This window comes from Neomonachus schauinslandi, chromosome 16 (genome assembly GCF_002201575.2).
Source record: "Neomonachus schauinslandi chromosome 16, ASM220157v2, whole genome shotgun sequence".
Taxonomy (NCBI): Eukaryota; Metazoa; Chordata; class Mammalia; order Carnivora; family Phocidae; genus Neomonachus; species Neomonachus schauinslandi.
The window spans coordinates 14,886,495-15,030,673 of NC_058418.1; the positions used below are offsets into that span (position 1 = coordinate 14,886,495).

Genomic DNA, 144,179 nt, shown 5'->3' on the forward strand with positions numbered 1-144,179 from the left:
TGCAGCCACTGGGGAAAACCGATGGAAGTTCCTCAAAAAGTTAAAAATAGAACTACCCTACGATCCAGTAACTGCACTACTAGGTATTCACCCATAAGATACAAAAATATTGATCCAAAGGGATACATGCACCCGATATTTATAGCAGCTTATCAACAACAGCCAAATTATAGAAACAGCCCAAACGTCCATCAACTGATAAATGGATAAAGAAGATGTGGTGTGTGTGTGTGTGTGTGTGTGTGTGTGTGTGTGTGGAATATTACTCAGCCATCAAATAGAATGAAATCTTGCCATTTGCAGTGATGTGGAAGGAACTAGAGTGTATTATGCTGAGCAAAATAAGTCAGTCAGAGAAAGAAAAATACCATATGATTTCACTCATATGTGGAATTTTTTTTTAAAGATTTTATTTATTTATTTGAGAGAGAATGAGAGAGAGAGAGAGCATGAGAGGGGGGAGGGTCAGAGGGAGAAGCAGACTCCCTGCTGAGCAAGGAGCCCAATGCGGGACTTGATCCTGGGACTTCAGGATCATGACCTGAGCCGAAGACAGTTGCTTAACCAACTGAGCCACCCAGGCGCCCTCATATGTGGAATTTAAGAAGCAAATGAACATAGTGGGGGGAAAAAAAGAGGCAAACTAAGAAACAGACTCTTAATTATAGAACAAGCTGATGGCTTCTGGCGGGGAGGTGGGCAGGGGGATGGGTTAAATAGGTGATGGATATTAAGGAGGGCATTTGTTGGGATGAACCCTGGGTGTTATATGGGGGTGATGAATCACTAAATTCTACAACTGAAACTAGTGTTGTACTGTATGTTAACTGAAATTTAAATAAAAACTTGGGAATAAAAGACTTCTGCAAAGCAGTATGCAAACAAATACTGTATGTGGACTGAATGAGTGCCTTCATTCATTAATTCATTTAATAATAAAATAGTCAATTTTCATTAAATATGTATATATTTCAAACATCACTGCAATTAATAAAAACTACAAAACTGCATTTATATTAAAAGAAATACAGTAGGGCACCTGGGTGGCTCAGTTGGTTAGGCGACTGCCTTCGGTTATGATCCTGGAGTCCCGGGATTGAGTCCCGCATCAGGCTCCCTGCTTAGCAGGGAGTCTGCTTCTCCCTCTGACCCTACCCCCTCTCATGCTCTCTCTATCTCATCCTCTCTCTCAAAATAAATAAAATCTTAAAAAAAAAGAAAAGAAATACAGTATATGTGATAAAAAATTAAAGATAACCACTAAAGGCATATAAATAGTATAGGTCTTCCATATTAAACAAGGGGGGGAAATGGAATTAACTAAAACAAAAAGCTATATCCATCCTGATTAAGAAATAAAAAAGGAAGTAGAGAAGATTAAAAGTAAACAAAAAAACATAAAATAGGGGAGAAATAGTATCATATGACCTCACTGATATGAGGAATTCTTAATCTCCGGAAACAAACTGAGGGTTGCTGGAGTGGGGGGTGGGGTGGGAGGGATGGGGTGACTGGGTGACAGACACTGGGAAGGGTGTGTGCTCTGGTAAGCGCTGTTAATTGTACAAGACTGTTGAATCTCAGATCTGTACCTCTGAAACAAATAATGCAATATATGTTAAGAAAAAAAGAAGAAGAAGAAGAAGGTAGCAGGAGGGGAAGAATGAAGGGGGGGAAATCGGAGGGGGAGACAAACCATGAGAGACGATGGACTCTGAAAAACAAACTGAGGGTTCTAGGAGGTGGGAGGATGGGTTAGCCTGGTGATGGGTATTGAGGAGGGCACATTCTGCATGGAGCACTGGGTGTTATGCACAAACAATGAAACATGGAACACTACATCTAAAACTAATGATGTAATGTATGGGGATTAACATAAGAATAAAAAAATTAAAAAAAAAAAGCCACACATAAAAAAAAAAAATAGGGGAGAAATAAATCCAGGCATACTAGCAATAGCAGTTAAATGGAGTGAACCTTCAAATAAGAAAAAATAAATTCTCAGATAATATATTGTAGTGGTTACCAAACATGTCTGAACATTTGAACAACCTAAGGAGCTTCATAAAATAATATTTGTGTCCCATGCCCAGAGATTGTGATTTAATTGATCTGAAGTGTGGCCAGGGATCTGGAATTTTTAAAAGAACCCAGCTATGCATACAAATTTGGAAGTCATTTCCACATTTTTTTTTTCAAAGTGGTTATGTCAATTAATATTGCCATCAGAAAGGTATGGAGCACTTAAAAAAAAACAAAACAGGAGCACCTAGGTGGCTCAGTCATTAAGCGTCTGCCTTCGGCTCAGGTCATGATCCCAGGGTCCTGGGATCGAGCCCCGCATCGGGCTCCCTGCTCAGCGGGAAGCCTGCTTCTCCCTCTCCCTCTCCCCCTGCTTGTGTACCTTCTCTCACTGTGTCTCTCTCTGTCAAAATAAATAAAATCTTTAAAAAAAAAAAAAGATCTGTTAAAATATAATTCACATACCTATAGTTCATTCATTTAAAGTATACAATTCAATGAGTTGTAGGATACTCACAAAATTCTGCAACAATCACCACAATCTAATTTTATATTTTTATCACCTCAAAAAAAAAAACCCTATACCTATTAGTAGTCATTTCCAATTTCCCTGCTCTCATTCTCCATTCACCTTCACCTCCCACCCCAAATGTACTTAGCAACCACTAATTTACTTTATCTATCTATAGATCATCTATTGTAGACATTTCATAAAAATGGAATCATGTAATATATAGTCTTTGTATCTGGCTTCTTTCAGTTAGCATGTTTTCAAGGTTAATCCATGTTGTAGCATGTATCAGTACTGCTTTTTATTGCTGAATAATATTCTATCTTAAGGATAAACCAAATTTTATTTATCCTTTCATCAGTTGGTGGACATTTGGGTTATTTCCACATTTTGGCTACTGTATTGCTAAATAATTATCCATTGTAAAATTATACCAAATTTTATTCACTCATTCATCAGTCAACAGACATTTGGGTCATTTTCACTTTCTGGCTATTGTGAAAATGAAGTATATAGAACTTCTGCCACCAAAAGTTGTAAACACTTGGTACTACCACTTAGTTTTTGCCCCTCCAGGGGATGTGAAATAATTATCTCACTGTGATTTTAATTTGTATTTACTGATTGCTAATGAGGTTGAGCATTTTTTCATGTCTATTGGTTATCTGTATTTCCTTTTTTTTAACATAGTGATATTAATCCTTTATCAGATGTATCACTTGTAAATACCGTCTCCCATTCAGTAGGTTGTCTTCTCATGTTGTTCATGGGTTTCCTTTGGTGTACAAAAGGTTTTTATTTTGATGTAGTCCCAATAGTTTATTTTTGCTTTTGCATCTCTTGCCTGAGAAGACATATCCATAAATATGTTGGTAAGAGTGATGTCCAAGAGATTATTGCCTATCTATTCTTTTAGTTTTATGATTTCAGGCCTCACCTTTAGGTCTTAACCCATTTTGAGTTTATTTTTGTGTATGGTGTAAGAAAGTGGTGTAGTTTTCATTCTTTTGCATGTAGCTGTCCAGTTTTTCCAGAACCATTTATTCAAAAGACTCGCTTTTCCCCAATTGGATATTCTTGCTGTCTTTGCTGTAGATTAATTAATGATACATGTATGGGTTTATTTCTGGAATCTCTGTTCCATTGATCTATGTGTCTATTTTGTGCCAGTACATACTGTTTTGTTTACTACAGTTTTGTAGTAGATCTTGAAATCTGAAATTGTTATACCTCCAGCTTTGTTCTTTCTCAAGATTCTGTTGGCTATTCAGGGTCTTTTGTGATTCCATACAAATTTTAGGACTGTTTTAGTATTGTGAAAAATACTATTGGTATTTTGTTAGGTATTGCACTGAATCTGTGGTTTGCTTTGGGTAGTGTGGACATTTTAACAATTATTAATTTTTCCAAGCCATGAGCAGGGAATATCCTTCCATTTGTGTTGTCTTGAATTTCTTACATCAATGTTTTATAGTTCTCAGAGCATAAGTCGTTCACTTCCTTGATTTATTTATTTCCTTTTCCCGAATTGCCTATGTCTTTTATCCAAGTTTTCAAAAAAAGTATTTACCTTTTTCTCAATCTGTAAAAGCTTTTATATCCTAGGTATTAATTTTACTGTTGTCAATATGAATTGCAAATATCTTCACCCAATGTCTTTTACTTTCTTCATGTCTTTTAATAAAGAAAACAATTTTCATGCAAATTTATCAATCTATTAATGATCATTTTTAAAAAAGATCTAACCAGAACCTTTAGAAATGTTCTATCTGGTTCTCTTTCATATCAGATCCTTTATGAAAATCTCTTACTTTTTGTCATTTTTGTGATTTCGCTTTTTTCTTTAAACATTTCACCAACATTTTACATTTATATCTAATAGCAATATGTGAAATCTTTCGCCATGTAATGTGTTGTTTCTTTAGATTATCTATCACTCACTATGACCTGTTTCCTTGTAGGTTTGATGATCTTTGTGCCCTCCTCTTTTCTTGACCTTAATTTTTGAGAATTCTAAAGCCCTCTTACTTCCCTTTAGAAAGGATGTACATTTTCTTTGGCCAGAAGTCAGAGGGCACCACCTCAAAAAATAAAATAAAATGTGGACTCCTTTTCTTGAGTTGCTTAACTATATTTACTTCTTATTAGTCTATCATTCACTCTTCTTTAATTATGCTTTTCTGTTCCTCCTAAGTTAACACCACCCCAAGCCCTTTCACTTACTACTCCATCTGCCTGGAATACTGTTCCCCCATAGACTGCCTGACTCATACCCTTACATCAGTCAAGATTTCGCTCAAATATTACCTCCTTAGAGAAGTTTTTGAAAATCTTCCTATCTAGGGGCCCCTGGGTGGCTCAGTTGGTTAAGCATCTGACTCTTGATTTCAGCTCAGGTCATGATCTCAGGGTTGTGAGACTGAGCCCCGCATCAGGCTCCATGCTCAGAAAGGAGTCTGCTTGGGCGCTTGGGTGGCTCAGTTGGTTGAGCGACTGCCTTCGGCTCAGGTCATGATCCTGGACTCCCGGGATCGAGTCCCGCATCGGGCTCCCTGCTCGGCAGGGAGTCTGCTTCTCCCTCTGGCCCTCCTCCCTCTCATGCTCTTTGTCTCTCATTCTTTCTGTCTCAAATAAATAAATAAATAAATAAATAAATAAAAAAATAAAAAAGAAAGGAGTCTGCTTGAGATTCTTTCTCTCCCTCTTCCTCTGTCCCTCCCCCCACCATTCATGCTCTCTCTCTCAAAAAAAATTTTTAAAAATAATCTACCTATCTAAAATAGCCCACCCATACTCCCCAGTTAGTTCATTTGCCTATCCTTTACCTTTATTCATATTCATTACTACTTGCAACTGTTATATTTATTAAATAAATGTATATATGTACATATATATGCACACAAATACACATATGTTTTTATTTCCTTGTTTACTTTTATTTCTTCCTTGAGAATGTAGCAGAATACCAACCTTATCTAGATCATTTCTCCAATGCCTACTTCAGTCCTTGGCAAAGAATAGGCTCTTGAATGAATGAGTACATTTTAAAGAAGGGAGAAAATGATATAAGTCTAAATTTTCAAAAACTCTAGAAAGGAATGGACTCTCAAGTTTATATAAAAGGGTTGTTGTCACTGGAGAAAAGGAAGAGCCCCTCCTTTGGCAGTGGGAAGGACTATCATAAAAGACCAAAAGGAAGAAGTAGGGATTAGGTGGGATTCCTTAGAGAGACTGTCCTGAAAAGCCCTTGCTTTTCTTTTCAAGTCAGAAGTTTTTTTTCCACATGACCTGGGCTCTGAAAGGCAGTATACCAATCAATAACTTCATAAAGCCTTCAGAGGAAAGAGTGAATGGGCAAGAGACAGTTTCATTCCAGGGACTTGAAGAGTCCAAAGAATAAAGTGATCATTACGTTGGAAAATCACTTGTTAAAGTTTTAACTGATATAGGCTGTCTCTTGTCTACAGGAAAAAAAAACAACTTCTTAGACAATCACACGTTCTTCCTGAGCTCTTTTCCAATAAAAGGTGGTTATGGCACATTCATTCAATGTAAAATACAAAGTTCTTAAAATGTAATATTAAATTACAAAACACAAATAAGAGAATGTATTTGTTGTAATGGATTGTGTTGACCTGACTTGATCTACCCTATTACTATATAAATAATATAAGCTCTTCTCTTGTCAGAAAAACCATACATTTCTGCATCTATTTTTAAAAAATATTTTGAGCTCCTTTGGCAGATCTAAATTGTAACAATGCATAGCCTGTTTTTTTTCTGACAATATTCCAAGTGTCTCAGAATTCAAATCTATCTCCTTGATTATCAAGGAAGACAGGAAGGAAGACAGACAGAAGATAGATAATTATACATACAGAATGGAGAAGCCATATATGCCCTCTGAAATACTACTATTTCCAGTAATTTAAAACCATTCTTTTCAGAATATTAACAGGCAATTCAGTTAATTACTTAAAAACAATCAGAGAAAGCAGCCATTCCATAGGTAAATCCTTAAATACTAGGGGTACATTTCCTTACCTACTAGTGACACCAAGTTACTATAGTTCTCCAACATCACATCTCTATACAAATCCCTTTGAGCAGAGTCCAGGTATTCCCACTCTTCCTGAGAGAAGTCAATGGCAACATCCCTGAACATCACTGATCTCTGAAACAACAAATATAATACTAGTTGTGGAAATAAAGAAAATATTTTTTCAATGGAAGGGAGATGATGGGGGAGCTCTCCACAAAGGAGGCAACAGAGCAAACAGCAAATGGCCACTGACATAAATGAGACACTAAAGAAATCAATGCTTCTGACGTGTCAACATTCCTTTTATTCCTGTTGCTGTAGATATTTCCTGTATATAGAACATTTCATTATACAGATAAGTCTGGAACTTAAATAAAGAAGATGCAATGTCCCAATTAAAAGAAAAAGCACACACAGGCAACCTGTACAATACTGTATATTCACTCTTCAATTATGCTTGTAGCTTGTATATCATACATTCTCAATAAATGCAAGTTTCTCTTATTCTCTAAGAAATAAGAAAAATAACTGGGGAAGTTTTTCTGCAAAATCTTATAAAATCTGTACCTTATAAGATTTGTATAAAATTAAAGAATTGATTGAAATCTCAGTTCATCATTGTATCAGAATACATCATACGCATTTTCCTCACCAATAATTTAGTATATATTTTTAATAGGCTGCAAAATAGCTCCATATAATGAATATGTCTGACTTACTAAGTGTGCATATTTGAGCATTTTAGCTTGCATAAAAATCTCATAAGCATTTCTCACTTTTGGAAGTTTACAATTTTCAACAACTTTTGCATGTGAATGATGATCTTTCTTGTTACTATTTATCACTTATAAATGTAACTTTTCCTTGTTCTAAGCAACAAAAAGATAAGAAGGATATATCTAAACTTATGCATACAAGATTAACTCATAATGTTGACTCTCAAAATTATCTATATTATTGCTTTATGTTAATTATGGATTCCCAGGGAAAATCCCTGATCTCTCTCAGTCTCTAATCATGTTCCTAATCAATCTTAAAAGCTCACAAAACATAAGCTTTTGCCAGGTATGGAGACTGAGTCCAGTCAAAACTAATAATATTGTCTAACCAGGAAACTGAGGTCTAAAGAAAAGTTCAAAGTTTTCTCATGTGTGGTGCGATTTAACAAACTTCTCCATCTTATAAAATCAGGGAATCTGCTTTTGTCATATCAGTGCTCCTAGTCAGAGATGCTCAAAATATTTTTGAATAATTATGTTAGGTTAAATTAGACAAACTGGGGGAAGACTCTTATCACTTATAAGAATGAAATGCTGGGGAGCACATTCTTGAGTGGGATCAGTTAGGAAAGAAATTTCAGAAATAAGGAACGCAAACATACAAATACTCTGTAAAAAAGTGACTAAAGGGGTGCCTGGGTAGCTCAGTCATTAAGCGTCTGCCTTTCGCTCAGGTCATGATCCCAGGGTCCTGGGACTGAGCCCCGCATCAGGCTCCCTGCTCAGCGGGAAGCCTGCTTCTCCCTCTCCCACTCCCCCTGCTTGTGTTCCTGTTCTCGCTGTGTCTCTGTCAAATAGATAAATAAAATCTTAAAAAAAAAAAGTGACTAGAGCACAAAAAAACACCAATTTACCTGAGCCATGGTTTTTAGCGCTGCAAGAAATGATCAATCCTCCTCCGGGTTCCTAGCTTAGAGAAGCACAGAGCCTGAAAAAGGCAGAGCTGGAGAGAAGAAAACAGAATCATGAGACCATGCTTTTTGCAAAGTTCCAAATAAGTAAGTTAGAATTGTCTTTCTTGCTCTCCTCTTCTGTCTCTTGCTCCCATCACCAAAAGACACTGTGTGGGAGAAACACAGGTGGTGGTTATTACCCTGATCAAACTCAATGCTCTCTATATACAAAAAGATAATATTTATGACAATTTCTCTACCATTTCTGAAATAAAATATATAGATAATATGACACATTTATATACATTATGCCAAAAACAGAGATAATGACCAACTGTTACACAAATTAAAAGGCACAACTAATTAAACACTTATGCTTACAACTATTTACAAAAATTCAGATTTATAAGATGACAATATTCAGGTAAGCATTTTTTTAAGTTCTATTTTTTAAATTTTAATTCCAGTATAACTGTTTAACATACAGTGTTATATTAGTTTCAAGTGTACAATATACTGATTAAACAATTCTATATATTACTCTGTAATTCTATACATTACTCTCATCATGGTAAGTGTACTCTTAATCCCCTTCACCTACTTCACACATAATCCCACCCACCTCACCTCTAATAACCAACAGTTTGTTCTCTATAGTTAAGAGCCTGTTTCCTGGTTTCTCTCTTTTCTTCTTTGTTTTGCTTCTTAAATTCCACATGAGTGAAATCATACGGTATTTGCCTTTCTCTGACTAATTTCATTTAGCATTATACTCTCTAAATCCATCCATGTTGTTGTAAATGGCAGTATTTCATTCTTTCTTAATGGCTGAGTAATATTCCATTTTATATATATGTACATATACCACCTCTTCTTTATCCACTCATCTATCAATGGACACTTGGGCTGCTTCCATAATTTGGCCATTATTAATAATGCTGCACTAAACCTAGGGGTGCATATATCTTGTCAAATTAGTGTTTTCATATTCTTTAGGTAAATACCAGTAGTGGAATTACTGGATAATATGGTAGTATCTTGGCTATTGTAAATAATGCTGCTATAAATATAGGAGTACATGTATCCCTTTAAATTAGTGTTTTGGTATTCTTTGGGTAAATACCCAGTTTTGCGATTGCTGGATCGTAGGGTAGTTCTTTTTTTTTTTTTTTTTTTAATTAACATATAATGTATATTTGTTTCAGGGGTATAGGTCTGTGATTCATCAGTCTTACACAACACCCAGCGGTCACCACAACACATACCCTCCCCAATGTCCTTTACTCAGCCACCCCATCCCCCACCCCCCTCCCCTCCAGCAACCCTCAGTTTGTTTCCTAAGATTAAGAGTCTGGATCGTAGGGTAGTTCTATTTGTAACTTTTTAAGGAACCTCCATACTGTTTTCCAGAGTGGCTGCACCAGTTTGCATTCCCACCAACAGTGCACGAGGGTTCCTTTTTCTCCACATCCTCGCTGTTTTTGATTTTAGCCATTCTGACAGGTGTGAGGTGATATCTCAGTGTGGTTTTGATTTGCATTTCCCTGATGATGAGCATCTCTTCATGTGTCTGTTCACCATCTGTAAGTCTTCTTTGGAGAAATGTCTGTTCATGTCTTATGACCATTTTTTAATCAGACTATTCAGTTTTTCTGCTGGATTAAGTTTAAGTTCTTCATACATTTTGGATACTAACCCTTTATCAGATATGTCATTTGCAAATATCTTCTCACATTCAGTAGACTGTCTTTTAGTTTTGGTAAGTGTTTCCTTGGCTATACAGAAGCTTTTTATTTTGAAGTAATCTCAATATTTTATTTTGGCTTTTGTTTCCCCTGTCTCAGGAAACATTTAAAAGTGTGTTGCTATGGCTGATGTCAGAGTAATTATTGTCTGTGCTCTCTTCTATGATTTTTATGGTTTCAGGTCTCACATTTAGGTTTTTAACTGATTTTTAAATTTTTGTGTATGATGTAAGACAGTGGTCCAGTTTCATTCTTTTGTATGCAGCTGTCCAATTTTCCAAGCACCATTTGTTGAAGAGACTTTTTCCATTGCATATTCTTGCCTCCTTTGTCAAAGACTAATTGACCATATAATCGTGGGTTTATATCTGGGCCCTCTATTCAGTTCCACTGATATGTCTGTTTTTCTGCCGGTATCACACTATGTAGATTACTACAGCTTTGTAGTATATATTGAAATCCAGAATTGTGATACCTCCATCTTTGTTCTTCTTTCTCAAGATTGCTTTGGCTAATGGAGGTCTTTTGTGGTTCCTTATAAATCTGAGGATTTATAATCTAGTTTATAATTTATAATCTAGTTCTGTGAAAAATGCTGTTGGTATTTTGATAGGGATTACATTAAATCTGTAGATTGGGGATGTTGGGTGGCTGGGTGGCCCAGTCGGGTGGGTGGCTCAGTCGGTTGAGCGTATGACTCTTGATTTCGGCTCAGGTCATGATCTAAAGTCCTGGGTGGAGCCCCAAATCAGAATCCATGCTCAGTGGGGAGTCTGTTTGAGGATTCTCCCTTTCCCTCTCCCTCTGCCCCCCTCCAGCTTGTGTACTCTCTCAAATAAATAAATAAATCTTTTAAAAAAATCTGTAGATTGCTCTGGACAGTATGGACACCTTAACAATATTTGTGCTTCCAATTCATGAGCATGGAACATCCTTCCATCTGTGTTGTCTTCAATTTCTTTCATCAATTTTAAGTTTTCAGGGTACAGATCTGTCACCTCCTTGGTGAAGGTTTTTCCTAGATATTTTATTCATTTTGGTGCAATTGTAAATGGGACTGTTTTCTTCCCTTTCTGCTGCTTCATTATTAGTGTACAGAAATGCAACAGATTTCTGTATATTGATTTTGTATCCTGTGACTTTACTAAACTCATTTATCAGTTCTAGTAATTTTTTGGTGGAGTCTTCCAGGTTTTCTATATATACCATGTCATCTGTAAATAGTGAAAGTTTTACTTCTTCCTTGCCAATTTGGATGTCTTTTATTTCTTTTTGTTGTCTGACTGCTGTGGCTAGGACTTCCAGTACTATGTTGAATGAAAGTGATGAGAGCGAACATCCTTATCTTATTCCTGATCTCACGGGAAAAGCTCCCAGTTTTTGCCATTGAGTATGATGTTAGGTGTGGGTTTTTCACGTTTGGCCTTTATTACGTTAAGTATTATTCCCTCTAACCCTACTTTGTTGAGGGTTTTTAACATGAACGGGTGTTGTATTTTGTCAGATGCTTTTTCTGCATCTATTGAAATGATTATATGGTGTTCATCCTTGGTCTTATTGATGTGATGTATAACACTGATTAATTTGTGAATATTGAACAACCCTTGAATCCCAGGAATAAATCCCACTTGATCATGGTGAATGATTTTTCTAATGTATTGTTGGAGCCAGTTTGCTAGTATTTTGTTGAATTTTACATCTATGTTCAATAGAAATATTAGCCTGTAGTTCTCTCTTTTTTTTTAATGGTGTCTTTATCTGGTTTTGGTATCAGGGTAATGCTGGCCTCATAGAATGAATTTGGAAGTTTTCCTTCCTCTTCTGTGTTTTGGGGTAGTTTAAGAACAGGTATTAACTCTTCTTTAAATGTTTGGTAGAATTTACCTGTGAAGCCATCTGGTCCTGGACTTTTGTTTGTTGGGAGTTTTTTGATTACTGATTCAATTTCATTGTTAGTAATTGGGTCTATTCAAATTTTGTTTCTTCCTGATTCAGTTTTGGGAGGTTTTATGTTTCTAGGAATTTCTCAATTTCTTCTAGGTTGTCCAATTTGTTGGCATATAATTTTTCATAATGTTCTCTTACACTTTTTTTTTTAAAGATTTATTTATTTGAGAGAGAGAATGAGAGAGAGAGAGAGAGCACATGAAAGCAGAGAGGGTCAGAGGAAGAAGCAGACTCCCTGCTGAACAGGGAGCCCAATGCGGGACTTGATCCTGGTACTCCAGGATCATGACCTGAGCCGAAGGAAGTCGCCTAACCAACTGAGCCACCCAGGCGCCCCTCTTACACTTCTTTGTATTTCTATGGTGTCAGTTATTTCTCCTCTTTCATTTCCGATTTTGTTGAGTCTTCTCATTTTTTTCTTTCTGATGAGTCTAAATGTTTATTAGTTTTGTTGATCTTTTCAAAGAACCAGCTTCTAGTTTCACTGATCTGTTCTATTGATTTTTTTAGTTTCTATTTCATTTATTTGTGTTCTAATCTTTATTATTTCCTTCCTTCTACTGGCTTTGTTTGTTCTTTTTCTAGCTGTGTTAGGTGTAACTTAGATTTTTTATTTAAGATTTTTCTTGCTTCTTGAGTTAGGCCTGTATTGCTATAAACTTCCCTCTTAGAACAGCTTTTGCTGCATCACAAAGATTTTGGATCATTGTATTTTCATTTTCATTTGTCCCCATGTGTTTTTTTATTTCCTCTTTGATTTCTTGCTTGACCCATCCATTTTTTAGTAGCATGTTATCTAATCTCCACATATTTGTGGTATTTCCAGATTTTTTTCCTATGGTTGATATCTAGTTTAATAGCATTGTGGTTAGAAAAATTGCATGGTATGACTTCAATCTTTTTAATTTGTTGAGACTTGTTTTGGGGCCTAGTATGTCATCTATTCTGGAGAATACTCCTTGTGCACTTGAAAAGAAGTATATTCTGCTGTTTTAGGATGGAATGTTCTGAATGTATTATTTGATCCATCTGGTCCAATGTGTCTTTCAAAGCCACTGTTTCCTTGTTGGTTTTCTTTTGGATGATCTATTGATTTAAGTGGGATGGTAAAGTCTCCTATTACTGTATTACTATCAATTACTTCCTTTTCCTTTATGTTTGTTATTAGCTGCTTTATGTATTCGGGTGTCCCCAAGTTTGGTGCATAAGTATTTACAACTGGTATATATTCTTGTTGGATTGTTCCTTTTATCATTAGTGTCCTTTGTCTCTTGTCACAGTCTTTGTTGTTTTAATGTCTATTTTGTCCTATTAAGTATTACTACCCCGGTGTTCTTTTCACTTCCATTTGTATAACAACTGCTTTTCTATCCCTTCACTTAAAAAAAAAAAAAAAAAAGACTGGGGCACCTGGGTGGCTCAGTCGGTTAAGCGTCTGCCTTCGGCTCAGGTCATGATCCCAGGGTCCTGGGATCGAGCCCCGCATTGGGCTCCCTGCTCAGTGGGGAGCCTGCTTCTCCCTCTCCCACTCCCCCTGCTTGTGTTCCCTCTCTCGCTGTCTCTCTCTCTGCCAAATAGATAAATAAAATCTTTAAAAAAAAAGATTTTATTTATTTTAGAGAGAGATTACGCATCTGCACAAGAGTGAGTGGAGGGAGGGGCAGAGGGGAAGGGGTGGTAGCCAAATCCTAAGGGGACGCATCTCCCGGTAAGGGCTCCCATGCCTGGGGTGCTTGGTGTGGGGATCTGTTTGTTTTCCCCTCTACATGCCTGTAGAGTCCCTCTGTTCTGTAGACAGTCCTGTGGGTCCATTTAGCTCCCAACTGAATCCCTACCCTCCTACCCTCTTCAATGTGGCCTATTCCTTACATTTAGCTGTGGAGAGTCTGTTCTGCTAGTTTTTAGGTCATTTTCTAGGTTATTTACACTGATGTGGGTGTTACCTAGTTTGTATCCATGAGACGAGGTGAGCTTAGGGCCTTCCTACTCCGGCATCCTTCCCAGAAGTCTTCACCTAAGTATTGTTGACAACTTTTACTTATATTTGACATTTTGAAATAAAGTCTATATATGTGTATATGTATGTATGTGTGTGTGTGTGATGTGTTTGGGTATGTATAGACTCAATGAAATTCATTATCTACAAAGGTAGGCTTCTACAAGCATACTGGTAAGGAAAATATCACAAGCAGTGTTACCATCAGGGCTGTGACTTTAAAAGTCACAGTAAATTTCTGAATAAAAGTACAGTCTTTTCTCAATCATTCTCAAGCATTCCTGGAAGACTAAGAGTAAAACCATGCAGTAATAGTAACATAGATAAATTAAGCAGTTTGTAAAAATCATGCAAAAATAATGCTTTATGTGAGAAGTTCTAGACCCAGATTATTATAAACAAATTTTTTCCCCAGGTATGGTCTTCATTTTGCAGGTCATAGAACAATTATTTGCTGTGTACTGCAGAGCATCTAGATTAGAAGTTAGCAAGCTACTGCCCACCAACTGTTTTTGTAAATAAAGCTTTATTGGAACGCATCTACATTCAATTGTTTATAAGTTATCTTTGCCTACTTTCACGCGACAGTGGCAGAGTCAAATAACCAATGGAGACCATCTGGCCCAGAAATCTTAGTATTTACTGTCTATCCCTTTATAGAAAAATCATCTACCCTATAATCAAGATCCATCATGTCAGTCCTTCAATAGCTAGACGACCTAACCCTCAACTCAGTTATTTTAACATTCAAAAGCACACAGATGTATTTCTAAAACATCCTCTAGGGAGAACCATTGCCCCTACAAAGAATCAATGATATAGCTATTCAATAAACATCTAATTAAAAATTCTACTTCTTCCAGATGTGGAAAGTTCAATATATAACTGTGCCCATTTTAACAACCAAAAATACTTCAGATAAGATAAAAAAATCATAGTTTCCTTTAAATTCATCACAGAGCAAAAGACACAAGGAAATTTAAATGAACTAACTGTAAAATGTGTCAAGCACTCCTTAACAGATATTTAGGGAGCTCCTGTCCACAGCAGGGATTAAACTAAATGCTAATTCCTTTAAAGGTAAATAGTCCAACCATTCCAATTAAAAGACAATGTCAAGACAACAAAAAAAAAGTAAGTTTCAACTATACGTTCTTTACAAGAAATGTACTTTAAATATAAAGACACAGATAGGTAAAGTTGTGGAGGAAGATATACCATACAAATACTAAGCATAAGAAAACCTCGGTACCTGTATTAATATAAGACAACAGACACATGAAAAGATGCTCAATATCACTGATCATCAGGGAAACACAAATCAAAACTACAATGACATATCACCTCATACCTGTCAGAATGGCTAACATCAACAATGCTAGAAACAACAGGTGGTGGCTAGGATGTGGTTAAAGGGGAACACCTGTGCACTGTTGGTGGGAATGCAAACTAGTGTAGCCACTCTGGAAAACAGTCTGGAGGTTCCTCAGAAAGTTAAAAATAGAACTACCTATGACTTTTGCAATTGCACTACTAGGTATTTACCCAAAGAACACAAAAATACTAATTCAAAGGGATACATGCACCGTGATGTTTTATAATAGCCAAATTATGGAAATAGCCCAAGTATCCATCGACTGATGAATGGATAAAGATGTGGTATATAGACACAATGGAATATTACTCAGCCACAAAAAGGTGATATCTTGCCATCTGCAACAACACGGATGGAGCTAGAGAATATTATCCTAAGTGAAATAAGTCAGTCAGAGAAAGAAAAATACCATATGATTTCACTCATGTGTGGAATTTAAGATACAAAACAAACAAACAAAGGGGAACAAAAAGAGGAAGGCAAACCAAGAAAGAGACTCTTAAGTGTAAAGAACAAACTGATGGTTACCAGAAGTGAGGTGGGTGGGGAGACTGATAAAATAGGTGATGGAGAATTAAGGAGGGCACTTGTCAAAATGAGCATCAGGTGTTGTATGGAAGTGTTGAATCACTATATTGTACACCTGAAACTAATATTACACTGTATGTTAACTAACTGGAATTTAAATAAAAACTTAAAAAACAAAGAAGAATGTAAAATGGTGGAGGAAGATATACCCATACAAATACTAAGCAAAAGAAAGCCTATGTACTTGTATTAATACAAAACAGAGATCAAGACAAAGACTAGTACAAGAAACAAAGAGGATATATTCATCAAGAAGACACAGAAATCCTAAATGTGTAGAGATTTAACAACAAAGCACCAAAATATATGAAGCAAAAACTAAAAGAACTAAAGGAAGAAATGGACAAATCCACAGTCAGATTTGGAAATTTTAACATCTTTCTCTCAGCAACTAACAAAACAAGTAGATAAAATGGCAGTAATGATAGAGAGGATTTATATACATCACTATCAAGTACCTTGACAAAACTGATACCACACCCAACTGTCAAGAATACCACACCAAACTGTCAAAAGATGAGCTGAAAAGAGCTGAACTATCAGTTGTCAGAAAAACTAAGACAAGCCAAAATGAAAGTAACAGTCAAGCTTTTAATCACTTACTAATCACTTAGTACAAAAAGAGGCTAACCCAAAGAAAGCAATGGCTCCCCCACAGTTCTATGTTCCCTCATGGAACAGTACCTAGAGAGGGTCAGATGGATCAGCACAGATGTAGGGAATCACTTCACTGCCAACAGAGTACCAGACAAAAGGATGAAACAAAGATGAACAATCTGTTCAACAAAGATGAACAATCTGAGTATTAATAAGAACAGTAACTGCTATGGACTGAAACTTATCAAATATATTTAAATCTTCAAGTTCATGATAATAATTTAAAAGGATAACTTAGGATAAACTTTGGAAGATGCTGAAAAATGAGTAAAAGCAAGCTTTTATTCTACCTTTTTTACAGGTGCTATACTTCAGAGTAACCAAGACACTGATGAAAGGATGGTTCCCTTTACAGAAGTATTCCAACTAATAATTACATAAGAAATAAGAGAACCAGAATATCATTTTGTAACTCTGATAAAATAATAAATTCCAAGTAAAGATACAATGGCTGCTAATATCACATAAAGGAAAACAACCAAATGTTATGCAGCACACACCATTATGTATGAAAGATTGTGCAAACAAGCAAAACCACAAAAAAAACCTGAACCTGATCAAGCCTCTAGAATTAAATACCAGTTTAGAAGAAATACAGGAACATGTAAAATGACACCACACATATACAATCAACAAAATCCAGAATACAGGTAACTCTGAAGAAAACTGTTTCTGGAACAAATAAACTGCAAGAAAAGAGAAAGAAAGATTAAGAAATATATCACACTATTACACTAAATCGACACTGTTTGGATCTTAATTCTAACAAATATTTATGGACAATGGGAGAAATGTGAACACTGACTTGCTATTTCATAACATTAAGAAAGTATTAAAGGTGGGTTTTTTTATAATGATGATATTGTGGTTTTTTTTTTTAAGATTTGATTTATTTATTTGAGAGAGAGGGAGTGCACGCGAGCAGTGGGGAGAGAGAGAGAGAATCTGAAGCAGACTCCACACTGAGCTCGGAGCCAGACACCGGGCTCAATCCCACGACCGCAAGATCATGACCTAAACTGAAACCAAGAGTCAGACATTTAGCCGGACTAAACCACCCAGGGGCCCCATGGTTAAGTTTTTTAAGTAAAAAGTTCTTATCTTTAGATACACATAAAATATTTGTGGATGAAATACATATCTGGAATTTACTTCAAAATAATCCATTTTTTTGGTGGTGAGAGGGAGTAGTGGATCTATAGATGAAACATGTTTAGTTATAAATTGATATTTGTTGAAGCTTAGGGATGGGTAGGGTATATGGGGAAGCATTATACTTTTTAGTTTCATACATGTTTGAATTTTTCTATAAGAAGTTAAAAAAAAAAAAGACTTGAAAGATAGATTCCAAATATGAACCATGATTCAGTCTAAGGAGGTTTTTTGAGTAACTGTTATTTTCTTCATCATTTTTTTTTTGTATTTTCTAAGTCATACCAACAAACATGCACTACTTTGATATCAGAAAACAAGGAAATAATAGCTTTGTGAAATTTAAAAAAAGGACATGCAACGGTTAAAAAAGTCTCATAAATTCTGAGAAAAAAGAATAACAATAAAAAGATAAACTCTAAGACCTTTTTTTTTTTTTTTTTTTAACTTGGGTATTGGAGAAAAAGATGGGGAAGGGGAAAAATAAGGAAATGCATCCATTTATTATTCAAGAGTTGTGATTCAGGTAGAATTTATATCAGAAACATTAAAATAAACTAAAAGTAGGCCACTTCTAGAAATTTGCCCCAAAGATAAACATCTACAAATAGAAACCATATACACTGTTATTGATTGCTATATTATATAATGGCAAAATACTGGGGGAAAAAACTCAAATGCCCGCTCATGGAAGACTAGGTGAATAAACTCTTACACCCACACAACAGAATAGATAATTATAAAACAGAGTAAGAATAATGTCTGTAGGCTGCTAAGAATGATCTCCAGGATACATTAAACATGTGAGGGAAGAAAAAGGTGTAGTGTAGTGTACACAGAATACTCCTTTTTTAGTTAGGAATGGAGATGTAAAAAATACATGTATACATGTAAGTGTACATACATATACATACAAACACATACACATAAACATATTCATTTAAAAGAAAAACAGAAGAATACACCAAAGAAAAGTACAGGTAGTTATTATCTACACAGAGAAAAAGGAAACAGGCTGAAGGGGACAGGAATGAACACTGGCCTTCTCTGAATTCACCTTGTTCTATAATTTTGATTTTGGAGATAAGTAAATATTTTATATAATTTTAAAATAAAATTAAATCAAAGTGGGGGAAAAACAATAACTAAAAGTAGAAAGCAAGATGAAACAAATGAGCCTAACTGTAGGATAGGTCATATCCTATTGAAGTCTTGTTTTTCTGTATTCAGATAGTAAAAATATTGGTATTGTTAGTTTGAAACTCTCTCTCCCAATTCAAAAGAAGGCAGAAAAGAAGGAAAAGGGAATAGGGAACAGATGGGACAAGACAATGGATTTGACCCAAACCACATCAATGATCACACTAAATATAAACTGTATACTTAATTATAAGACAGAAGTTGTCAAACGGGATAAAAACACAAGATCCAACTAAAGGCAGCCAACAAGAAATGCACTCCAACAACAGAACATAAATAGGTTAAAAATAAAAGGATAGAAAAAGATATTTCATGATAACACTAATGAAAAGAAAGCTGGAATGGCAACATTTAATATAAGAGAAAGTAGATGCTCAGAGCGTCAGTACTACCAGGGATAAAGAAGACCATTTCATAATGATAAAGGGATCAATTCACCAACAGGATGTATTACCTGAAACTTTTATGTATCTAATAACAGAGCTTCAAAATACATGAAGGAGAAACTTACAGAAATTCTGAGAAAGAAATAAATGCAACAGACAGAAAATCAGTAAAGGTACAGAGGATTTCAACAAGACTACACACCTACATTACCTAGCTGACATTTATGGAACTCTCTACCCAACAATAGCAGAATACAGTCTTTTCAAGTGCACACCAAACATTTACTAAGACCACACATTTTGGGTCACAAAACTACTCTTAATAAATTCTAAAGGATTCAAGTCATAAAAAGTATATTCTCTGAACACAATGGAATGAAATTAGAAATGAGTAACAAAAAGATCTCTGGAAGATCCTCATAATACCTGAAAACTAAGTAACATATTTCTAAATAAACCATAAGTGAAAAGAGGAAATCAAAAGGAAAATTAGGAAGGAATTCAAACTGAAGGCAGAATAAATAAGATTGGCAAGTGATAACTTTTGAGTTGGGCTTATGATGGTTCATTATACTTTTGTGCACGTTTGAAAATTACCAAACAGGGGCACCTGGAGCGGCTTAGTTGGTTAAATGTCAGGCTCTTGATCTCAGCTCAGGTCATGATCTCAGGATCATGAGTTTGAGCCCCACCTCAAGCTCTGAGCTGGGCATGGAGCCTGCTTAAGATTCTCTCTCTCTCCCTCTCCCCCTCCCTCCCCACCCCACAGTCCCTCTCTGTCTTAAAAAAAAAATTACCAAACAGAATAAGTTAAAAAAGAATGCTGCTGTGTCAGAAATAACACAATATCATCTCCTTTTTAATTTTATGAGTCTCAAATCCATTCTTCCTCAATTTAACTACTGTTGGGAAGTATCTACCACAATTAACTGCACATATTCCCTGCTCCCAATCTACAGAAAATTGCCTTGCCACCTCCATCATTTGAGAAAGCTTAAGTAGGAAATTTCAAAGAGAAAACAAAGATTCCTACATCCTGAAAAACTAAAGGCATTTAGGGAAACAGAGGAAACATCTACTCACCTTGGACTTTGCTTTTGAATGTATAACAGCCATTTTTTCCTCCTCTGGGCTCTACTCTCAGGAAAAGAAAATGGAATCATGAGATAGTAGACTTTTCTTAGGATATACTCTAAATTAGAACACATGCTCTTACCCACCCAGCCCCCCAATCTACCCCTCATTTACCCAAGAGGAAAGTCAGAAGGAGAGTAGAACAGTTCTGCACTTTGTTTCAGAAGAAGGTCCAAGACCACAGCTGTCTTGGGCAAGAATTTACTGCTGGATTCAAAACTGTCCACTGGAGATAGAGCCCTGCAGTGAAATACTACAGGTACTCAGTCTTCATTCAGGGGCTCAAACTTCTGACTTCTTTCCTTCCTGTCACCTTTCTGCATTCAACATTCTTAAGGCTGTAAGGTGAGAGGACACCTGGAAGCCAAAAGGAAACATACATCTACAATCCCAGTGTGAACTAAGAATGGATACAGAAATGAAGCAATACAGGCCATGTGTGAAGGGGGAACACTGAGGTCAGAAGAGAAAGAAGTCAAGTTCTGTGAGGACAAAGCCACATGGGACTCATGACACATAGGCAGACTCAGTCCCAGAATGAACCCCCAAAATACAAAAACCCAATTTTATCTCTGTACCTCACTAAACTCCCATAAGATCACAGACTATAAAATATACAAATGACTAGACAAAGTCACACACGTTTCCATGGTCACACAGCCAGAGTCACCATCGCCAAATTAGTATTACACCTCAGACCACCTTTTATCTTAAACAAAATTCAATCATAAACAGAGCATACACACAATCACTCAAGCACATCCAAGCACCCTGTCAGGGATACACATGGCCAAAAACACCCTTTCACAGCAGCACTTTTACTCTCTTCACACAGTCATGGAAGCGGCACACTCACAGTCCCAACAGCCACACATATGGCATACACACAGCCATCCAATCAGAAAAATACAACCAAGTACCAGGTCAAAAAAACAAGTGGTCACAAACACCGTGCCACAGCAACACTCTCATAACATCTCAAAGTCACAGACAAACTTCAGTAATACAATACACAGTCGCATACACAACCTCAAAGTGACCCAAGTACATCCAAACACCCTGTCACACAGCTCAGTCACAAGCAAACCCCCAGTCACATACGAGGTACACACACAATCACACTGTCACATAGGCACATTCCCAGTCAGTTAAGCACGCGGTCACAAACACATGGTCACAGCAGTATTACTACACTCTCAGAGTCACAACTCACCCTCACACAAACGCTTACACACAAAACCACAGTCGCACACGTCCATTCGCCCACACCAATAACAGGCAGGCTGTCTCACAACACAAAACGGCAGGAGACCGTCACACACGCAATTCCAGCGACGCTTCCGCCCCGGCATTCCGGACATCCTCACCTAGACAAAAGGTGCGGTTCAGGATCCAGGATCTGGCGCCCGGGGTCCAAGCCCCGATTTCGGGTTCGCCCGCCCAGCCGGAGCCGGGCCAAGCTTCTCCACAGACGCTGTCCTCCCCACGCGAGGTCCCCAAATCGCGCGAACAAACGGAAATGAAGCCGCATTGGGGAAGCGGTGACTCTGGGAAATGTAGTCCAACGCCGGGAAGGCTGTAGGCTGGCCGGCCAGGACGCTAGGATGTGCGCTTTACTAACCCTCCGCGAGGTTCCTGGACTCCGCGGCTAAAACCCGCTCGCGCAACGGCCGCGCCGCGGGTGTTTCTGGGAGTGCCCGCCTGCGCTCAGTGCGCAGGCGTCGGGCGCGCGCTCCTGGGTTGTGGCCTGAGACTGCCAGTTTTGAGTTGTCCCAGGGTCTTACCAGATCCGGAGAAGGTGGGACGGACCATCAGGCGGGCAGGTGCGGGGGAGGAGCTGGAGCTGAGCCAGGGATCAGACAGAGCCTCAGACTCAAAGAGACCGCCTGTGTGCCTTGCCAGGCCCTTTGGAGTGTGTGAGACAACGGGAGACGTTGTAGGGCGGACTGGGAGTCCCTCGGCGGCTGGATGTGTGGTTGTATTTCTGCCTGGTGTGATTCTCCATGCCGTTGGTGTGAGGTGGTTCGTACTCGAAGCGGCCTGGTAGTGACATAACTGTGGGATTGTCTGATGGAGGAAGGGACCTCTGCTGTTTTGGTTTGTTTTGTGTTCATAATTGAGAGTGGTTGCGTGAGTGGTGATGATCTGTTACGCAAATGTGCTTTTCTCATGCCTTTATTTCAGAGTGTCTGTAGGAGTTTGACTGCCAGAAGAGCGGGAGGTCTTCCCGATGGATGGTCAAGTTATTTCTTTCTTGGACACTAATTTGATCGGGAAAAAAAGGTTATCAATTTATCTGGCAAATAATTTAGACATGATTTTTCTGTTGGATCAAATATACGTGTTATGGGGAAGAACACAAAATCAGCAGTTTTTTTCGTTGTCAAGAAACATGATTTCAAAGCCAGTCCTAGCTTAACTGCTTATTTCCTCTGGCACATCCCCGCAAAGTGGGCATCCATTCTCTTCTATTATGGGGACATTATTGGGTAAGGTTGAGAGGCCATCGACTAATAAAATAAATAACTTTATATATAAGAAGATTTGACCTTGGCTCATGGAGAGAAAATGAAGGTCTTGGTTTCAGCTCGGGCCATGATCTCATGGGTTGTGGGAAGGAGACCTGCATCAGGCTCCAGGGGAGCTGGCTTGAGCATTCTGTCCCTCTGCCCCTCCCCCACACAGGCGCAGGCGAATCTGTGTGTGCTCTCTAAATTTTTTTTTTTAATTCTCCTCTATACTAAGGTCATAATTTTTCGTTTTCTATATTCTTAAAGCTTTATAGTTTTGCCTTACACATTTTTTTGTTATAAAATCTCTTGGAATCGATCTCTTTCTGTAGGACAAAGGTGGGGTGCAATTTGTGTGTGTGTATACCAATTGTCTCACATTATAAAAAGGCTATCCTTTCCCATCTTACCAACAGTCATAAATTAGGTTATCATATATATATATATATATATATGGGACTGTTAGGGGGCTCTTTATTCAATTCTGTTGGTCAATTTATTATTCCCTGCAGTATATACTTATATATACATATTCTTAATTAACATAGTGTTATAATTTTAGTATAACACAAAGACCTATTTGGGACCTTTTTAATCCTCTTCACTATATAACTCTTTTACTATTCCCTTTATTTTTTATTCTTTATTATTTCTTTGCTTTCTTTCAGTTTATTCTGCCATTTTTTCTCACATTTTAAGTTGGGTACTTAGTTTTTATACTTATAACATAAATTCTTAAGGTTATAACTTTTCCTTTATGTACTACTTTGGCTGCATCCTACAGATTTTGGTATATGTAGTAGTCTCATCATTCAGTTTTAAATACTTCTTTTTAAATTTGTGCTGATTTTTTCACCCATAAATAATTTGGAAGACTCTTTCTTAAGCATATAGATTTTTTTCTAATTATCCTTTGATGACTCATATCTAACATAATTTTGTGGGCAGTGGAGTTGGTCTATATAAAATTGGTCCATTGAAATTTTTTCAGATTTGCTTTATGGCCTAATATATGTCTAAGTTTTCTGAATATTCAGTATGTCCTAAAAAATGATTTGTCTTCTGTGTATCCATTAGATAAAGTTTGTAAATTTTTTGTCCAAATCCTCTATAATCATACTGATTTTTGTCTCTTAAATATCAGTTACTAAAAGAAATATGCACAATCTCCCACTGTGGCTGTGATGTTATTTTTCCTTGTCATTTCACTAATTTTGGCTTAAATGTATGTATTTTTAGTAACACATACATTTAGAATTTATATAAATTCTTGGAGATTTAAACATCATTATGTGCTGATCTTTTTATAATAATGCTTTTATTTAAAGTCTATTTTATTCAATATTAATATAGCTACTTCAGCTTTCTTTTGATTAGTATTTTGACTGATGTTTTTTCTGTTCCCTTATTTTCAGCCTTTCTGTATAATTATTTTAATGTATATCTTGACAATAGCATATAATTATATTTTATTCAGTCAGACATTTACTGACATATTTGTATTTATTTCTACCATTTTATCACATCACTATATATGTTATATGTAACTTTTTTTAAAAGATTTTATTTATTTGAGAGAGAGAGAAAAACAGCATTAGAGGGGAGAGGGTCAGAGGGAGAAGCAGGCTCCCCGCTGAGCAGGGAGCCCAACGTGGGACTCAATCCCAGGATCCTGGGATCATGACCTGAGCCGAAGGCAGTCGCTTAACCGACTGAGCCACCCAGGCACCCTCTAGGTAACTTTTTAATGTTTTCATTTCCCCCCCCTTTATTCCTTCTTTAGATTGTTATCCTCTCCTTTCTTTTATGTCCTCCTCTTTTGGAAGGTATATATTCTATTTGCATTAATCTTTAACTTAGCAGGACATACTTAAGTTTTCAAAGTCTAAACTTACCATTTTTCCTGCCCAGCAGTATAATGATGTTAGAATACTTTACACCAATCATTGCTTCTACTAATTTAAATGCTATCATTGTAGTATATTTTAGTTATATGTGTGTGTGTGCATGCACACATGTGCATATATGCATGTATGTGTACTTTTATTTCCATTTATTTTATACTAAATTTATTCCCAGGTCATAAGTTTTTGTTTCTTCAGTTTCTTCTGAGATATCTTTTTCTTCTGTGCAACTTCATCTTCTGGTTTAGGAACAATCTCCTCTCAGTAAGGATCATCTTAATGTGGCAGGGAGAACTCATGTATGGATTAATCGGAGCTCTGTAAGTTCTGCACTGCATCTTGGGGACTTTGTTCACCAGATGTGCTTGATGACCAAAGAAGCTACATTTAAATCCTTCAGTCCAACATTATTCTCGGCATTTTTAAGCATGTACAATAATAATTCAGCACTCTGTGTCCAACCCCACTGTTTGGCCTAGGTATACCTACCAACTCCACCATTGTAGTGACAGAATGGCACATGTTGCTTCTGTAAAGTGACATCCTTTAGAGACTTGGTGGCTTTTCAGATATGCACACCCTTGATGGCTTGGGCAGTTTCACCAGTGTTTTTAATATCAACATGAAGATTTGAACTCTTGATTTGCATGATTTTGTGGGGTTTTCTGGGTCGAGTGAATAGGTAACCATTTTCAGAGATCACCTCAGGCCGCTTACAGGAAGAGAACTAAAATCCCCTCATTTTTAAGAAGATATTTTCACTGAATACAGAATTATGGGTTGATAGTTGTTTTTTTATATTTTCACCAACATTTTCTTATGAAAATTTCCAAACATAGAAAACTAAAAGAATTATACAATGAATACCCATGTATTCACCACCTAGATACTACAATTAATACTTTGCTACATTTGCTTTATCAAATAGTTAACTATCCAGCCATGTATTCATCCATGAATTGGTCCATTTTTTTATGTATTTCAAAGTAAGTTGCAGACATCAGTATATTTTACTCCTAAACACTTTAGCATGCATATTACTAATTAAAGTTCAACATTTTGTTGTTGTTTTTTTTAAGATTTTATTTATTTGACAGAGAGAGAGACAGCGAGAGAGGGAGCACAAGCAGGAGGAGTGAGAGAGGGAGAAGCAGGCTTCCTGCCGAGCAGGGAGCCCAATGCGGGGCTCAATCCCAGGACTCTGGGATCATGACCTGAGCTGAAGGGAGACGCTTAATGACTGAGCCACCCAGGCGCCCCAACATTTTGTTAGTTTTTAAGGTAAGATTTATGAACAGTGAACCACACTTACCTTAAATTTATCATTTGAAGAATGTTGTCAAATTCATACACTGTACAAACCAAAATCCTATCAAAGAAAATATCACCACACTAGAAAATTCCCTCGGGGTGCCTGGGTGGCTCAGTTGGTTAAGCGACTGCCTTCGGCTCAGGTCATGATCCCAGGGTCCTGGGATCGAGTCCCGCATCGGGCTCCCCGCTCAGTAGGGGGGTCTGCTGCTCCCTCTGACCCTCTTCCCTGCTCATGCTCTCTATCATTCTCTCTCTCTCAATAAATAAATAAAAATCTTTAAAAAAAAAAAACTCTCTCAGGCTCCTTCCCAGTCAGTTTCCAGGATAATGTTGTTAAAATTCATCCATGTTATGATATGTGTGTGTGCTTATGGTGTATCTAAATAGTTCTTTTTTTTTTTTTAAAGATTTTATTTATTTATATGACAGAGAGAGACAGCGAGAACAGGAACACAAGCAGGGGGAGTGGGAGAGGGAGAAGCAGGCTTCCCGCTGGCGGAGCCCGATGTGGGGCTCGATCCCAGGACCCTGGGATCATGACCTGAGCCGAAGGCAGATGCTTAACGACTGAGCCACCCAGGCGCCCCTAAATAGTTCTTATTACAGAATTGGATTCCATTGTATGGCTAATCACAGTTTCTTTATCCATTCTCCTCTTGATGGGCTTCTGGGGTATTTCCACGTATTTTGCTATTATAATGCAGTTATAAACATTCTTGGATATGTCTTTTTATGAATGTATTTTTTCATATCTTTTAGATAAACACCTAGGAGCAGAATTGTTTGGATGCAGTATATAGGTGTAAGTTCAGTTTTATAAGTTTCTGCCAGAACTTTATCCAAAATAGCTGTACCATTTTACACTCCCAACAACGTATGAGAGTTCCAGTTTCCCTACATTTTCACCAACATTTAGTGCTATCATTCTGGATATGTATCTCATATTGTGTTCTGTAGTGTCTCATAGTGGTTTTAACTGACATTTCCCTAATGACTGTTGATGTTGACCATTTTTTATGCACTTATTAGCCATTTGAACATTTCCTCTGCTCAAATTTTCTGTCCATTTTTAATTGATCATATTTTCACTGTTGAGTTATATAAATTCTAATATAGCCTAGATATCAGTCCTCTATCGGACAGATGTTTTGTGAATATTTCTCCTAGCCATTGGATTTCCTGGTCATTTTTTAATAGTGTCTTTTGATGAGCAAAAGGCTTTTTTATAATGTTTAATTTATCAATTTTTTTTATAGTTACTGCTTTGTGTGACTTATGAAACTTGTCTGCTGCCAAGTTTGAAAAATATTTAAATACTTACCTATGTTTTTTTCTGAAAGCTTTATAATTGCAGTTTTTTATATTAGGTCTAGGACTTATTTTGAAATAATTTTTGTTCATGGTGTTAGATAGGGGTTGAGATTCTTTTTTTTCCTATATAGATATCAATTTTTTTTTCAATATCATTTTGTTACAAATTGTATTTTCAACAGTAGAAGTCTTGGTCCTTTGTTGAAAATTAAATGACTGTTGTATTAGTCTTCCCCTGCTGCAGTGACCAATTCCCACAAATTTCATGATTTGAAAAAAACACAAATTTATTATCTTACAGTTTTGTAGGTCAGAAGTCCAGTATGGGTCTCATCACACTAAAATCAAATATCTGCAGGGCTGTGTTATTTTCTGGAGGCTTTAGGGGAGAATCTGTTTCCTGCTTATTTGGGTTATTGGCAAAATTTACTTATGTCTATAGATCTGAGATCTTCATTTTCTTATTAGCTGTAAGCTGAGAACTGTTACCAGCCTAGAGGCTGCCACCTGCCTTAGCTCATGGCCCTCTCCCTCCATCTTTAAAGCCAGCAACAGCGGGTTTAGTACTTTTCACAACACATCTCTCTGACCTAGGTGGGAAAGAGTCTTTACTTTTCTTTCTCTTCCTAACAATTTAATGCTAAAGCCATTAGGTGGAACTAAGCAAGGTAGGCATACACATCAGTAAAGCCATGATGGCCCTACAGAACTGTGAGGAGTATCTGTCCAGGGAGAGTATGGCAGTGACAATGGGGTATTGATTACTTCCAGGAAGATTAATCAAATATGTTTTATATACACATAACTATATATTTAAGGATAATAAAATGAACATTTCTTTGTCAGGGAAAGGAGTTACACTTATGAAAAGGGATAGAACTAGAATGAACTCAGTGGTTTTAGATTAGAATTGTATTCATGCAAATTTATTTTCATTACAGATACATAGATATAAAAATAAGTGTAGATATAAATGTGTGTATTCAATCTATGTGTATTTATATTCATTAGATCTGTTCACTTCTAAGTGGGCCTGGGAACAGTGACACTGCAGTAGCAGTAAGCATGCTAGTACCCAGATCATGGCCTCCAAATACCATTTTCCTCACTAATAGGAACCAGGGTTCTTTTAAGATGACTGATTCCAGTCTTGGGGCAGAGCGAATACAAGATGAACCTAGAACATCTTGTATGTGAAAGTAAGGGAACGATAGGGACTGGTTATTGAAAGGCCACAGAGGGTGACTGGATGGCTTAGTCAGTTAACTGTCTGATTCTTGATTTCAGCTCAGGTCATGATCTCGGGGTCCTGGGATCAAGCCCCGCATCGGGCTCTGCACTGGGTGTGGGGTCTGCTAGAGATTCTCCCTCTCTTTCTGTCCCTCCCCCTGCTGATGCTCTCTCTCACTCTCTCAAATGAATAAAATCTTAAAAAAAAAAAAAAAAAAGGACACAAATCGGATTGAAGGGGTTTCCACTTAACAAATCTGGGACAAACCTAATACTAATATAAATAATAACAGTAATAGATTATAAGCTTTGAATGAAATAGGAAATCACAAGTCTATGCTGATATAAATTAATAAATTGAAATTTTGCTGAAGGATGGGACATTTATATCGTCTCAGATTACCCCTCCCATAAAATCCTTACTAGTTACAAAGGGGAAAAGAGTAATTTTATAGTGGAGAAGGCTGGCAGACATACCTTATTAATTGATTAAAAGAATATCACCAGTAATGGGGCAAGTCATCATGTGTCCCCTGATATGCCCTGGGAAGAATGCAGCATCATTTCTGTTGGCATTCCTTTCAAAATGCATAACCTGATCATGAGGAAACATCAAAGAAAACCAAATTAGAGAGACATTCTCCAAAGACTGACTTATAGTCATCAAAAGTGTCAAGATTATAAAAGTCAGGGCAAGACAAAAACTGTTTCAGACTAAAGGAGATTAAAGGGACAGGACATTTGAACACAGTGTGTGATTCTGAACTGGATCCTTTAGTACAAATGACATTGGCACACTTGGTAAAACTTGGATGGGATCTAATATACAGAAGAAAAAAGTAATTTAGAATTAAGCTTTAAATTTAAATCTGACTTTCAAAGGAAAAACAAATTAGGATATAAAATTAGCAAAATTCATTACATAGTTTTATCTTGTCTTTCATTTATAAGCTAATTAATTTCTCAGAGGAAAATAAACAGTTTTCATGGGCACAAAGTAACTTGCTTTGGCATAATTTTGAAATTGTGATCCATAGTTTTCCCTATACCCTCTTTACTTTGGTCTCAAAAAATGAGTTTCTCCTATCAAAGATAGTGATTATCTTTTCTATTCTTGATCCCATTTTTCCTATGCCTTCTAGAACATTTCTTCATCAGTTAATACTTAAATATATCAAACAATTCTTTATTGCCTCATTCCTCTCTTCTGTCATTTTCCATATCCTGGGAGAAAAACAATTCTGTGTGTCCCCGTTAATTAATTCTAATAGTACAGAGGTTAAGCAGACTTGGTGGAGGTAAAAGGGTTTCAATCCTGGCTCCATCACTTTATGTGTGACCATGAGCTAGTTATAGTTACTTAAACTGTCACTACTTAGTTTTATCACCTAAAAATGAGACAAAATCCTTGCTTAGATGGTGGTTTTTGAGAATTAATGAGTTGTTACATGTGATTGGTGCCATTATGTGTTCAATTGATGTTTGCCTCATTTCTTTGTCAGAAGCAGTACTAACTTAGGTCTTGGTGATATCTATCTCATCCCATTTGTATTATTTTTGTTAGAAAGTCTTCAAAGTATGGGATATGTGGATGCCTCCTTATTTCCATTACAAATGAAGATTTTTCTTATTCCACATTCTTTTGGAAGTTAGGTTTTTGGGTTTTTTGTTGTTGTTGGTGGTGGTGGTTTGTTAGTTTTATGAGAGGGGAAGTTAAAATCTGGTCTTCATAACTTTTTTAAAGAAATCTGAACTATCTTCCTCAGCATCATCATATCATTTTCTCATGACGGCAATTAAAATTCTCTGACAACTTAAAAACGATGTTCCAATAATGAATCATTTCCCTTTGTTTCTTAAGTGGTGATTGCTTCTAGAATTTTGTTGACCACCCCACCCCCAGTTTCTTTTTTTTTTAATTTAATTTTATTATGTTAGTCACCATGCAGTACATCATTAGTTTTTTGATGTAGTGATCCACGATTCATTGTTTTGTATAACACCCAGTGCTCCATGCAGTACGTGCCCTCCTTAATACCCATCACTTAATACCCATCCCCCCACCCCCCTCCCCTGTAACACCCTCAGTTTGTTTCTCAGAGTCCATAGTCTCTCATGGTTCTTCTCTCCCTCCGATTCCCCCCCCCTTCATTTTTCCCTTCCTTCTCCTAATGTCCTCCATGCTATTCCTTATGTTCCACAAATAAGTGAAACCATATGATAATTGACTTCCTCTGCTTGACTATTTCACTTAGCATAATCTCCTCCAGTCCCATCCATGTTGATGTCAAAGTTGGGTATTCATCCTTTCTGATGGCTGAGTGATATTCCATTGTATATATGGACACCAAAAAGTATAAGATACCTCAGAATAAACCTAACCAAAGAGGTAAAGGATCTATAGGAACTACAGAACACTCATGAAAGAAATTGAAGAAGACACAAAAAGATGGAAAAACATTCTATGCTCATGGATCGGAAGAATAAACATTGTTAAAATGTCTATGCTACCCAGAGCAATCTATACCTTCAGTGCCATCCCGATCAAAATTCCAATGACATTTTTCAAAGTGCTGGAACAAACAATCCTAAAATTTGTATGGAATCAGAAAAGACCCCGAATCGCCAAGGAAATGTTGAAAAAGAAAAACAAAGCTGGGGGCATCACGTTGCCCGATTTCAAGCTGTATTACAAAGCTGTGATCACCAAGACAGCATGGTACTGGCACAAAAACAGACATATAGACCAATGGAACAGAATAGAGAACCCAGATATGGACCCTCAACTCTATGGTCAAATAATCTTTGACAAAGCAGGAAAAAATATGCAATGGAAAAAAGACAGTCTCTTCAATAAATCGTGACAGCTACATGCAGAAGAATGAAACTCGACCATTTTCTAACACCATTCACAAAGATAAACTCAAAATGGATGAAAGACCTCAATGTGAGACAGGAATCCATCAAAATCCTAGAGGAGAACATAGGCAGTAACCTCTTTCACATGGGCCACAGCAACTTCTTTCAAGATATATCTCCAAAGGCTAGTGAAACAAAAGCAAAAATGAACTTTTGGGACTTCATCAAGATAAAAAGCTTCTCCACCCCTAGTTTCTTATCCATTCTGTATAGCCTTAATGAATTATCACATCCCACTACAGTAGCTTCAGCTACCAATTATAAATGGATGATTATCAAATTACTCTCCTCTATTCTAGTCCCTGCTTGCCTCTGATTAGAATATTTAACAGTCAAATAAGTCCCTTTACCTACCAACAAAACTTGAATTTTATATGTCCAAAATTGTATTCTTACATGACCATCTCTTCTACAATTCCATCTCTGTCATTTCCCAGTATATGAGCTCCTCTGTCACATAGAGTAGATGATGAACCTTTAAGTTGGCTGAAGCAATGAATAACTTATATATATATGAGAAGTCATAGAGGTGAGAAACCATTGGAATATAATGAATGTGGAATGGCCTCAAAAAGCATTCTCAGAAAGCATCTCTTACTGTATGTGTGAAAGGTCATTCTGGTGAGAAAAACATTAAGTGTAATGAACGTGGGAAGACCTTTTCTGAAATTTCAGCCCTTCCTCCATACGTGAGAACACATACAGGTGAGAAGCCCTATCAATGTAATAAATGTGGGAAAACTTTCATCCAGAAGTTACACTTCACTAGACAGCAACAAATTCATAGTCAGTATAAACCCTTGGAATGCCTTGAGTGTCAGAAACTCTTCAGTAGAAATTCACATCTCATAGTTCATCTAAAAATTCACTCTGCAACAAAACACTATGAAAATGAAAAAAGCTTTCAGCAAAAACTCAAAATTTGTGAAACACAAATAGATTCATACTGAAGGAAAAGGCCATTGGTGTGAAATCTATACCTACAAAGAACTACAGCAAACATTGTACTTGAAAATGAAACTTAGAAGCATGACCATTAATGTAGGGAATAAGATGTGAGTGCTTCCTTTTTTAATTGGTATTATTTTTAAGTAATCTCTACATCCAATGTGGGGCTCAAACTTAAAACCCTGAGATCAGGCATTGCATACTCTACTGACTGAGCCAGCCAAGCTCCCCATGAGTGCTTTCTATCACTACCATTTGTATGTATGTATTTATATATATATTTTTTTAAAGATTTTATTTATTCATTTGAGAGAGAGAGAGAATGAGAGACAGAGAGCATGAGAGGGAGGAGGGTCAGAGGGAGAAGCAGACTCCCTGCCAAGCAGGGAGCCCGATGCGGGACCCGATCCCGGGACTCCAGGATCATGACCCGAGCCGAAGGCAGTCGCCTAACCAACTGAGCCACCCAGGCGCCCTGTATTTATATTTTTGAGAGAGAGTGCTAGTGAGGGTGGAGGGGGAGAGGGAGAGAGAGAATCTTAAGCAGGCTCCACATTCAGCACATAGCCTGAGGGGGGCTCGATCTCATGACCCTGAGATCGTGACCTGAGCCAAAATGAAGAGTCGGAAGCTTAACTGAGCCACCCAGCACCCCAACTAGAATGAGATTATTGGGCATTAATTCCAATCCTGTTTTTTTGTTTTTATAGTTGAAAGTACCCAGAAAACATGTTCATATAAATACGAAAGAACAGAAGGGATTTGTTAGCATAACATCACTTTTATCCCCCCCAACTCTTTCTTGGATATATATAAAATAATCATTTAATGCTCTATGATCAAAAATAGTTTTAATAATCAGTGGGTTACTCTAGTAAGCTGTCCTTTGATTTTGTTGTGAGCAAAGAATTGGAAGCCACTGACTTGCAAAAAGATGTGCTATCCAGTCATCTGTTTTCTTTCTGTAAAATATACCAAAAAGCTTTAATCAATATTTCTCAAATGACTATTAGTTATACCTTATAACTCTTTTTCTTAGAAGGAACCTAGTTTAGAAAGCTTGGGAACACTGAAATATTGTTATGTCTTTGTCAATATAATATTTTTGGATTTAAATGCTTTCGTCATATATTTTTAAAATATTGTCATCAAAATCTTGAAGTTGCAGACTTGCCATATCCACTTTACAGAAAGCATCCCCTGTGTATCTTGGAGCCAAGTAAATTCGCATTTTCAAGCCAATCAGCCAAATCAAACTTATTTTCTAGTACAGGAAGTAACTCCATTTTTCATTCCAATAATGTGTTAATGTGTATTAAAGAATTTTACAAAAACTAAAAAATAGATTCTAAAACACTTTGTAAGATAGAAAGCCTTCAAGATTAAAATTATGCTGTCTGATATAGTTTATTCATTCTCTAAGTTATAAAATGAGATAAATATGATTTTTTTAATGACAAAAGTCCACCTTAATATGTCCAAGGATAAGCATTGGATATAACAATTGGCATTTGGGTACTATCTTCTACCCAGCCTCCTATTCAAGGGGAATAGGCTAAAAAGTTTTTCTTTTTGTGAGGAAAGAGGTAAAAAAATAATAGATTCATGATCATTTGGGACTTTGTCAGAACAGAGTATTATTAGCCCTATGTTGTGCTCTTTGAGATAATACATGGCAACTAAAAATGGTAGATTTTATTGACCTCACAATAGCTAAAACCTGCATTTTAGGTAACTGAATTTCTGGACTCCACTTATGGCAGGGTTTTACTGACTTAATTTGTAATAATGCAATTTAGCACATGGCTAAAAATTCAAGGGTTTTTTGGTAAAAGACTGAGTATGATAGTTCCTTAATAAATATGTATGTGTGCACATGTATCAAAATATGATTGACTTTTTTGAATAAAGAGTAAGATTAGATATAACTCCTTTTTGTTAGAAATTATGGTCAAACTTCTACATATTTAATGAGATATATACTGTGTAAAACTAATTGGTTATGCAGCTAGGGTATAATCTTATTATGTCTTTATGGTTATGTGTTTTTCTCTAAGTACAGTAAGCAATAAAAATTAAGGACCACAAGGACCAAAAATAATGGACCACAATTTAAATAGGGAAGTGAGAATGTGAGAGGGTGGAGGACAGTGAAGAAGTTGTAAAATTCAATGGATGATAAAGAATTTATACAACTCAACACCCAAAAACAAACCAATTTAAAAATGGGCAGAAGACATGGACATTTCTCCAAAGATATACAGATGGCCAAAAGACATGGGGAGATGCTTATCATCACTTATCATCAGGGAAATGCAAATCAAAACTATAATGAGAGATCACCTCACACCTGTCAGAATGGGTAAAATCAACAACACACAAAACAACAGGTGTTGGCGAAGATGTGGAGGAAGAGGAACCCTTGTGCACCATTGGTGGGGATGCAAACTGGTGCAGCCACTCTGGAAAACAGTATGGACATTGCTCAAAAAGTTAAAAATAGAATTACCTTATGATCCAGCAATCCCACTCTGGGTATTTCCCCAAAGAATACAAAAACACTAATTCAAAGAGATCCGTGCTCCCCTATGTTTACGGCAGCATTATTTACAATAGCTAATGATGGAAGCAGCCCAAGTGTCCATCAACTGATAAATGGATAAAGAAGATTTGGTATATCTATATAGAGTTACATTGGAATATCATTCAGCCATAAAAAAGAATGAAATCTTGCCCTTTGCAACAACATGGATGGAGGTAGACAGTACAATGCTAAGCGAAATAAAACAGAAAAAACAAATACCATATGATTTTACTCATGTTTATTTAAACAACAAAGGAGCAAAAGGGGGGAAAAAGACAAACCAAGAAACAGACTCTTACCTATAGAAAACAAACTGATGGTTACCAGAGGGGAAGGAGGTGTGTGATGACTAAATAGGTGATGGGGATTAAGGAATGCACTTGTAATGAACACTGGCCCATTATGGAATTGTATCACTATACTGTACACCTGAAACTAATGTAACACTGTATGTTAACTAATTGGAATTTAAATTTAAAAAAAACTTTTAAAAAATTCAATGGAATGTAGATCTAGGTGGGATTCAAGAATTTTTGGAATTAGGGAGTTTTAGAGCAAGTGAGCTAAAAAGATGGAGATGATGTCCAAAGAGTTATATAGTTGAAATCGAGTTGATGGAGGCATTAGAGTTACTGATATTGTTCAGATATAGGTATTAATCTGGGAGTGAGTCACTAAGGTAAGATGGATGACAAAAACACTGGAAGATAGGAGGTCACATAACTGAGTGTAAAGGCTATTGGAAAGATCATGTATATTAAAATGATAGAAGTAGTATTGAAAAGACTAACAGTGAACCAGAAGCTAAAATCCTTAAGGAATATGTGAGATGACTCACAGAGCATTAATAGATGCTGGTATCTGATGTCTTGAGAATCAAAGCTAGGCAATTTTAAAAAGTAGAAATATTTTAGAATATCATTTGTAAGCAAAAATGAGTAGCAAGAGCTAGTCCCCCTGTGCCCCAAGGCCCACTGGCATGATGGATATGAAAAGAAAACAGCCACCATCCGGGAAGGATACAGTGGAAGCAGAGTCTTTTTTTTTTTTTTTTTTAAGATTTTATTTATTTATTTGACAGAGAGACACAGCGAGAGAGGGAACACAAGCAAGGGGAGTGTGAGAGGGAAAAGCAGGCTTCCCGCTGAGCAGGGAGCCCGATGCGGGGCTCGATCCCAGGACCCTGGGATCACGACCCTAGCCGAAGGCAGCCGCTTAACGACTGAGCCACCCAGGCGCCCCAGGAAGCAGAGTCTTTAGGGAATAATATGAGCCAGGTTTCAGTTAGAACAAGAGAGAAACAGAGAAATTGTTGAGGGCATGGGGAATTATGTTGGTAACAGTGTGAGTACCAGAGAGCACAGGGTTTCTAGAGTTAGGCAAGGGAGGAAAACGGAGTAAAGGGGGTCATACAGAGCCACGTGAGTTAAAGTCTGAGGGATTAAGGGTGACCTAGGAGTCCTTGGCTATTTGTGGAGACTGCCAAAAATAGGAATAGGAAATATCAGTCTTACCAGTGTTGGGATGTAAAGGGGTGGAGGTTGCTCATGAGGATGTTACTTCCAATAACTGACAGATGGTAAGCTTGCATGGGCTGCTAGCTCCTTCTAGAAAAATCGATTCTCAAGACATCACTGAACTGTAAAACAAGATCTGAGGTATAACAGCAAAAACAGAAAGCTCTGAGATTGACTGGTGTGTTTATGTGGGAGAAAAGGAAGTGGAAAGATTGGCAACATGGGGTAGAGACCTTTGTTTAGTGAAGTATGGGAACAGATTGGGAAAGCTTTAAAATTCTCAACCTCATTGAAAATTTGGGAAAGGCAAGTTGAAACACAAGTTTTTGAAATGATGAGAATTGAAGTAATATTTTGCTGTTTAGTGGGTGCTTTTTGGTACAATCATGCAGGAAAAAATGTATAGAATTGTAGAGAATACAGTTGGAAACATATATACAAAATTATCCTACTTCTCCACTATGCAAGAGAACGCTTCTCCACATATGAGCCAGAAGACATCAACAGGGATATTGACTACAGCATTGTGGTAGAGAAGAAGTAGAAACATTTCTGACCTGAGTGTGGTAGATACCAAATACCTATGGGTAGTAAGATATTTAATAAGATACTAAAGGAGCGCCTGGGTGGCTCAGATGGTTAAGCGTCTGCCTTTGACTCAGGTTATGATCCCTGGCAGGCTTCTGGGGTCAAGCCCCACATCATTCTCCCTGTTCAGCAGGGAGTCTGCTTCTCCCTTTCCCTTTGCCTCTTCCCCTGCTTGTGCGTGCTCTCTCTCAAATGAATAAATAAAATCTTTAAAAAAAAAAAAAGATACTAAAGAAAAATAAGATACTAAATAAGATACTAAGGGAAAAAAATGTTAGCTGAGACTCTAAGTCTTCAGAATTTAAGAGAAAGAGATACCAGATCTTAAAAGTTGTAAAATAGAGTACCTGATAGAATTCAAAAAGGAAGTTGCCAAAAACGAGCTACGAAACTCCCATATACCATGTTCAGTACATTCAAAGCATCAGGTTGTGATCAAAGAATTTGGGGAAAGCTCTTTGTGTGCTGAGTCTTACATCTTCCAAGATAGAAGAGAATGTCTGCCCATCTCTTATGCTTATTGGGAGGGGACACTAAGATTACTACGAGCTGGGAACAAAGTGGGGTGCTGTCTGACTTCCTGGAGAAATCTAAGTATCATGAGAAAGGTTGAACTAGTGCTGCTTTAGCCAACAATCTCAAAGTGTATCCAGAACAAGAATGCATGAGTGTTTCCCAAGGACTAGATGTGGCCCTAGGTCTAGTAAAAGAAAGCCACTTAGAGGGGCTCCTGGGTGGCTTAGTCAGTTAATGGTCTGCCTTCAGCTCATGTCATGATCTCAGGGTCCTGAGATTGAGCCCTGTGTTGGGCTCCCTGCTCAATGGGGAGTCTCCTTCTCCCTCTTCCCTCTGCCCCTCCCCCACCTTGTGTGTGCGCACTCTCGCTCTCAAATAAATAAATCTTAAATAAGTAAAGTTTATCTGTATATTTCAGCCTAAATAGGTCTCAAAATGAATAAGGAAATTTATGGAAAGGTAATATTATTTGAGGAAATTATAAACTATGCAAAATAACATGTTGATAGGTAACATACCTTGTCTCTCATTTTTTGAACATGCATTACCCAAATATTCACCATGTTTACAAATTTTTACCCCAATTCTCGTATTATGTAAAAATTTTAAATTGAAGTAAGTGTGGGTGAGAGGATGTAGAGTCTATTGTGGTCACATCTCAGCTAACCTCCCCATTTGTTTGAGACTTCTGCTTCTACTGTTTAAACATGTTGTACATTATCACTATCATTTCTCCAAGCATGTACCCTTCATGGATTCCAGTTCACTTCTGCTATGTGCCCAGGAGCACTACCAATCTTTAATTTAGAGTGTATTTTTAACATTATTTCTTTGTTTGTTTTTTTAAGATTTTATTTATTTCACAGAGAAAGTGAGAGAGGGAACACAAGCAGGGAGAGTGGAAGAGGGATAAGCAGGCTTCCTGACGCGGGGCTCGATCCCAGGGACACTTAACGACTGAGCCACCCAGGCGCCCCTCTTTGTTGGGTTTTACTAGAGAACATGCCCCTTGCATTATAAAAGAAAAACATTATTTTCTTTTGTTAAAGAATTATATAATGTTTATTAAATGCTTTATGTTAATGAGTTCTTAGTGGATTATTTTCTAGGTGATAGAGTATCTTAGTTGCATTAAGAAAAGTGGAGTTTGGGGGCATCTGGTGGCTCAATTGGTTAAGTGACTGCCTTCAGCTCAGGTCATGATCCGGGAGTCCTGGTTTGGGGGCGCCTGGGTGGCTCAGTTGGTTAAGCAACTGCCTTCGGCTCAGGTCATGATCCCGGAGTCCTGGGATCGAGTCCCACACCAGGCTCCTGGCTCAGCAGGGAGCCTGCTTCTCCCTTTGACCCTCTCCCCTCTCATGCTGTTTCTCTCTTTCTCTCAAATAAATAAATCTTAAAAAAAAAAAAGAGGGCGCCTGGGTGGCTCAGTTGGTTAAGCGACTGCCTTCAGCTCGGGTTATGATCCCAGGGTCCTGGGATTGAGTCCCGCATCGGGCTCCCTGCTCTGTGGGGAGCCTGCTTCTCCCTCTCCCACTCCCCCTGCTTGTGTTCCCTCTCTCGCTGTGTCTCTGTCAAATAAATAAATAAAATCTTTAAAAAAAAAAAAAAAAGAAAGAAAAGGGGAGTTTGGGAATGAGATACACAGTACTAAGAAATGAAATACAGGCTCCTGCCATTTAAAAATTAGCCATCCAGGGCGCCTGGGTGGCTCAGTTGGTTAAGCAACTGCCTTCGGCTCAGGTCATGATCCTGGAGTCCCGGGATCAAGTCCCGCGTCGGGCTCCCTGCTCGGCGAGGAGCCTGCTTCTCCCTCTGACCCTCCCCCCTCTCATGTACGCTCTCTCATTCTCGCTCTCTCAAATGAATAAATAAATCTTTAAAAAAAATAAAAATAAAAAATAAAAAATAAATAAAAATTAGCCATCCAACACATTTAGAGAATAAATTAGATCTGAAAAAATGACAGATACCTGTATATGGCCTGGAATTATACACACTAAATCTACAATAGGGATAGGATTGAGAAACAATGGGTCTTTGACATTTATCATTAATTTTCATATATTTACTATAAAAATATGAAGTCATGTTAATATGTATTTATTCTACATAATACCTGAGTGCTTTGTCAAATTTTTTGAACTATTCAAAAGAGTTTATCCATCCCACTCACTGCATACTAACTAGAAAGTTAAAAATTATGTTTGTAATGGAAAGGTCTAGTAGTCACTACCTCAATCAGTGAACAAATTTAGCAATACCAATAGTAATATCCAGCAATACTGGGACAACTTATTTTACTTATATAATGACACATTTAATGCTTTATGTTATGCATAGTATATCTTTTGCTAAAATAAGTATGTATCATTTTATTTTTACTAAAACTGCTTCTGTATTTATTCATGAGGAAACAGACAAATCCTAAAAGTTTGACATTCTACCAAGCTTAGATTCTAAAAATGGTAGTATCAAAAATATTACCAAAAAAGTGGTGGTGGTGACTGTTCTCAGTTAAGAGATTATGAGAGCCTTGATCAGATCCTTACTTAGAAAAACGTTTTATAAGCCAGTTTTTTTTTTTCAGGTTTTAAAACTTTTTATTGCATATTTAAAAAATTGTGCATTCCAATAATTAAAATCATTTGAACAAACTAATGGCATTCTGATTAAACTGCATTTTACAGCCTGCAGGACACCTTGGACCAGCATGATTTTTACTCTAGATTTCACAGTCGTCCCTCCCAGCTTCTTCCTTCACCAACATGCAAGTTCTTTTCCTTCCCTGCCAGCCAGACAGGCTGATGGGAGAGGCAGGCGCCTTCGTTGTCAGTAGTTCTTTGATGTGAAAAGGGGCAGCACAGTCATTTAAACTTGATCCAACCTCTGTGCGTCTTACAAAGTTAAACAGCTAAAAGAAGTAAAGAAGGCAATGCTTGTGGAATGTACAGTGCATATTGGCGGCACATGCCTCATTGTGATTTGCCTGCTTGCTTCCGTTCAATCGTTTCTTTTGAAGGTAGTGGATTTTTCTCTTGCGTTTCTGTCTTCTTCAATTTCGACTTATCGAATTTCTCAATCTCAGCCATGTAGGGTTTGTCAGACATGGTTGCAGAGGAAGCAGAGCAAGGTGCATGAGCAAGCAAAGTCCGGTCGGCACAGTGGCCGCTGCCGAATCTTTTTTTTTCCAAAGACTTTTTTATTTGTCAGAGAGAGCACACACAAGCAGGGGGAGCGGGAGAGGGAGAAGCAGGCTCCCCGCTGAGCAGGGAGCCCAATGTCGGACTCCATTCCAGGACCCTAGGATCATGACCTGAGCCAAAGGCAAACGTTTAACCGACTGAGCCACCCAGGTGTCCCTAAACCAGTTTTGAGACACTTTGGGAAATTATGGAATTATTAATTTTCTAATGCCATGCTCTTAAAATTAAGACAATCTCCTTATTTTTAGGTTATGCACGAAGTATTTAGGAGTGAAATGTAACATTAATAAAGCTAAAATGTGGCAGGATGTTAACTAAGTCAGTCGAGGATGTGATGGACGTTTCACTATTATTTTAGTTTTCCTGTGGTTTTTAGAAATCTTCAGTACAAAAAGTTGCTGGGGAAATTTAGCTAAAAAAGACTTTAAAATACAAAAAATATTAAAAGATACTTAGGAAAATGTGAATAATCTTGGGGTGTATGAAACATTCTATGTAGATTATATTTGATGCTATAAAAGTAAAAAACAAACTTTATATTAAAGTGTAAGATAGACTAAGAAATTATTTTTGTAACCCATATGATAAAGATAATAGCCATAAACACAAAAACTTCTACAAATTAATGAAAAATACTAGAAATTGTGCACTATTGACAGGTAATTTGCAGAAAATTCAGATGACCAGTAAGCAAATGAAAGCATGCTCAGTCTACCCTGTATTTAAATAAATTCAGATTAAAGCAATGACATATTTTTCATTAGAAAGACTGACAAAGAGCACCAAGTGCTATTAAATTAGTAGGAAAATGTGCAACTCAAACACTGTTGATGGGACTGAATGTGCTTTATCTGGAAAGTAATGTTACTATTACAATAAAAAAATAAAGGGGTATCTGGGTGGCTCAGTCGGTTAAGTGTCTGACTCTTGATTTTGGCTCAGGTCATGATCTCAGGGTCTTGGGATTGAGCCCCACGTCAGGTTCCCCGCTCAGTGGGGAGTCTGCTTGAGGATTCTGTCTCCCTCTGCCCCTCCCCCTGCCCTCTCTCTCTAATGAATCTTTTTGAAAAATACACATATTCTTTGTTCCACAAACCTGATATAAGAATCTTACAGAAATAAAAACATATACAAATATTTATGTTTAAAGATATTCATTGACAGTTGTTTGAAATAGCAAGGAAGTGAAAACAACATGAATGTTCATCAACAGAGAAACAATCTGAACATTAATACCTCTCCATATGTAGTATTCTGCAGCTACTAACACTAAAATGAGTAAGTTAGATTTATATGTACCTGGAAAGATGTCCGTGATGTATGTTACAGGAAAGTTGCAGATTGATGTCCATACAGTGATCCTGTTTAAATATATAAATATTCACAACCAAGAAAAAAAAAAAAAGAACCATGTATAAACATGTACATTTAAACATAAAGCTACAGAAAAGTACTCATGATGCTTTTAACATGTTAGTTTAAGAAGTCAGATTTTATTTTTTTAAAGATTTCATTTATTTGACAGAGAGAGAGAGGACACAAGCAGGGAGAGCTGCAGAGGGAGAGGGAAAAGCAGACTCCCCACTGAGCAGGACCTGAGGGACACGGGGCTTGATCCCAGGATGCTGGGATCATGACCTGAGCCAAAAGCAGACACTTAACCAACTGAGCCACCCAGGCGCCCCAGGAAGCCAGATTTTCTTTTATGTATATTTGTTATAATTTCTTGTTTTGCAGGTAAATGCATTATATAATTTCAGAAGAGCAATTCAAATATGAAAAGAAAAACTATATGAAAAATACGTTTATTTTCTAACTTGAGAATAAGTAAAAAACTGTTAGAGAACAAAGTAATAGCATAATGGCCCATTTGACCATCTTTATTCCTCTGTTATAAAATTCATCTTAGAAAAGAATCTCCAATTCTAGAACTTGATTTATGGATTAAATATATCAAAGTTAAAGCCATTTATTTCATTACCATGCCTTTAAAATTCCACAAACCTGTTTTCTTGGGGTTTTTTGTTAATATCTCATTAAGTTGAACTAAGAATTGGGATAGAGGGGAGAGTAAGAAGGGACTGTGAAGGGAGATTGTTACATGGAGGAATTTCCCTTTTTTAAGAGGACAAGGGTCCTATATGTAGAAAAAGAATGGGATTGGTTTACAGAGAAAGAAACTTGCCCTCTCATAAACTTAATTGGCCTCCAGCTATAATGTTTTAGAGTTTCTACCTCTGAGGTTATTTCTCATAGCCAGAGCAGCATTTACAAAAATAGTTCATATGCAAAAGATATTAACAGGCATTGTAAGAAGGGATTCATGGTCAAGTAAGTTTGGCACATGATGGGTTAAAGTTTTAAAAAATTGCTTTACTGAAATATTATAGCCCTGATGAAATAAAATGAACTTACTGCTCCAAAAAGTGATGTGAAATATGCCATGATTTACAGTCTTTTTCAACCACAGAATCTTTTTTTCTAATATCATCTGAATCATAGTATTACTTGAAATGTACTACAGGAAATTTTAGGCTAACATATTATCTGTGGAATTCAATTAACACGGAGATATGGTCCTGAGTAAAAGAATTCAAAACAAATAATTTTAAGGTAGCACACGGTACATTACTGTTACATCATTATAAAAATATTTTTCAGATGTGACAATCATGCAATCTACTGGTGAAAGGTTTAATTATGATATAATAAATTACAAAACCTGAACAAAACAGGCTGGTGGTACAGGTAACAACGAAGGGCTGTTGTGACTCCATAGCAATATTGCTAAATACACATGAATTATGATCCTCTAATATTTATTTAGTATGTAATGACTAACCTTTGAACTCTTAATTTGGCAAGTTGCACATAAACAGTACGTTTAAGTTGTAGGTATCAATAGTTTAAAATTTGTTAAACAATAAGACATAACAATAAAAATATTAGGAGAATGTGTCTTCGCTAGACAACTTTAAGAAGAACTTCATGCCTTTTCAGAGTCAATGAATTTATAATTCAAGTAACAAAAAGGCAAATTAATAACTTAGATCATAACTGAAATCTCTGTAGAACTACTGGGACACTAGCATTGATAATTTGAACATCTAAAAAAAGCAAAAATCTTAATGTTATTTTAATTTCACCTTGGCTATTATCTCAACAGTAAGTCCTATTTGGGAATTCTCATATTTTAAGAAATAATTAAAAGCAAAATATCAAATAAAGGACCTCAAAATTTCATGATGAAAAAAAATCCCTGAAATCATTTAACAAAGTCTATCATAAACATTTTTTAAATTGAGATTTTCTGAATGCCAGAAGTTGATTCTATGCTAGTGCATTGGTCTTAAGGCAAATATTAATTTTAAAACTTGGCTATTCAGCCAAAATGTCTATACAGTGTGTTTGCACATGAACTTTGCAGGTAATGTATTTTCAACGAACTTTTGCAGGTAATAATACTGTATGAATTTTTAACTTAAATTTTGTACATAAGGTCCTGTAAATTAGGCCACTCTCAAAGAACCTTGAAAAACACATATTTCAAAACCATTCACTGAGAGAATTAAAATGACTTGAGGCTGCAAATAATTTTTCCATCATAATCATCTCTTCAAAATATAATTTCTAAACTCTTAAAATGTAATTAATTAATCTAGAACAGATTAAATCTTGGACATTCTTGGGGAGGGGTATTCCTTTGTATTCTTTTAATTGGTAGAGATTACTTATGTTTTATTTAGAATATTTATATCTATCATTATAAGGGAATCTGGTCTTGTTTAATTTTGACACTATGGCTATGCTACCAGCCTCAGAGAATGAGCTTCAAAAATTTTATTGGGGGAGGAAGCTGGAAAATTTTAAGTGTAAGACTACTTAGCCTAAATTTCTCAAAAACCACAAGCTACCAAATCTCAACTAAGATGAAACAGATATCCCAAGTAGCCAAATGACTGAATAACCATTAAAGAAACTGAATTTATAATTGTAAAGCTCCCTAAAAATCTTCAGGCCCAAATGGTTTCACTTGCAAATTTTCATAAACATCTGAAAAATGAACACAAATTTTATACAACTTTTTTCAGAAAATAGAAAAACACTTCCCAATTCATTTTATGAGGCCAACATTATACAATACAAAGTGAGACAAAAACTAGAAGAAATAAGGAAAGGAGGGAGGAAAAGAAAGAAAGAAAATGACAATGATAGAACATCATAATTTTAAAAAAATCTTCAACAAAATGTTAGCATATCAATTCCAAAAAGAAATTAGAAAACATGACTACGTGGAATTTATTACAGGTATACAAGGACTGGTTTTATATTCAAAAATCAATCCATGTAATCCACCATATAAATAGGTTGAAGAAAAAAAATCATATAATCATATCATGTGTCCAGATAAAATCCAATATGCATTCATGATTTTAAAAAGCCTCTCAAGAGCAGAAGGGAACTTCTTCAATTTAAAAAAGAACATCTAGGGCGCCTGGGTGGCTCAGTTGGTTAAGCGACTGCCTTCAGCTCGGGTTATAATCCCACGGTCCTGGGATTGAGTCCCGCATTGGGCTCCCTGCTCTGCGGGGAGCCTGCTTCTCCCTCTCCCACTCCCCCTGCTTGTGTTCCCTCTCTCGCTGTGTCTCTCTCTGTCAAATAAATAAATAAAATCTTAAAAAAAAATTAAAAAGAGCATCTACATAAAGCCTACAGCTTACTTTGTACTTCATGGTGAAAGACAATGTTTCCCCCTAAGATCTGGAAAAATGCAAGGATGTCTGCTCTCGCCTGTGTGATTCAACATACCACTAAAAGTTACAGCCAGCATAAGGCAAACAAAAGAAATAAAAGACACAGACTTTCCTGTCGCTGTTCATAGATGACATGAATGTCTATGTAGAAAACCCCAAGGGAGGGCGCCTGGGTGGCTCAGTTGGTTAAGCGACTGCCTTCGGCTCAGGTCATGATCCTGGAGTCCCAGGATCGGGTCCCGCATCGGGCTCCCTGCTCGGTGGGGAGTCTGCTTCTCCCTCTGACCCTCCTCCTTCTCATGCTCTCTGTCTCTCATTCTCTCTCTCTCAAATAAATGAATAAAATCTTTAAAAAAAAAAAAGAAAAAGAAAACCCCAAGGAATTTACTAAAAAATGAAACAAAACCTTCCAGAATGAGTCGGTGAGTTTTGCAGCAAGGTCACAGATTACCAGATCAACATACAGATATACATTTATATAATTTGTATATACTAATGTTGAATAGTTAAAAGTTGAAATTAAAAACACCAATTAGAACTTTTCCAAAGAAAGTGAGACACTTAAGTATATACACTTACAAATCATGTATAAGATCTGTATGCCAAAAATTACAAATCTAATAAAAAATTTTTTAAAAGATGACATTAGTTTCCTCGGGCTGCCATAACAAACTACCACAAGCTTAGTGTTTTCAAACAGCAAAAATCTATTACAGTTTTGGGGAACAGAAGTTCAAAATTAAGGTATTGGCAGGGTCATGCTCTCTCTGAAGGCAGGGGGAGGATCCCTTCTTTCCCTTCTAGTTTCTAGTAGTTACTAGTAATTCTTGGTGTTCCTTGGCTTGTAGATGCATCATTCAATCTGTCTCTGGTTTCACATGGCCTTCCCTGTGTGTTTATGTCCATATTTCCCTCTTCTTATCAGGACACGAGCCATCAGAGTAATTAGTAATCTAATCCAATATGATCTCCATCTTAACTTGAATACATCAGCAAAGACCCTATTTCCAAATTAGGTCACACTCATAAGTACTGGGAGTTACTACCTGAATATTTTGGAGAACACAAACTAACAACAATAACCTAAAAATGGAGAGACATACCAGATTCATGGATTAAAAGATTTACTAAAGGGGTGCCTGGGTGGCTCAGTCGGTTGGGCGGCTGCCTTCAGCTCAGGTCATGATCTCAGAGTCCTGGGATCAAGCCCCGCATCGGGCTCTCTGCTCAGCGGGGAGCCTGCTTCTCCCTCTCCCTCTGCCTGCCGCTCTGCCTACTTGTGCTGTCTCTCTGTCAAATAAATAAAATCTTAAAAGATTTACTAAAGACAAATTATTTCTAAACAGAATTCCTATTAAAACCTCAGCAAGATTTTGTAGCTATAGGTAAACTTATCCTAATATTTATATGAAATGGCAAAAACTAAGAATAGGTAAATCAGCTTGAAAAAGAATAAAGTAGGAGAAATCCCATTAAGACATCCTATAAAATGACAGTAATCAAGGCAGTGTGATATTGGCACAGGGACAGACACATAGATCAATGGAAGGAAACAGAACACCTTGAAGTAAGATATACATACATATATTCAATAGATTTTTGACAGAGGTACAAAAGCAATTTAATGGAGGAAAGACAGTCTTTTCAACAAATGATGCTTGAGCAAATGGACATCCATTAGCCAAAACAAACTAAGAAAGAACATTAAGCTAAAGCATACAACATACATGAAAAATTAACTCAAAAGAGATTATAGACTTATGTGTAAAATGTGTAAAATTATAAAAAATTTATGCAAAAACATAGGAAAAATCTTTGGAATCTGGGCTAGGCAAGGAGTCCTTAGATTTGACACCAAAGCAAAGCCATAAAAGGAAAAATTGATAAAGTAGACATTATCAAAACTGAAAACTTCTGCTCTTCAAAAGACCCTATTAAAAGGTTAAAAAAAATAAGCTATGCTTCAGGAAAAATATTTACAACCACAGAGCAAAGGACCAGTATCATCTAGAATATAGAAAGTACTCTTTCAAAACCCAATAATAAAAAGTTCAAAAATGAATAAAAGACACAGGCATTTCACCAAAATGGACATACAGATGACAAGCACAGGAAAAGGTATTCAACATCATTAGTCATTAGGGGAATGCAAATTAAGACCACGAAGAGACATCACTACACACCTATCACAATGGCTAAAATAAAAAGTGATGACAACACCTAATACTGAGAAAGTCACTCATATGCTCCTGGTGTGAATGTAAAATGGTAAAGCCATTTTGAAAAATAATATGTCCATTTCTTATAAAAGAAAACATGCATTTACTCTAAGACCCAGAAATTGCACTCCTAGGCATTTGTATCAGGGAAATGTAAATTATATTCACACAAAAACCTATATACAAATGTTCATATGTAGCTTTATTTGTAACAGCCATTTTCCTTAGGGTTTCCTTCTAATAAGAATTTTAATGTTCAGAACAAGGTATAACCTCACATTAATTGTATTAGGATGTTCTGTTCCAAAATCATTTATCTGATGATTAGTAAGACTGATTAAAGTGTTACCTTGTGTACTGTATTTGTAAAGTCTTCCTCTCATTTGAATTCTGTAATAATATACAATTAAAATACTGAAAAAAGGAAACCCTCAATGCACTGTTCGTGGGAATGTAAACTGATGCAATCACTGGAAAACAGTATGAAGCTTCCTCAAAAAAATTAAAAATAAAAATACCATACTATCCAGTAATTCCACTACTGGGTATTTACCCAAAGAAAATGAAAATACGAATTTAAAAAGATATATGCACCCCAATGTTTATTGCAGCATTATTTACAATAGCTAAGACATGGAAGCAACCTAAGTGTCCATCAATAGACGAATAAATAAAGAAGATGTAGTATATATATATATATATATATACAGTGGAATACTAGCTAAAGGCAGGGGGAGGATCCCTTCTTTCCTCCTCCTTAAAAAAGAATGAGGTCTTGCCATTTGCAACAACATGGATGGACTTAGAGGACATTAGGCTAAGTGGAATAAGTCAACAGAGAAAGACAAATACCATCTGATTTCACTTATATCTGGAATCTGAAACACAAAACAGAAACAGAATCATAAATACATAGAACTGGTGGTTGCCAGAGGGGCGGGGGCTTGAGGGTGGGTGAAATAGGTGAAGAGGATTAAGAGGTACAAACTTCCAGTTATAAAATAAGTAAATCGGACGCCTGGGTGGCTGTCAGTTAGCGACTGCCTTTGGCTCAGGTCATGATCCCAGGGTCCTGGGATCAAGCCCCGCATCAGACTCCCTGCTCAGCGGAGAGCCTGCTTCTCCCTCTCCCTGCCACTGCCTACTTGTGCTCTCTCTCTAGCTCTGTTAAATGAATAAATAAAAAATCTTTTAAAAAAATAAAACAGAATAAGTAAATCACAGGGATGAAAAATACAGCACAGTTAATAGATCATAGTCAATAATAATATTGTAACAATGTTGTATAAAGACAGATGGTAACCACACATATTGTGGTCAGTATTGAGTAAGGTACAGAATTGTCAAATCACTATGGTGTACACCTGAAACTAATATAACATTGTACGTCAACTACACTTCAATTGAGAAAAAAGAAAGATGACTCTTGAGCCCAGAAGGAAAACAAAATTTTTTAAAATACTGAATAATAAAATTTCAATAACTGTTTATTAAGTATAATCTAGTTATTAGACACTGCTTCAAGGCTTTATATGTATTTATGTCTTTAAATCACTATAATGAGAATATTTAATGTTTAATAAATGAAAAAACTAAAGCAACAGGGGTTAACTAACTTTCCCAAAGGAACACACATGTAGTAAACAGTGGGACTCAGATCATGCTAAACAAGAGAACGATGCCAAACAAGAAAACCCTATATTTTATGGTTGTACTCTCGTATGAATTCACTAATGCCTAACAAAGATTGAAATATGATGGAAACTGATTCTCCATTATATTAATCTAGCCTTTCCTTGTTTGAATTTTCTGAGTCATTACCTATGAGTGAAAGTAAAGGATTCCCACTTTCATGATTTGAATTATCTGATATTCCAAAGCTGAGTGCCAATGGGCAGATAAAAGATTTTAAAAATTTGTGTTTTCATAAAGTTTTTCTCAATTATGAAGTTTATGATGTTGAGTAAGGTGTGAGTGACGTCTAAAGTCCTTACCACATTCATTACATTTATAAGGCTTTTCACCAGAATGAATTCTCTGATGTTGAGTAAGTTGTGAGCCACGATTAAAGGCCTTCCCACATTCATGACATTTGTATGGTTTCTCACCGGTATGAATTCTCTGGTGCTGAGTAAGATGTGAACCACGAATAAAGGCTTTCCCACATTCATTACACTCATAGGGCTTCTCACCAGTATGAACTCTCTGATGGTAAGTTAGCTGTGAGCCACGAATAAAAGCCTTACCACATTCCTTACATTCATATGGTTTCCTACCAGAATGAGAAATCTGATGTAGAGTAAGTTGTGAGGCACAAATAAAGATCTTCCCACACTGCTTACATTCACAGGGATTCTCACCTGTATGAATTCTCTGATGTTGAGTCAGTTGTGAGCTATAAATAAAGGTCTTCCCACACTCTTTACATTCATAGGGTTTCTCACCAGTATGAATCCTCTGATGCTGAGTAAGATGTGAGCCACGAATAAAGGCTTTCCCACATTCCTTACATTCAAAAGGTTTTTCACCAGTGTGAATTTTTTGATGTTCAGTAAGTTGTGAGCCACGAATAAATGATTTCCCACATTCTTGGCATTCATAGGGTTTCTCACCAGTATGAATCCTCTGATGTCGAATAAGCTGTGAGCCATAGTTAAAGGCCTTTCCACATTGCTTACATTCATGTGGTTTCCTACCTGTATGAATCCTCTGATGTTCAGTAAGTTGTGAGCCACGAATAAAGGACATCTCACAATCTTTACATTTATAGGGTTTTTCGCCAGTATGAAGTCTGTGATGTAGAGTAAGCTGTGAGCCATAACTAAAGGCTTTCCCACATTTCTTACATTCATAAGGTTTCTCACCTGTATGAATTCTCTGATGTTCAGTAAGTTGGGAGCCACGAATAAAGGCCTTTCCACATTCTTTACATTGATAGGGTTTCTCTGCAGTATGAACTCTCTGATGGTAAGTAAGTTGAGAGCCACGAAAAAAAGGCCTTACCACATTCATTACATTCATAGGGTCTTTCACCAGTATGAATTCTTTGATGTTGGGTAAGATGAGAGCCACGAATAAAGGCCTTCCCACACTCTTTACATTTATAAGGTTTCTCCCCAGTATGAATTCTTTGATGATAAGTAAGCTGTGAGGCACAAATAAAGGCTTTTCCACATTCCTTACATTCATAGGGTTTCTTAACATGAACTCTCTGATGGTAAGTAAGTTCTGAGCCCCGAATAAAGGCCTTTCCACATTCTTTACATGCACAGAATTTTTCATTGGAATGACCCTTCTGATGTTCTGTAAGTTGAAAGCCACGGATAAAGTATTTTCTGCATGCTTTACATTCATAGGATTTCTCCAGAAAATGAATTCTTCGTTTTAATGTAAGGGATGTGGTCTGGCTAAAATTGGGAATTTCTTTACAAGTGATTAAAAGTTGCCTGAAAAGTCCCTCTTTATTTCCTAATTGGCTTTCAATCTGGTCTTTGCATTCCCTATCATCTTGAAAACTTTTACACTCACACTTATGTCTTGTGAGCTGTTCTATTATCTCCCATTGAGATGATTCTATTTCATAAATTCCTCTCTTTGAGGACAGCTTTTTGGTCTCACATCTGGATTCCCAGTCTGTAAGGTAACAAGAAAGTAAATGTTACTTTCATATTCCTTGAAAAATAAAACCTGTAAGGTAGTAAGAGTAGACTCAAACTGAACATCATACTCATGTCAATGGAACCAATGGAGCAGAAAAGAAAAACCCAGAAACAGTGCAAATTTAGTATACAATAAAGCTGGCAGCTCAAATCAGTAGGAAAAACATGAACTCTTTTTAATAAATGAAATTATAAACATATCGGTAGACATATAGAAAAAAGATAAAATTTTATTAATTCCTCATATCATACAGTTGGACAAATTCCAAGTGGATCAGATGTCCATACTTACAGAAATGAAAACATATAAATAATTAGAATAAAACTTGAGTGAGACTTTTTCCATAAACTAGGAATGGGGAAAAATTTCCTAATCATAATTTGATAAAAATGACCACAATATAGTTAAAAAAAAAAAGTTGGCATGTCAAAAACAGGATAGGGTAAGTAAAATGACAAATATTTGCAAAGTTGCATTATGCCTATTATATACTTAATATATAAACAGTTTCTAAAATTAGACTAAAAAGAAAGACTACTATATAAAACTGGGCACCAGCACTATATAAAAATGGGTTAGGAAAATGGACAGTTGATAGAAAAGTAATGTAAATAGCTTTTAACCATATGAAAATATACTCAAATTTGCTCATAAGATAAATGCAAATTAAAGCTACACAGAAGTGAGGATATGGAGAAAATGGAAGTCTCATAGCTTGCTGATGGGAATGCAAAATGGTACAGCTGCTTTGTAAAACAGTTTTGCACTTCCTCGAGAAGTTAACATAGAGTTGCCATATTACCCTGCAATTTCACTCCAAGTTATATGCCCAACAGAAGTGTCCGACATAGAATTACCACATAACCCAGAAATCCCACTCATAGGTATAGAGCCAAGAGAACTGAAAACACATGTCTATATAAAACCTTGAATACAATGTTCATAACATTATTCATCATAAGCATAAGGTGGAAATAACTCAAACATCCACTGATGAATGGATAAATAAAATATGGTATATCCTTACAATAGAATACTTGGCAATAAAAATACTGACACATGTTACAACATGAATGAACTTTGAAAATATTATGCTTAGTGAAATAAGCCAGTCACAAAAGACCACATATTGTATGATTCCTTTTATACGAATTGTCCAGAATAGGCAAATCCATACAGACAGAGCAATAGCTGCACAGGGCTGAGGGGTAGATAGAGAAACATGGGGAATGGCTACTACTGGATACTGGTTTCTTTTTGGGGTGATAAAAATATCCAAAATTGTGGTGATGGCTGTATGAGACCGTGAATACAGTAAAAATCATCACTGTTTGCTATAAATGGGTAAACTGTATGTCATGTGAAATATATCTCAGTAGTTCTAAAAAACTACACTGACATGCTATGAAACCTTTTAGAATAGGGAATTTCCAAATGTGACATCAAATACTGTTACCAAGGCTGTAAGGAAATTGGTACTTATATACATTGCTAGTAAGAATATGAATGATAGAAACCCTATGAAAGGAAATATGGCAGTATTTAGCACAATTACATGTATGATTTGATCTAACAACTCCACTTCTGTGAAATCAATCCCAAAATTGCATTAGCAAAATGTCAAAAGTCTGCTGCAGAAGGGTTCACTGAAGCATAATGTGTTACAGCAAAAGATTAAAAATTACCCAATTGTCCATTGGTAAGTGGCTGATGGAAGTAATTCATGGTTTAGCCACATTACAGAGTACCATGCAGCAGTTAAGAAAGGGAATATAGGGGCACCTGGTGGCTCAGTCGGTTAGGCTTCTGCCTTGGCTCAGGTCACGATCTAGGGTAATGGGATCGAGCCCCACATCAGGCTCCCTGCTCAGCAGGGAGGCTGCTTCTTCCTCTCCCTCTGCCTCTCCCCTCCGCTTGTTCTCTCTCCCAAATAAATAAATAAAATCTTAAAAAAATACATTGTTAATTGTGAGGAAATGTGGACAAAAGTATGTATAGTTATGCCTTTTATCTTAGGAAGGAGAGGTAGGAAGAGGAAGTATGCATGTATAACATACATTTGTTTTTATTTTTTAAAAGGGGGGATGGATTGTAGGGTGGGGAAGGAACAGGTGGGAGGGGCAGGGATAGAAGTCAGACTTCTTTCAATACAACTTGTTTTGTAAATTTGACTTTGGAGGTATATAAATATTTTCTGTAATTATAAAACAAATTATAACAAGAACAGCTGAAAAGTAGAAAATACTGAATTAAAAAAAAAACAACAGTATTTACAATTATTGGAATAACCACACAATGAAACTATTTCAAATAACTTTCAAACATAGTAATTTGACTGTGAAATACATCCTACAAGGGGGGGAAAAAAAGAATTGCCAAAACAATTGTCTCAAACTGTTCTGAGTAATCATACTGTTGGTAGTAATGTTGATCTTATTTTAGAGAGTTGTTTGTATAATGTAGAATAAAATAAGTAAATATGATATTCCAATCCTATCATTTTTAGTGTTCATGATAACCAGGACTCTTGGCATGGGAGAAAATGGACACAGATAAGATCTTTAAAAGGGTTAAATAAAAAGCTTACAATTAGCTGACCATATAGTTGTGGGCCCATTTCTGGGTTCTCTATTCTGTTCCACTGATCTATGTGTCTGTTTTTGTGTCAGTACCACACGTCTAGATGACCAAAGCTTTGTAATATAGCTTGAAATCCAGAACTGTGATGCCTCTAGTTTGTTCTTTTTCAGAATTGCTTTGGTACAGCGAAGGAAACAATCAACAAAACTATAAGGCAGCCTATGGAATGGGAGAAGATATTTGCAAATGACATATCTGATAAAGGGTTAGTATCTAAAATCTATAAAGCACTTATCAAACTCAACCAAAAAACAAATAATCCAGTTAAGAAATGGGCAGAAAATATGAATGGACACTTTTCCAAAGAAGACATACAGATGGCTAACAGAAACATGAAAAGATGCTTAACATCATTCATCATCAGGGAAATACAAATAAAAACACGATGAAATACCACCTCACACCTTTCAGAATGGCTAAAATTAACAACACAAGAAGCAACAGGTGTTGGTGAGTATGCAGAGAAAGGGGAACCCTTTTGCACTGTTGGTGGGAATGCAAACTGGTGCAACCACTCTAGAGAACAGTTTGGAGGTTCCTCAAAAAGTTAAAAATAGAACTACCCTATGATTCAGCAATTGCATTCATTACTAGGTATTTACCCAAAGGATACAAAAATACAGATTTGAAGGGGTACATGCTCTCCAATGTTTATAGTAACATTATCAATAGTAACCAAACTATGGCGAGAACCCGAATGTCCATCAACTGTTGAATGGATAAAGAAGATGTGAAGATATATATACATATATATATGTATATATACACACACACACACAATTATATATATAATTATATATATAAAAATCCCCTGTATTCTACCTAGCCCTTCCTCCTCCTCCCCAAATCCAGGCAACTACTGATTGTTACTAACTCCACTATTTGCCTTTTCCAGAATGTGATATAGTTGGAATCATAAAGTATGTAAATTCTTCAAACTGGCTCCTTTCACTTAACAAGATGCTAAGCATTTAAGGTTCCTTCATGTCTTTTCATGACTCAATAGCTAATTTATTTTTCACTGCTGAATAATAGTCCTTTGTATGGATGAACCATTCACCTATTGAAGGATGTCTTGGTTGCTTTCAAGTTTTGGAAAACTTTTATAAACACTTATGTGCAGGTTTTTGTAAAACAAAAATTTTCAATTTATTTGGGTAAATATCTAGGAGCACAATTACCGGATCATACAGTAGGACTATGTTTAGTTACATAAGAAAGTGCCAAACTGTCTTCCAAAGTGGCTGTACAAGGGGCACCTGGGTGGCTCTGTCAGTTAAGTGTCTCTTTTTTTTTTTTTTTTTAAAGATTTTATTTACGTATTTGACAGAGAGATACACAGTGAGAGAGGGAACACAAGAAGGGGGAGAGGGAGAGGGAGAAGCAGGCTTCCTGCTGAGCAGGGAGCCCGATGTGGGGCTTGATCCCAGGACCCTGGGATCATGACCTGAGCCGAAGGCAGACGCTTAACGACTGAGCCACCCAGGCGCCCAAGTGTCTGACTCTTGATTTCAGCTCAGGTCATGATCTCAGGGTCATGATATTGAGCACCACATTGGGCTTGGCACTCATCGTGGAGTCTGCTTCAGATTGTCTTCCTCTGCCCCTCTCCCCCCTCCCCTGCTCTTACTCTCTCTAAAACAAAACAACACATACACACAAAACAAAGAGGCCGTACCATTTTGCATTCCTGCCAACAGTGAAAGTGAATTCCTGTTACCCCACATTATTGACAACATTTGGAGCTATCAGTGTTTCGGATTTTAGTCATTCTAAAAAATGTATAGTTATGTCTCATGGTTGTTTAAATTTTTAATACCCTAATGACATATGACACTGAGCAACTTTTCATATACTTATTCACCATGAGTTTATCTTCTCTAGTGAGGCATCTGTTCAGATCTCTTGGCCACATTTAAATTGGGTTGTTTGTTATTGTCGAGTTTTAAGAATTCTTTGTATATTTTATACGTAAGTTCTTTACCAGATATTTGTTTTACAAAGATTTTTCTCCCAGTTCATGGCTTGTCTTCTCATTCTCGTAACTTTCACACAGCAGAAGTTTATAATTTTAATGAACACCAATTTTTAACTTTCTTTGTTCATGATTATATTTTTGGTGTTTATATAAAAACTCATTCTGTGCCCAAAATCACCTAGATTTTTCCCTCCGGTATCTTCTACAAGTTTGTATGTTTGTCTTTCATAAAATTTTCAGCTATTGTTTCTTCAAATATTGTCTCTTTTTCTCTCCTCTTTCTGGGACTCCCACAATGCATGTTTGGCTGTTTCATGGTGTCCCACAGGTCCCTTCAGCTCTGTTCATTTTCCTTCAACCTTTTTTCTTTCTAATCCTCAGACTGAATAATTTCTGTTGTCCTATCTTCAAGTTTGCTGATTCTTTCTGCCTGCTCAAACCTGTCTTTGAATCCCTCTAGTGAATTTTTCATTTGGGTTTTTGTACTTTTTAACTCCAGAATTTCTTTTTGGCATCTTGTTAGGTTTTCTATTTCTTTATTGATGTTTCCATTCTGTTCATATATAGTTTTAGCAACTTTCTCCACATCTTCCTTCCTTTAGTTGTCTATCTTTAAGCCAGTTGTTAATTTTAACCTCTGTGTCTAGTATATATGCCATCAGGTCTTTTTCAGGAACAGTTTCTGTTGGTTTATTTTCCTTTGAATGGGCCATATTTTCCTTGTTTCTTTGTATGCCTTATGATTTTTTGTTAGAACACTGGACATTTTACATAATTCTAATAATAATGTGGTAACTCTAGAAATCAGATTCTCTCCCTTCCCCAGGGTTTGTTAATTTTTGTTACTGTTTTTGTTGTTTTGATCGTTATAGGCTTCGGTGCTGAGGACCGCCCTCTGGTATAAACTTAAGGTCTTGAGGTCTTTTCTGAGCCTTTGTCTGGGTACCATGGTCCCTTTCTAACTTTCCCATATATGCAGTTGTTTTTGAATGTCCTAGTCTTTAATATCTGGCTCCCAAGTGGGAAAGAGAAAAATGAACACAATGAATAAAGGGGTGCCAGCCTGTTAAATCCCCTGGAAGTCACTTCAGCAAGAGGGGGAGGGACTTGCAGCAACTAGGGAGGTGCAACAATGGCCACTTCTCCTTTGTCTACAACTGTGATAAGGACACTATTAGGAAACATAATGAGAAAACTCAATATTGTAAATATGTCAATTTTCTCCCAAAATGATCTGTAGATTCAATGCAGTCTTAATCAAAATCCCAACACATTTAAAGGGAGAAGGCTGTCAAGCTAATTAGAAAGACATGAGACCATGAAGAGTCATGACATTCTTAAAGAGAAGATGAAAATATTTTCCCCACTAGGTAGCAAGATGCATTAAAAGCAAGTATAAGGGCGCCTGGGTGGCTCAGTTGGTTAAGCGACTGCCTTTGGCTCAGGTCATGATCCCGGAGTCCCGGGATCGAGTCCCACATCTGGCTCCCAGCTCAGCGGGGAGCCTGCTTCTCCCTCTGACCCTATCCCCTCTCATGCTATTTCTCTCTCTCTGTCAAATAAATAAAAATAAACAAAATCTTTAAAAAAATAATAATAAATAAATAAATAAATAAATAAATAAAAGCAAGTATAATTAAAATAATGTGGTATTATCACAGGCTTAAATATAAAGTCCAAAAATATGCCCACATAAAAAAGGAAATTATATTTATAATTATATTTATATTATATGTTTTTACATGTATAATATATATTAGGTATATTTTATTATATTATTTATGTTATATTTATATTATAATTATAAAAGCAGCACTTTAGTGGGGAGAAAATAAAATTTACAATTAATCTTGCCAAGACAACTACAAAAAACCAGACCCCTATTTGACAGACCATGAGAAAAATCAACTATAGGTAAGATAAAAATCTCAATGTGGAAGTCAACACTAAAAAGCTATTTAAAAATACTTATATAGGGGCGCCTGGGTGGCTCAGTTGTTAAGCGTCTGCCTTCGGCTCAGGTCATGATCCCAGGGTCCTGGGATCAAGCCCCGGGTAGTCTGCTTCTCCCTCTCCCACTCCCCCTGCTTGTGTTCCCTCTCTCACTGTGTCTCTCTCTGTCAAATAAATAAATAAAAATCTTTAAAAAATTTAAAAATTTTAAAAAAAATTTTTTAAATTAAAATACTTATATAGAAGAATATATTCATGAATGAAAGGTACAGAAGGACTTTTTTTTTTTTTTTTGAGAGAAAGAGGGGTAGCAGGTTGGGGGGAAGAGAGAGAATCTTAAGTAGGCTCCATGCTCAGCATGGAGCCCAGACCAGGGCTCCATCTCATGACCCTGAAATCGTGACCAGAGCTGAAATCAAGAATCAGATGCTCAATCAACTGAGCCACCCAGGTGCTACCTGAAGGATATTTTGTAATACCTCACAAAAAATATCCATCATAAGGGAAAAAATTAATAATTCTACTACTTTAAAATTAGGAACTTTTATTCATCAAAAGATTCTAGAAAAAGAGTGAAAAGCCAAGCCACACAGCAAAAGATATCTGAAACACAAATATAGTAACTACAATATATTTTTAAAAAACCCATCTAATCAGTAAGAGAAAAATTAACAAATCAAGAGAAAAATAAGCCAAAGACATGAACAGGAATCTACAAAAGAAAAGTTCTAAACAGCCAATAAGTATATAAAAAAACAGCCCAAACTCATTAGTAATCAAGGAGATGGAAATAAAATTCCGGGCGCCTGGGTGGCTCAGTTGGTTAAGCGACTGCCTTCGGCTCAGGTCACGATCCTGGAGTCCCGGGATCGAGTCCCACATCGGGCTCCCTGCTTGGCAGGGAGTCTGCTTCTCCCTCTGACCCTCCTCCCTCTCATGCTCTCTGTCTCTCATTCTCTCTCTCTCAAATAAATAAATAAAATCTTTAAAAAAAAAAAAAAAGAAATAAAATTCCAATGACAGATACAAACCCACGAGATTCGCAAAACTTTTAAAATCTGCACTCAAGGATATGATGCAACCAAATTCTCATATACTATTGGTAGGGGTGTACATGGGTATAATTACTTTGGAACACAGCTTGACATTATCTAGTAAAATCAAGGATACACATATCTTCTGACCCGGCACTTTTATTCTTAGATATCCCAGGGAACTTCATGCTCAGGTATAGGAGTAAACATGTCAAGTGACATTTATTGCATCATTATTTATAAGAGCCAAATTAGGAATGACCCAAATTTTAACCAAGAATATACTGAAAGTTAATAACCAAGAGTTAATTTTGGTATATTCAAACAATGGAATTCTTACAAAAATGAATGAACTAGAGCCACCAATATGGACGACTCTCACAAATATAATAATGAATGAAAGGAGCATGACACAAAAGAATACGTACAATATGATGTCACTCACCTAAATTCTAAAATGGGCAAAATTAAACAATACTTTCTGAAATGTATACATAGGTCATAAGTATATATATACAGAGGGTGTTTCCAGAGTCCTGGCAACGTTCTGTTTCTTGTCATGGGTGGTTATTCATCACACTATACATATGTTTAATGCACTTTCCTGTATATTTCACTATAAATTTTTAAAAATCATGTGGCTGATTTTTTAAATGTTAGCAATACTCCCTAAATGAAAATTCTGTAAATAATTAGGATTCCCCTAATGCTCCCTGTAAGGACCCAGAGCAAATTTGGAACCTGATGTTTGTATTCTCCTTTCAACTGAAGAAGTTTAAGTTGGCCCAGTGTGGTAGAACAAGAAGTGAAGAGACGGCAATCCATATAAAAAATCAGACTAAGAGATACCAAAATTATTAAATGAGTCTGGCATCAATTAGAGATCAAAGGGATTATTCTATGTCTAAAGTATTAAATATGTTAATCTAATTTTTAAATTAAGTAATTTCTTGGGCATGCCTTAAAATTATCCAGCAAGGAAAAGAAAAGTTACCCAGCAATGGCTATACCTGTAGCTGAAAGAGGCAAGGGAGAATGGGAGCTGAGGAAGTATAGATAATTCACGGCTATCAAGGAGGGCAAAGTAACAGAATGGAAAATGTAACATCAAGAACAAGTTTTTTTTAATATGGAAGACATTACACTATGTGGTTGAGGTGGTAGTACAAGAATAAGTTAGTTGAAAAGTTAAAAAGTAGCTGTCAGGGCACCTGGATGTCTCAGTTGGTTGGGAGTCCAATACTTGGTTTTGGCTCAGGTCATGCTCTGGTGGTGGCGGGATCGAGCCCAGCCCCATTTGGGCTCCAGACTCAGCAGGGAGTCTGCTTGAGATTCTCCCTCTCCCTCTGCCCCTCTCCCTGCTCGCATGCTCTCTCTCTAAAATAAATAAATAACCCATTAAAAAAAAGTAGCTGTCAAAGAGAGTGAATGTTTGAAACAGATTTGGGGCTGGTTAATTACAAGGTTTATGTATCACTTAGGGGAGTGAATAAGTGAAGGAATTTGGAGGAGAAAGATCATTTGAAATGAGGTTAAGGAATTGAGAATTAAGATGTATTATTTCTTTTAAGATTTTATTTATTTGTCAGAGAGAGAGAGAGTGCGCGCGCATAAGCGGGGGAGTGGCAGGCAGAGCAGGCAGAGGGAGAAGCAGACTCCCCATTGAGCAAGGAGCCCAATGCAGGACTCAATCCCAGGATCCTGGGATCATGACCTGAGCTGAAGGCAGAAACTTAACTGACTGGGCACCCAGGCGTCCCAAGATGTATTATTGTAAGGATACAGAAGTCACCAACGATGGTGACAAGGTGTAGTGGAGAAGAGAAAGTCAGTGGGCCAAGAGTTCTGATCTTCAGTCTATTCAAGGAGAGGAAATTGGTAAATGATATGACAAGAACATATAGTGGGTGGTTCAGTCTCTGAAGTGCTTTAAAGGAGCTGGGGACTTTGATAATGGAAAATAATGGACTGTGGGATAAGACAAAGCAAGAACCATTATCAAGTACTCTAAGGGAAATTTGTATATTCATGGCACAGCTAAAGTGTTCACTTAAAGCCAAAAGGTGAAAGGAGTAGTCAAAGAGTCTAAAGATAATATGGGATATTTCTTTTTTTTTTTTTTAAAGATTTTATTTATTTATTTGACAGAGAGAGACACAGCGAGAGAGGGAACACAAGCAGGGGGAATGGGAGAGGGAGAAGCAGGCTCCCTGCAGAGCAGGGAGCCCGATGTGGGACTCGATCCCAGGACCCTGGGATCATGACCTGAGCCGAAGGCTGTCGCTTAACCGACTGAGCCACCCAGGCGCCCAATATGGGATATTTCTTAAAAAGTTTCAAACAGTATGATGGAAGAGATTTGGGTGTTGAGAAAGAGTGGGGAATTAAGTCTGACTGGAAATACATGGTGAAAGAGTTCAGCTGCTGATTGGTGCCCTGGAAAGCTTGGACTTCCGGACCTGAGTGAGGTAACTGAAGGTGTAAGACAAACAGGAATTGGTCCTAAAAAACCTCTTAGGGGAACGTGGGTAATTTTGTTAATGGGAATTGGTCTCTAAGAAAACAGTTCTAATGGTAAGAAAAATACTGCCATGTTAGTACAGGAAGTGATCTTGTTTCCCTTAAATTCTGCTGGAGGCCTGTCAGGGGCTGGTCTTACCAAGAGCACACAAGATTTTGAAGGCTCACTTAAATCAGAGGCACACTGAGCTCTGCAGATCTCCTTTACAGATGTGTTGCAGCCAAAGAGTGATGGTCTTACTATTATAAAATTATAGCTTGGAAATGACTGTAAGAAAACCTAAAAGATCATTACTGAGAATTTGATCAGGAAAGAATTCTCAGGATATAATGATATATAGGCTGAGACCTAAAGAAGCACAGCAGGTAGTCAGGTGAGTAGGGCATTCCAGGCAGAGTGAGTGACATAAGGGGGTGGAGCACAGGTACTAGACATGTGGATACTAGATGTATCTGAGATAATGAATGAAGGCTCCTGTGGCTGGAGTCCAATGAGAAAGGGAAGAGATATCTAAGGTAGGGTTATAAAAACCTTCAGAAGCCAGGTTAGGTAAGGCTTTCTAGTTTTGATTTTATCCATTGTGTGATCCGATTTGTATTTTTTAAAAATATTACTCTGGCTACTGTGTCAAAACCAGTTAGAAGGGTACTGCAATAGCCCAGATCAGAGGGAGTATAGGCTTAAAGGGTTGCTAGTGGATATGAGAGCACACAGAATCAAGAGAGATTTAGTTAGAAGAAATCATCAGGAAAAACTTGATTGTATGGTAGTCACAGCATAGAGTGGCCCCTAGAATGTCTGCCAGCTTTCTGACTAGAGCTATTCACAAGGTTCTAGTTTGAAATCTGTCTACACTTCAAAATGCAGCACTATAGTTATCCCATTTGTACTAATTTTTCTTCCATAAATTTATCTCTTATTGAGAACTTAGAATAATGTAATTGCATTCAATATTCCAAATCTTCTCAACCATCTTATCAGTTAGGTGTTCTTTTCCTTTTAAACTATGAGGAAATGGGACGAGGGAGTCAAGCCTGGTAAAGTAATTTGCTTAAGACAAAAGCTGCCACTAAAACTCTGGTCTAAGTGATTCCAGTTCTTCCAATCATCCCCTATACTATAATACTTATTACCTCCCATTCCCCTCTCTTCCCTTCTAACTGAACCAATGTACAGCTTTCTTTTCCCTCATTACCAAATCCAATGATCAATTCTCAGTCCTCAACTTACTCATGTTCCCTTATAAGAAAGAGGGCTGCCCCCCCTTTTTTTTTTGAGAACATCATTTCTTTTTTTTTTTAATGTTATGTTAGTCACCATACATTACATCAGACGCTGCCCTTCTTAAATACCTTTTTTCCACTTGGCTTCTGAGATACAACATTTTCTTTATTTTCCTATTAGCTCACTAACTATTCCTTCTCAGTCTCCTTTGCTGGACCTTCCCCTTCTTTCTAACTAAAATACAGACTGGATTAGGGTCCTTCTCTTTTTAAACTATTATATAACTTCATAAATTATTTCTTCCAAGTCTAAGGTTTAAATTCTACTTATACATATATTATTTCTTTCCAGGTTCTTTCTTGATTTCTTCCTAGTTCTAATAGATAATCCTAAAGTATCATGAACAAAACCGAATTCGTGAACACCTGTCTTTCCCAACTAAGAAAAAGATGTCCAATTGCTCAGGCATAAATCTAGTAAGTTATCCTGCATTTCTCTTTCATCACACATCACTTCCAACTAATCAGCAAGAGGCACCACCTTTAAAATCTGATCAGAATCTGACCCCTTCATGTCACCTTCACTTACTACTGCCCTCATCTAAGACACCATAATTTCTAATCTGGACTAAAAAATGGCTTTCCAACTGGTCTTTCTGTTTCACTCTTGCTCCCATTTTATTTTCTATACAGTATCCACAGTAGTCTTTGAAAATAACAAGTTTAATCATGTCACGCTCCTGCTTTATATCAGCCAATCATTATTGTAGTTTCAATGTAATCCCAATTCTTTGTCATGGCATACAGGTCCCTACGTGACCTAGCCCCACCACCTCTCTGACCTCATTTTCAACTTTTATTCTCCCTCACTAACTGGATGAAAAATATAGGTAAAATTGTTATCACTGGAGGAGGGCTATTCAAACAAAGTTTGAAAATACAGGGGAATGTAAAAGAAAAACAAGGAAGTGGTAATTGGGGTGAAGAAGGGGTTTCCTTTGGTAACTGATGCTAAAACCGTTTTGCCTTCCAGTATTCAAGCTTCTACTCCACAGGCCTTGGTTTGGTCTTCTCAGCTAACATCTCAAAGTTGTAGCCAACAAATTAAGCGATTTGACTGTTCTCAACAATGGCCTCCCCTTGTCTGACCATCTCTGACTCACCTGAACTCTGACTTCTTGTCACATCCTGCACAACCTTCCAGGGCTCTTTCCCTTGCTTCAATAAGGAAAGCACATCTGCTTTAGAAATGGAAAATCCTGCTTAAAAGAATGGAAAAGATATGATTATACTCTGCTTGCCCAGAATTAAAATTGAGTCCACTGTTCATCAAGTAAGAAGGTCAATTACAGAAAGACTGGGGGGGAGGGGCACCTGGGTGGCTCAAGGTTAAGCGTCAGCCTTTGGCTACAGTCATGATCTCAGGGTCCTGGGATTGAGCCCTGCATTGGGCTCCTTACTCAGTGGGGAGTCTGCTACTCCCTCTCCCTCTGCCCCTCCCCCACCTTGTGCACTCACGTGCTCTCTCTGTTGCTCTCTCATTCTCAGATAAATAAATAATATTTTAAAAAAGATTTAGAGGAAGGATATCTGAAGAACAGAGAAGATAAAGGTACTCAATGGAACTGTCCATTTTAAAGTTTATAAGCCACAAATAACTTAGTTGGGACTAGGGTTCTGAAATTCAGCTAGGTACTTGAAATATTTCCCAAATTTCACAAAGACTATAGTCGAATTATTGGGACCAGACAAACTTACCCAGTGAGACCAGGTTGCTATAGTTTTCCAACATCACATCTCTGTACAAATCTTTCTGTTCCAAGTCCAGGCACTCCCACTCCTCCTGAGAGAAGTCTACGGCCACATCCTTGAACAACACCAACCTCTGAAATGACAAGCCCAAGTGTTAAAGGCAAAATAAAGGAATATTTTTTAGAAGTAATGAGAGGAGCGCGCACACACACACAGTAATAAGAGGAGGAGAAAAGTATTACATAAAGGGGCCAAAACAGTGAACAAATACGTTGAAGCTAACATGGGTAGGTAACATGGGTAGGTAATAGAAGGGAAGTGAGTGGGAAATACAGAGCACCTAAACAATTCCTGAACATTCCTATTACTCTATCACATAGCCTCTTGGGAACAGCAATGGGAATGAACAAAAGCCAGGTAAGTACTTTTGTGATTAAATGAAATAATGTGTACTAGCATATAACACATGCAAATCCTCAAATAAATTGAAAGTTCCTTCTTCCCCTGTCCCTTTAAAGAACTGAAAAGAGAAAGAAAAGGAGGGAAGGAGAAAAAGGAGGGCTGGAAGGCGAGAGGGAGGAAGAGAAAAAAAATAAACATGATGGGCACATTCCAAAATGTCATTTAAAATGTTTATCTTAGAAAATAAGATTTACACATGATTTCAGAATTTCTTTCCAAGTTAAGTCTCAGAATAATTTAGTAATAATATTCTTTCTTCCTAGTCCTGGCAAATCCTTTCACAGATATCATTTTTTGAAGCTACATAATATTCCATATTATGATTATAATCATTTTCTTATTTTGCAATAGTTTGCACTCCTCCTCTAACATCCTTCACAGCTCTGTTTCTAAAATCTTCAACCATTTAATCATCTGGCTGATCATATTACCACTTATCATTGCTCACCTGTGCTTCTGCTTATTATGAGCAACAGAAAGCTAATGAAAGATGAGCTACCCTCACACTATTCAAATTCAAAATGGACCTTGTCACTGTATTAATTCCTGACACAATTCTCTCTCTGTTCTCAATCCTGCATTTGATCACATTTCCAATCTTAAAAGCTTCACAGAGCAGATCTCACCACATTCTGAGACTAACACCAATTTCCATCTTAATCCATGAGAAAATCCAGGTTAATGAGAAAGGCCAAGTTTTTCACGTGTAATACCATCTCATCAAACAACATTCTGACAGGAGAGGTCACTCAAACACATTTTGTGATTTGCAAATGGATCCCTAAAACACTGTTAGAGAAGAGAAGGGCAGTTGAGAAAGACCTGGGACTCATTCCCATCATTCACTAGAATGAGAGTGAGCAGGAGAGCAAACACTTGGTGAAGCAGAAAGTCTAGAGATAAGAATACTGAATATTCATATCCTAGAAAACAATGACTGTGGGCGCCTGGGTGGCTCAGTTGGTTAAGTGACTGCCTTCAGCTCAGGTCATGATCCTGGAGTCCTGGGATCGAGTCCCGCATCAGACTCCCTGCTCGGCAGGGAGTCTGCTTCTCCCTCTGACCCTCCCCCCTCTCATGCTCTGTCTCATTCTTTCTCTCTCAATAAATAAATAAAATCTTAAAAAAAAAAAAAGAAAACAATGACTGTTTGATATAAAGGGGAAGAAGAAACATGAACTCACACAAGGCATGGCTTAGAATTGCAACTTATGAGTCCTCCTCTGGCTTCTCCTCATGGAGAAGTGCAGTCCTGAGAAGACAGGGAAGAAAAAGGAAACCATGAAAAGAGGCCTACTTCTAAATGACTAAGTATTTCCTCCCCTTTTCATGGTGCCTGGACCCTTCCACACCCAAAAATATATACTGAGAAGATCTGCAGAAGCCTAAACAATCTCACCCCTTCCCCAATTCCAGAAAACAGAGATGTAGAAGAATTACTTTATGCTAAAGCAGTACCAAATCCCCATGATGTTGTTAGGGTTCCCTGACCTGGCCTTAGCAGTTCATCTTTTATAACCTAGGGGCCCTGATCCAGATTTATCCAAGTGGTTCCCACCTCAAGGACACTGATGGGGCCCTCAGGCTTTGAAATCATCTGTTATCTATGTAGGCCAATTCCTAGGAAAAACACTTTCCATGACTAAGATCTGCCTCTTTCCCCCAGTCTCAACACACTATTTACCTCAAGTGCTTCCCTGGCTCATTCTCACATTCCAGTGCAAGAAAGCATGCTGAATGCAAAGCACAGGCTTCATCTAGGCCACATAAAGTCTCACTACACTCACCCAGTAACCAAGGAACAAATCCAAACACTCTCTAACAGAAAACAACTGCCTATTGCATTGAATCATGGCCTTAGCTGAATTCAGGAACTCTGGAGGCAGTACCTCCCTATAATACTGCTTAACATCATTCTGTCTCTAAGTGTCAGGCTAAAGATGGTTTAAGACAGTGGCTGTACAAGAAATAATTTCCACCGAGCACATACCATGTGCTTGATGCCTTATACACATTAACATTTAGCTGATGAACAAACAGGTCTGTGAATTTAACCACCACCACCACCACCATTCTCCACTCCACCAGCTCTAGCATCTTCCTTATATTTCTTTTTCTAACAGCTTTGCTGACATATAATTCACATTTCATAAATTCATACTCTTTAAAATACAAGTAAATGGCTTTTAACAAATTCACAGAGATGTGCAACCATCACCACTATCTAATTTTAGAATATTTTCATTATCCAAAAATAAAACCCATAGGCATTAGCAATTCCATTCTCATTTCCCCAGATCCTGGCAACCACTAATCTACTCCTTGTATCTATAGATTTGCCTGTTCTAGATAGACATTTTGTATAAATGAAACTACAATTTGTGTCTTTTGTGACTGGCTTCTTTCACATACTATAATGTTTCAAGGTTCATCTATGTTTCAGCATGGACCAGAACTTCATGCCTATATATCGCCAAATAACATTCCGATGTATGGATAGAGCATCTTTTTTCCCCATTCATTAGCTGATGGACAGTTGCATTGTTTACATCTTTTGTTACTATAAATAATGCTATTAAGAACATTTAGCTTCATATTTTCGTGTGGACATATATTTCTTTTCTCTTAGATATACCTAGAAATGAATTTGTGGGGTCATATGGTAACTCTGTTTAACATTTTCAGGAACTGCCAAATTCTGTTCCAAAGCAGCTGCATCATCTTACAATTCCAGCAAAAACCTGTCAAAGTTCCAGTTATTCCACATCCTCACCACCTTTTGGGGTTATAGTCATTTTTGTGAATTTGAAGTGGTATGTCACTGTGATTTTGATTTACATTTCCCTGATGATATTGACCATTTCTATCCCTTCTTTGGAAAAATATGTTTTCCAAATTATTTGCTTGTTTTAAAAACCTGGTTGTCTTTTTATTGTTGCCTTGTAATAATTTCTCATATATTCTAAAATAGAATTCCTTTATTGAACATACAATTTGCACATTTTGGTCCCATTTTGTGGGCTATATTCTCATTTCATGGTGTCTTTTGAAGCTCAAAAGTTTTTAAATTTGCTAAAATCCTACTTATATAATTTTTGTTCCTTTGGTTGCTTGTGCTTTTGGTGTCATATAAAAAAACCATTATCTAATCTAGGTAATGGAGATCTCCTTTGTTTCCTTTTAAGAGTTTTAAGGTTTTAGCTTTTTTCTTCCTCAAGTTTTTATTTAAATTCCAGTTAGTTAACATATAGTGTAATATTAGTTTCAGGTATAGAATTTAGTAATTCATAACTTACATACAATACCCAGTGTTCATCACAACAAGTGCCCTCCTTAATACCCACCACCCATTTAACCCATCCCCCCACCTACCTTCCCTCCAGTAACCATCAGTTCATTCTCTATAGCGAACAATCTGTTTTCTGGTTAGCCGCTCTTTTTCATTTTTTCCCCCATGTTCATCTGTTTTGTTTCTTAAATTCCACATAAGAGTGAAATCATATGGTATTTGTCTTTCTCTGACTTATCTCAATTAGCCTAATACTATCTAGCTCCATCCTTGTTGTTGCAAATGGCAAGATTTCATTCATTTTCATGCATGAGAAATATTCCATTGGATATATAAACCACATCTTCTTTATCCATTCATCAATCAATGGACATTTGGGCTCTTTCCCTATTTGGTTATTGTTGATAATGCTGCTATAAAGAGCAGGATGCATGCATCCCTTTTTTTGAATCAGTGTTTTTGTATCCTTTGGGTAAATACCTAATAATGCAATTGCTGGGTCACAGAGTAGCTCTATTTTTAACTTTTGAGGAATCTACATACTATTTTCCAGAGTGGCTAAACCAGTTTGCATTCCCACCAACAGTGTAAGAGGGTTCCCCTTTTTTCACATCCTTGCCCAACACCAATTGTTTCTTGTGTTGTTGATTTTAGACATTCCAACTGGTGTGAGGTGATATCTCATTGTAGTTTTGGTTTGTATTTCCCTGATGATGAGTGATGTTGAGCATCTTTTCATGTGTCTATTAGCCATCTGCATGTCTTCTTTGGAAAAATGTCTATTCATGTCTTCTGCCCATTTCTTAACTGGATTATTTGTTTTTTGGGTGTTGAGTTTGATAAGTTCTTCATAGATTTTGGATACTAACCCTTTATCAGATATGTCATTTGCAAATATCTTCTCCTGTTCCATAAGCTTTTACTTTTGCTGATTGTTTCCTTTGCTGTGTAGAAGGTTTATTTTGATGAAGTCCCAATAGTTCATTTATGCTTTTGTTTCCTTTGCCTCAGGAGACATATCTAATAAGAAACTGCTACAGCCAATGTCCAAAAGGTTACTGTCTGTGTTCTCCTCTAGGATTTTGATGGATTCTTGTCTCACATTTACGTCTTTCATCCATTTTGAATTTATCTTTGTGTATAGTGCAAGGAAGTGGTCCAGTTTCATTCTTCTGCATGTGGCTGTCCAATTTTCCCAACACCATTTGTTGAAGGGACTGTCTTTTTTCCATTGCATATTCTTTCCTGCTTTGGCGACAATTAGTTGACCATAGAGTTGAGGGTCCATTTCTGGGTTCTCTATTCTGTTCCATTGGTCTATGTGTCTGTTTTTGTGCCAGCACCATGCTGTCTTGATGATTACAGCTTTGTAATACAGCTTGAAGTCTGGAATTGTGATGCCTCCAGATTTGATTTTCTTTTTCAGCATTACTTTGGCTATTTGGGGTCTTTTCTGGTTCCATACAAATTTTAGGATTGCTTCTTCTAGCTCTGTGAAAAATGCTGATGATATTTTGATAGGGATTGTATTAAATGTGTAGATTGCTTTGGGTAAAATAGATATTTTAACAATATTTGTTCTTCCAATCCATGAGCATGGAATATTTTTCCATCTCTTCGTGTCTTCCTCAATTTCTTTCGTAAGTGTCCTATAGTTTTCAGAGTACAGATCTTTTACCTCTGGTTAGGCTTATTTCTAGGTGTCTTATGGTTTTTGGTGCAGTTGTAAACGGGACTGATTCCTTGATTTCTCTTTCTGTTGCTTCATTGTTAGCGTATAGAAATGCAACAGACTTCTGTGTATTGATTTTATATCCTGCAATTTTGCTGAATTCCTTTATCAGTTCTAGCAATTTTTTGGTGGAGTCTTTTGGGTTTTCTACATAGAGTATCATGTCATCTGCAAAGGGTGAAAATTTGACTTTTTTTTTGCCGATGTGGATGCTTTATATTTCTTTTTGTTTACTGACTGCTTTGCATATATATTTTTTTCCTACTATTTTCTGTTAATTTTTTTAAGTCTTAGATTTTTTTCTGTACCAGCATAAACAGATATCATTAGAGAAGGATGTGAGATTTGGGATAACTTAATAGAAATCCCAGTTCAAGGGCATTTTCTTCTTTGATACTATGATGTGCAATGTTCCTAGTAATAGATTCTTTTTGGGAGTAGGATTTTGTAAGAGTTTTGACTAATTACAAAGTTAGAGAGCACAATCCCTCCGAGACTACCCTCAACTCTGACACGAACTATAAGCTCCCCAAACCAGCTAAGGCCAACTGAGAGTTTAAAACTACTCTCAAGTTCAAAATTCACTAGGATTCATACCTATTCACTGAAAGCTGTTATGCTCACAGTTACATAGGAAGTTATTATATGAAAAAAGATACAAATTAAAATCAACTTAGAGAAGAAACACATAGGGCAAATTTCAGGAGAAATACCAAACATGGAGCTTCCATGTCTTTTTCCATGGAGTCAGGATGTGTTACTCTCCTGACATCAATGTGTGATGAAATGCATGGAGTATTGCCATCTATGGAAAGTCACCTGAGCCTCAATTTTTGAGTTTTTATGAGAGCTCCAGATGTGGGGATGGCTCATTGACTATGTCATTGATCTGTCTCCAGGTCAACTGATATCCTGTGACCCAAAGCCCCCAATCTTGGTCACACTGTTGTCCTTTCTCACATGGCCAACCATTACCCTAACATTATACAGGTGTGGCCAGTCCCTACCCTACATCACATTGTTAGATTATACTGTGTGACCTAAGGCTTCCAAGCAAACAAAGATTCAGGCATCACATTCCAAGGGCCCAGAGATTACCTCCCAAAAGTAGTAAAATGACCAGACCTCTCTTTGGCAAGGCCAAACTCTTGGCTATATAAATTCTGTCACTTCTGAATCTGTGACATTCTTTTGGTTCTGAAAAGCATTTAGTTTCCAACACTTGATTCCTTTTTTCCTTTCACTATCATCCTTGAAAGCATGCCTTTTCTTTTTATATTGCTTTCCCTCTCCTCAAGGAGTGGGCATTTCCTAAGAGTGCCATCTTTCATCTCACCATTTTCAAGAATCTTCCTTTCAATCAAAAGGCAATACTCTAACAGGGTCAGTCATGTTGTCAGTATGTTCCCACTCAAGATGGACCTCTATATTCATGGGATTAAGTTATCCATTTTCCAACACTACAACGTATCTCTCACTTTTCTCTCCCTAACTCTTCAGTCTAGTATGGACACCAGAGTTGATCTGCCTGTTTGGGGTATGTATTTCTCCACTTACATAGAAACTGAAGTTTATAGTAACCTCTAGCTTTGAATAAGGCTATAGGCATAGGCTGTTATATGCAGTTTTAATTGTTTTCCTTGTTGATTCATATGGTTTTTAAGGGATACTTGGGAAGATATAAGCCCTCTTAATTTCTTTCAATTCTTTCAAAATTATAAAGAGAAAATCCAGTGAAAATTGTGAGATATAAAAACTGACCCAAATATTTGGAAATGTCATATTTGGTAAAGGTGGCATCTTGTATCAGTGGGGAATATATGGACCTTTAAAAAGGTGATGATGGAATAAGTAGTCATTTGAAAAAATGAAAAAACTGGACTACTCCTCACAATATATCAGATTAAGCTCCAGATCAAGCTGCCTGTGAAATGTAAAAACTGAGGGGCGCCTGGGTGGCTCAGTCGTTGGGCGTCTGCCTTCAGCTCAGGTCATGGTCCCGGGGTCCTGGGATCGGGCCCCACATCGGGCTCCCTGCTCTGCAGGAGGCCTGCTTCTCCCTCTCCCACTCCCCCTGCTTGTGTTCCCTCTCTCGCTGTGTCTCTCTCTGTCAAATAAATAAATCTTAAAATGAAAAAACATATATATAAAATAAAATAAAATAAAATTACACTGAGAGAACAATGTCACTGGAAAATACCCAAAAGTTTGCCGGTATATTGCTGGACGACCTATGGGAAATCCAGTAATAAAATGCTGATTGAGTAAATGTACAACCTCAAAGGAGGGGAATTTAGCAATAACCAGGAAATTATAGAAGCATTTAACCAATGATCCAGTTGTCCTACTCCTAGTAATTCCTTTCAAAGATAAGCTAGCAGGGCACCTGGGTGACTCAGTCAGTTAAGCATCTGACTTTTTATTTCAGCTCAGGTCACGATCTCAGGGTCATGAGATCAAGCCCCACATCAGGATCCGTACTCCGTGTCTGCTTGAGATTATCTCTCCCTCTCTCTCTGCCCCTCCCCCCAATCACATGCACACACTCTCTCTCTAAATAAAATCTTTTGTAAAAAAGGAAAAAATAAAGCTAGGAACATCCCAAAAGATAAGTGCTGTTGAACTTTTTTATTTATATATTTTGTTGATTTTCCTTCTTAATAATTTCTAATTTTAGAATACTTCCACATTTTGTTGTTTCCCTGTAGACAATTATCTGCTAATCAATTTTTTGTTGCTTTTTAATGGTTAGACTTTTTACTTTTTTTCTCTAGTCTTAGTGCAATGCCTACAATCTAAAATAAATGTTGGATAGAAATAGGGACATCATTCTTTTTTCCTGATTTTTCCTTAAGGGCATACATTTTTAAACAACTTTGTTGAGATTTAATTCACATGCCATACAATTCACATTTTTAAGTGTACGAGTCCATGGTTTTTAGTATATTTACAGAATCCATTACCACAGTTTTAGAACATTTTCATTATTCCAAAAGAAAGCCTGCAACCATTGGTCACCATTCCTCCAGACATTTTCCAAAGCAACCACACCATTTTATATTCTCTCTTTATATTAATATTCTTTGTATATTTTATATTCTCACCAGTTGTGTGTGAGGGTTCTAATTTATTCACTTTTTTTTTTTTTTTAAGAGAGAGCACATGCATGTGAACGGGAGTGGGGGTAGGGGGTAGAGGGGCAGGGAGAGAGAGAATCTCAAGCAGGTTTGATGCTCAGGGCAGAGCCTACGCAGGGCTCCATCTCTTGACCCTGAGATCATGACCTGAGCAGAACTCAAGAACTGACTAAGCCACCCAGGGGCCCCTCTTCACATCCTTCTTAACACTTGTTACAATCTATCTTTTCTATTGTAGCCATTCCAGTCAGGGTGAGTGATATTGCTCTGTGGTTTTGATTTGTATTTTCCTGATGGCTTAATGATGTTGAGTACCTTGTCATTTGCTTAATAGCAATTTGTATATCTCCTTTAAAGAAATGCTATTCAGGATACTTTGTCCATTTTTAATTGGGTTGTTTAACTTTTTATTATTAGGTGGTAATGTATCTTTATATATGCTGGACACAAGTCCCTCATCAGAAAAATAATTTGCAAGAATTTTGCCCCATAATGTGTTTGGGTTGTCTTTGACTCTCTCTTGACAGTGTTCTTTGAAGCACAAAAGTTTTTAATTTTAATGAAGTCCATTTATCTACTTTTTGTTTTGTTGCTTGTGGCATATACAAATATAAATACATCTAAAGCACACTAATGTGCTTTCTTACAGTACATTTTAAAAGATGGAATAAACTATAAGAGAAAAAAGTGACTACTTTTTGAAGGAAGAGATGAAATTAAACCTTGTTTTGCATATTTGACTTTGGGGCCACATAAATACTTTATATAATTATAGGAAAAAATTAAATTTTAAAAGAGCAATCTCTAAAAATTAAAACAAATCTTTGATTCCAATTTGTGGCACATCTCAAGAAGAACTATTCCAAATGACTCTAGCATACAGTAATTGATTCCATATCCCCAGTGGAATATACCTTAAAGAACAAAAAGATTATAATAAACAAAGAAACAAACAAAAACAGAAAACTGTTTTCAGTAATCAAATCACTGAGTATTATTTTTGAGTGTTCTTTATAAAGTGTGGAAGAATCATAGTATTTATTCCATATTTTATAAAGTGTGGAATAAAGAACTGTCCTTTTTCTGTTCCATGATCTCATCCAGAACACATTACATTAACTCTCATATCTCTAGGCTCCTTGGGGTTGTGACATTTATTTTTTAATCTTCTAAAAGATACATATCTACTAGCTTTGTAAAGCCACAGAAACAATGATCAACCCTGTAGCAATGAATATCCTAGCACCTAGAATATAGTCTTGAAATGCCATTTCCCATTAATATGAAGGAGGCTTGAATCAGGAAATGGACAAGAACCTCTAACAGGGTAATAATGCTTGATTTTTGGTTTTGTTTACAATTTATGTTTACAATTTCAATTAAATTTAATTCAATACAATTCAGGTACTCCGGATCCCTGCCATAGGACAAGTCCTATTTGGGGCATTATTCAGCCAATGAGCTCAGTAACAGAGGGTAGAAATGCATAATGATAAAATAACACATATTAATATGAGTCTTCTGTTTTTCCTTTTCTAAACTCAAATTTAACTCCAATAAATTCCATCTACCCATTTCTTTTTCCTGAATAAGCTATCAAATTTATAAGAGGCCTTTTCACATAAAAGGTGAGGGTCTGATTTGAAATAGTACTAGAAATCTGACAACTGTTTAGAAACAAAGTAATAGCATTTCTCCTTCGTGGGTGTTACAGGAAATTTGATTTCCATTAAGTGTGTTTAGAAGGCAGGTATGTGGGCAGTGCTTGCTTAAAAATTGCAGCTGGCACCTACTCTCTGTAAAAATGAAATCATCTCTATTAGCGTTCACTAAATCAGATACTGAATTTCACCTTTTAAACTCTGCTCCTATTTGGTACACCCCTTGTCTCATTTTGGAAATAAAGTTTCATTGGAACTTAGCCACATCCTTTTGCTTATGTATTCTCTATGGCTGCTTTCACTCTACAACAAAGTTGAGTAGTTGCAACTGAGAATGTATGACCCATAAACCTAAAACATTAGCTAGATAGTCCTTTGCAGACAGTCTGTCGATTCCTGACTAAGAAGATCTACTGAAAACCAAGAAAGCTAGCAATGACTACTAAGATCAAGTCAAAAGGACCCCTGAGTCAACCTGAAAAGGCTCCAAATGGTCAAATATGGCACAATACTAACTTAAGTATACATAAATAACTGCAACAGATTGAAACACGTAAGTATCAAAATCCACACTGTTATAATGATAGTAAAAAATAACAATCACTGTTCCCCAGGAGAGAATGCTAGCAAACCATTATTTCATTATGATTCATTATTTCCTCATTTTGAAAACTGTTAAGTTAGGAGAAAAAAAATCTGTCTTGCCTACCTTAAGGAATCTGTACCTCAAGATAACCAATCAGTTCATACAGGGAATTTTCACTTTATATAATTATTCCCATTAAAGAATAGAGATATAATTAATTAGACTGTAACTATTTAGCAATCTCTAATGAAATAATAATAGAAAATATCACAAAAAGAGGCAAGCAGACATTATGTGCCTCTTCATGGAAGTATACACTAGGATCAATATAGTCATTTTGCCAAAAAAGGGGGGGAGTGGAAATGGAGGGAACACACTAAACCCGATGAAGCCTCTAGATCTAACCTTGAACTAGAGAAATATAGAAGAACATGTTAATGATGACAGATTGTGGGAAACTTTACTGGACAAATCACCCAGCTTCTTCAAGAAATACGTTGAAAGGAAAGAGAGAAAGAAAGAAAAAGAAAGAGGGGCGCCTGGGTGGCTCAATCGGTTGGGCATCTGACGCTTGGTTTCAGCTCAGGTCATGATCTGGTGGTCGTGAGATAGAGCCTGGAGTTGGTGTCGGGCTCCATGCTCAGCAGGGAGTCGGCTTCAGATTTGGTCTCCCTCTTCCTGTGCCTCTTCCCCCACTCACATGCTCACTCTCTCTCTCTTAATTAAACAAGAATAAGAAACTATAAATTTTTAAAAAGACTTTAAAAAGACTTATGAACCAATCACAATGCATGGATCTTATTTGGGCCCAGATTCAAAGAAATCTTAAAATTAAAAACAAAGTTATTTGCCCTGTGGGGAAATCTAAACTCTAACTTGGAAATCTGATATTAAGGAAATATTATTTATTTTTTTATGGAGATTAATGGTATTTGATTAAGTTCTTAAAAGACCATCATTGATATACACATTTATGGATGGAACGATACAGCTTCTGGTATGTGCCTCAAAATAATCCTTGGTAAGTAGAGGTACAGATTAAACAAGATCAGCCATGAGTCAGCCATTACTGAAACTGAGCAAAGTGGTGCACAGATGTTCACTGCTGCTTTGTCTATTTTTGTACATGATTGAATTTTTTACAATGAAGAGTTAAGGAAAATGCTGATCAGGGCTTAGTAAACTGATTTTACCACACACAAAAATCAGGTAACAACACCACAGCTTGAAAAACCCTGTAACAGCATATTAATAATTTCCTTAAACTTTCCAACAACCAGCAAAATACCTTGAATAAAACATAAAATCAGAAAATATTGTTAGAAAAGTGATAATACAAGGGACAACATAGCAAAAACTATGAAAATTTAAAGTCCACATAAACACTGTTGAAAAACTAGCATTCATTCTACCAACAAACTCATTGATAGGCTAAATGACATATATTCAAGGATATTTATCCCACCATTGTTTATAACAGCAAAAGACTAATAGCCATCTGAAAGTTCATTAATAAGGGTTAGTTCTTAAAATTATGGAATTATGTAATATCGTGCAGCCATAAAGTGAAGAAGTCAATCATGTACTAAAGGATATATAGAATTCCCCTGGAAGTACTCAAGAACCTAGGCACACTGGTTGCTTTCTAAGGAGGAAAAGCTCATATTTAGGGGCAGGGCTGGGAAGGAGAATTCACTGTATACTCTTCTGAACCTTTTAAATACTTAGAAGATGATCTCGTAAACAATGAAATTGAAAAGAAAATACTCAAAGTCAAGGCTTTCAAATTCCACTCTGAGAGATGTATTCCATTCCTTCAAAAATCTTAGAAAAAGACTAAGTATAAAAATGGAATTGAAATGTTTGCCCAGTGAATATGTGTACCTCAGGTCATAAGGAACAAAATGGAGTGGAATAACCTCATTGGGTCCATTCCTTCTTGGCCCCATTATTCTTTGGAATAGCCAGGCCCAAAGAGCAGAACACTAAAAGGATCCTTGTTATGGAGTTTCAAAAGAAAGAAAGCAATGTTCCCGTATTGTGAAAAACCAGAAAACACTTCAGAGACAGAAGAAAGAATAACAGCTTACCTTGGATAAAACTCTCAGTTGTCCAACAGCGGCTCTTCCCTTAGTCTCTGGTCACTTGTGTAAGACAAGTCCATTAATTGGCAAGACATAAAGAATTGTGAGACACCAAGCCTTTATCTGAGCCCAGACTAACTAGTTAGAAACAAGCAACTACTTCCACCCCACTCCCACCCCTCTTGAACTAAATAAACATTCAGAGGAAGGTCAGTGAGAGACTTGAGCAATGCTGCCCTCTCTGAGAACCAAAGTGCAAGTGGAGAATCCCCACAAGTCTCCCCAGGTGATTTCCTGAGGGAAGAGACTGGAATCTTACAACCCCAGCTTTTTTCCTCCTTTTTTCTCAGGCTCTCCCCTGAACTTGGGACTGTTTCTGGCTCTTAAATCTCAATATGAAATCAGGTTTGTGACTTGGAGATAAATTTCTTTATCTGGAATCTTTAATCTGGGATTCACCTTTCTATCTTCCCACATCAGACAGGGACATTTCCAGGGAACCTGGGCCCCCATGACTACAAGGAGAGGGGGCAGCTGTAACAGCACTCCAGCCAGTCTTAAGGCTTACTTGCTTCAAGTTAACACACTCCTTGCTTGCTGACTTAAGTCCCTTGATCTGTGACAGAACTAGTTTGCTTTCTTTGAGACAGGCAGACCACTGGCCTTCAGGAATAAAGAACGGGAACCTTCCCAGGCCACAGAGGTCAGCAAGTCTGTTTGAAGTCCCTTTAGTTCTCTGATTAGCCCAGCAATCTTTTAGCAAAATGTTTTTCTTTTTTAAGGTCACACAAATGATTTTACTGACCTCCCTCTGCGCATCTGTAGATTTTGCCCTCCTTTTCAGAAAAAACAGAGTATTCTTGAACAACCCCTGGGTACGAAGGAACAAGACCTTCTCGCACAATCCAGCAAAAAGCAGAGCACCAAGGAACTAGAATTTCTTGTACAACCTCCAAGGACCAAGATTAACTCTATAGCTGGCATCAAGTCTGCATGTCATCAAGAAATGTCACAGACCACTGCGCTCCCTTAACCGATTAAACCCCTTTAAAAATCTCTGGGCCAAAAATAAACAACAAAACGAAACAAAACAAAACAAAAAAAAGAAAATAAAAATAAAAATCTCTGGGCCAGGAAGAAACCTGAGTTGGCCTTTGGACAAGAGTCTGCCTCCTTCCCCAGTGGCCGGCCTTCCTTAAAAGGAATTTGATTCCTTTCCAGTCAGAACTCTTGAGTATTGGCCTTTCCAGCCACCGATAGGCCAATCTGGGTTTCCGCAACGCAGCCAGCCACAGAGACCCCACAACCACAAGCTTCCAGAAACCCTCAAACCCACAATTGGCCTCAGGGTGACCATTTCTCTATCATTGCTCCCTCCCCCCCCCCCCCCCCCCCATTCCGCCCCCAGCTAGACACAGCTGGGAGGGGCCGAACTCATAAAAAGTCAATGACACAACTAAAGGAGGAGTCGATCTCACAGCTTTACACAAGCACTCACACAGCTGGAGACACAATTACCACTCCTTCATGTGGTCACACATAATCATGCAGTCCCACAGGCACATTACGTCACACACACACACACACACACACTGACGTGTTAATGGCTGAGGCTCCGCACACAGCCGGTCTCGGTCCCCCGGCCTAAGACACGCCTCACCTTCAGCTTCCCCGGCGTTCCCCTCACGTTCCGCCAGACCTGAACGAACCCACGGGCCGAGCTTCCCGCGCCGGGGCGCTGTGCAGCTCGCTCCGGCACAACGGCGCTTACCACCTTAGAAGGAAGTGACGTCACTCCCGGAGGCCTCTGGAAAGTGTAGTCCAGAACACGAAAGACCCCCAAAGAGGTTCGACCCGAGTATTCCTCCCCCGGCGCCAGCCCTCGACCCCTGCTCCTCCACTCTCTACGGCGAAGCACTGCGACCGCGCAGTCCCGGCTGCGCACCCGGCAGCCCAACTCGCATTCAGCCGGAAGTTTATTTCCGCCCCGGGGACTTCTGGGACTTGTAGTGTGACCTAGGAGCCCTGGAGGGCGGAGCGGGGCGGTCAGGAACCCTCAGCCGCAGCTTGGAGCAGGCTGCGGTAGGTGCCGCCGCAGAGTCCAGAAGACCTGCGGGGGTTGGGGGCGATCGGAGTCTGACGAGAAGAGGAATGCCTGGGCCCTGACTGCAAGCCAGGCTTGTGGGGAAGGAGAGGGGGAGAGTGACGCTTTAGTGCTGGTCTGAGTGCGTTTGCTTCGGTTTATCATCTCGGGTGTGGTTGTGTTCCTATGCCTGAGACTGTTTCACGATTTCTTTTTTTTAAGATTTTATTTATTTATTTGACAGAGACAGAGACAGCGAGAGCAGGAACACAAGCAGGGGGAGTGGGAGAGGCAGAAGCAGGCTTCCCGCCGAGCCGGGAGCCCGATGTGGGACTCGATCCCAGGACCCTGGGATCATGACCTGAGCCGAAGGCAGTCGCTTAACCAACTGAGCCACCCAGGCGCCCTCACGATTTCTTTTTAAATAATAAAAAATAAGTTGGGTGTTTAAAGTACAGTTTTTGAATGCAACACACAAAAAAGTGTCCAAATCATTAGAGTAAAGCTGGATACATTTCCATAGATTGCTCAGACTTTGTGTACTCGTGTAGCATCCCAGAAGTCCCCTACCTGCCTCCTGTAAAGTCTCCATCTGATTTACAACAACATAGATTAGTTTTGCCTGATTTTGAACCTTACATAAATGTTATCATATTGTGTATACACTTTTCCCCCCTTTAGTCTGACTTCTTTTGACAAATATTTCGTTTGTGAGATTAATCTATAAAGTTTGTTTATTCTCATTGTTGACGGTACTTGGCTTGTTTTCAGCTTGGGGCTACTAGGAATAGTGCTCCATGAACATTCTTGTTTGTAGTCTTTTGCTTTGTATACGTGTCGTCTTGGTTACATATATATCTAGGAGGGGCGTTGCTGGGTCATAGGATACACATATATTTAGCTTTAGTAGATACTGCCAAACTGTGTTCTGAAGTGGTTTCCCAATTGCAGTTCCACCAGCTCTGTGTGATAGTTCCAATTGTTCTGCATCCTAACACACGTAATATTGTATGCCTTTTCTTTTTTAAACTTTCTGGTGGGTGTATGGTTGTTTTAATTTGAATTCCCCTGTTGTATACATTTGTATATCTTCTGTAACAGGCAAAGATACCCAACCAGCTTTAGCATTTATTGTGGACAAAGAGAAGGACCAAGAGGATCCCCTTGCAGAGGTCTGTGTTGTACATATTGATGTTGATACAACGCCTTCAATATTGCCTCTCCAAACCTTACCGTACCCTTTAAGAACAAATAGGAAGGGTGCCTGGGTGGCTCATTTGGTTAAGCCTCCAACTCTTGATTTCAGCTCAGGTCATGATCTCAGGGTTAAGAGATGGAGTTCTGCTTTGGCTCTGTGCTGAGTGTGGAGCCTGCTTAAGATTCTTTCTCTCGGGCGCCTGGGTGGCTCAGATGGTTAAGCGTCTGCCTTCGGCTCAGGTCATGATCCTGGAGTCCCGGGATCGAGTCCCGCATCGGGCTCCCTGCTCGGCGGGGAGTCTGCTTCTCCCTCTGACCCTCTTCCCTCTCCTGCTCTCTGTCTCTCATTCTCTCTCTCTCAAATAAATAAATAAAATCTTAAAAAAGATTCTTTCTCTCCCTCTCCCTTGCCCCTCCACTGCTTGCTTGTGTGCATGCTTGTGCACATGCACGCACACACACTCTCTCTCTCTAAAAAGAAAAAGAAAAAAGAACAAAAAGGAAAGGAGTAACAAAAAGGAGTAACAAAAAGGCAAAGGTCTGTCCTTCCTGAGGAGGGACCCAAACCACATGCACTAGTCAAAGTATGTTGGGGACTTGACAGTGACCAAGTCTGCCAAACATTTGAAGCACTTATGGACTTGGAACCTAAGTTACTATGATGCCAGGAAATGCCCTTGGTCATGGTCAGAAAAATTACTTGAACTGGATTTAGAAATAATTTTCCAATTGACAGTATAAACTTATAGGTGGGTTCTTTTGGGCCAGTATCAACTCAGGTGGTTGTGACTGATATTGCTGAATGTATTGTGGAAATAGATGTGTTAATTATAGGTAATAATTCTCTCGATCATAAGGGATGTTCCCAGTGGGGAAATGCCACAATTAGAATAATGGTTGTGGCACAAGGACACAACCCAGAGCCTATGAGACCTCTCCAGCGTAGTCACATAGTTACTGTGAAGCCGTACAGGAGACCAGGGAAGGGGATCAGGGGAGTAGAAGGGGTCAGAGGTCACTATAATGATCAAATAGCTAATGGAGGGCGCCTGGGTGGCTCAGTTGTTAAGCGTCTGCCTACAGCTCAGGTCATGATCCCAGGGTCCTGGGATCGAGCCCCACATCGGGCTCCCTGCTCAGCAGGGAGTCTGCTTCTCCCTCTCCCACTCCCCCTGCTTGTGTTCCTGCTCTCGCTGTGTCTCTCTCTGTCAAATAAATAAATAAAATCTTTAAAAAAAAAAAATAGCTAATGGAGGCAGAGGTGTTTAAAGAAACTATATCACATAATAGCCCTCAGTGACCGGGGGAAAAGCCGATATTATTTGGCACGTCACCATGGACTCCCACAAGCTCAATGTGGCAGTAATATACTGGCACATGCAGTTCCAGATTTAACAATCATAGAATCCATAATGCAGACCGAAGGTCTTGTTTTGCAGTTGTAGACATTGCTAATGCTTTCTCAGCATCCCATTGCCTCCTGAAGATTAGCGCCAATTTGCCTTCATAGGTTCTAATTACCTTTATTTTATCATGTTGCCATAGGTTATCCTAAACTCTCTATAATTTATCACTAGTGGATAGGCTTAGCCCTAAAAAAAAAGCTGAAATATCACCAGATATGTCTTGGTACCCTTACATCGATGGCATTATTCTGACTGAAAGGGCTAAGGACAGCGTGTAGACTGCCTTTCTTTCTTCTTTTTTTTTTTTTCTTTTTAAAGATTTTATTTATTTAACAGAGAGAGACACAGCGAGAGAGGGAACACAGGCAGAGGGAGTGGGAGAGGGAGAAGCAGGCTTCGCGCCGAGCAGGGAGCCCGATGTGGGGCTCCATCCCAGGACCCCGGGATCATGACCCGAGCCGAAGGCAGACGCTTAACGACTGAGCCACTCAGGCGCCCCTAGACTGCCTTTCATGAGATGAGTCAATATATGAACCAGAGCTGGAAGATTAACATCCCAACAAGATACCTGGGCTAACCACGCAAGTAAGCCACTTGGGAACCGTGTGGGCTGATGCTCAGAGAAAAAGCCCTGACCTTGCTAAAGAAAAACTGTTGATCTTAATACCTCTAGCAAACAAAAATGAGGCACAACATCTGCTGGCTTGTTCCGGTGTTGGAGGCTCTCCATACCTCACACGAGGATGAGAATGTTGCTGAACTCATCGCATCGGATCGCTCAAAAGAGGCCCTGTCACGCTGTAGGCGCAGCCGTGTCAGATGCGGTGTCTGGCCCAGCACTTTGGACTTCTTGCGAGCTTTGGAACACTAACATTCCTGAGTATTCCTGGGCCTGGTTCATGCACTTACCAGCTAAGGTAAAGGGAGGTGGGATGTAGTAGACCACTGCCACTGGGCAGCCTCAGAGAAAACTGCTTAAAACTGTGTGTGGCAAAGAGAATTCTGCATAAGGGGAGGCGCTGTAGGCTGTTGTGCTCCCCTGGAAAATATTCCCCCAAATGCACCTTGCGACATTTTCACTGATTCATGGGCAGTAGCCAATGGACTGGCAATGTGGTGTGGTGCCTGGCAGTGGGACAACTGAATGATCAAATTTTAGCCTCTTTGGGGATGAAGCGTTATGATAGCAGACTGCACAAGACCCACATCCTGTTTGTGACCATGTGGATGCCCAGGGTAAAGGACCTTACAAAGATGAACATCAACGGAATCCACAAGACAATCAGATAAGGACCCAGGTAAGGACCATAGCCACCTGGACACACCATCACACAGGGCATGCGAATTTATCATTCGTGACTAAGCCTAAAAATAAGACACAGTGATTCCAGCACATGAGGTCAAGAAAGCCCAGCAAATATGCCCAGGCTGTCAGCTATGCAGCTGAGTAGCAGAGAGAACTCTGGGACCAATAACCAAGGATACCAAACCTGGCCAGTGCTGGAAAATAGACCATATGGGCTCTCTACCCTCCACCTACGGGTACTGCCGAGTGTTGATGACAATAGACACCTTTTCAGAGTCCAGTACTTCCATCCCTGTCCACAGAGCACATGGGCAGCCATACTATTCAGGGGTTTTAGATGGACAGTGTTATGTTGTTATCTATTTGTATTCCCTAAACATATCCAGTCAGACAACAGTGCCACCTTACAACAACAACAACAAATATGCAGCAGTAGGCAGCAAGGGGGGATATTCATTGGAACTTTCATGGCCATGTCATACCTAGGCAGCAAGTGCTGTTGAAAGATGAAATGGACTCTTGAAAGAGAAATTGGAAAAGATAATCGGACAGCCAAGCCCCACTCCCCGTGGAGCACACACTTTAGACAGGCCATTTGGGCTCTAAATGTGGCAATTCCCCCAAAATGGTAATTTTCATTTAAATAGAATGTGTATGAACTCTACACCTGAAACTAATGATGTACTATATGTTGGCTAATTGAATTTTAAATAAAATGTTTGATTATAAGGAAGAGGAGGGAAGAGGTCGAGTTGGCTCTAAGAACTCAACCCACATAATCAACTTCTCGCTCTACATTTTTTCCTCCCACACTTACCCCTGGAGAACAGGGGGTTGGGAAACTCTAACCTAGTGCTTCTTTTGTCTACTGGCTGTCCTTATTGGATTTGGCAATTATGGATATTGATGACAATGATCATGAATATGAGGTGATGACTGCTAAGGTAATGTTTGCTGGCATACACATCAGGGTGGGGACGCCGTTCTAGGATGGTCCAAGGTATACAAAGAAACCACAGAGGCACTCAGGGACCAGTTGTGTGGTGTAAGACATGGGGAAGGTTGGAAAAAGAATGAAGTGATTGCTGCAGAGACGGGTGGGGGACCAATCATATAGTTGTAGAAAAAAAGGCACAACTCTCTGTGGGGAGAGAGCACTTTAGACCCTTTGAGGTCTGGGTAGAGTTAAGGACCAGTGATCCTTCTCAGCTCTTATCCCTGCCTGGCATTTGGCCAATTTATCTCAAACTGCCACCATCACCTCAACTTAACTGTTGACCAGTAAGTGATAAACGCAACAACTACTAACTTCAGAAAGTAAGAGCCTCCACTTGAGATGACAGAACAAGGCTATCATTCTGGACACTGATATGATTTTCTTTAACCTGTTCTCAGACTCTCTTCTTGTTTTTCAGACTATTGATGGTTCTAAACGCTCTAAGATGAGTGGTAATGACGATTGTATTGCCCTGGACTTCCTGCTGGCCAGTACAGCCGATACATGGGCAATTTCTAACATTTCTTGCTACAGTTGATCAATGAATAAGAAAAAACAGAGCAACCCATTTTCACCTTAGAAAGTAATGCGGCTCTCTAAGGTTGATCCTGATAGCAGCTGGGGCATATTTAGCTGACTTGGCCCCAAATTGGAAGTTGTAGTTGTGGTCACTATGTTGCTTAAGACAACGGAACATATTTGGTCCAAGCCCCTATCTGTAAAATTAATTAGAGTAGCCCATGGGGTAGCGTGCAATCCTGAGAATGCTTAGCTGGATACTGAAAGGTCAGAGGGTAGTGTTGTAGGGAACAGCCCCACCATGGCAACATGGCCACCTTGCATGTACCCATGCAGGCAAAGGCTAGAAATATAGCTTATTTGAGTCTTGGCAGAATGTCTTATGATTCTCCCCAAACATGAGAGAAAGGGAGGCCATTAAGGAGCTGCTACAAGATCATCTCCCATATGCCACTATATGTCAGACATTGGGAGACTGTTTTGTGATAGTTTCTCATCACCATTCAGGTTCTGGTGAAGTATGGGGCTTTCTTCCCAACCTCACCCCTCAGAATAGAGCTGAAACAAAACAAAACAAAACAAAAGTTATTATAAAAATATTGAAAAAAATATTGAACTGCTTAGCTGCAGTCTAGGACTGACTCCTCAGCAACTGGGGATACCCCATTCAGTCACCTGGCCCCTTTGGCTTAATCCAGGTGTTAACTGGCCTTAGTTCTCACTTAGTGGATCTGGAGAAAAATCTACTTCCAAGCTCATTCTTTTTGGCAGATTTCAGTTCCTTGTGTTGCGCGACTGAAGTCCCTATTTCCTTAGGCTGTGAGCTGGAGACCACTCTCAGATATTTTCCAAATGGCCCCCACAGGCAATTCACAACATGTATGTTTGCTTTCTTTCAGGCCAGCTAGAACACATCTCTCTGACTTCCTTTTTTGCTAGTAGTCAGAGAAAACACTGTTTTTAAAGGGCTCATGTTAGATTAGGTGAGGCCAACCCAAATAAACTATCTTAAGGCCTCTGATTAATCACTTTAAATACATTCACAAAATCTCTTTTGCCATGTATTATAACATTATCAAAGAAGTAACAGCGGGGAGTGTTTATCATGGGGTCCTTCTTAGAATTCTACTTACTGCAGCTATGGTAATCAGAACAGTGTTGTATTTGTACAAGGATAAAACATGGACAAAGGGAATGAAATAAAAAAAAAATAAAAAGATAGCCACTTTTTAGAAAAATACAACATTAACTCAATGGAGAAAGGATAGTCTTTTCAGTAAATGGTGCTGGAACAATTAGACATCCACAAGGGAAAAAAAGAATCTTTATCCTTACCTTACATAGTACACAAAATTAATGCAAGATTTTCTTTGACAAAATGCCTAATGTGAAGTTTTCACTTAGCTGTAAAATTAAGATAATATAACTTTAAAAGAATACATATGTAGAAAAACATCTTCATGTTGTTGGGAAAAGGAAAGATTTATTAAACAGAACATAATAAGTATGTCCTATTATGGTTTACAAATCCATAAAAGAAAAAGTAAGTAGGACTTCATTAAAATTAAGAAATATCATTCATCAAATGACACAATGAAGAGAGTGAAAAGATAAACCACAGACTTGAAAAAGGCCTTTGTAATACATTATAGACTTGTATTATAAATATAAAAACAACTCTCCTACAAATCAATGAGAAAAAGGTGACAAACAACCCAATAAAAGCGGGCAACAGGCTTGCACAGACACTTCACTAAAGAGTATATTTAAATGGCATAGGAAAGGATGCTAAAGGTCAGTACTTCTCAGAGAAATGCAAATTAAAACTGCAATTTAATCTACTACATACCTAGTAAAATAGTTAAAATTGAAAAGACAGGGGCACCTGGGTGGCTCAGTCAGTTAAGCATCTGCCTTCAGCTCAGGTCATGATCAGGTCCTGGGATTGAGCCCTGTGCAGGCTCCCTGCTCAGCAGTTCCCCCCAACCAAATAAATAAATACAATATTTAAAAAAGAAAAATAAATAAAATTGAAAAGACATTATCAATTGTTGATGAGGATATGAACCAAATAGAATTCTCATACATTGCTAGTGGGAATGCAACATACTACAGCCACTTTGCAAAACTGGCAGCATGTGGAAGGCAAGACAATGTCCCCACAAAGATGTTTACAGCTTGGATGTAAAACAGGGTTCTCCAGTAAAACAGAACCACTAGAGACCATATATATATTCTGTCAACTGAGAATTTTATGCCCCAAAAATATCTTCCAAAAATTAAGATTAAGTACTTATTTTGACAAAGAAAAGCTGAGATAATTGACTAGCAGGAAACCTGAACTAAATAAATGCTAAATGAAACTTTACAATCCCTATACCCAACATGGGGTGCAAACTCATCAACCCAAGATCAAGAGCCACATGCTCCACCAACTGAGCCAGCCAAGTGCCCCAAAGAAAATGTATGATGTAAAAACAAAATTATACCAAATGGGTCAACGCTTTTTTTTTTAAAGATTTTATTTATTTGACAGAGAGAGACACAGTGAGAGAGGAAACACTAGCAGGGGGAGTGGGAGAGGGAGAAGCAGGCTTCCTGCCAAGCAGGGAGCCCGATGTCGGGCTTGATCCCAGGACCCGGGGACCATGACCTGAGCCGAAGGCAGACGTTCAATGACTGAGCCACCCAGGCGCCCCTGGATCAACACTTTTAAAAAGAACCTTTTGGACTTTATTAAAGTATAGAAATATTGTTCAACTTTTTTGGAATGAACAATCACCTAGATTTTCCTGAATAGATCTGTGAATTGAAATGACCAATTTATTCAGGATGTTACACAAATATTCATATTTGTTACCGGAAGTTTTGTCTTGCCCTTTAAATGTAAAATCAAGGTTATGCAAGAATCATAAAATTAAATGTCAAGCTTGATGTTTAGATAAACTAGGAGGAGCTCCTCAAAATTTTGGGAATTTTACCTATAAAAAAGTTCAGGTACAGGGCACCTGGGTGGCTCACTTGGTTAAGCATCGGACTGTTGATTTTGGCTCAGGTCATGATCTCAGAGTCCTGAGAGTGAACCCTGTGTCAGGCTCCCTACTCAGTGGGGAGTCTGCTTCTCTCTCTCCCTCTGCCCCTACCCCTGCTTGTGTGTGCTCTCTATCTCTCTCTAAAATAAAAAAAAATAAATCTTAAAAAAAAAATCAGGTACTAGATATGTCTCCTGAGGCAAGGGAAACAAAAGTAAAAATAAATGATTAGAACTTCATCAACCGTAAAAAGCTTCTGCACAGCGAAGGAAACAATCAAGAAAACTAAAAGGCAACCTATGGAATGGGAGAAGATAATTGCAAATGACATACCCAATAAAGGGTTAGTTTCCAAAATATATAAAGAACTTAAACAACTCAACAGCCAAAAAACCGAATTATCCGATTTTAAAAATGGGCAGAAGACATGAATAGACATTTTTCCAAAGAAGCCATACAGATGGCCAACAGACACATGAAAAGATGCTCAACAACACTCATCATCAGGGAAATACAAATCAAAACTACGATGAAATATCACCTCACACCTATCAGAATGGCTAAAATCAACAACACAAGAAACAACAGGTGTTGGTGAGGATGTGGAGAAAGGGGAACACTCTTACACTGTTGGTGGGAATGCAGACTAGTGCAGCCCCTCTGAAAAACAGTATGGAGGTTCCTCAAAAAGTTAAAAAGAGGGGCACCTGGGTAGCTCAGTTGGTTAAGCATCTGCCTTCAGCTCAGGTCATGATCTCAGGGTCCTGAGATCGAGCTCCGCATTGGGCTTTCTGCTCAACAGGGAGTCTACTTCTCCTTCTCCCTCTCCCCCTCCTTCCCCACTCATGCTCTCTCCCTATCTCTCAAATAAATAAAAAAAATCTTTTTAAAAAGTTAAAAATAGAGCTACCCTATGATCTAGCAATTGCACTGGTAGGTATTTACCCAAAGAATATAAATTGAAAGGATACATGCACCCCTACGTTTATAGCAGCATTATCGAAATAGCCAAATTATGGAAAGAGCCCAAATCGACTGATGAATGGATAAAGAAGAAGTGATATATGTATATCACTTATATATTAATATATATAAAAATATAAATAATGGAATATTACTCAGCCATGAAAAAGAATGAAACCTTGCCATTTGCAATGATGTGGTTGGAGCTAGAGAGTAGCATGCTAAGTGAAATGTCAGAGAAAGACAAATACCATATGATTTCACTCATACGTGGAATTTAAGAAACCAAAGAAGCATAGGGAAAAAAGGAGAGAGGAAAACCAAGAAATAGACTCTCGACTATAGAGAATAAACAGATGGTTACCAGAGGAGAGGTGGGTGGGGGGATGTGTTAAATAGGTGATGGGGATTAAAGAGGGCACTTGTGAGGAGCACTGGGTATTGTATATAAGTGATGAATCACTAAATTGTACACCTGAAGCTAATATTACACTATATGTAACTAACTGGAATTTATTTTTTTTTAAGATTTTTATTTATTTATTTGACAGAGAGAGAGACAGCAAGAGAGGGAACACAAGCAGGGGGAGTGGGAGAGGGAGAAGCAGGCTTCCCTCGGAGCAGGGAGCCCAACGCGGGGCTTGATCCCAGGACCCTGGGATCATGACCTGAGCCGAAGGCAGACGCTTAACGACTGAGCCACCCAGGCGCCCCACTAACTAGAGTTTAAATAAAAACTTAAAAAAAAGATCAGGTGGTTTCTTTAGCTATGGGCAATTTATTTAGTTTTTATTGAACTAGTGGATGTTCATATTCTCTTGACTGAGTTCTGGAGATTTGTTTTTGAAGAATATCATGCATTTTACTTTTCTGAAATTATTAGCAAAAAGAGTGTATCTCTTACCCATAAAATCTATAATTTGTAGTAACATCAATTTCTCAGTCCTAATGCTTATCTTTTTTTTGCCAAAATTGCTACATTGTTAATCTTTTAAGAAACACTATTTGTGGGGTGCCTGGTTGATGCAGACAGTTAAGCATCCAACTCTTGGTTTCAGCTCAGGTTCCAATTTCAGGGTTGTGTTATCGAGCCCTTTGTTGGAGTCTGTTTGGGACTCTGCCCCACCCCTTCTTTCAAGAGCCTTTTTAAATGCAATTAAACACACACACACAAACACTATACATACAATGTATATATCTATATATAGATATGAAGATTAATATACATATTAAGTAGAAACATAATACTGCTTTCAAACTTATGTATTTCACTTCAAGTATGGCAAAATGGGATGACTAAGATAACTGTCATCGGTGTATAATGAGGAGTAAATGAGTTATGAATGCATGAATGTAACTAGTGAATTGTTTAGTGTTAGTATTTTCTTCATCTATTTTATTTATGGAATGGTGTTTAACCATAAGAGACACTCCATACTGGAAAAGAAAAAACTTAAAACCAAAATAAAGATGTTAAGATGTAGTAAGCTCTTCCTAGAGAATTCAATCTTTATGCTGATCATAACATTTATACCAGAGAGAAAGTGTATATAAAGTTCTATGGGATGGTGGAGATCACAACTGTCACAGCATAATGAGGTTTATTACAAAAAGTATAATATAGAACACATTATCTGACTGATAAGAGAACACACTGGGTAGCCAAAATATCTGAATACTGATTCGATTCTCGTCTAAGTTACCCTTTTATTGAGGATGAAATCAACACAACTGCCAACAGTGGTAAATTCAGGGGAGAAACTAGGGAAAGGGAAATAGGCAAACGGGAGTTTAGTTTATCTGCAATGTTTAAAATTTTGTGCCTGGGTGGCTCAGTCGTTAGGCGTCTGCCTTCGGCTCAGGTCATGATCCCAGGGTCCTGGGATCGAGTCCCACATCGGGCTCCCCGCTTGGCAGGAAGCCTGCTTCTCCCTCTCCCACTCCCCCTGCTGTGTTCCTGCTCTCGCTGTCTCTCTCTGTGTCAAATAAATAAAATCTTTAAAAATAAATAAATAAATAAAAAATAATAAAATTTTGTAAGTATAAGACATCCATAGATTATTTCAGAAATAAAAAATAGAAAAAGGAGACAAGTATACAAAATGCAAACAGGATGTTGAAAGAAGCATTGTTTATAAGGCAAAATTTAGAAGGCAAACATTTTATCAAAATAATAGTAGAGCCACAGAGATAAACACTAACTCTATTCCAATAAGGACAGTGTTATAATATTTAATAACTTGGAAAACTGTTCATGATACATTTTACCATAGAAAAAGTAATTTATGAAATGGAGTTTCTTTTTTTTTTTTAAAGATTTTATTTATTTATTTGACAGAGAGAGACAGGGAGAGAGGGAACACAAGCAGAGGGAGTGGGAGAGGGAGAAGCAGGCCTCCCACAGAGCAGGGAGCTTGATGTGGGGCTCGATCCCAGGACCCTGGGACCATGACCTGAGCCGAAGGCAGACGCTTAACGACTGAGCCACCCAGGCGCCCCCTGAAATGGAGTTTCTTTTAAACATTACTGAAAGGATTTGTGTTGATAATTTTGAGAGTGGGTATTCTAACAGTTGACAGAAATAAAGGTTTCTTTGTGTTTTTTGAAATAATCTGAAAAATTTACAATAAAATGTTAATATTAAAAGGAATTCTCTTCAAAAAGGCAGTATAGGGGCGCCTGGGTGGCTCAGTCAGTTAGGCATCTGCCTTTAGCTCAGGTCATGATCCCAGAGTCCTGGGATCAAGCCCCGCATCGGGCTCCCTGCTCAGTGGGGAGCCTGCTTCTCCCTCTCCCTCAGCCTGCAGCTCCCCCTGCTTGTGCTCTCTCTCTCTCAAATAAATAAATATAATATTTAAAAAAAAGGCAGTACAGTTTTATTTGTATTAAGATACAAAAAAAGTAAAAATAGGGCGCCTGGGTGGCTCAGTCGTTAAGCGTCTGCCTTTGGCTCAGGTTATGATCCCAGGGTCCTGGGATCAAGTCCCACATCAGGCTCCCTGCTCGGCGGGAAGCCTGCTTCTCCCTCTCCCACTCCCCCTGCTTGTGTTCCTGCTCTCGCTGTCTCTCTCTCTGTCAAATAAATAAATAAAATCTTTAAAAAAAAAAAAAAGTAAAAATAACAAAGACGGTACAGGTATAATTACAGATATATAAATATGTATATACATATATAAACATATACATATGAATGATATTTAAATTGTTGCCCTGAAACTTAACTTTATAAAAAAAAACTTATATAAATTAGAATATATCACCAAAATGGCAGGAAAAGCAACTGGAAAGGATAAGTAGTGATAGGTTCAAAATCCTGGCCAAAAAGAAGTCAATCCAGAACTGTAAGCACAATTAACAATTTTATTTTTTTATTTATTTTATTTTATTTATTTATTTATTTTTAAAAGATTTTGTTTATTTATTTGAGAGACAGAGAATGAGAGACAGAGAGCAGGAGAGGGAGGAGGGTCAGAGGGAGAAGCAGACTCCCCGCTGAGCAGGGAGCCCGATGCAGGACTCGATCCCGGAACTCCAGGATCATGACCTGAGCCGAAGGCAGTCGCTTAACCAACTGAGTCACCCAGGCACCCCTTATTTTTTTATATTTTTAAAAAAGATTTTATTTATTTATTTATTTGACAGAGAGAGACACAACGAGAGAGGGAACACAAGCAGGGGGAGTGGGAGAGGGAGAAGCAGGCTTCCCGCAGAGCAGGACCCTGGGATCATGACCTCAGCTGAAGGCAGACCCTTAACGCTTAACGAATGAGCCACCCAGGCGCCTCAAGCACAATTAACAATTTTAATGACCAGTAAATATAAGTAAGGCAAAAATACCTAGAGTTAAATTAGGAAAAGTAAAATGAAATTCTAGGATTATTCCTTGATAAATCCTCTGATATTTAAGGTTGACATGCACCAAAGTTTTCGTTTTCTTCCTTCACAGTCATAAATTCCTGATATTCAGGAGTGAACTTCTGATGATCTTCTGATATTTACTATATTCTTAGGCAATTTAGGCTGTAAAAAGCAAATAAAAGGCTCTTCATACTAATTATAGGATCTAACCAGCATGAAGTCCTATCTCAAATTAGATGAAATTCATAATTAAATGCCTTTCCCATAGATTATTTTCAGAGCGTCTTACCAGCATGATCTTTCCGATATTGATTAAGATTTGAACTACATAAAAAACCTTCCCACATTCTTTGCATTCATAAAGTTTTTCACCATTTTGAATTCTCTGATGTTGAGAAAGGTCTGAGGAACAATGAAAGGCCTTTTTACACTCCTTACAGTCAAAGCATCTCTCACCAGTATGAATCCTCTGATGCCGGATAATGGCAGGGCTACTACTAAAGGTTTTCCCACATTCCTTACATTCGTAGGGTTTCTTACCCATATGAATTCCCCAATGTTGACTAAGGCGTGAAGGGTGATAAAAGGCCTTTCCACATTCTTTACACACATGTGGTTTCTCACCAGTGTGAATTCTCTGATGTTCTGTAAGTATAGAACTATTACAAAAAGTCTTTCCACATTCGGTACACACATATGGTTTCTCACCTGTGTGAATTCTCTGATGTTCTGTAAGTTTGGAGCTGCAACAAAAGGCCTTTCCACAATCTTTACATATATAGGGTTTTTCACCAGTATGAACTCTCTGATGTCGGTTAAGGGCTGAGCAACTTCCAAATGCCTTAGCACAGTTTTTACATTCATAGGGTTTCTCCCCAGTATGAATTCTCTGATATATAAAAAAAATACAATGCACTCTTAAAGGCCTTGCCACATTCCTTACATTCATAGGGTTTTTCACCAGTATGCATTCTCTGATGCCTTTTAAGATCTGAGGAATAATGAAAGACTTTGTCACATTCTTTACACATATAAGCTTTCTCACCAGTGTGAATTCTCTGATGTTCTGTAAGTATTGAACTGCTATGAAAGGCTTTTCCACTCTCCTTACATATATATGGTTTCTCACCAGTGTGAATTCTCTGATGCAGAGTAATGGCTGATTTACTACTATAGGCTTTTCCCCATAACATACATTGATAAGGTTTCTCACTTGCATGAAGTCTCCAATGATAAGTAAGGTCTGAGGAATGATAAAAAAAAATCCCACCTTCCTTAACTAGACAGGGTTTCTCACACGTGTAAATTCCCTGATGTGATAGAAATACTGAGCCAGTACCAAAGGCTTTTCCACATTCTTTACCTTCATAGATTTTCTCCTCAGTATGAATACAGTATGTGCACAGTATAAGGCCCTATCACATTCCTTATGTTCAGTTTTCACCGGTGAACATGATCGGATGCTGAGTATGTTTTGAACCTCTACTAATAACCTTCCCATATTCCTTATGGTTCCTGAACTTCTGGCCAGTATCAATTCTCTGATGTGTAGTTAGTTGTAAGTCATGTACAAAAGCTTTCTCACAGTTCTTGCATTCATAGTCTTTCTCTTCCATATATGATTTTTGATATGGAGATGTGTTATGACTGAAAATGTATATATTTTCATAGTTGAAAATAACTTGATTAAAATTTTTCTCATGAGATCCTTGTTTTTTGTCAGTCTTTCTTTTACATTCCCAGTCATTCTGTAACAGGAACACTCAAGTCCATGTTTTTTAAGACTTCCCAATATAAACCACTGGGGTGATTCTATTTCATAAACTTCCTTCTTCAGAGATAATTCCTTGGTTTTACACCAAGATTCATGTTCTGAAAGAAAGCATAATAGAAAACGTTCACTTTTTTCCCCCTGGAAGAAATGAAACTTTTATGGTATAAATAGGGGAATTAATTTGAAATTAATATATGAGATGTAAATGATTTATACAGTGATCAAATATACTGGTGGCATTTGATAAATGCACAAAGCACATGAATTGATGGGAAGTCATACTGGATGATGAGGTGATTAGGAAATTTTAAATGGATAATTTCCAAATTTTGAAACAAATTAAAACTACAAGGAGGTAACATTTTTCAACCGTCAGAATGGCAAAAATCTAAATGTTTGACAACATATTCTTTCAGGAAGCTAAGGAGAAACAGGTTCTCTCATTCATTACTAGTTGGATGACAATATGGTATACCCACTGTGGAGGAGGCTTCAGCATTCCCTAACCAAATTACATATTTACTTACTCTTTTATAAACTAGCAATCTGAGTGACATGACTCAACTCTCAAGATATACTGACATAAATTTTAAAAGATTTACATACAATGCCATTCAGTGAAGCACAATTTATAATAACAATTACTGGAACCAACCCAAATGTCCATTCTCAGATAATTGGCTGAAAAACTATGGTGCATCTACTAAGTGGAATATATTTTCCAACTATAAAAAAGGAATGAGGAAAACCCTTTTTTTAAGGATTTTATTCATTTATTTGAGAGAGAAAGAGAGCAGGAGTTAGCACAAGCAGGAGCGCAAGTTAGAGAGCACAAGCAGGGGGAGCAGCAGAGAGAGTGGGAGAAGCAGACTCCCCACTGAGCAGAAAGCCTGATGTGGGGCTCTATCCCAGGACCCTGAGATCATGGCCCAAGAGGAAGGCAGCTATTTAACCAACTGAGCCACCCAGGCACCCCTGAATGATGAAAATCCTTATACCTCCCTGAAGTTATCTCCCAGACATACTGTTAAGTGAGAAAAGGAAGGTGGACTAAATTGTATATAGCATGCTGCCATGAAAATAAGAAAGGGAGGTTAAGAAGATATATACAATTGCTTTTATTTAGAAAAAAAAATGGAAGGGTAAACTCACTGGAGAGAGAGATGGAGAACAATGTACAATAGACTGGGATAAAAGCTAGACTTCCCTGAATATACACTATTTTATGGATTTGCCATTGGAATCTTGGAAATATTCCATATAATTATAAAACAAAATCAAAAGAAACCTCAAACTAGCAAAAACAAATTAAACATGATTTTAGTTTTGTAATCAATTTGGTACACTCCAAGTAGAACTATTGGTGATCATTTCAAAATTCAGAAATCTACCTGTATAGCACCAGTGGATCATAACCCATAGTTCCAACAAAGAAGCAAGGATGTGAGAACTTGCATGACTAGATACCAAGCTGTGTACCACAGTCAATTTTATTTCAAACCCCATAGTGAAGAAAAAACAGTAACTGTAATTGAGCACAGAAGGGGCCTAGAAGGTACTTGCAATGTTCTATTTCTTAAACTAACAGAGTAACAAGATGGGTCTTCACTGTATTATTACTTAGACTGTGCAATTTGGTTTCAAAATTTTTATACGCACGAAAATGTTATGGGTTGAATTGTGTCCATATGTTGATGTCCTTACCACCGCCACTACCATGCCCCTACTTCAGAAGGTGACCTTATGTGGAAATTAGTTAAATTAAGATGAGATCATACTGGAGTAGGATGAGCTCCTAATGTAATATGACTAGTCTTCTTGTAAAGTGAATCTGGAAACACACACATGCAGAGAACATGTGAAGATGAAGACAAAGATCAGCGTGATGCAGGAAAAGACAAAGAATGCCAAAGATTGCCAGCAAGTCAATGGAAGCCAGGAGAGAAGCATAGAAAAGATTCTCTTTCACAACTCTGGCAAACAAATACAACATATTTCCCAAAAATATTTGAAAAGGGTTTTTAAAAGGAAAAAGACTTTTGAACATCTTTTTGTACCAAAAAGTAAGTGAGCACTTAAAAAATTATGTCAGCATGTTGGAAAGACCTAGAGCTACCTGGAAGGGGCTCTGACTTGCCAAACCTGGCATGGTTTAGGCACTAAAATAATTAATTAATTGTAAAACTGTGCAAAGAATACAAAACCATGAGGCCTCATCTTTTGATGAGGAATACAATATTACCATGGTGCCTCCCCACAGATGACCGATTAGTTGCAGAAAAAATAAAAACTATACAATAGAGAAAGTGGACAATATTTGGGACAGGTAATCAAAATTAACATAATCAATGAGGGGCAGAAGCAAATCCTATACTTTTAGATATGATGTCCTGAGGAGGACAAAATATCACATATTTGGTATCCTGGCAGGAGAAGAATAACTTGAACTTAATCATGAGATAATACAGAAAAGCTAAATGAAGAGCATTCTATTAAAAAAAGAAAGTGGAGGGGCGCCTGGGTGGCTCAGTCGTTAAGCGTCTGCCTTCGGCTCAGGTCATGATCCCAGGGTCCTGGGATCGAGCCCTGCATCAGGCTCCCTGCTCTGCGGGAAGCCTGCTTCTCCCTCTCCCACTCCCCCTGCTTGTGTTCCCTCTCTCACTGTGTCTCTCTCTGTCAAATAAATAAAATCTTAAAAAAAAAAAAAAAGTGGACTTGTTTATAATCATGTAATTATAAACAATGAAAGTCTAATAAACTTTTGCAACTTAAGAGAAAAGTAAAGAGACAGTAAAATGCAAAGCCAAAACAGACTGAATCCTGTACTAAATGGGGAGAGAAAATGCCCTAAAGACATTATTGGGACAGTTGACACAACTGGAATATGAATGGTCAATTAAATAAAAATATTTTACCAATGTGACATTTCTTAAATGTTACTAGTGATGTTTTAATAATGTAAGAGAATATTCTTGTTCTTTGGAAGTACACAAAGAAGTATTAAGGACTAAAAGGCCATGATGTTTACAATCTATCATTAAATGGTTCAGGAAAAAAATGATATGTATGAGTGTATGTGGGTGTGGAGCAAGAAAGAGACAGGGATGGGGGAGGGGGAGAGAAAGAATGATAAAGTAAATGTGTTAAAATATTAAAATTGGAAAACTGCTGAGTCTAGATAAAGGATATAAAGGAGTTCTCTGATTCTTGCAACTTTTCATTGAAATTATTTTCTACAACTATGTATATACATATATACGTGTATGTATATGTATATACACATGAAGAAACACTCCTACACTCATTTAATGAAGCTAATAAAGTCTTTAAACAAAATGAACCAAAAATTGTATGAGGAAAGAAAATTATAGGCCAATCTAAGTTACCAAATAGATATGCAAAATCTGAATAAAATGTTAACAAACTCTATCCTACAATGTCATATAAAATAAACCAATATGACCGTGTTAATTTTATTCTAGGAACACAAGGTTGCCATTATAAAATGTACTATATACTAAACCAATTAAAGAGAAAAAAAGATTATTTCTAAAGATAGGGAAAATAATTTGACAAAATTGAACATCTAATCATAAAAATCAACTCTCAACAAGCTATGAATAGTTTCAAAGACGAAAGGTCATTATTTAGGGAAGATGGAGCTTCAGCCTCAGCCCCGGTAGAGCTGCACATTTTCAACTCTACAGAGCTCAAGCTTTCTCTTTGGCAACAGGGAAATGGAATATACAGGATATTTGAAAGGAGCTGAGAAATTCACAAGGGGAGGAGCAAATATCCCAGAGGGAAGACTGAATTTTTAGAGACAGGTATGCTTAGCAACTGAGATCAGGTTGTTATAGTTTTCCAAAATCACATTTCTGTGCAAATCCCTCTGATCAGAATCCAGGCATCCCCACTCCTCCTGAGAAAAGTCTATAGACACATCCTTGATCACCCCAGTCCCTGAAAAAATAAATCTGTGTATTAAGGTTATAATAAAAAAAAAGCTTTTAAATGGGAGGAGAAAAGAAAAAGGTGAAAATACAGGTGATAAAGAGAGTGTTTATAGGAAAGGACAGATAGAACAAAGAGGCTGGGTCTGGAGGTCTGGATGTCAGTATGATTTAATTTATGTTCTCAAACATTCCAGTTCCTGAAGATAGATCAAACCACCCAATCACAGTAGGGACATTTCCAGTATCCAAGCAGGTTTGGGATGTACAAAGGCCAGCTAAGTAGAGTTTCTCTATTATGTGAAATAGTATAAGCCATCATCTAGTCTAATAACAGCTGGTATATAATTGTCAGTAATAGGTAATTCCCTCCGCCTACTGTTGACCCACCTCTACAAAATATCTTAGAATAAAATTTGAGAATAAAAGAAATTAAGAGAATATCCTTTAAAAAATTAAGACAGAAAAAAAGAGGTTATATATAAAGTATCAGAAATGTAATGTACTTCTAAATATCACTGTTAGAATGAAGAAAATGGTATAAAGACATGTTTAGAGGAGAGTTTCCCGGCCTTAGCAATGTTGACATTTGGGGCTGAATAATTCTTTGTCATGGGGGGTGCTGTCGAGTGCATTGTTTGTTGGATGTTTAGCAACAATTCTGACCTCCACTAGATGCTGGTAGCACTCTCCTCCCAACTTTGACAACCAAAAGTATCTGTAGATGTTGCCAAATATCCCTGGAGGGGTGAGGGTAGGAGCAGAATTGTTCCTGGTTGAGAACCAGTTTAGAGTCCAGACAAGCAAAGGTTCAAAAGATTCCCCTCCTGCTTCTATGCATCTTTGCTTGGAAGTAACTGGTTGTGCTCCATAAAATCTATAGAGTAAACCATCAAGAGGTATATTAGGCATCCGGATGATGGGAAATAAGAGTCACAGGAGAAAGAGAACAAAAGAGTCAGTGTTACTGTGAAAGAAAAGTACCAGGATGACAGCTGTGTAGCAAGTCTGCAGCATAACCAATGGAGACAGGAGCAGTAACACAAAGGAAACCAGAAGAAAGTACTGAAGAACTAAATGACTGATGATTGTGACAGTATGGAAAATATTATTCATAGTCATGTGACAGTGATGCTTACACATTTTGATGGGTTAGCAACACAAATGTGGAAAACTGAGCAAATAACTTAATAGATAACTAGCTCCAGGGGCGCCTGGGTGGCTCAGTCATTAAGTGTCTGCCTTCGGCTCAGGTCATGATCCCAGGGTCCTGGGATCCAGCCCCGCATCAGGCTCCCTGCTCTGCGGGAAGCCTGCTTCTCCCTCTCCCACTCCCCCTGCTTGTGTTCCCTCTCTCGTTGTGTCTCTCTCTGTCAGATAAATAAATAAAATCTTTAAAAAAAAAAGATAACTAGCTCCAGGAAAAAAAAATTACTCTAGAAATAATATGTCTGCTTAGTATACTACTTGGCTCAGCTCTAATACTTACATAGTAATAACTACATATATATACTATAGAGTTAAGTAAAAATCATGTTATAACCCTGGTGGGGAAAAGCTAATTTACCACTCCAACACACACGGAAGCCAAGGAATAATGACTACACTTGATTCTTCCACAAATAGTAAAATGAGAATAATTGGAAATACCAGTATAAATATTGAAGGCAGTTAGTTGACTTAATCTTTCTTCTCATTTTGGTATTTGGCACTAATAAGACCTTTAAGGTCTGTCAGTCTGGGCTCTAACAATAAGGTTCTCCAACTACTTAGGCTCTGGTATAATTCAACCTGTAACCAGGCATCACTAAACTGTAATAAATGTTCCTGGTTCCTGAGTTGCCAAAAATCTGATGAAAATTGATGAAGATTCACAAAGAGGCTGAGGTCAAATGAAGACTGAACAACACCAACTCTCATTTTGTCTTACAGTCTGTGATGATCATGATTTTCCAGATACGAGCTCCCACTCAAGGGCTCAACTTGACCTCATCACATCATAGTCCAGGTAAAACAGATTCATTTAGCAAATAATATCCTCATTTTCCTCCCTGTGCACTTCTGCTCAATCAACATTCCTGACCCCACGTGTAAAAAGATAACGATTTATAGAAAAAAAGTCGTGAACACTTGCTGCCATTCGGAAGGGGCCCCCAGGCAACACAGCTGAGTAGACGGGATGGAAGGAAATGGTCAGGAAGTCCTGAAAGAGATGTTCTTACCCAATAAAGGGTAGGATAAGGAAGGCAAATGCTCATTGTGTTTCAGGAAGCATCACCTCGGGTCATGGCTTTCAGTCTTGCCCGAAGCGCAGTCGTCCTCAGGGCTCCCCTTCTGTAAAAGGGCAGAGTCCTGACACTGCAGAGCTAGCAGACCAACGCTGGCCTCGGTTCCCAGAACAACCCGGTTCAAAGGGCAGTCCTTTACCCTGCTTCCCCATTGTCAACTCTCTCCACTTCACACAGATACACTGACAGGGATGGGAGAGAGAATGGACTAATTCCGCCCGAGACCAAGGCTCCGGCTGCAGCAGAATGGCCTCTGGGAAGCTGGCAGTGTCTGGAGAAGCGGGCACGAATGCCCCCTACCCCGCACCACCTTGCTCTGAGCATTCCTCTGTCCCTCCAGGAGCAGGACTCCGGAGACTAGACTTACAGCAGAAAAGCCCGCCTCAGACAAGACCCTGAGCCAGAGACGTGCCCCAATTCAGGTCCCATATCAAAGACCCGAGGGCGCATCTGTCCTCAAGAAGGCGGTGGCTCCCGGAAGCACAGCTGGTCAATCCCGGTCGCCCCCACACGTAAATCAACCTCCAGATGTTAAAGGTGCAGCTCGCTGATAATTGAGCCCAACTTGCTAACTCCGCGGCGAAAAATGCACAAGCTTACCGGATATAAGGCCTTCAATCGCAAGGTTATGCTTATGCCCTTTCGGACCAGTGAGCCTTTCAGCCCCAAGAAGTCCGGCGCCCTGGTGCGAAGAAGGGATTGGAGCTCAGCAGACCCCACAAGCAAGGGTATCAACAAGGCCAACGACAAAACTGATTCCACTTTACCAAATTGCATCTGCGCCTGCGCGACTTGGAGGCGTTCGCGAGGCCTGAACTACAATCTCCAGAATCCTTTGAGCGCACTCTACCCTTGACGGCGCCACGGCGGCTCTTGCTGCCTGTGCCTAGGGCCAACTGCCCTCCTTGGTGAACCAGCGCTGTGGGATGGGTCGGTGTTCTCCAGAGTACTGTTGCTAATCAGAAGTTAATGTTATTTAGTGACCACTGCCTGAGTGGCAGAAGGCTGCCAATGCCCTTGGCTCACTCGATCCCATCTGGGGAATCATTACTCTGTTCTATAGACTTTGAAAACCAGAGTCAAAAAAGTTTAGTGACAACCAGAGACTAGAAACGGATTACGACCCAAGACTGGTTTTTTTAATGATTTAAAATTTTTGTCCATGGTTGATTAATTTTTGCATAGGCTAAATAAAAGATAAATTATATAAGTCTTGTTGAACTTCAGGCTAAATATTTTTAAAAATTTATTTTTATTTATTTGACACAGAGACAGAGATGGTGAGAGAGAGAGCATAAGCAGGGGGAGCGGCAGGCAGGCAGAGGGAGAGGGAGAAGCAGGCTCCTCGATGAGCAGGGAGCCCGACGCGGGGCTCCATCCCAGGACCCTTGAATCATGGCCTGAGCCGAAGGCAGCCGCTTAACCGACTGAGGCACCCAGGGGCCCCTAGGCTAAATATTTTGACAAGAATACTCCATGGGTGATATTGTGTCCTTCTTAATGTATCATATCAGAGGCCACTTGATGTCACTTTTTCCCATTCCTGATGTTAATTTATTTCCTTAAGGCTGTAGTCAACAGTCCTATTTAAAGCTGTATCTTCTCTTTTTGTTTTTGAGTAAACTATGGAGTGGCGCTTTCAGACTGTTTGAATAAATATGGATACAAATTTGTCCTATCTTTTCCATGTGGCTACTAAAAACATTTGTTGAAAAACCTATATGTAACATATACATATAATACATCCAAGTCCTCAAGATTCAAAGGGTATTAAATGATCCAAAATGCCTTCATTATCATATACTATCTTTCCTATGTGTTTGGATCTATAGCTGGACTTTTAAGTAGTTCTAGTGTTCTATTATATTTTTGCTAGAGCTATACTCCTAATTATTATAGAGTTATAGTATGTCTTAATATCTGATGGTTCCAATTATCCAATTCTCCTCTTTCAGAATTGTACTGGTTATTCTGATTTCTTTATTTTTCCATATAGACTTTAGAATTAGCTCATATATCTAAAAAAATTCCTGGGTATTTTTAATTGAGATTGCATCACATTTATAACCTAAAGAATTATGATTTTTTAACGATGTCAGTACTGCAATCCCAGATGTTATATCCTTTTATTTTTTCATTTCCCGATTGCTTTGGAAAATTTTTATTTTCCACACTTAAAAAGTGTTAGGCAGTTGGTTAGGCATGAGCAAGGAGGGATTAGTATTTTTCCATAATGATTATGGACATTTCTATTTAATTTTATTTCTTGATAGCTTTTTTTTTTGTGACTACCATAAAAGCAGTTTGGTTTTTTTTCTATTGGATCTTCTATTTTTTAAGAATATTTGTACATGAGGGCACCTAGGTGGCTCAGTCAGTCGGTTAAGCGTCTGCCTTCGGCTCAGGTCATGATCCCAGAGTTCACATCCACTCGGTGGGGAGTCTGATTCTTCCTCTGCCCTCCATCCCCTCCCTCATGCTCTCTCTCTCGCAAAAATAAAATTTTTTTTTAAAGATTTTTTATTTATTTATTTGACAGAGAGAGAGAGAGAGAGAACAAGCAGGTGGAGGGGCAGAGGGAGAGGGAGAAGCAGGCTCCATGCTGAGCAGGGAGCCCGATGCGGGGCTCGATCCCAGGACCCTGGGATCATGACCTGAGCCGAAGGCAGACGCTTAACGACTGAGCCACCCAGGCGCCCCCAAATAAAATATTTTTAAAAATTAAAAAAAAGAATATTTGTACATGGGTTTGTTGACTTCTCTATGTTAATTTTCTACCAAGGCAACTTCAGATTGGTCTCTCATCATAGTTTAATGTGCAAAAGGGTGATAAAATACAACTTTTTTTCTCCTGGATCTAGATGAAGCCACAAAATAACTGGTGCCAACTCTGTCTGTGGATATCACTGCAGGGTATGCAACAGAGCCAATGAACACCAAGTTTTCTCCTATAATTCAATAACTGAAAGGTCATTTATGTCATAGGACTGTGCGGTATAATTTCTTGCAATGACAGAAATGTTCTATAATATGCTGCCCAATACAATGGCCACTGGCTGCATGCAGCTGTTGAGCACTTGAAATGTGCCTATGAGACAGAGAAAATGAATTTTAAATTTTATTACTTTAAATCTAAATTTAAGTAACTACATGTGTCTACTGGTTAATGTATTGGACACTGAAGAGTAAAGATGTCAAAGATGATGAAAAGTGGGACTGTCTTTGAGATAAGAATTACTTAAAAGTGTTTGGCAGTTGGTTAGGCATGAGCAAGGAGGGATTAAGCAGATGCTGGGCACACCCTCGGAGCCACCCCCAAGAGTTAACAGCCACACCTTCAGAGCCACCACCAAGGGCTAACAAAACAGGAAAGGCCTAGCCACAGAGCTGGCTCAAAAGCCACAAGGGGACGTCCAAGAACTGAGCATGAACACAAAAGGTGCAACTTTCCGTTAAGTAACTTTAAGTTCACAGCAAAAGCTCACTAGAAACTCATACATTTGTAAATAAATACAATTATAAATAAATACAATTATTACAGACTGCATCATGGGTAGGCACGTGCACAGAAGCCAGAATGTTCTATAACCACCAGCTGTCAATCAAAGCCAAATTTACCTATGCAGAAAACAGGCTTAAAAGGATGCAGCTAGAGCTTCTCAGGGCCATTGCCACTCTTGCTCCGGGACTAGCCCGCTTTCTCTCTCTTTTTTTTTAAAGATTTTATTTATTTATTTTGAGAGAGAGAGAATGAGAGAGAACACATGAGAGGGGATAGGGTCAGAGGGCAAAGCAGACTCCCTGCCGAGCAGGGAGCCCGATGCGGGACTCAATCCAGGGACTCCAGGATCATGACCTGAGCTGAAGGCAGTCGCTTAACCAACTGAGCCACCCAGGCGCCCCTAGCCTGCTCTCTCTCTTGAGTGTTCTACACTTATCTACTCAATAAACTCTCTCTCCCCATTCTGGTCTCAGGTTTCCCAATTCTTTGGTGCATCTGGGACAAGAACCAAGGGACCCAGTAACAAAAATTGTTGTTTTGTGTGGTGTATTCCCACTTTCACGAAGGAAAAGATGGTTGCTTTCCCCTTGCCTCAAAAACAAGCAATGAGGCCACTGAAGTAGTATCTTATCTCCGTACTTCAACCCTAACACCTCCATACGCTGCTTCTAATGAATAAAATGTGGCAAAAATGATGGTATGATGGTATATCATTTCCATAATTATGTTAAGTTATATGGCAAAGGTGAAGGATTTTGGCAGATACAATCAAGGTCCCTAAACAGTTTAAGTGGGTCAAAAGGGAGATTATCCTGAATGGGCAGATTCTGAGAGATGTGCCTTTTAAAAGATCTATAGGTCAGAGACAGAAGTAAAAATGTCTTCTGCCACCCTTGAAGAAACAAGCCAACATTACTATCGCTTCAAGGAAATTAATTCTGCCAACAAACATGTAAATTTGGAGGATGACCCTGGGCCTTCGGTGAGACACCATCCCCAACTGACACCTCAATTGCCACCTTGTAAGACCCTGAGCAAAGGACCCAGCTAAGCCAGGCCCTCACATGTACCCATGAGAACTTTGAGATAATAATTGTGTATTGCTTTAAGCTGCCAAACTTGTGGCAATTTGTTATGCAGCAATAGAAAAGTGATAAGCCCTATTAGTGGCCATAGTTCCCAGTAGAAGCTGTTGATTCTAGCTCACAGTTGTTCCAAACTTCTCAGATCCACCTGTATCATACCTCCGCAGAGACACCAGCACTAGCCAAGCTAAACCCCACTCTAGAGGCAGTCTGAGTCCCAGATACATGGAAGCTTCCTCTACATCCCTGTAGCACCAGTGCCAGATTTCAAGTATTAATTATTGTAATACATGTCTGGATTTATTTTTTTATTTTTATTTTTTTACATGTCTGGATTTAGAGTTATAAGTTCTGTGAGTAATTCTGCCCACCTCCCACAGGTTTTGCTGCGTAGGATACTCAGCAACCTTTATGTTCAAAAAAATTGTAGTTTGTTCATATTTCATCCTTAGCCAAATGTTGGCTTAAACATGCATTGGATCAAGAGTCAGATGTTCCTACAATCCAATATTATTTTTTAATCAGTCAGATAATGTGGGCAATAATATTCTCAATAATGTTGTATGCTGACATAAATTTTAGGATTCAACATATAAGGTTAGATACAAATAAAGGCATTATTCATTATATTCTTTTTTTTTTAAAGATTTTATTTATTTATTTGAGACAGAGAGAATGAGAGAGACAGAGAGCACATGAGAGGGGGGAGGGTCAGAGGGAGAAGCAGACTCCCCGCCGAGCAGGGAGCCCGACGCGGGACTCGATCCCGGGACTCCAGGATCATGACCCGAGCCGAAGGCAGTCGCCCAACCAACTGAGCCACCCAGGCGCCCCATTATTCATTATATTCTTATGTTTTTTTCCTTCAGGATGGATCATCTCACGCCCAAGAAGGAATGAATGATGATGACTTTGCTATATTCACTAGAGGCTTAACATTCTTCTCCAATATTAAATTTCTGATATTAAATAAAATATACACCATAGTTAAGAGCCATTCCATAAATAATAAAATAGACAAAGGAAAAAAATAATTTTGATAATGGATTATATTTACTGAGCATGTTAAAGTCTTAATTATAAGCATTTGTGTAAATTAACTCATTTGATCCTTACCAAACCCACATATACTAGTGAATATAGCCATGCCATTTCACATAAACTATAATAACATATAGGAATGTGTTTTTAATATAAATATGTTGAAATGGAAATGAATTATTTTTTAAAAAATTAAATGTCCCTACATTATATTTGGGCAAAATCATTAGGAAAAACTCCACAAGGATAAGTAACATGGAGGGAAGGAGAGAAAAATGGCATAGTACAGTATGGTCAAAAAGGAAGCCAGTTTAATCTGTCATGTTTAAAATATGTACATGTCAAAAGGTATGCAGAGATTTCAAAAACAATGAAGAGAAGACAACCAAGTACATGGTGCCAAGTAGGATGCTAAACATGGCATTCCTTACAAACAAAAAAAAGTGGAGTCAGTCATATTATTTGACCATAGATGTTTGGTAAAAATAATGGTACAGTCATATATATTAACATTATTAATGCACTTAATCACATGGAATGTCCTATATGACATATCTTGTCATTAAGAAGACAATTTATGAGACAATTTGAATAATATGATTACATTTGCTTTAAAAAATTATAAAAGGATTTGTTCCAACAATTTGACCATAGTTATAGCCCCTTTGGGGGATGAAAGCTAACTTTATTGGCTTCTTTGTAGAATTTAAAAATTTAGAGAAAATTATTACAATAAAATATCACATTTATGAAATAAAAATATTAATTTATATATACAAATAATCACTTTATCAATATTAAAATATATATCTTAAAGTAATGATATTTTATTTTTAAAAGATTTTATTTTTAAGTAACATCTTCACCCAACATGGGGGCTCAAACTCACAACCCCGAGATCAAGAGTTGCATGCTCCTCTGACTGAGCCAGTCAGGCACCCCTTAAAGTAATGATATTTTAAATAAAACAGTACACGGGCGCCTGGGTGGCTCAGTCATTAAGCATCTGCCTTCGGCTCAGGTCATGATCTCAGGGTCCTGGGATTGAGCCCCGCATCGGGCTCCCTGCTCGGCGGGAAGCCTGCTTTTCCCTCTCGCGCTCCCCCTGCTTGTGTTCCCTCTCTCACTGTCTCTCTCTCTGTCAAATAAATAAATAAAATCTTTAAAAATAAATAAATAAATAAAATAGTACAGATGCAAAGATATGCAGGTATAAATTTATTATAAAAAGATCAAGTAAAGAGTTTCCAAATTGGATGTTGGGGTATAAAAAGACTCATTATATCCAAGCTTATAACATTAAAAATATAAAATGTCACAAAACTGTGCATAAATAGCTTCAGAAAATAGTTACTGAATAAGTTGTGCTGTAATAAGAGTTTTGGTGAGAACAAAATAAATTCAAAAATTTAATGTACAACATAATAATATAGTATTTTAGCTATGCATAAACCGAACTACTTACAGCTATATAAAAAATAAAGCGGATTTAAAGTATTTTAAAATATGAAAAATGCAACAAAAAAGATTTTTCACTTTTCTCCACTCATGATTAGAAAGTTTTTAAAATTTAGAAAGGAATGAGCTATTGATAGAGGACTTCCAATATTCATTTTATTCTTATGATAGTTAAACTGTGAAACACATAAGGCATTCTCATATTAATTATATTTCTATATTTTCTTACCAATAAATTTTAGGATTTCTCCTATTACATTTCTTTTTTTTTTTTATTTGAAAGAGAGAGAATGAGAGAGAGAGAGAGAGCACATGAGGGGGGTAGGGTCAGAGGGAGAAGCAGACTCCCCGCTGAGCAGGGAGCCTAATGCGGGACTTGATCCCGGGACTCCAGGATCATGACCTGAGCCGAAGGCAGTCGCTTAACCAACTGAGCCACCCAGGCGCCCCAACTCCTATTACATTTCTAAGATTTCTCTTTCATGTCATGTTACCTGAAAGACATGCTTAAAGGTCTTATAAAGCTTACTTTCATACTATTTCTTACCATTATGAACTTTTTGATGGCGATTAAGATTTGAGCCTCTTGCAAAAGCCTTCCCACATTCCTTACACTCATAGGGTTTCTCACCAGTATGAATTCTTTGATGCAGAATAAGGTCTGAAGAACGAAGAAAGGCTTTTCCACATTTGTTACAAGTATATGGTTTATTACCAGTATGAATTCGCTGATGCCGGGTCAGGTATGTTGCACAAGTAAAAACTCTTCCACATTCATTACATTCCCAGGCTTTCTCACCAGTGTGAATTTTCTGATGTTGTATAAGTATTGAATCTCTACTCAATATCTTTCCACATTCCTTACATTCATACAATTTCTCATCAGCATGAATTAACTTGTGTCGAGAAAGTTCTGATGAACGACGAAAGGCCCTTCCACATTCCTTACACTCATAGGGTTTCTCACCAGTATGAATTCTGTGATGTTGAGTAAGGTCTGAAGACTGACGAAAGGCCTTCCCACATTCTTTACATAAATAGGGTTTCTCACCTGAGTGAATTCTCTGATGTGCTGTAAGTATTGAGCCAGTACTAAAGGCTCTTCCACATTCCTTACATTTGTAGGGTTTCTCACCAGTATGAATCCTCTGATGCCGAATAAAGGCTGAAACATTACTAAATGCTCTAACACAATACTTACATTTATAAGGTTTCTCACCAGTATGAATTCTTTGGTGTTGAGTAAGGTATGAGGAATGACGAAAGGCTTTTCCACATTCTTTACATTCATTGGGTTTCTCACCTGTGTGAATCCTCTGATGTACTCTAAATATTGAACTAGTACTAAAAGCCTTTCCACACTCATTACACTCATAAGGTTTTTCACCAGTATGAATCCTCTGATGACGAATAAGGGCTGTACCATTACTAAATTCTCTAACACACTCCTTACATTTAAAGTGTTTCTCACTTGTATGAATGCTATGATGTAGAAAAAACTGTGAGGCATTAGTAAAGGCCTTCCCACTTTTCCTAAACTCATTAGATTTCTCCCTAGTAAAATTTATCTGATGTTGCATAAAGTCCGAGTCACTATTCAAAGACCTCCTACAATCCTCACATTCATAGGGTCTCATACCAATATGCACTGAATGATATGAACTAAGTTTTGAAGTTCTACTAAGGGTGTTCCCATATTCCTTATAGTCATAGAATTTCTCGCCATTATGATCTTCTTGATGTGTAGTAAGTTTTGAGTCCTGTCCATAGGCATTTTTATGTTTTTGGCATTCATAAGATTTCTCTTTGGTATTAAATGTTCGATGTAGAGGGAGAGATGTTTGCTGAATGAAAGGGGATATGTCTTCAGAGGTACATGAGATTTGGCTAAAATGTCTTTCCTGAGATCCCTGTTTAAGTCCATGCTTTGTAAATCCTTCCATTATAATCCACTGGGATGAATCTATTTTATAGTTACCCTTTTTCAGAGATAATTTCTTGTTCTCACACCTAGATTTATATTCTGAAAGAAAAGACAAAAACATTCACTTTTTTGGGAGGGAGAAGACACAAAACTTAGAAAAGGCAGAATTACATTGACATCAATGTTTATAATGTAAATAGGATTTACAGTTCTTATATGGTGGTGCAATTTGAGAGATAAAGTATAGAAATTGAAAAGAGACATAGAAAGACATGGGGGAAGGGGATCAGAAAAAGATGAAGTCAATGATTCTTAAATTTTGGAATAAATTCAAAGTATGCTTTGGCAAAAACCCAAAAATCTGATAACCTAATCTGTTAGAAGGCTATAGGCAAGTAACCTCTTTCACACATTCAGTGTAGCAAATAAAAATGGTACAACTACCATATGGGGATATTTGCCAGTTTCTAGCAAAATTATATAAGTATTTATCCCTTGAGAAAGCAATCCCAATTCTAGGAACCCAAACTATACTTTCTGGAAAGAATCTGAAGAGATTTATGCAGAAGGTTATCCACTACAGAACTATTTGTGTAAGAGCAAATGACTATAACAAACCCAAATAGCCACCAACTTAATACTACTTGAACTCAGTATCGTAAATGCACACAATAGAGTTCTAAGTAACTTAATAAAGAAATGAGAAGTATCTATATATTCCTATTGAATGATCTTCATGACTTTTTAAAGTAGAAGAACAAGGTAGGAGTAAACTGTATGTATATGCTGCTACCATTTATAAAAGAAAGGGGATATATGAAGATATATACATAAGGGCTCACATTAAGCAAACCAAAGGAAGGATAAATCATGAAGTTTATGACAGATATACTATGTTGGAGGGAATTAAAATGATGGGGATGAGGTAAATTCAAATATGCCACAAAAATGTAGAGGAAATTGATATTAGGTGAGGAATATAGGAACTCTCTATACTATTTTTGCAACTTTTTTGGTAAATATAAAATTATTCCAAAACTAAAAAAAATTTTTAGGGTGCCTGGGTGGCTCAGTTGGTTAAGCGACTGCCTTCGGCTCAGGTCATGATCCTGGAGTCCCTGGATCGAGTCCCGCATCGGGCTCCCTGCTTGGCGGAGAGTCTGCTTCTCCCTCTGACCCTAACCCCTCTCATATGCTCTCTATCATTCTCTCTCTCTCAAATAAATAAATAAAATCTTTAAAAAAAAAAACTTTTTTTTAAAAGAAGAAAAAGTCATGCCCATAAAAATCATGAAAAAAGATGAAAACACATAGTAGTGCTATTTCTATTGAACACTTCCTGAACAGTGCAGCCACAGCAATAAGACTAAAAGGAGTATCAAAATTGCAAGCATAGAAAAGCAAGAAACAAAACTGAAAATATTTACAAATTTTGTGACTGTCTGCTTGGAAACTTTACTATTAACAATTCCAATAATTAATGAGATATGGCAAAAATCAACACATAACACCAAGAAAGATAAGTCAATTTTATACATCTTTTTTATTTTTGCCAACGTATCTATATGGAATGATTTCCACAACAACTTGTTAATAATTATTAAAAGAAAACCAGAACGGGGTGCCTGGGTAGCTCAATTGAGCATCCGACTCGATTTCGGCTTAGGTCACAATCTCAGGGTCATGAAATGGAGCCCAGCGTCAGGCTCTACATTGAGTGGACCCTGCTTAAGATTTTCTCTCTCCCTCTGCCCCTCCCCCCCACTTGCATGTGTACACGCGCATGCGCTCTCGCTCTCTCTCGCTCAATCAAAAAAGAAAAAAAAAACAGGACAGTAAAAAAGAGTGCAGAGAGAGCGCTTGGGTGGCTCAGTTGTTAAGCGTCTGCCTTCGGCTCAGGTCATGATCCTAGGGTCCTGGGATCGAGCCCCGCATTGGGCTCCCTGCTCCGCGGGAAGTCTGCTTCTCCCTCTCCCACTCCCCGCTGCTTGTGTTCCCTCTCTCACTGTGTCTCTCTCTGTCAAATAAATAAATAAAATCTTAAAAAAAAAAAAAAAAGAGTGCAGAGAGAATACTATCCCATGTACAAGAGGGAAGGAGAATTGGGAATATAAATGTGAACATGCTCTATTTCTGAAAAAATAAAGGCAGAAAGGATTAATCAGACTACCTCAACCAACCCCCTCCCCCTACCACCAAATACCTAGAGTGAGGATGGCAATGAATGAAGCAGATAGGGTTGCAAACATAACTTCTCTAAGTATATTTTAATATTGACTTTTAAAGCATATAAATGTTTTATATATTCCAATTCTAAACTAAAAATAATCTAAACAGTTAAGATAAATGGTGTATTAAGGGCACCTGGGTGGCTCAGTTGGTTAAGCAGCTAGCTTTGGCTCAGGTCATGATCCCAGGGTCCTGGGATCTAACCCCACATTGGGCTCCCTGCTCAGCGGAGAGCCTGCTTCCTCTTCTCCCTCTGCCTGCCACTTTGCCTACTTGTGCTCTCTCTCTATCTCTCTGTCAAATAAATAAAATAAAATCTTTAAAAAAATAGGTCATAATACTTAATATGACTTTAAAAAAAGATAGGTATATTAAGTTGAAAATGCACAAAAAAGAATTAATCTAGCAACTTTACGAACTGTACTCTGGAAATCCTTGGTGTAACCTATTCTAAGGGAAAAAGGAAAAGGAAACTGTAATAAATCTTGAACATGACTTCAGGTAGGTTTTCCAGTCAGTAGTTGTGCTGGTATTCTAATTTTGAAAGTATTCTGTGGCATTTGGAACAGAAGGCTTGAACAAATATACTCGTGTTGTGGGAAATAGGGTTTTCCACTGTTCAAGAAAAAGTTACAAAACTGAGATGTAGAAAAGTGAGACAGAATCTTGCCTTTTGGACTTCAATTACAGTTATTAGTATGATTCACTTATAAAATATATGTTCCCTGTCTCTTTGTACTTAATAGATATAAAAGCAATGAAAATCCAGTAGCAATGAGTGCACTGAACACTGATATTGGTCGATGAACACCATTCCCTATTAAGAGAAAATAAGGCTTCTTTTTTTTTTTTAATTTTTTTTAAAGATTTTATTTATTTATTTGACAGAGAGAGACACAGTGAGAGAGGGAACACAAGCAGGGGGAGTGGGAGAGGGAGAAGCAGGCCTCCCGCAGAGCAGGGAGCCCGATGCGGGGCTCGATCCCAGGACCCTGGGATCATGACCTGAGCCGAAGGCAGACGCTTAACGACTGAGCCACCCAGGCGCCCCGAGAAAATAAGGCTTCTTAATGAGCTGGCTAATTCCAAGTTGGGGAAAGAAAAATACAAGATGAGACTGAAACATATTTTTGTGCCAGAAAACAAGAAGGTCATTAAAGACTCATGCATACATGAAAAAGGTTGAAGGTAAAGGTGTGGGCATTTGGAAGTTCATGATGAGTTTACTTTTCTTAATAGTTGTAGGCCTTTGAGGGGAGATTCCTCCAAACATCTCAAAGATGTGATCTCCTTACTGAGCAGCTGGTTTATATCCTACATTCCTCTTCCTTTGTATAATCATCAATCACTTACCTAGGTACAGGCCTCTTGTCAGCTCACTGTCAAAAACACTCCAAGGCTCCTTCCCTTGCTCCAATAAAGAGATCACATCTGGCTTGGGAATGCAAAGACCTACTCATAAGAGAAGAAAGGAGACTTTTTATGTTGTAGGTGTCCCAGGACACAAATCCTATCCTATGATCAGCAAATAAATTGGCAGGGCCACAAAAAAGGAGAGAAGGTGGAGTTTTGGCCTTAGGCCCAATGAAGCTACACAGTCCCAACTCTACAAAGCTCAAGCATGTCTTTAGGAATAGGGAGAAGAAACACGTAGGATATATGAAAGGAGTTGAGAAAATCTTCTCAGGGGAAGCAAATATTCCAAAGGGCTCTAGAGTTTTTGGAGAAAGGTATACTTACCGACTGAGACCAGGTTGCTATAATTCTCCAACATTACATATTTGTACAAATTCCTTTGAGTTGAGTCCAGGCATTCCCACTCTTCCTGAGAAAAGTCTATAGACACATCCCTGAATAGCACAAATCCCTGAAACAAAAATCCTGAGTTATACTCATGTAATGAAAATAAATGACTTCAAGGTAGAAGGAGAGATGAGAAACATAAAAGAAGAAGTAAAGGAGAGTTTTACAGGAAAGGAGAGAAATGGATCACAAACAGGTTGGGCTCAATACCTGTGATGTGGGTGAAAACTAGAGTTAGTGTTAATCAATGAGCAGGCCTCACACAACCCAACTCCTGCAGATAAAAACTCCTGCGCACAATGAGGGAATTCCAAGATCCATTCTCGTTTAAAAACATACTAAATCTAATTAAGAGGAATATCCAATTAAACAGCTAACTGGTATATAGTATATTCTCAGTAAAGAGAAGTACACTTATGCTTCCCTTTCCCCCCTGAAAAATCAAGTTATAAATACTTGGTAAACTCTTGGAAGTGTATCAGAGGATAAAATTTTAGAATAATAAGAATATAAAGAAGATCTTGACATTTTCAACAATCAGAAAGCAGATCATGTGAAAGGTACCAGAAAATAGAAACACATTGCCCTGCTCAACAGTGCCCTGAAATGAAGAAACAAAACAAAATTAAAAATGTAACAAATTTTGCACTACTGAGAATGAACCCTTGACTAGAGTCATTTATCCAGCCAAAATTCACACAAATGTAGGGCTGTGTAATACATTTCTAGAGAAGCAAAGAATCAAATATGTATCTCCTATGTACCTTTTCTCTTTTGTTGTTTTTTATTCTTTTATTATTTATTTATTTATTTATTTTATTTAAATTCAATTAGCCAACATGTAGTACATTATTCTTTTATTTAAAACAGATTTTTCAGGGCGCCTGGGTGGCTCAGTTGGTTAAGCGACTGCCTTCGGCTCAGGTCATGATCCTGGAGTCCCTGGATCGAGTCCCGCATCGGGCTCCCTGCTCGGCAGGGAGTCTGCTTCTCCCTCTGACCCTCCCCACTCTCATGTGCTCTCTCTCATTCTCTCTCTCTCAAATAAATAAATAAAACAGATTTTTCAGCTTATTGAGGTATAATTGACAAATGGATCCTATATGTTTAAGGTATACAACGTGATGATTTGACATATGTATACTTTGTGAAATGATTACCACAATTGGGTTAATTAATACATCCATCACCTCACATGGTTACCTTGTGTGTGTGTGTGTGTGTGTGTGTGTGGTGAGAACACTTAAGGTCTACTTTTTTTTTAAGATTTTATTTATTTACTTGAGAGAAAGAGAGAGAGAGAGAGAAAGCACAAGCAGAGGGGAGGGGCAGAGGGAGAGGGAGAAGCACACTCCCTGCTGAGCAGGGAGCCCAAGGCAAGGCTTGATCCCAGGACACTGGGATCATGACCTGAGCCAAAGGCAGATGCTTAACCAACTGAGCCACCCAGATGGCCCTAGGTCTACTCTTTCAGCAAATTTCAAGTACATAACACAGCCTGTACTCTTTGACCAGCATATCCCTATCTCCTCTAACCCAGTCCTTCGTAAACTCCACTTTATTCTGTTTTGGTGAATTGGACTTTTTTTTTTAATCTCACATATAAGTGAGATCATTACAGTATTTGCTTTCCTCTGGCTAATTTCACTTAGCATAATGTCTTCTAGACACCATCCATGTGTTTGCAAATGGCAGGATTTCCTTCCTTCTCATGGCTGAATAATATTTCACTGTCTGCCTATCTATCTATCTATCTATCTATCTATCTATCTATCTATCTATCTAATCTATCTATCTATCTATCTATCTATTTAGATGTCTATAAAGATATCTCACATCTATTTTATCCATTCATCACTCATCAGTGGTGAGTGGACACTTAGGTTGTTTCCATAACTTGGCTATTGTAAATGATGCAGTGAAAATGAACATGGTAGTGCAGATATCTCTTCAGTATACTGATTTTGATTTCTTAGGATATATATCCAGAGGTAGGAATGCTGAATCATACAGTAGTTCAATTTTTAATTTCTTGAGAAATCTCCACACTGTATTCCATAGTGGCTGTACCACTTTATATTTCAACCAACAGTGTACAAATGTTCCTTTTTCTCCACTTCCTCACCAACACTTATCTGTTATCTTTTTGGTAAAAGCCATCCTAACAGGTGTGAGATGATATCTCATTGCAATCTTCAACTTCCCTAGTGATTAGTGAGGTTAAGCATCTTTTATATGCCAGTTGGCCATTAGTATATCTTTCCTGGAAAAATGTCTATTCAGGTCCTTTTCCCATTTATAAATCAGCGTATTTGGGGTTTTTTTGCTGTTGAGTTATAGAAATCCTTATATATTTTGGATATTAATGGCTTATCAGATATATGGTTTGCAAATATTTTTTCTCATTCCATACATTGCCCTTTCATTTTATCAACTGTTTCCATTACTATGCAGAAGCTTTTTAGTTTGATGTAGTCCTACCTGAATTTTAAAGTTGGAAAGAAATTTCCAATTGACCCCTATTGAGGCAGTACCTACCAATTCACCCTGCCCACCAGGAGGGTGTGAGAATATTCTTCCCCACACTATAGCTGGTATAGTTAATACCTAATTTCTATATCTTTGCCAATATGAGTAGTAAAAATGGAAGTTCTCATTTATATTTCAAATTATACTGATAATTATTTTTATAATATTATAAGGTTGATTACTTCTGCCTAGTTCTTACTGCAGTTCTTATAGTATGAATTATTTTTTTTAATATTCTGGCCAATTCTTAATGAGGTTAATGTTTTTCTCTTATTGAGATTAGTAGTAAGTTATAATTTGCTACAAATGTATCATAGTTCGTCACTTGTAGGACAGGTAAAAAGTGATACTTGTCAATCTTTTCCACAAGGGACACCTGGACTTGCATTATTTAAAAAAATTACCTTCTGGGTGCCTAGGTGGCTCAGTTGGTTAAGAGACTGTCTTCGGCTCAGGTCATGATCCTGGAGTCCCAGGATCGAGTCCCACATTGGGCTCCCTGCTCAGCGGGGAGTCTGCTTCTCCCTCTGACCCTCCCCCCTCTCATGTGCTCTCTCTCTCTCTCATTCTTACTCTCTCAAATAAATAAATAAATAAATAAAATCTTAAAAAAATATATTACCTTCTATTCAAGCTCACATGGAACATTCACCAAGATAGACCACATTCTGGGCCATAAAATATACCCTAACACTTAAAAGAATAGAAATCATACAATGTCTACTCTCAAACAACAAAGGTATTAAACTAGAAATTGATTAACAGAAAGGTAATTAGAAAATCCCAAAATATATGAAGATTAAACAACACACTTCTAATAGATAGGTCAAAGAAGAAATTTCAAGAGAAATTTAAAAATATTTTAACTAGATGAAAATGAAAACACAGACTATAAAAATTTATGGGATGCAGCAAAATCAGTGCTCAGACAGAAATTTATAGCAATTAATGTATATATTAGAAAAGAAGAAAGATCTGAAACCAAAAATCTAAGTTTCACCTTAAGAAACTAGAAAAAGAACAAATTAAATCCAAAGGAAGCAGAAAAAGAAAAATAATAAGAGAGCAGAACTCAATGAAATTGAAAACAGGGAATCAATATAGAAAATCAACAAAACCAAAAGATATTTTTTAAATATCAATAATATAAATAAGCCCTCTAGCTAGGCTAACTAAGAAAAAATACAGAAGACATAAATTACTAATATCAGAAATGAAAGAGGGGACAGCACTACATATTGCATAAATATTAAAAGATAATAAAATAATACCATGAACAACTATGCCCACAGATCTGATAACTAGACGAAATGGAATAATTCTTTGAAAGATACAATATACCAAAACTCATACAAGATGAAGTAGACAATCTGAATAGGTATAAATGTATAAATCAAATTGAGTCAATAATTCATAACCTTCAAAAACAGAAAGCACCAGGCCCAAATGGATTCACTGGTGAATTCTATCAAACAATTGAGGAAGAAATTGTTCCCATTCTCTATAATGTCTTTCAGAAGATAAATGCAGAAGGATTACTTCCTAAATCATTCTGAGGTCATTATTACCCTAACACCAAAACCAGACAAGACATTACAAAAAAAAGAAAACTGCAGACCAGTATCTCTCATGAACATAGATGTAAAAATCCTCACAAAATAATAGCAATTGAATCCAAGAATATATAAAAAGAATTATTCACCATAACAAAATGGGATTTATCCCAGGTACAAAAGGCTGGTTCAAACTTTGAAAATAAATTAATGTGATCCATCACATGAACAGAAAAAAAAAAAATCACATGATCATATCAATAGATGTAGAGAAAGCTTTCAACAAAATCTAACATTCATGATAAAACTCTCAATAGAATCACAGACAGAGGAAGATGGTGGCACTGTAGGAGGATCCTAGGCTCACCTGGTCCCATGAACACAGTAGATAACTATCAGATCATCCTAAATATCCAGAAATCAACCTGGAGACTGACAGAACAAACTCCACAACTAAAGGGAGAAACAAGGCCATATTGAACAAGGTAGAAGTATGGAGACATGCGTCATGGGAGAAACAGATCACTGGTGCTGCAGAGGGGAGGGAGCCATGATTATAAAGAAGGGTGAGAGAGAGGAGCACACAAGGGAACACATAAGGAGAAAGTTTCCCCAAAGCCATTGGCTTGGAAAACAAGAGGGGCTGAATTTCAGGAGTTCTTGCAATCAGTGGGGCTTAAAGCCTGGAGTTTTACAAGTCAGCAGGCTTGGTTGGGATAGAGCCTGGAGGGCACCATACTGCTCCTGGAGAGAAGGCAGGCAAACAACGCAGGGACAGACAGCATGGAAACAGTGATTTGAAGAACACCTGGGGCACAGAATGGGGAGATTATTCATTCTTCTCAGAGTGCATCAATAAGACACAGCATTCACAGAGACACCTCTCTGTAAACAAATGGCCAGTACCATTTCCCTCCCCTGCCCCTCAGCATAAACACAGAGCCAACCGTGGGAAGCACCACAGCTCTACTACTGGCTGCCTAACTTGAAAACGCCAAGTCCTACCCCCTGTGCTCGGGAGAGATTGCCCTTCTCAGTCATGTCTGCCTCAGTCCTAGTGCAGCAGGTCCCTCCCCCAGAAGACCCGCACAGACCCCTGACCACACCATGTCTCCCAACCAGAGAGTTCTGTAAGACATCAGCTCTGGTGGAAGTAGTGCCAGGTCTGATTTCACAAGCACACCAGAGGACACCTAATTAAAACTCATTACACTGAGGCCAGGGGCCAAACACTGCTCACAGCAGGCAAGGAGAGCCTCTGCAGATGACTGGCCTGAAGGATAAAGCAGCCAAAACACAACAGCAGAGCATACTCAGCACACACCAGAGACCTCCCTGAAGCACCAGGCCCTAGGCACTACATGACCTCTTTCAGAAAGTCATTACTTTCAGGAGAAGGAGATATAACTGGCTTTCTAACATGGACAAGAAGGCAGAGACCTAGACAAAGCACAAAGATAGAGGAATTTATCCCAAATGAAAGAACAAGATAAGGCCAGGGAAAGGGATGTAAATGAAACAGATATAAATAATATGCCTGATGGAGAATTTAAAGCAACAATCATAAGGATACTACTAGGCATGAGAAATGAATAGAAGACATCAATGAGACCCTTACCACAGAGATAAAGAGTTAAAAGGGAATTGATCACAGATGAAGAGTGCAATAAATGAGATTAGAAACATGCTTGATGTAATGAACAGTGGGCTGAGAGAAGCAGAGGAATGAATTAGTGATATAGAAGACAAAGTAATGGGAAGTAATGAAGCTGAACAAAAGAGAGAAGGAAGAATTATGCAACACAAGAATAGACTTGGGGAACTCAGTGAGTCCATCAAATGTAATCACATTTGCATTATAGCAGTCCCAGAAGAAGAGAGAGAAAAGGGGGCAGAAAAGTTATTTGAAGAAAAAAAGCTGAAAACTTCCCTAATCTGGCAAAGGAAACAGACATCTAGGTTCAAGAGGCACAGAGAGGGCGCCTGGGTGGCTCAGTTGGTTAAGTGACTGCCTTCGGCTCAGGTCATGATCCTGGAGTCCCGGGATCGAGTCCCGCATCAGGCTCTCTGCTCGGCAGGGAGTCTGCTTCTCCCTCTGACCCTCCCCCTCTCATGCTCTTGCTCTCTCTCTCTCATTCTCTCTCTCAAATAAATAAATAAAATCTTTAAAAAAAAAAAAAAGAGGCACAGAGAACTAACATCAAAATCAACAAAAGCAAGCCAACATAAAGACATGTTATAATTAAATTTGCAAAATATAGTGATAAAGAAAAAATCCTAAAAGCTGCAAGACAAAAGAAGTCCTTAATTTATAAGGGAAGACCTATAAGACTAGCTGAAGATCTCTCAACAGAAACTTAGCAAGCTGAAGCAAATGGCATGATATATTCAACATGCTGAATGGGAAAAATCTGCAGCCAAGAATACTGTATTCAGTAAGGCTACCACTCGGAATAGGAGGAGTTCTCCAGACAAACAAAAACTAAAAGAGTTCATGACCACTAAATCAGTCCAGCAAGAAGTGTTAACAGGGACTCTTTGAGTGGAAAGGAAAGACCAAAAGTGACAAAACCAAGAAAGGAACAGAGAAAATCTCCAGAAACAATGACAAAACCAGTAATAAAATGGCACTAAATACATATCTATCAATAATTACTATGAATGTAAATGGACTAAAATGCTCCAATCAAAAGACATAGGGTGTCAAGATGGATAAAAAAAAATAAGACCTATCTATATGCTGCCTACAAGGGACTCATTTTATTTATTTTTAAAGATTTTATTTATTTAATTGAGAGAGAAACAGAGAGAGCACAAGCAGAGGGAGGACTGTAGGCAGAGGGAGAGAAACAAGCAGACTTCCCAATGAGCAGGGAGCCTAACATGGGGCTTGATCCCAGGACCCCAAGACCATGACCTGAGCCAAAGTCAGATACTTAACCAACTGAGCCACGCAGGTGCCCCCAAGGGGCTCACTTTAGACCTAAAGACACGTGCAGATTGAAATTGAGGGATGGAGAACCATTTATCATGCAAATGGCTGTCCAAAGAAAGCCAGTATAACAATATTTATATCAGATAAACAAGACACTATTTATTTTTTTAAAGATTTTATTTATTTATTGGAGAGAAAGAGCATGAGCAGGGAGAGGGGCAGAAGGAGAGGGAGGAGCAGACTCCCCACTGAGCAGGGAGCCCAATGCAGGGCTTGATCCCAGGACTCAGGGATCATGACCTGAGCTGAAGGTGGATGCTTAACTGACTGAGCCACCCAGGAGCCCCACAAAAAGACTTTAAAACAAAGACTGTGGGGCACCTGGGTGGCTCAGTTGGTTAAGTGGGGTCCTTCGGCTCAGGTCATGATCCTGGAGTCCCTGGATCAAGTCCCTCATCAGGCTCCCTGCTCAGCAGGGAGTCTGCTTCTCCCTCTGACCACCCCCCCCATCTCATGCTCTCTCTCTCAAATAAATAAATAAAATCTTTTTAAAAAATTAAAATAAAACAAAGACTGTAACAAGAGATGAAGAAGGGCACTATATCATAATAAAGGGGACAATTCAACAAGAAGAACTAACAATTACAAATATTTATGCACCAACATGGGAGCCCCCAAATATATAAAATAATTTATAACAAACATAAAGGAACTCATTGATAACAATACAATAATAGTAGGGGACTTTAACACCACACTTACAGCAATGGACAGATCATCTAAGCAGAAAATCAACAAGGAAACAATGGCTTTGAATGACACACTGGACCAGATGGACTTAACAGATATATTCAGAACATTTCATCCTAAAGCAGCAGAATACATATTTTTTCCACCTGCACATGGGACGTCTCCAGAATAGATCAGATACTAGGTCACAAATCAGGCCTCAACAAGTACAAAAAGATTGAGATCATACCATGCATACTTTCTGACCACAATGCTATGAAGCTTGAAGTCAACCACAAGAAAAAAATTGGAAGGACCACAAATACATGGAGGTTAAAAAACATGCTACTAAATAATGAACGGGTCAACCAGGAAACCAAAGAAGAAATAAAAAATACATGGAAACAAATTAAAATGAAAACCACAGTCCAAAACCTTTGGGATGCAGGAAAAAATGGTCTTAAGAGGGAAGTATATAGCAATACAGGCCTACCTTAAGAAGCAAGAAAAATATCAAATAAACAACCTAACCTTACACCTAAAGGAGGTAGAAAAAGAACAAACAAGACCCAAAACCAACAGAAGGAAGGAAATAATAAAGATTAGAGAAGAAATAAATGAAATAGAAACCAAAAAAAACCACAGTAGAACAGATCAATAAAACCAGGAGCTGATTCTTTGAAAAGATCAACAAAATTGATAAACCTTTAGCCAGACTCATCAAAGGGAGGGAGGGAGGGCCAGGGGAAGAGAGAGAGACAGAGGGAGAGATAGAGAGAGAGAGAGAGAAAGAGAACTTAAACAATCAGAAATGAAAGAGGAGAAATAACAATCAATACCACAGAAATATGAAGGATTGTAAGAGAATATTATGAAAAATTACATACCAACAAATTGGGCAACCTAGTAGAAATGGATAAATTCTTAGAAACATATAACCTCCAAGAAAGAAAGAAGAAAGAAAGAAAGAAAGGAGGGAGGGAGGAAGGAAGGAAGGAAGGAAGGAAGAGAAAGGGAGTGGAACCTCTCAAAACTGAATCAGGAATAAATAGAAAATCTGAATAGACTGATTACCAGCAAAGAAATTGAATCAGTAATCAAAACTCTCCCAACAAAGAGAAGTCTAGGACCAGATGGCTTCATGGGTGAATTATACCAAACATTTAAAGAAGAGTTAAAACCTACTCTTCTCAAACTACTCCAAATAATGGAAGAGGAAGGAAAGCTTACGAATTCATTCTATGAGGCCAGCATTACCCTGATACCAACACCAGATAAAGAAACCACTAAAAAAGAGAACTACAGGCCAATATCCCTGATGAACATAGATGCAAAAATTCTCAACCAATACTAGCAAAGTTGATCCAACAATACATTAAAAAAATCATTTACTACGATCAAGAGGGATTTATTCCCAGGATGCAAGGGTGGTTCAATATTCACAAACCAATCAACGTGATACATCACATCAATAAGAAAAAGGATAGATACTATATGATCATTTCATTAGATGTAGAAAAAGCATTTGACAAAGTACAACATCCATTTATGATAAAAAAAAACCTCACAAACTAGGGTTAGAGGGAACATACCTCAACATAATAAAGGCCATATATGAAAAACTCACAGCTAACATCAACTGAGTTTTTCCTTTAAGATCAGGATGTCCACTCTTGCGACTTTTATTCAAGATAGTACTGGAAATCCCAGCCACAGCAATCAGACAACAAAAAGAAATAAAAGCATCCAATTGTTTTTTTTTATTCTTATGTTAATCCCCATACATTACATCATTAGTTTTAGATACAGTGTTCCATGATTCATTGTTTGTGCATAACACCCAGTGCTCCATGCAGAATGTGCCCTCCTCAATACCCACCACCAGGCTAACCCATCCTCCCACCCCCCTCCCCTCTAGAACCCTCAGTTTGTTTTTCAGAGTCCATCGTCTCTCATGTCGTCTACCCCTCCGATTTCCCCTGCTTCATTCTTCCCCTCCTGCTACCTTCTTCTTCTTCTTCTTTTTTTTTCTTAACATATATTGCATTATTTGTTTCAGAGGTACAGATCTGAGATTCAACAGTCTTGCACAATTCACAGCGCTTACCAGAGCACATACCCTCCCCAGTGTCTATCACCCAGCCACCCCATCCCTCCCACCCCACCCCCCACTCCAGCAACCCTCAGTTTGTTTCCTGCGATTAAGAATTCCTCATATCAGTGAGATCATATGATACATGTCTTTCTCTGTTTGACTTATTTCGAAAAGCATCCAATTGTTAAGGAAGAAATAAAACTTTTATTCTTTGCAGATGACATGATACTATATATAGAAAACCCTAAAGACTCCACCATAAAACTGGTAGAACTGATAAATGAATTCAGTAAAGTCCCAGGATTGAAAATTAATATCGACAAATCTGTTGCACTTCAACGGAAGTGGAAAAAACAACAACAGTGTAGCAATACTTATATTAAATAAAATAGACTTTAAAAAAAAAAAAAGACTGTAACAAGAGACAAAGGAAGGGCATTATGTTATGATAAAGGAATCAATCCAACAAAAGGATATAATATTCTAAATATGCACCCAACATTGGAGCACCTAAATATATAAAGCAAGTATTAATGGACATAAAGGGAGAAATTGATAGTAATACAATAATAGTAAAGAACTATAACACCCCACTTACATCAATGGACAGATCATCCAGACAGAAAATCAATAAGGAAACAATGTCTTTAACAGTACATTGGAACAGATGGACATAATAGATATATATAGAACATTCCATCCCAAAACAACAGAATACACATTCTTTTAAAGTGCACATGGAACATTCTCCAGAATAGATCACAAGTGCTGGTGAGACCGCGCTGAAAAGTAAACCCTTATACATTGTTGGTGGAAGTGTAAATTGATCCAACTACTATGGAAAACAATAAGGAGGTTCCTCAAAAAATTAAATATAGATTTACTATATGATCCAGCAATTCCACTTCTGGGTATACAGCCAAAGGAAATGAAAACAAGATTTTGACTGTATATACACAATCCCATGATTACTGCAGCATTATTTGCAATAGCCAAGATATGGAACCAACCCAAATACCCCTCAATAAATAAACAGATAGAAAAGATGTGGTACATATACACAATGGAATATTATTCAGTCACGAGAAAGGATATCCTTCTATTTTTTTTTTAAAGATTTTATTTATTTATTTGACACACACAGAGAGAGACAGCGACAGAGGGAACACAAGCAGGGGGAGTAGGAGAGGAAGAAGCAGGCCTCCCACTGAGCAGGGAGTCTGCTTCTCCCTCTGTCCCTTCCCCCTCTCATGTGCTCTCTCTCTCAAATAAATAAATAAAATATTTAAAAAAAAAAGAAATCCAATGCATAGAATAATGAATATAGACAATATTATACTATAATTATGTGATAGATATTGCTACATTAGCCATCATATTACAATATATAAATGTATGAAAGTAATACACTGTACACCTTAAACTTAGGCAATATTACATGTCAAATTTATTCAATAAAATAAATATAAATTTATTTTATATAAATATATAAATAACACATAAATATAATTGCCAATCTTTGAGAAAGGGGCAAAGGAAATATAATGGACCAAAGACAGACTTTTAAACAAATGGTGCTGGAAAAACTACACATCCACATGCAAAAATGAATCTAGATAGAGCATCTTGCACAAAAATTAACTAAAAATGGGCAATAGATCTACATGTAAAATGTAAAACTATCAGACTCCTAGAAGTTAACATAGTAGAAAATCTAGAAGACTCTGGGTTTGGTGATTACTTTCTAGATACAACACCAAAGATGTGGCCCATGAAAGAAATAACTGATAAGCTGGACTTCATTAAAATTAAAAACTGTTCTGTTGAAAGATGATTTCAAGAGAATGAGAACACAAGCCACAGAGTGGGAGAAAATATTTGCAAAAGATACATCTGATAAAAGACTATTGTCCAAAATATTTTTTAAAACACTAAATTCAATAGGAAAATAAACAACCACATTTAAAAATGTGGGCCAAACCTTAATAGAAATCTCATCAAAGAAGATAGGCAGATAGAAAATAAGCCCATGAAATAATGCTCCACATCATAAGTCAACAGGGAAATGCAAATTAAAATAACAATCAGATACTACTACACACTTATTACAATGGACAAAATCTTGAACACTGACAATACCAAATGCTGGTGAGGATGGAAAGTGACAGGAACTTTCATTCATTACTAACGGAAATGCAAAATGGTTCACACACTTTAGTGGTTTCTTATAAAATCAAACATACTTTTAATATATGATCAAGAAATTGGGCTCTTGGGGGCGCCTGGGTGGCTCAGTCGGTTAAGCGGCTGCCTTCAGCTCAGGTCATGATCCCAGAGTCCTGGATTGAGCCCCGCATTGGGCTCGCTGCTCAGCGGAGAGCCTGCTTGTCCCTCTCCCTCTGCCTGCTGTTCTGCCTGCTTGTGCTCTCTCTCTCTCTGTGTCAAATAAATAAATAAAATCTTGAAAGAAAGAAAGAAAGAAAGAAAGAAAGAAAGAAAGAAAGAAAGAAAGAAAGAAAGAAAGAAAGAAAGAAAGAAAGAAAGAAAGAAAGAAAGAAAGAAAGAAAGAAAGAAAGAAAGAAAGAAAGAAAGAAAGAAAGAAAGAGAAAGAAAGAAAAGAAAAGAAAAGAAAGAAAGAAAAGAAAAGAAAGAAAGAAATTGGGCTCCTGGGTATTAACCCAAAGGAGTTGAAAATTTATGTCCACACAAAAACCTGCAAATGGATGTTTATAGCAGCTTTATTCACAACTGCCAAAACTTGGAAACAACCAAGATGTCCTTCAGTAGATGAATGGGTAAATAAATTATAGTACATTGAGACAATATAATATTATTCAGTACTAAAAAGGAATGAACTATCAAGACAGGAACAGACATGTAGGAACTCTAAGTGAATATTACTAAGTGAAAGACTTAGCCAAAATGAAAAGACTTTATTCTGTATAATTCCAATTATATGACATTCTAGAAAAGGCAAAACTATAGAGACAGTAAAAATATCAGTGATTACCAGGAGTTGTGGCAATGGGAGAGAGATGAATAGGCAGAACACAGATTTTTAAGGCAGTGAAAATACTCCATAGGATGCTGTAACAATGGACATGTGTCATTATCTATTTGTCCTAAACCACAGAATGTACAACACCAAGAGCTAACCCTCATATAAACTGTGGACTTTGGGTGATAGTGATATGGCAATGTAGGCTCACTAATTATAATGAATGTTCTACTCTGGTGAGGGATGTTGATCATGGGGGCAGCTATGCATGTACGGCAGGAGAATATATGGGAAACATCTGTACTTTCTTCTCAATTTTGCTGTGAATCTAAGACTGCTCTAAAAAAATAGTCTTACACACACACACACACGCACACACACACACACCAGCAGCAATAGGTGGGTGTGAATCTATGAAGAAGCCATGTGCCAAGAAATAACAACTCAAATTTTGTCATCATAGACTGTCTTACAAGAAATGCTAAAGGAGGTTTTACAGTTTTAATGAAATGATATTAAAAAGCAACATGATACAAACATAATGATTCGAAGGGGCACAGGGACCCCAATGTTTATAGCAGCAATGTCCACAACAGCCAAACTATGGAAAGAGCCCAGATGTCCATCAACAGATGAATGGATAAAGAAGATGTGGTGTGTGTGTGTGTGTGTGTGTGTGTATGAATATTATGCAGCCAACAAAAAATGAAATCTTGCCACTTGCAATGACATGGATGGAACTAGAGGGTATAATGCTAAGCAAAATAAGTCAGTCAGAGAAAGACAAATACCATATGATTTCACTCATATGTGGAATTTAAGAAACAAAACAGATAAACATAGAGGAAGGGAGGGAAAAATAAAATAAGATGAAAATTGAGAGGGAGGCACACCATAAGAAATGCTAGACTCTAGGAAACAACCTGAGGGTTGCTGGAGGGGAGGGGATGTGTGTGGGGGGAAGGGATAATTGGGTGATGGCCATTAAGGAGGGCACTTGATGTAAGGAGCACTGGGTATTATATGCAACTGATGAATCACTAAATTCTACCTCTGAAACTAATTTTAAAAAGCATATGAAAATGTAAATCTCACTGGAAAAGACAAAGACAAAATATTGCAATACTGTTAATGGTGCCATGTATATTTTAACACCAGTAAAATAGTTAAAAGATATAATAAGTATTAGAATAACCATAACCACATAAATTTGCTAATGGAAATACAATATAAAAAAAGCAAAATCTAACATCAATTACATAAAGTGTGTATGGAGAGAAAGTGTAGAGTTTATGTATGCAATTGAAGTTAAGTTGTTAGTAGCTTAAAATAACTGTTACAACTATAAATTATTTGATTTAAGCCTCATGGTAACCACAGAGGAAAAACTTATAGTAGATAAACAAAACTTAGAGAGAAAAGAATCATAGCATATCAGCACAAAAAATCATCAAACTACAATGAAGAAAACAAGAGAGGAACAAGAGAACTACAAAACAGACAAAATATTAACAAAATTAAAAGAAGTCCTTACCTATTAATAATTACTTTAAATATTATGTTCAGTTAGCCAGCATATAGTATTAGTTTTTGATGTAGTGTTCAATGATAATAATAAAATAATTTAAAAATAATAATTACTTTAAATGTAGATGGACTAAACTTCCCAACCAAAAGACATAGAGTGGCTGAAAAAACATAGACTGAAAAAAAGAAAAAGAAAAACAAGACCCAAATAAATGCTGTCTATAAAAGACTCACTTCAGGGGCGCCTGGGTGGCTCAGTCGTTAAGTGTCTGCCTTCGGCTCGGGTCATGATCCCAGAGTCCTGGGATCGAGCCCCGCATCAGGCTCCCTGCTCAGCGGGAGGCCTGCTTCTCCCTCTCCCACTCCCCCTGCTTGTGTTCCCTCTCTCGCTGTCTCTCTCTCTATCAAATAAATAAATAAAATCTTTAAAAAAAAAAAAAGACTCACTTCAGAATTAAGGACACACATTGGCTGAAAGTGTGAGGTGAAGAAAGATATTTCATGCACAGGGTAACAAAAGAAAGCAGGGGAGGCTATACTTATATCAACAAAATAGACTAAGACACAAATGTTCACAAGAGATAAAAGGGACAATACACAAGAATATATAATTATAAATATATATGCACCTAATATCAAAGCATCTAAACATATAAAGCTAATATTGACAGATCTATAGGGAAAAATAGCAATATAATAATCATTGGAGGCTTCAACATCCCACTGTCATTAATGGATAGATCATCCAGACAGAAAGCCAATAAAAAAACGAACTGAACAACAAAATAGACTAAATGAATCTAACACACGCATACAGAGCATGCCACCCAACATCAGCAGATTACTCATTCTTCTTAAGCATATATGCGACATTATTCAGGATACATCACATGCAGTCATAAAACAAGTCTTAATAAATTTAAGAAGGTTGGAAATTATTCCAAGCATCTTTCCCTATTACAATGGAATAAAACCATATGTCAGTAATAGAAAGAAAATGGGAAAATTTATAAATACATAGAAATTACAGCCAGTACAATCTCTATCAAAATACCAATGGCATTTTTTACAAAAATAGGAAAAAAACAATTATAAAATTCATTTGGAGCCACAAAAAAAACACTGAATAGTGAAAGCATTTTTGAGCACGAACAACAAAGCAGGAGATATTAAGCTCCCTGACTTCACAACACATTACAAAGTTACAGTAATCAAAACAGTATGGTACTGGCACAAAAACGTGTGCATAAACCAATGGAATAGAATAGCCCAGAAATAAACCCTCACATATACGGTCAAGTAATCTCTGACAAGGGCACCACAAATATAACATGGGGAAAGGATAGTCTCCTTCAATAAGTGGTGTTGGGAAAATTGGATATCCACATGCAAAACAATGAAACTGGACCTTTGTTTTACACCATATACAAAAAATAACTGAGAAAGGATTAAAGATTTAAACATAAACCAGATGGACTTAACAGACATACAAAACATTCCATTCAAAAGAAACAGAATGCACATTCTTCTCAAGCACACATGAAACATTCCCTAGATCATATGGTAGACCACAATACAAGTCTTAATAAATTTAAGAAGACTGAAATCATATCAAGCATCTTTTCTCACCACAATGTTATGAAACTAGAAATCAATTACAAGAAGAAAACTGGAAAATTCACAAATATTATCAAGTGGGATTTACTCCATGGATACAAGAATAGCTCAACATCCAAAAATCAATGAGAAACACCATCTCAAGAAAATAAAGGATAAAAATCATATAATCATCCCAAGAGGTGCAGAAAAAGCATTTGACAGAATTCAACATCCATTTATGATAAAAATTCTTAATGAGGGGGGTATAGTGAAGAAATACCTCAACATAATAAAGGCCATACACATATACATAAAATATAATTTCTCCCTATTAATTCAAGATACGTGATTTTATTTTTGTATAGATTGTAAATGTTTAAACTTAATTCCAATTGTATTAATATAATTGACTATAATACTGTTTAAGGTGTACAACATATTGATATGATACACATATATTATGAAATGATTAGCATCAGGGTTAGCTAACACCTCCATCATGTAACATAATTACCATTTCTTTTTTGCAGTGAGAAATTTACTATCTACTCACTTAGCATCTTTCAAGTATATAATACAGTATTTAGTCGCCAAGCTGTACATTAGATCCCTAGAACTTATTACAGAAAGTGTGTACCCTTTGACCAACATCTCCCCATCTCCCCCACCACTCTGTGGTAACAACCACTATACTGTTTCTATGAGTTCACCTATTGTATTCTATATTATTTTTTATTATTTTTCTTTCTCTGGCTTATTTCACTTAGCATAATGCCCTCAGAGTTGATCCAAGTTGTCACAAATAGCAAGATTTCCTTCTTTCTCACGGATGAATGATACTCTACTGTATATATACTACTTCTTCTTTATCCATTCATCCATTGACTGACTCAGGTTGTTTCCATATCTTGGCTATTGTAAATAATGCTGCAAGGATATGGACGTGTACATATATGGAATTTAAGAAACCAAAGAGATGAACATAGGAGAAAGAAAAAAAAGAGAGAGGCAAACCATAAAGTAGACTCTTTTTTTTAAAGATTTTATTTATTTATTTGACAGAGAGAGACACAGAGAGAGAGGGAACACAAGCAGGGGGAGCGGGGGAGGGAGAAGCAGGCTTCCCGCTGAGCAGGGAGCCCGATGAGGGACTCCATCCCAGGACCCTGGGACCATGACCTGAGCTGAAGGCAGATGCTTAATGACTGAGCCACCCAGGCACCCCCATAAAGTAGACTCTTTAAGTATAGAGAACAAACCGAGGGTTGCTAGAGGGGAGGTGGGCAGGGAAACGGGCTAAATGGGTGATGGGTATTAAGGAAGGCACTTACTGTGATGAGCACTGGGTGTTACATGTAAGTGATGAATCACTAAATTCTACTCCTGAAACTAATGTTACACTATATGTTAACTAACTTAGGATTTAAATAAAAACTTGAAACAGAAAAGAAATATAGCATTAAAAAATATATATAGCATTTAAAAAAAAAAGAATATGGAAGTATAGATATCTCATTGATATCTGTTTTTATTTCCTTTGATATACCCAGAAGTGGGATTGCAGGATCATACGGAAGTTTTATTTTTAATTTTTTAAGGAACCTCTATACTCTTTCCCATAGTAGCTGTACAAACTTACATTCCTATCAACAGTGCATAAGGATTTAGTTTTCTCTACATCCTCACCAACACTTGTTAACTCTGGACTTTTTTTTTTTTAAGATTTTATTTATTTATTTGACAGGGAGAGACATAGCAAGAGACAGAACACAAGCAGGGGGAGTAGGAGAGGGAGAAGCAGGCTTCCTGCAGAGCAGGGAACCCAATGTGGGGCTCGATCCCAGGATCATGACCTGAGCCGAAGGCAGACGCTTAACAACTGAGCCACCCAGGTGCCCCTAACTCTGGACTTCTTGATAATAGCCATTCTAACAGGTGTGAGGGAATATCTCATTGTGGTTTTGATTTGCATTTCCCTGATGATTAGTGGTGTTGAGCATCTTTTCATGTACCTGTTACCTATTTTATGTATTCCTTGGGAAAGTGTCTCCTCGATTCTGCCCATTTTTTAGTTAGATTTATTGGGTTTTTTAAACTACTGAGCTGTATGAGTTTATATATTTTGAATATTAACTTATTTTGAAACATGATTTGCAAAAAAATTTTTTTCCATTCCATGGGTTGCTTTTTAATTTTGTTGACTGTTTCTTTTGCTGTGCAGGAAACTTTCACTTATTTAGTACCATACATTTATTTTTGCTTTTGTTTGTGCTTTTGGTGCCATACCCAAATAATCATTACCAAAACCAATGTCAAAGAGGTTTTTCCTGTTTTATTCTAGGAGGTTTAGGATTTTAGTTCTTATGTTTAAGTCTTTAATCCATTTTGAGTTAATTTTTGTGGGTGGTACAGATATGGGTCCAATTTCATTTTTTTCCCATGTGAATATCCAGTTTTCCCAACACTATTTATTTATTTATTCATTTAAAGATTTTATTTATTTTTTTGACAGAGAGAGACATAGCGAGAGTAGGAACACAAGCAGGGGGAGTGGGAAAGGGAGAAGTAGGCTTCCCGCAGAGCAGGGAGGCCGATGTGGGACTCGATCCCAGGACCCTGGGATCATGACCTGAGCCGAAGGCAGACGCTTAACGACTGAGCCACCCAGGCGCCCCCAACACTATTTAATGAGGAAACTATCTTTTCCCCCAATGAATATTCTAGGCTCCCTTGTCAAATATTAGCTGACTGTATATGCAAGGGCTTATTTCTGGGTTCTCAATTCTGTTCCATTGGAATATATGTCCATTTTTATGCCAGTACCAACCCGTCTTAGTTACTATAGCTTTATAGTATAGTTTGAAATTAGGCAGTATGATGCCTTCAGCATTGTTCTGCTTACTCAGGATTACCTGGGCTATTCATGGTCTTTTGTGGCTCTATACAAATTTTAGGATTGTTTTTCTATTTCTGTGAAAAATGCCAGTTGAATTTCGATAGAGATGGCATTGAATCCATACATGGCTTTGGGTGAATGGACATTTTATTTTATTTTATTTTATTTTATTTTATTTTAATTTTATTTTATTTTATTTATTTTTGACAGAGAGAGACAAAGCAAGAGAAGGAACACAAGCAGGGGGAGTGGGAGAGGGAAAAGCAGGCTTCCCGCCGAGCAGGGAGCCTGATGTGGGGCTCAATCCCAGGACCCTGGGATCATGACCTGAGCCGAAAGCAGACGCTTAATGACTGAGCCACCCAGGCGCCCCATGGAATGGACATTTTAACAATAATAATTCTTCTGATCCATGAACATGGGATATCTCTTATTTGTGTCTTCTTTTTTTTTTTAATTTTATTGTTATGTTAGTCACCATATAATACATCATTGGTTTTTAATGTGGTGATCCACGATCCATTGTTTTCGTATAACACCCAGTGCTCCATGCAGTACGTGCCCTCCTTAATACCCATCACCGGGCTAACCAATCCCCCCTCCCCCCTCCCCTCTAAAACCCTGTTTGTTTCTCAGAGTCCATAGTCTCTCATGGTTCATCTCTCCCTCCAATTCCTTCCCCCCATTTTTCCCTTCCTTCTCCGAATGTCCTCCATGCCATTCCTTATGTTCCACAAATAAGTGAAACCATATGATAATTGACTTTCTCTGCTTGACTTATTTCACTTAGCATAATCTCCTCCAGTCCCATCCATGTTGATGTAAGAGTTGGGTATTCATCCTTTCTGATGGCTCAGTAATATTCCATTGTCTATGTGGACCACATCTTCTTTATCCATTCATCTGTTGAAGGGCATCTCGGCTCTTTCCACAGTTTGGCTATTGCGGACATTGCTGCTATGAACATTGGGGTGCATATGGCCCTTCTTTTCATTACATCTGTGTCTTTGGGGTAAATACTCAGGAGTGCAATTGCTGGGTCATAGGGTAGCTCTATTTTTAACTTTTTGAGGAACCTCCACACTGTTTTCCAAAGTGGCTGTACCAATTTGTATTCCCACCAACAGTGTAAGAGAGTTCCCCTTTCTCCATAACCTCTCCAACATTTGTTGTTTCTTTCCGTGTCCATTTTTGCCATTCTAAGTGGTGTAAGGTAGTATCTCAATGTGGTTTTGATTTGGATTTCCCTGATGGCTAATGATGATGAACATTTCTTCATATGTCTGTTAGCCATTTGTATTTCTTCGGAGAAGTGTCTTCATATCTTCTGCCCACTTTTTGACTTGATTATTTGTTTTTTGGGTGTTGAGTTTGAGAAATTCTTTATATAGGTCTTGGATACCAGCCCTTTATCTGTAGTGTCATTTGCAAATAGCTTCTCCCATTCTGTGGGTTGCCTCTTTGTTTTGTTGACTGTTTCCTTTGCTGTGCAGAAGCTTTTTATCTTGATGAAGTCCCAAAAGTTCATCTTTGCTTTTGTTTCACTAGCTTTTGGAGATGTATCTTGAAAGAAGTTGCTGTGGGCGATGTCAAAGAGGTTACTGCCTATGTTCTCCTCTAGGATTTTGATGGATTCCTGTTTCACATTGAGGTCTTTCATCCATTTTGAGTTTATCTTTGTGAATGGTGTTAGAGAATGGTCGAGTTTCATTCTTCTGCATGTGGCTGTCCAATTTTCCCAGCACCATTTATTGAAGAGACTGTCTTTTTTCCATTGCATGTTTTTTCCTGCTTTGTCAAAGATTATTTGACCATAGAGTTGAGGGTCCATATCTGGGTTCTCTATTCTGTTCCATTGGTCTATATGTCTGTTTTTGTGCCAGTACCATGCTGTCTTGGTGATCACAGCTTTGTAATACAGCTTGAAATCGGGCAACGTGATGCCCCCAGCTTTGTTTTTCTTTTTCAACATTTCCCTGGTGATTCGGGGTCTTTTCTGATTCCATACAAATTTTAGGATTGTTTGTTCCAGCACTTTGAAAAATGTCATTGGAATTTTGATTGGGATGGCACTGAAGGTATAGATTGCTCTGGGTAGCATAGACATTTTAACAATGTTTATTCTTCCGATCCATGAGCATGGAATCTTTTTCCATCTTTTTGTGTCTTCTTCAATTTCTTTAGAGTGTTTTGTAGTTTCTAGAGTGTAGATCCTTTACCTCTTTGGTTAGGTTTATTCCGAGGTATCTTATGGTTTTTTGGTGCTATTGTAAATGGAATCGTTTCTCTAATTTCTCTTTCTACAGTTGCGTTGTTAGTGTATAAGAAAGCAACTGATTTCTGTGCATTGATTTTGTATCCTGCCACATTACTGAATAGCTGTATGAGTTCTAGTAATTTGGGCGGGGGGGAATCTTTTGGGTTTTCCACATAAAGTACCATGTCATCTGCGAAAAGAGAGAGTTTGATTTCTTCTTTGCCAATTTGAATACCTTTTATTTCTTTTTGTTGTCTGATTGCTGTTGCTAGGACTTCTACTACTATGTTGAACAATAGTGGCGAGAGTGGGCATCCTTGACGTGTTCCTGATCTTAAGGGAAAGGCTCTCAGCTTTTCCCTATTGAGGATGATATTCACTGTGGGTTTTTCATAATGGATTTTATGAACTTGAGAAATGTTCCCTCTATCCCTATACTCTGAACAGTTTTAATCAGGAAAGGATGCTGTATTTTGTCAAATGCTTTTTCTGCATCAATTGAGAGGACCATATGGTTCTTCTCCCTCCTCTTATTAATGTGTTCTATCACATTGATTGATTTGCGAATGTTGAACCACCCTTGAATCCCGGGGATAAATCCCACTTGGTCGCGGTGGATGATCCTTTTAATATTGTTGGATCCTATTAGCTAGGATTTTGTTGAGGATTTTGGAATCCATATTCATCAGGGATATCAGTCTGAAATTCTCCTTTTTGATGGGGTCTTTGCCCAGTTTGGGGATTAAGGTAATGCTGGCCTCATAGAATGAGTTTGGAAGTTTTCCTTCTGTTTCTATTTTTTGAAACAGCTTCGGTAGAATAGGTATTATTTCTTCTTTGAATGTTTGGTAGAATTCCCCAGGGAATCCATCAGGCCCTGGACTCTTGTTTTTTGGGAGGTTTTTGATCACTGCTTCAATCTCGTTACTGGTTATTGGCCTATTCAGGTTGTCAATTTCTTCCTGTTTCAGTCTTGGCAGCTTATAGGTTTCCAGGAAGGCCTCCATTTCATCCAGATTGCTCAGTTTATTGGCATATAGTTGTTGATAATTTCTAATAATTGTTTCTATTTCCTTGGTGTTAGTCATGATCTCTCCCCTTTCATTCATAATTTTATTAATTTGGGTCCTTTCTCTTTTCTTTTGGATAAGTCTGGCCAGTGGTTTATCAATCTTATTAATTCTTTCAAAGAACCAACTTCTAGTTTTGTTGATCTGGTCTACTGTGTTTCTGGTTTCTAACTCATTGATTTCTGCTCTAATTTTAATTATTTCTCTTCTAATGCGTGGCTTAGGCATCGTTTGTTGCTTTTTCTCTAGTTCTTTAAGGTGTAGAGTTAGTTGGTGAATTTGGGATTTTTCGATTTTTTTGAGTGAGGCTTGGATGGCTATGTATTTCCCCCTTAGGACCGCCTTTGCAGTATCCCATAGGTTTTGGACTAATGTGTTTTCATTTTCATTGATTTCCATGAATTGTTTAAGTTCTTCTTTGATTTCCTGGTTGACCCAAACATTCTTGAGCAGAGTGGTCTTTAGCTTCCAAGTGTTTGAATTTCTGCCAAATTTTTTCTTGTGATTGAGTTCCAGTTTTAAAGCATTGTGGTCTGAGAATATGCAGGGAATAATCTCAATCTTTTGGTATCGGTTGAGACCTGATTTGTGACCCAGTATGTGGTCTATTCTGGAGAAAGTTCCATGTGCACTCGAGAAGAATGAGTATTCTGTTGTTTTAGGGTGGAATGTTCTATAAATATTTATGAGGTCCATCTGGTCCAACGTATCATTCAAAGCTCTTGTTTCCTTGTTGATTCTCTGCTTAGATGATCTGTCCATTGCTGAGAGTGGAGTATTGAGGTCTCCTACAATTAACGTATTGTTATCAATATGACTCTTTATTTTGGTTAACAGTTGGTTTATGTAGGTGGCTGCTCCCATGTTGGGGGCATACATATTTACAATTGTTAGATCTTCTTGTTGGATAGACCCTTTAGGAATGATATAGTGTCCTTCTGTGTCTCTAATTACAGACTTTAGTTTAGAATCTAATTTGTCTGATATAAGAATTGCTACCCCAGCTTTCTTTTGAGGTCCGCTGGCATGGAAGATGGATCTCCATCCCTTCACTTTCAGTCTGGATGTATCTTTAGGTTCAAAATGAGTCTCTTGTAGGCAGCATATGGATGGGTCCTGTCTTTTTATCCAATCTGCAACCCTGTGCCATTTTATGGGAGCGTTTAGGCCATTCACCTTGAGAGTGATTATTGAAAGATGAATTAATTGTCATCATGTTGCCTGTGAAGACATTGTTTTTATAGATTGTCCCTGTAAATTTCTGTTGTATATCACTCTTGGGGTCTTTCTCCTTTTATAGAACCCCCCTTAATATTTCTTGCAGGGCCGGCTTAGTGGTCACATATTCTTTCAAATTCTGCCGGTCGTGGAAGCTCTGCATCTCTCCATCCATTTTAAATGAAAGCCCTGCCGGATAAAGTATTCTTGGCTGCATGTTCTTCTCATTTAGTACGCTGAATATGTCTTGCCAGGCCTTTCTGGCTTGCCAGGTCTCTTTGGATAGGTCTGACGTTATTCTGATGTTCCTCCCTCTGTATGTAAGGAATCTCTTCCCCCTAACTGCCCTTAAGATGGTTTCCTTGGTTCTAAGATTTGCAAGTTTTACTATTACATGCCGGGGTGTTGGCCTGTTTTCCTTGATCTTGGGAGGGGTCCTCTCTGCCTCTAGGACGCGAATGTTTGTTTCATTCCCCAGATTAGGGAAGTTCTCAGCTACGATTTGCTCAAATACATCTTCTAGTCCTCTCTCTCTCTGCACTCTCTCCGGGATTCCAATTATTCTGACATTGGAACGCTTCATGGTGTCACTTATTTCTCTGATTCTATTTTCATGGATTCTGAGTTGTTTTTCCGTGGCCTCCTCTTTTCCCTTTTTATCTATTATATTGTCTTCCAGGTTGCTTATTCGTTCTGCTGCCTCAGTTACCCTAGCTGTTAGATTATCTAGATTGGATTGGATCTCATTGATAGCATTTTTAAGTTCTGCCAATTCACCTTTTATTTCTGCCCTTAGAGACTCTATGTTGCCATTAATTGATTTCTCCATTCAAGCCATTGTCTTCACAATTGCTAGCCTGAATTCCATCTCCGACATCTTTTATATCTGCATCCATTTGTAAATCTGCAGCATAAGTCATAATCTCTGAGTCTTTTCTGTTTTGGGGGCTCCTCCTCCTAGTCATTCTGTTGATGGGTGTTTGAGGGAATGTATAGCGTCCAAATTATTGACCAGAACCTAAGCAAGATGCACCTGTTTTCTTGGGGCCTTAGGGTTGCTGGCCTCCTGTTTTCCCAGCCTGTCTTCTGCGGGAGGGGTCTGCTGCGCTGTTACTCAGGCAACCCTGTTTGGGTGGAGTTGCCCTGCCCCCCTGTGGCGGGGGATGGGCTCAATGGGAATCAGTCTTTGGGGCTTTTGTTCTCTGGCGGCTTACCCTGGGGGCTTTCCGCGTCTCTTCCGCGAGTCAGAGCAGAAGAGACCGTTTCCAACCCTCTGCCTCAGAGCAGAGAGATCGCAGTCTGTTCTTCAGTGAGCTCTCCAGGTCACACCGTCTCTGCTTCTGTCCGTGCTATAAACTGCAGCGTCCTGGGTTGTGCACCCATCCGCAGCACTCCCAGTCCTGCCTCCAGGTCGGGGCATGTCTCTGCCCTTTGTGCTTCTAAAACCGCCAGCCGCTCCCAGTTCGTGCTCGCCCGCGACCCCGCCTCTCCGGCTTTCTGTCCCAGGGGCTGCCCAAAAGTCCTTTCCCCACTGCTACCGGTCTGCGAGTCTGTGCCCCGTCCACAGCGTGCGAGGCTGTTGCTCACCGGCTGTGTAGGATCCCCACGGCCAGGCACCCTCCCACTGTCGTTTATCCTCCGATATCTGCCCGCGGAATTATGGCTCCCCGCTTCATACCTCAAAACCAACCGCCTGCGATATTCTGTTTTTAGAGATCCAGATCTTCTTACATCTCAGGCTGGTTTCGTGGGTGCTCACAGTGGTCTGGTAGATATCCAGCTCAATTCTGGGGACCAGTTGAAATAGGGTCCCCTACTCCTCCGCCATCTTTCCCCCCCGCCCTTGTGTCTTCTTCAGTTACTTTAATCAGTCTTGTAGTTTTCACCACACAGATTGTTCACCTCATTGGTTACATTTATTTCTACATATTTTATTATTTCTGATGCTATTGTGAATAAGATTTTTTAAAATTTATTTTTCAGGTATTCTGTTGCTAGTGTATAGAAACACAACTCATTTCTGTATGTTGATTTTATATCCTGCAACTTTAGTTTTTTCTTAGCTCTTAACAGTTTTAAGGTGGAGTCCTTAGGATTTTCTCTATATAAGATCATATCATCTAAACAGAGACAATTCTACTTCTTCCCTTCCGATATGGATGCCTTATACTTATTTTCGCATATGATTGCCCTGGCTAGAAATTCCAGTACTATGTTGAATTGGAGTGGTGAGAGTAGACATCCTGGTGTTATTCCTGAACTGGAAGGAAAACTTTCCACCTTTCACTGTCAAGTATGATGTTAGCTATGGGTTTGTCATATTTGGCTTTTATTGTTTGAGGAATGTTCCTTCTATACTCAAATTTGTTGAGTGTTTTTACCATTAAGGGATGTTTCATTTTGTCAAATGCTTTTCTGCGCCTGTTGAGATGATCATATGATTTTTTTTTTAAGATTTTATTTATTTACTTGAGAGAGAGAATGAGAGAGAACACATGAGAGGGGGGAGGGTCAGAGGGAGAAGGAGACTCCCTGCCGAGCAGGGAGCCCGATGCGGGACTCGATCCAGGGACTCCAGGATCATGACCTGAGCCCAAGGCAGTCACCTAACCAACTGAGCCACCCAGGCGCCCGATCATATGATTTTTATTCTTCATTCTATTAATGTGGTATATCACATTTATTGATGTGAATATGTTGAGCTATCCTTGTATCTCAGGGATAAATCCCACTTGATCCTGGTGTATGATTCTTTTAATGTCCTGTTGAATTCAGTAGGCTAATATTTTTCTTGAGAATTTTTGCATTTATATTCATCAGGATTATTGGCCTGTAATTTTTTTCTTGTGGTGTCCTTGTATGGTTTTGGCATCAGAGTAAGGCTAACCTTTTGAAATGAGCTTGGGAGTGTTCCCTCCTCTTCAGTTTTTTGTAAGAGTTTGAGAATTGGCATTCTTCAAATGTTTGATAAAATTCAACAGCAAAGCCATCTGGTGCTGGGCTTTTCTTCATTGGAAATTGGTCTCTCCAGATTTTTTATTTCTTCGTAATTCAGTCTTGATAGGTCATATGTTTCTAGGAATTTATCCACTTCTAGATTATCCAATTTGTTAGCATACAAGTGTTCATAGTAGTCTCTTATGATCTTTTGTATTGCTGTGATATCAGTTGGAATGTTTTCTCTTTCATTTCTGATTTTATTTGGGTCCTTTTGCTTTTCTTCTTTTTTTATATATAATGTGTTGTTAGAATAATTTTATTTATTTTTTAAGATTTTATTTATTCATTTGAGAGAGAGTACAAGTGGGGGTGGGGGAGAGGCAGAGGGAGAGAGAGAAGCAGACTCCCCACTGAGCAGGCCCGATGTCAATCCCAGGACCTGGAGATCATGACCTGAGCCAAAGGCAGACACTTAACCATCTGAGCCCCCCAGGTGCCCCTTTTTGCTTTTTTCTTAGTCTAGCTAAAGTTTTGTCAATTTTATCTTTTCAAAAACAGATTTTAGCTTTGCTAATCTTTTCTATTGGTTTACTAGTCTCTATCTCATTTATTTCAGCTCTGATCTTTATTTCCTTCTGCTAACTTTGGCCTTTGTTTTTCTTTTTCTAGTTCCTTGACATTTAAAGTTGTTTATTTAAAATCTCTCATTTTCCCTTACACATGCATTTATTGCTATAAACTTCCCTCTAAGAAATGCTTTTATAGCATCACTTATGTATTTGTCTGTTGAGTTTCCATTTTCATTTGCTTGGGAATTTTTTTTTTCCTCTTGATTTCTTCCTTGGCCCATTGGTTATTCAGGAGTGTGTTGCCTAGTTTCCACATATTTGTAAAATTTCCAGCTTTCTCTTGTTTTTTGATTTTTAGTTTCATACCATTGTGGTTGGAAAAGATACTTGGTATGATGTCAGTCTAAATTTCCTAAGAATTGTTTTGTGACTTATCATACGATCCATCTTGGATAGATGTGTATTTGAGAAGATGTGTATTCTGCTGCTGCTGTTGAGTGGAATGTTCTGTTAGGTCCAGTTGGTCTAACGTATGATTCAGGTCAAATGTTTCTACATTGATTTTCTGTTTGAATGATCCATCTGTTACTTAAAGTGAAGTATTGAAATCCCCTACTGTTCTTGTATTGCCTATTTCTCCCTTCAGATCTGTATTTGCTTAACATATTTAGGTGTTCCAATATTGGGTGCATAAACATTTATGATTGTTATATCTTCTTGATGAATTGACCTCCTTATCATTCTATAATGACATTCTTTGTCTCATAATAATTTTTGGCTTAAAGTCTATTTTGTCTTATATAAGTATGGGCCAACCCTGCAAGGCCAATCCCACTTTCTGCTTCCACGGAATATCTTTTTCCATCTCTTCACTTTGAGCCTATGTATGACCTTAAAGCTGAAGTGCCTTTTGGTAGGTAGCATATAGTTGAATCTTATCCATCTGGCCATTCTATGCCTTTTGATTGGTAAATTCAATTCATTTACATTTAGAGAAATTATTAATATGTAGACTTACTAATTCCATCTTATTAATAACTCTCTGGCTATTTTGTAGTTCCATTGTTCTTTTTTCCCTCTCTTTGCCCTGGTGGTATGCTCTGACTCCCCTCACTTATCTTTTGTGAATCTAATAGATTTTTTGTGAATCTAATAATTTTGTGGTTATCGTGAGACTTACATAAAACATAGGGGCACCTGGGTGGCTCAGTCAGTTAGGTGGCCGGCTCTTGATTTTGGCTCAGGTCATGATCTTGGGGTCCTGGGATCGAGCCCTGTGTCAGGCTCTGGACTCAGTGAGGAGACTGCTTGAGAATTTTTTCTCTCCCTCTCCCTTTGCCCCTTCCCCTGCCCTCTCTCTAAAATAAATAAATCTTTTTAAAAATCTTTTAAAACAGTCCATTTTAAGCTGATGGATAGCAACTTTAATCACATACAAAAGCTCTACTCTTTTACTGCCCCTTTTATGTTTTTGATTTTACCATTTTTTACTTTTTATATTCTGAACAGTAGTTATTTTTTATATTCTTGTTTGTTTTATGGTGTCCCACACATCTTGTAGGCTTTCTTCACTCTCTTTCATTCCTTTTTTCTTTGTTCTCCTCTGACTGGGGTATTTCAAAGCCCCCATCCTCTATCTCTCTGATTTTATATTTGCTTGGTCTATTCTCCTGTTGATGTTCTCTATTGCATTTTTCATTTCATTCATTCTTCAGCTCCAGATTTGTTGGTTTGTTTTTATGATTTCTCTTTGTTGAATTTCTCATTTTACTCATGTATTGCTTTCCTGCTTGTTGAGTTCTATGTTTTATTGTAGCTCATTGAGTTTCTTTAAAACAGCTAATTTGAATTATCAGGTAAATCACAGAATTCTGTCTTTGAGTTCAGTTACTAGAGGATTATTGAGATCTTTTTGTAATGTCATGTTTCATTGATTCCTCATGTTTCTTGGAGTTTTGCATTGCCATTTTCTCATTTGAAGTAGTCACCTCCTCCAAATATTACTAGATGCCTTCAGGTCAGAGATACTTTTTATTGGTCCTGCTTATAACTGAGGCTTTCTCTGTCCTTGTAGAATACATGTGCTCCCTGCTTCTTGCCCCCTTGTGGCAGAAATCTTAAGCTTCTTTGTCTTCTCTCAACCTTACAACTCACCAGGTTGGCTGCTGGAAACCTCTTTTGTTTTTCCTAAGATAAATACTATAGCTCGTTTGTGATTTCTCCCTCACCACAGACTCTGGCCTGTTTTCTGCATGCTCTCTGTCTACCAAAACTGGCCCTACTGCCCTACTTGGGAGCGTACACAAAGAGCTAGTTGAAGAATTGAGGGAGCTGTGGGCTTAACGTTTGGGGCACTGGGGGTGCCTGCAAGCCAAGTGGGGGATCCTTGTGCAAGGTTTTCCCAGCAGCTTGTGGTGGGCTTCCTGCTGGCATCCTGGATGCAGCTGGTAGGAATTGTATTTCTTTAATACATTCTGATATTCTTATATCCTCATCTCCTCTACCTGCAGTCATGCAGGTACTGTCTCAATACTGTGGGTGCTGCAGGAGAGAAACAAGTTTCTTTAGCAGTATCCTATACAGGTAGGGAAGCTGGGCAATCACCCACTGTTTTCCCCTACAGAAGAAGTCATTGCTGGCTAGTTCAGCTCCATGGTATGCCACCTTGGGGAAGGGGTGGCACTGGTAAAGTTCATCTTACCCCCTCCTTTTTTTTTTTTTTTTCTTTTTCTCCAACACAGTGCTAGACTCTCTCCTCAGGAAATCTGGAGTTCTACAAAGGCTCTCTCATTTGTGAGTGGCTGCTCAAATCAGCATTCTCCAGATTTGCCCTTAATGCAGCCAAAAGGGGCTGGGGCTGGTTCAGACTCCTGCTGGTTTCACAGCCTGTATCAAGGACTGTCAGCTTATTACTTGATGTGGGTGAGACTCCTCTCAGGGCTTATGGTGTTGGATCCCACAACAACCACAGAGGGGCCAAATGAGGGTAGGCATCTTATGCTGTCATGATGCTGATGTCTTTCCTCAAAATTCAAATTTCTATGAAGAATTTTTATTTTCACCTTGGTATGAATTTTTCCTTCTTACACTTTACCATCACATATTTTTCTTTAAGATGAATTATCTCTTGTCATAAGAAATACATGTTGGTCAAACTTTTCTTATATTCATTTACATGAATGTCTTTTTT

The 144,179-nt window shown here is 37.9% G+C and overlaps 5 protein-coding genes across 5 annotated transcripts in view; all 5 read right to left on the reverse strand.

The window, feature by feature from the left end:
- The window catches only part of LOC110590113 (zinc finger protein 420), a 145,939-nt gene extending 125,533 nt beyond the window's left edge, over positions 1–20,406 (reverse strand). The window contains exons 1-3 of the mRNA XM_021700836.2: positions 20,377–20,406; positions 8,209–8,297; positions 6,578–6,707 (exon numbers count right to left, since the gene is read on the reverse strand). Of these exons, the coding sequence (XP_021556511.2) occupies positions 6,578–6,707; positions 8,209–8,217 (139 nt within the window). The 5' untranslated portion in view covers positions 8,218–8,297; positions 20,377–20,406. The remainder of the gene's footprint in view (positions 1–6,577; positions 6,708–8,208; positions 8,298–20,376) is intronic.
- Positions 20,407–40,355: 19,949 nt separating this feature from the next.
- On the reverse strand, positions 40,356–40,994 carry LOC110590166 (thymosin beta-4-like). Its single transcript, XM_044922206.1, has one exon. The coding sequence runs from the start codon at positions 40,873–40,875 to the stop codon at positions 40,741–40,743; it is 135 nt and encodes a 44-aa protein (XP_044778141.1). The 5' UTR covers positions 40,876–40,994; the 3' UTR covers positions 40,356–40,740.
- An 8,888-nt stretch (positions 40,995–49,882) lies between these two features.
- Positions 49,883–83,938, reverse strand: LOC110590217 (zinc finger protein 383-like). Its single transcript, XM_044911379.1, has 8 exons — positions 83,883–83,938; positions 79,317–79,593; positions 64,712–64,838; positions 64,117–64,215; positions 51,319–51,577; positions 50,978–51,234; positions 50,280–50,808; positions 49,883–50,216 (listed from the first exon to the last, which is right to left on the reverse strand). The coding sequence occupies exons 1-8, from the start codon at positions 83,936–83,938 to the stop codon at positions 49,883–49,885; spliced, it is 1,938 nt and encodes a 645-aa protein (XP_044767314.1).
- Positions 83,939–93,122: 9,184 nt separating this feature from the next.
- LOC123323263 (zinc finger protein 501-like) lies at positions 93,123–94,633 on the reverse strand. The gene is given in 4 exon segments (XM_044911380.1): positions 93,123–93,179; positions 93,307–93,912; positions 93,914–94,260; positions 94,462–94,633. Coding segments are annotated over 4 exon segments (1,182 nt in total).
- A 14,021-nt stretch (positions 94,634–108,654) lies between these two features.
- Positions 108,655–116,234, reverse strand: LOC110590219 (zinc finger protein 383-like). Its single transcript, XM_021700977.2, has 4 exons — positions 116,200–116,234; positions 114,012–114,184; positions 113,625–113,723; positions 108,655–110,141 (listed from the first exon to the last, which is right to left on the reverse strand). Exons 1-4 carry the CDS (start codon positions 116,232–116,234, stop codon positions 108,655–108,657), a joined length of 1,794 nt encoding a protein of 597 aa, XP_021556652.2.
- Between the last annotated feature and the right edge of the window lie 27,945 nt (positions 116,235–144,179).

Excerpts from the sequence above, each read along its gene's own strand:
- LOC110590166 (XM_044922206.1), bottom strand. The coding sequence starts at position 40,875 with ATGTCTGACAAACCCTACATGGCTGAGATTGAGAAATTCGATAAGTCG.
- LOC110590217 (XM_044911379.1), bottom strand. The coding sequence starts at position 83,938 with ATGGAAGTACTGGACTCTGAAAAGGTGTCTATTGTCATCAACACTCGG. Across the intron at positions 51,578-64,116 it reads GACAAGAAGTCAGAGTTCAG|ACTGGGAATCCAGATGTGAG; the intron begins GTGAGTCAGAGA and ends GTTACCTTACAG. Across the intron at positions 50,809-50,977 it reads ACATCAAAGAATTCATACTG|GTGAGAAACCTTATGAATGT; the intron begins GTGAAAGACCCT and ends GAATTCATACAG.
- LOC110590219 (XM_021700977.2), bottom strand. The coding sequence starts at position 116,234 with ATGGCTTTTACCAAAAAGATAACAGATAAGTGTTG. Across the intron at positions 114,185-116,199 it reads AAGATAACAGATAAGTGTTG|TCATTTATTTTCATTACATG; the intron begins GTGAGGAAGTGG and ends TCTACCTTGAAG. Across the intron at positions 110,142-113,624 it reads GACAAGAGGCCTGTACCTAG|AATATAAATCTAGGTGTGAG; the intron begins GTAAGTGATTGA and ends CTTTTCTTTCAG.